Here is a 144,179-nt window from a genome sequence, read left to right as displayed (position 1 = left end):
AAAGTCTAAGTGACATGAACATAAGCTGTCACTTGGCTTTGCAGTAGAAAATGTTTCCTCCTTTTTATCTTCACAGTAATAACTGGAAAGAATTCCCTGGCTATAGTCTCAATTTTTGATAACTCCTTGCAGGTGATTTGCCATTATCAGATGATCTTGTGAACAGGACACTGATTCAGGGAGTGGGATTTCCATTCCCTGATCTGCCACTTACCGTGTGAACGAGCTCAGATGAATTGTTTGGCCACTCAATACATTAGCCTCTCTAGCTGTAAAATGGAGCTGATGATTGTGATATCTAAGACTCTTTACATAAGAAACAGTATTGCTTTATTATTGTTGTTGTTACTATCTATCATCCCTGAGGTTTCTTCTCTCATGTACTTACAAACGCCTGGTTTCATCTCATTTGCTACGCCTAATTCAAGTTAACTTGTAGCTTTGCTGTTGAATTTAATGCTATTGTTTCACAGCAGGGCCATAGAGAATACATTCTCTGGACTAGGTGATGTTATAGCCAGAGGACAATGCAGAATATGCCCTACCAAAAAGGAACCACCTTAACTGCCTGCCCCTGTGATATGTTTATGCATAGCCTCTTCTCCCACCCTCCCCCATCTTAGGCATCGTTCCCACAAGTTAAATGATAAAGTAAGCAATTCTAGCCCAGATTCTCAAGTAAGTATATACTGAGCCACCTCATACAGTGCCTGTGTACCATTGTGGATCTAGGTCTTTGTATATTTTCATACTGCCATTTACTCCCAAGGAAAATAACCATAAGCTTTTGCGCAAAGTCATCCTGTAATTTCCTTTTAAGTACTGCCTTCTAGCTCTTGCTTTCTTTGGTGCCTACAAAAATCTTGACAGCCACCTAGGATATTAGTGTTTTGAGCTTCCCATTGGCCAAAATTGTCTCATTATTTCATTTCTCCATCATGCATTTGTCTGTTGATGCCAGTTTCTTGCCTTCCCATTACTAGGCATTTATGGCCCATGACTACAAGTCTTAGAACTCTTGTTATGTCCATTAAGAGGCATTTGAAGACATGCAGCTTCCATTCTTGGAGTTCAATGAAAAAACTTGAGACTGATCTGTGCTTTGTGTTCTGTGAATGCACAGAGTTCTCTGAGTGCAAGATAAATGTTCTTCAGAGGAGAAATATTATAGCCTTATACCATAAATTATATTTATTAAAGACACAAAAAACTCTTATAGATCTTAATAAGAACAGAAAACTATGCATTTGAGTAGAAGTTGAAAACTGGCATTTGGCAATGTGCGATACCAGTTTTGTAGGTTTTACTTGTACCTGCTTGCATAAAATTAGTTGGTTGAGAGGGTCTATTCAGTTGCATAGGATACTTTAACATGCAGCAAAAAGTTGTTCTTTATACTTTCTACTATCAGAAGATTGCAGGGCTGTGATATCACTGGGATCACAGCGACATAGTGCAATAGCACACATGACTGAAGTGGCACAATGGATAGATAGAGACTTTTTAGGAAGGACAAGGCCAGGGTGGCAAGGATGGGGAGTTGTCCTTCATATGTGAGAGAAGCAGGAATGCTTGAAGCTCTGCTGTGGAATGGATGATGAGCCTGTGAAGAGCTTATGGATCAAGATTAGAGGGCAAACCAACATAGGCAACATTGTTGTGGGTGTCTGCTACAGATGCCTTGTTCAGGAAGGGGCAGAAGATGAGGCCGCCTTCAGATAACTGGAAGCAGCCTCATGTTTGCAAGCCCTGGTATTCATGTGGACAACATGAGCCATCATGATATCTGCTGAAGGATCAACAGGCCACAAGAAATCCAGGAGGTTTCTGAAATGCATTGATAAGAACTTTCTGACACAAGCGATTGAGGAACTGATGAGGGCAGGTGCTCTGCTGGATCTCACACTAACAAACAAGGAAGAACTGGTGGGGAATGTGAAGGTCAGGGCAGTCTTGCTTGCAGTAATGATGAGCTGATGGAGTTCAGGATCCTGAAAAGAGGGAACAAGGCAAGCAGCAGGATCATAGCCCTGGACTTCAAGAGAGCAGACTTGGACCTGTTCAAGGAACTGTTTGGAAGAGTAACATGTCATATGACTCTGAAGAGAAAAGGGCTCCAGGAAATCTGGTTGATATTCAAAGATCACATCCTCAGTGCTCGAGAACAGTCCATCCTCACATGCAATAAGTCAAGCAAAAGCATCAGGAGGCCTGCATGGATGCATAAGGATCCTGAGACAAAACTCAAATATTAAAAAAAAAAAAACAACCAACAACAGCAACAACAAAAAACCAAAAAAAAACCCCCAAAATCCCCACCCAACAACACCTCCCCCCACACCCCACTCCTGCCCAAAAAAACTAAAAACCAAACACATCTCCCCGAGAATACAACAGGTGGAAACAGTGTCAGGCCAGCCAGGAGGATTGTAGAAGGCACAACTCAGTTTCACAGGGGTTGGGTATGGAAAACCAGAGCCAACCTGGAGTTGAATCTGACAGGAATATGAAGGGCAACAAGAATGGTTTCTGTAGGCCTATCAGCGGCAGTAGGAACACTAGGAAAAATGTTAGGCAACCGCTGAATGGGGCAGGGGACTTAGTGACAAAGGACACAGAAAAATCAATGTGCTCAATGACCTTTTTTTACCTCCATTTTTGCTGGTAAGGCCTGCCTTCAGGAATCCCAGGCACCTGACACCAGTGGCTGAAGCAAGGAAGGCTTACCTTTTGTTAGAGGATGATCAGGTTAGGGAACGTTTAAACAGACTGAATGTATAGAAGTCGATGGGACCTGATGAGATGCATGCTGATGATATTGCAATGCCAGTCTGTTGTCTTTGAAAGGTCATGATGATTAGAGGAGGTTCCTGAGGACTGCAACAAGGCAAATGTCAATCCTGCCTTCAAGAAGGGCAAGGAGGAGGATCCAGGGAACTACTCACTGGTCAGCCTCACCTTGATTCCTGGGAAGGTGATAGAGCAAATCCTTCTGGAAGGCATTTCCAAAAATATTAAGGATAAGAAAGTGATTGAGAGTAGTCAGCATGGATTTATGGAGGGGAGATGATGCCTGACCAACCTGGCAGCCTTCTAGAATGAGATGACTGGCTTGGTAGATGAGGGGAGGGCAATGGGTGTTATGTTGACTTTTGCAAGCCTTTCGACACTATCTTCCATAACATCCTTGTAGACAAACTGATGGAGTATGGGCTAGATAAATAGACAGTAAGGTGGCCTGTGAGAGGTGTTCATAACCAGTGAATGTGACTTTGCAATGAATCTGCTGCACTATATTCTGTGTCTTTTTGGCATTAGTCAGTAGTGCTGTTCACTTACCTTCATGGGCATGGTGTTTATAAGTGCATAGTGATATACCACACTTTAGATAATTAATATGTGTGTTAGTATACTAATACATGTTCTACATATGATGAAATCTTTCCTGTCTAGATAAATGTATTTCTTTTCCATGTGAACGGTTTGGCTTCTCTATCATTTCCTAAACACTATACTAATTTTTACACTGAAGGATATTTCCCTTCCATTAGAGTGTCTGCAAGACTGTTTTGTAATTGGGAACTGAGTATTCAGGTCAAAAGAGGTGTACATTATCAGATGCTCACATGAGAAAGGAGAACCCTGGGGTACAGGTATCCCATTAGTCACATAAAAACATGTAGAGGTGCTGGGAGCTTTAGTTCCACTTAAATCAGTAGTGATGAGTGCAAGCTCCATGCATACTTAAAAATTGCTGAAATTTTGTGTGCAGATGACACTTGAAGCAATGTGTTCAGGATCAGTAGTCCTACTTTGCTGTTTCTTTTTCATCAAGGTTTGATAACTAATGATGTTCTTTCCAGAAAGATCCAAAGAGAAAAAAGAGGTCTGTCATATCTCAAAATGGTAGCCATCTCTACTTTTTTTTTTTTTAGCAGTATAGAGGATGCAGTGATATCACAGAAGGTGCCCTTCTTGAAAATAGGTATTTTTTCCCATTGCTGCCAAAAGGACTGAAATTAAGCTGTTGTCAGCCAAAATAATGGTTCATGAGAGCATAGGGAATCATCATCTCAGTTGACAGCATCTGGACATTGCTTCTCCATGAAGATAAACGTTGTTATTCTGCTTCTGCATACAGATAATCTTTCAGATAATGGTAACAACAGTCTCAAAAGCTCAGCAGAGAATACAGGAGTGGGCAACTGATGCAGAGATGTTGGAAAGAATGGTGGGGGGAAAGGAGAATGGCAGCAAAAGCTAGAGAATGTGGTGAATCTAGACCTAAAAGTGGAACACCCGAAATGGTTCTGAAAGTTGGAGCCTACATATCTTCAAGTTTTTTGAAGTAATGTAGTATCATATCTCTGTGATGTTTTGTTTTATGTCCACATATTACATTTGTAATAATTAAAGAAAAGGTGACTTCTACATGAAGAATATTCCCAAGTTAAAATGTGCCATTGCTATTGCAATGTGACATTGTTATTGTTTGCAACATGAGCATTACAAATTCTGGAATTTCAGAGTTAAGCATAAAACGCAAGCCAAACGTGAGAGAGAGACATTTGGGAAAAAGACATCCAAACAAACTTGTTTCTGCTTGATAGTGACTTCATAAAGTAAAGGGCTAAAGCTAATAATTTTTGCTTACAAATAAGTTGTTTAAATTTAGATTAGGCACTAATTTATACTGATCATACGTTTATCACCCAAATGTATATTTGTAAGAAGATTCATCTCTCTCACTGGAGTGTTAACAAAGGGAAAAATTTCTTAATGGCTAATTTTAGAAATCTATTTTACATAATTTTTTGCAGAATGTCAGTCATGGCAGGAGTGGAGGAGAGCTCCATTCCTCCTGTTACAATTAGTTACAACTCCTTTGAACTAGAAAGTTGGGCTGACTGGTGTATTTGGCTGAATATCTATGGCTGCTTGATATGACAAATTAAATTACCCAGGTTTATCTGCATTGCTTTTGAAACCATGCTGACTGCAGCTTGATGAACAGTGAGGGATGGAGATACTTCAGGGCTTTAGAAAAATGGTAACACTTGCTCTGTCATTTAACCGTGCTGGGGCACTTAAGAGAATACACCTAGTTGAGTTAGTGAAATGTGCACAGCAAGTTACGATCACGTACGTGTAATTACATCGTTCCCGAACTCCTAGTCCTTGAATCTCTATTTTTCTTTCACTTCAGGGGGGATTGTGTGTGGTTCTGTTTCACATGCAAGGGATGTTTGCTATACTGAAATTATTTTTGTTTGCTGTTAAGGTGGTAACGGATCAGGAGCAATCAAATGGGAGGTCTCCATTTGGGAGAGCATATTGAGTTCATGTGTCCCCTGTGAGGCAGGCTGCATCTGCCAGGAAAGCACTGCTGTCTCTGCTTCAGTGAGCAGGGGCTCTTTCTCTCCACAGGACACTGAGTACACCACACACTTGCAAGGGCTGGGAAGTCAGGTGAGGAAACAGAGTTCCCAATTCTCTTTTTAACTGCAGAATATTAGGCCGCAGTCATTGCTGTTTTATCCACGATGATGGACAGTATCCCTTTTCTACATAGCAAGTCAAAGCAAAGCACGTCAGCCTAAAATCATGATTTGACAGGTCAGCTAAGCTGCTCTAACACTGAGTTGGTATCAAAAGCATTGGTCCCACTGAACTCACCTTTAACCCACCACTCCTTGTGTCAGATCCAACAGTTATGTGGTCACAGGGTGAGTCATTTTGTCTAGCTGATTTGGTAGAAAAAAGCTATCTGTTTTTTTCTGTCAGTTGAACTGATTCATGTGTAACTTCACAGTTGCTAGATCCAGCATGAGGAAAACGGCAAGAGCATGAGACTAGGGTCTAAGGGGTCAGGGACAGAAAGAGGACGACTGCCTGTTTAGTAGCCATTTACTCCTAAAGCCAACATAAAGACATCAAGTGCAAAATAAATCAAACTGGCAAATTGTTTATGAAAAGGTTGCTGAACTCAAAACTCCTGTGGAAAAATATCTGTGTCAAAATATGCAAGTGATGATGTAGCCTTTACTGTGCTTTAGTTTTGCATTAAACAGGAGTTCATACTAGAGGTGATCCCACTGACCTTTGTCAGCTTATGTGTTGGTAGATGGAGTACCCTTTTGTCCACCACATTGTGGAATACTGCCTGTAAATTTTGGAGTAGAAAATACTGATTTGCTGAAGTCAAAATTCTTCATAGAAATGCATTGATTTTTGTCAAAATTTCTTATTAGAATTGAATGAAAATTTGGGCTTGGAAAAGGTCAAAGCATTTTCCTTTGACTATATCATCTTGATTTTTGGCAACAGAATGTCTCATCATATAAATGACAGTGCTCTACAAAATTTAAAACAGTGAAGTTTGAATAATTCCCTCTGACCTTATTGAGACAAAGTAATCGACAGGCAAAGGTTTTTGAGAGAGGGCATTTCATCTTGGGAAATCTCAGCTCTTTGCTCTGATTCAAGATGAAAGAAGATTTTTTTCAAATGCCAGTTTGCTGGAATTGAAATTGTAAGTTTTCACACACGGTGCTGTGAAATTGTTTGTGGCAGCAGGTATCTGGAGGTGTGCCACTTATACCAGATCAGGTTATTTACATTTTTATTACCTAGTCTTGTCAGAACTCTATCATAGCATGAACTACAAAGGTCATCCTTGTAGACTACTTACTAATTTTATTTACACTGTGATGTAAACTCAGACATTTGAATCTATGATACAGTCTGGAACAATCAGTCTAAACTAGGTTATGGAAATAGGCCACTTTATCTTTAGAAATCCTGGATGGCAAGTTATGTGGACATGGTCTGAATGAAGGGGCGCTTCATTTATTTTTTTAATGGAATTTTGATTCCTCATTAAAACTTATGTCCCAGGAGCTGTGTGCTTTCTTACTTAGCTTTCATAGTTGATCCTTCCAAAACACCTTTTATAATCTATAAAATTTGGCTCTGGGTTATAATGTTGAGTTTGCACTGTTTTGTCAGCAGAGAATATTCTCAGGTCAAACACTCTTCGATGAGCTCATATCCTCCTGCTTTGGTCCTCATGTCTGGCTCCTCATAAAATAGACAGGAAGTTAATACGTTGGGCAACACTGTGGGCACAGTAATTTTATTAGTATGATGTGACTAGGCTTCCATGAAGTGCTGTAAAACTGATATAGTTCTTGCCAGAGAAAATTGCTTTAACATAAGGATAAGCTTGAAGGGAAAGAATCGGAATAACTTACCATCTGAGTAATGCTTGAAGAGTTTCTTAAGCTAGTTCAAGATCTTAAAAGCTATGTTGCATTATAAAAGTGCTGAAAAGCCTGACCTAAACTATCGTGCACTGAGCTGTACAGTTTAGGAAAATCTCTGTCCCAGGGAGTCTACAGTTCAGGTGGACAGGCAGATAGAAGGATGAGAAGAAATGGAGGTATAGAATAGTGTGCCACTAAATGAAGATTAGTCAGGGTGCAATGGCAGTAGACTGAATCCAAGTCTCATCCAGCCCCTTGTGCTGAGGGATAATACCGAGTCTGATGTCAATGGGAACGTTTCTGATGAAGTTAGAAGGCCTGTGGACAAGTAGACCTCTCACCAGAAAAAACCCCAATGTTGTTCTTGTCCTCTTGGTTTATTTGAAGTGAGCACCATAGTTGTGGTAGGCACCACATGCAGACTTGCATAGGTCTTGGCTATTGTGGATGCACTTGTACTCCAGAAGGCAAAGGATTTTGCCACTTCTGCTTCTCTGCATTACTTAAGAAATCCGCATCGCAAGAGAAGCTTTCTCATTTCATCACTTTGAAATTGTCAGTGGTATTTTAAATAAATTATTTTAACCAAGATGGCTATTTCAGAGCATCCTGCTGTCGGACGCCATCTGTTTGGTAAGCGTCATCATTTGTGACTTCTGCAGTGTGGGAACCAAATGTCAGAGCCTGTCAAAGCATTTTCCATCATGCTCTAATTCTGGTTGAACAGCAATTCTGTTTATTCACTTTGCTCAAGTAGTGTACAGTAGACTTCTTAGGCTTTTTAGTCAAGCCAAGATAACAGTCAAGTGAAAACTGTAGCCTTTCTAAAATCAAATTTCCTCAAAACAAAAATTTTTATAGAATTAAGGTACAGGTTTGGTCAAAGGAGGCTGTCAAAGAAAAATCAGATGTTACCCTGTTAATCACTACTAATTGTCAGTGTGCTAGGTAGATTTTTTTTGAGTGTTCTCAGTTGAATGTATCATTCTTTCAGGTATAAAATTAAAGTCTGGTCTCTCCTGGCCACTTAATGTTTTGTTGATGTTTTCATAAACATACAGTGTTGATCCAGCCATTTTAAAGAAAGCATTTTTCCTTGTCTAAACTGTCCCGTCATCCTAAAACTGTAGTCAGTATGTTGCATTTCTGGGCCTGGTTCTCAAATTTTTGCGCTTCTCCAATTGAAAGTTCAGTAGTTATGTTTTTGTTTCATCTCTTTTGATTTTCTGTTTCTTTAAAATTCTGTGTACATCTCATGCTTATGAAATCTAGAGTCCCAGTTAAACTATGCAGCATGTGGGAAGAACATGGGCAAAGTTTCACTGAACTGTACACAGAAATACTTTGGTTCTGATTAGTGGCATGACATTCATTGTATCATCAGCATCCTTGAAGCAGGGGTGGTCAGCCAGGACAATACTGTCATGGCTTTTTGTTGTAGAAAAACAAAATAACACATGGTTGATTGGTTGTTGTTTTTTGTGTGGTTTTTTTTTTTTTTTTCTCTAAATCTGTGGTGAAAATCAGATCTTTTTTTCTCTATACTCATGTGGCTGAATTTCACAAACCAGATTAACAGTCGTCTTTTCTCAGGAAAATGCTGTGAACGGAGAGCATCTGTGGCTGGAGACAAATGTTTCTGGGGACCTCTGCTACCTGGGGGAGGAAAGCTGCCAAGTCAAATTCTCAGTGAGTTATTTAAAGATTTCCTTCTCTCTTTCTGATGTAACAAGCCTGACTTCGGACTGATACAGTGCTCAGATGCTTGGGAGCTTGAATTGTTTGCTGTTGTTGATGCTTGTGTTCCAGGAGAAGGAATGCAAAAGGGGCAAAAGGCTACTGGTTAAATACTTTATTGCTTGGGAAAAAAGCCCCAATTTTGAATGACCCAGATTATTTACACAGTGAGAATGGATGTAATGAGTAACTTTATTAACATGATAAGGGAAAAAAGGTTAGAATATTGAGATATTTCAGAAATGTTCAAAGAAAGTAGCCTACTTTGTTTATATACACAAATATATAGGCTGGATTGATGGGCTGAGGCCAATTGTATGAGGTTCAACAAGGCTAAGTGTTGGGTCCTGCCCTTGGGTCACAACAACCCCATGCAACGCTACAGGCTCGGGGAAGAGTGGCTGGAGAGCTGCCTGGCGGAAAAGGACCTGGGGGTGTTGGTCAACAGCTGGCTGAACGTGAGCCAGCAGTGTGCCCAGGTGGCCAAGAGGGCCAATAACATCCTGGCTTGTATCAGGAATAGTGTGGCCAGCAGGACCAGGGAAGTGATCGTCTCCTGTACTCAGCACTGCTGAGGCTGCACCTCCAAATACTGTGTTCAGTTTTGGGCCCCTCACTACAAGAAGGACACCGAGGTGCTGGAGTGTGTCCAGAGGAGGGCAACGAAGCTGGTGAAGGGTGCAGAGCACAAGTCTTGTGAAGAAAGGCTGAGGGAACTGTAGTTGTTTAGTCTGGAAAAAAAGGAGGAAAAGGAGGCTGAGGGGAGACCTTATTGCTCTGTACAACTACCTGAAAGGAGGTTGTAATGAGGTGGGCGTTGGTCTCTTCTGTCAAGTAACAAGTGATAGGACAAGAGGAAATGGCCTCAAGTTGCACCATGGGAGGTTTAGATTGGATATTAGGAAAAACTTCTTCACCGAAAGGGTAGTCAGGCACTGGAACAGGCTGCCCAGGGAAGTGGTTGAGTCCCCGTCCCTGGAGATATTTAAAAGATGTGTAGATGTGGTGCTTAGGGACATGGTTTAGTGGTGGACTTGCAGTGTTAGGTTAACAGTTGGACTGGATGATGTTAAAGGTCCTTTCCAACGTAAATGATTCTATGATATCACTTGCTGGGGTCTCTGAGAGTAGGGTCTGATCAAATTTTTGTGATTGTAATCACTGCAAGGATTTGAACTGAATTTTCCAAACTCCTGAATGCACTCATGTTGTGGTTTAACCTGGCAGGCAGCTAAACACCACACAGCTGTTTGCTCACTCCCCTCCCCCCGCAGTGGGATGCCAGAGAGAATCAGGGCAAAAAAAAAGTAAAATTTGTGGGTTGAGATGAAGGCAGTTTAATAGGACAGAAAAGGAAGGGAAAATAATAATGATAAAAGAACATACAAAATAAGTGATGCACAATGCAATTGCTCACCACCTGCTGACCGATGCCCATCCAGTTCCCAACTAGCGGTCCCCACACCTGGCCAACTCCCCCCAGTTTATATACTGAGCGTGATGTCATATGGTATGGAATAGCCCTTTGGCCAGTTTGGGTCAGCTGTCCTGGCTCTGACCCCTCCCAGTTTCTTGCTGGTAGGGCACGGGAAGCTGAAAAGTCCTTGACTAGTGTAAGCACTACTTAGCAACAACTGAAACATCTGTGAAACATTATTCTCACACTAAATCCAAAACACAGCACTATACCAGCTATTAGGAGGAAAATTAACTCTGTCCCAGCCAAAACCAGGACAACTCACCAGCGAGTGCACTCACATTCGAGTGTTTTCCTTCTTCTATTTGAGAGTATTTGAGGTTTGCCTTCTCCTATTGAAGCTGTTCTGCTGTGTGTGAAAAAGTTTAATTGGATTGATCTCTAACCTGTGTGTCTCTTCTTTGACTGGGGAGTCACTTATACTTCCAGTCTGCTTCAGCAGCTCATCACCTAGTATTCCAGCTAAACTGCTTCAGCAGAAGAGAAGAAAAAAAACCCCAAAACTCTTACCTTGGTATTTAGGAAACCTGGTGAGAGAGTGGGGATCCTGTGTTCAAGCCTTTGCTTTGAATCAGTGCTCAAGGGAGCATCGTGGCCCTTGGACTGCAAAGTGTAAGGGGAGTTTATATTCTCTGGGGAGTTTGTGGATACTGCCTGCGACTCTTTGCAATACCATCTTTTTGCTTTTATTAAAAAAACCCCTCAGATCATTTGATCCAAATCAAAGCATTTTGATTCACTAATCACCCCCGTTTTGGGGGCTCTCTGATCCAAAATACTAGTGCTTTCCGTAGCTCCAATTTAATATCCATCCCCATAACTTCTCAAGCAAATTTGTTACTTTACGGCATATAAGGTTAAGACCAGGCCTGGGAAGTCTGTACCTGCTTACAAAGAGTACTGAAACAAAGTTGCAACAGTAACAGACTGCTGATTGCGGGGTAATATTCAATGGAAGCCTCATTGTGTGTTTGCCCTGCACTTATACTGGTCCTGAGGGGCTGGGTTTTGGCAAAAGCTGGAGATAGGATTTGTTTGGCTGTGTGGACCTCTGGTCTGACCCAGTACAACTGTTCTTATGTTCTCAATAGAAGTTTACCTTTCTAAAACTTCTTCATGATTTAGCTCATTGAAAGTAGCATGGAAATTTAATAGTATGTTGCATACGACTTGCAAGGCTGTGTCTTAGCTTTAGAGGTGTATCTGTCTAGGAGTTGGAAGGACTGTTTGCAGTAGCTGGGGAATTAGACCCACTGACTTACACTTTTATCTGGGAAAGCTGGGAGACATCTTGCGTGATGACAAGATTTCCAATCAATAGACCTGCAGATGTTGGGTCATATTTAGGAAGCAGCAGAGTTTAAAGTTGCTCAGTTCTTAATTGCCTGGCCTTTGCTTGACCTGACTGAGTACTTTTAGGTACCAGTGTATTAGTTCCCTTTGGAGAAAGTGATCTCTCTGTTTATAACATGTTACAGTGCATGGGGCTTTCATTAGCTTAAGAACTAGAAATGGAAATCCAGTTAACTTTAGTTGTGGTTAGTTTAACCTGATATGTCAAAAGGCTAATGCTTTTCCAGTTTGAATCTTTTGAAGACACTGCATCTTTCTATGCCCGTCCTGGTCTTCCTTTGACTTAGCTCTTTTACATGTAGACTGTTTAAGATCAAATGTTTTCAATGGAGAAGTGGTGAGAAATAATTAAGCTGTAGCTGCACAGACTTTGCATAAAATCTTAGCCTATACAGAACACAAACTCGTAATCTCTGGAATATGGAGCTGACATTTCATGAAAAATCAAAGATGTTAGAAGTAATAGAAAAGATAATCTGAATTTTTACTAGCCTCTCACTATAAATGACTGTAACTACTTGCAATGCCACCAGCATTCAAAAATCATGAGAACAACTTAAAAAGCAAGATATTAAAAAAATAGCTGCTCATAAGGCATTACCTTTGTTTACTTTTTGCAGTTTTTCATCTTAGGGATCATTTCCTTTATGTTGTCTCACTCGGTAAACACGGAGACTAAAAACATACTTAAAGTTAACAAGTCATAAAACACATGAAAGCTTAGTCTGATATACAACATCATGATTCTTCAGGTGAAACATGAGAACAACACTCCACATATATGTGAACATGCACAGTTAGGGTATATCTAGATAATTATGAGACTCATAATTATAAGACTCAGTAAAATGATAATGATTATTCTATAATGTGAGCCGAAGCTGTGTTCCCTGTTTCTTCTTAAATTTATTTACAATATATTGAAAATTCTAATAAAATAATTTTAGAGATTTAAATGAGTATGAATAAATTGAATGTAAAAATCTGAGAGAAACCAGTCTCAATTTACTGTGTGTTTATAAATTTTCTGTCCCTCAAGCACAAGTCTATAAGTTAAACTTGTATGAAAATTAATTCCATCTAGTTTATTAAATTGAGCATATGCAAGGAAAAAAAGTAAATATATTCTCTCTCTCCTGGATGCTTTCTCTTGCCTTTGATATGCTTTGGCCTGGGGGATTCAATGGAAATTATTTTAAAAGCCCTACTGAAATTAATAAAACTAACCAGCATAATTAGGCTGAGAATTTTATCACTGCTGTAACATTTCATAAGTATTGGACAACATGCTGTGAGAAGGTTATCATTCTCTGCTAAATGACCCAAGTATTTTTCTGCAAGGCAATGGTCAGGCCCATCAAATTCAATATTATATGATAAGCGTGAAATGACATACTCTTCCAAACTGGTCTGAGTTCTCTGATTTGCATGTATGGTTTTTCTCCTCTTTTCACTGGCTCTGCCCATCCTCTTCGTAGGCTGCTCCCTTTTAGAGCGATGATCTGCACTGTAACAGCCTTATCTGCTACCTAAAGGGAGCCTTTTACTTCTAGTTCACAGGCTGGAGTACTGTGGCCCTGTCTTTCATGAAGTCCAGTTCTTAACTGGAAGAGCTTCAGGTGTTTTTCCAATATACAGAACAGTTGAGAGCGCGAAGAGAGAAAAAATGTTGTTGTATAAGGAGAAAAAATGATGTTGTATAAGGAGAGAAACATCTCCTGTTTCACAGCTAACTTTTTTCCTCCTGGGAATAGTGCACCTCCATGCACACGCATCTCCCTTTCCTCTTACAGAAATCTGCTCTGCGGAGGAAGTGTGCTGCCTGCAAGATTGTGGTCCACAATGCGTGCATGGAGCAGTTAGAGAAGGTAAGACATTGCCATCTTCTGGAGCCTGACGCGGACAACACTCACTTAATTCTTTTACTGAGGTTTCAGTCTGGAAAACACCATATGCCAAAGTAGGTTTTCAGAGCTGTTTTGACAATATATTTGTTAAAAAGTTGACTTAAAATTCCAGCTTATTTTTTAAAAAAGATTTCTTCAAACCCTGTGAACCATTAACACCCCCCACCCCTCCCAACAAAAGACCACGGAATCCTTTCACAATTTTTATGATTAAAAAATAATTTTCCTCTACTTCTAGATTGAAAATTGAAGTTAGAAAATGCAGTATCCTTTCATGCACAAAATTGGCCTTTCAAAATTCCTCAACTAAATCCAGCATAATTCATCTTATGACAGCTATACTTATTATGAGCAATGCAGCATAAGATGCTACTATGAATGTTTTTCACTGTGTTTACTAGACTGTACTGTTCTGTCCTCAAAACCTTAGAAATTAAGTTCTTGTTCTTAAAATGGAAAACATCAAACCATTCCTTTCTAGTACCATTATTTGGTACTATATCTGTGATCATCTGTCCTGTTTCTCAGTTCTTTCAAGGAGCCCTCCTTACCCCCAAGTGCCTATAGAATATCTATCACTGAGTTCTCTTCCCATCAGTGATTCTTCTTCATTATGCCTAACTGTTAAGGTGTTAAAGAAATTTCCCCCCACTGTTTTTATTTCTTGGTGGGATCTGTGTAAAGAAATATGAGTGGGAATTTCCCCATTGATTTCATTAGAGCTTCATTTTCACTCCTATATGTTTTGCAATGTTGTTGCCCATAAAAAAGAAGTTGATGCATAACGAATTTATAGCAGCAACCCTTTGGAAAGAGTTTTTCCGTTCCAAGTATTTGGACTTGTGTTGACAAATGTCACAGTGATTGCCATAATACCAAGTTGGAGAGGTACCATTTCCACCCCCGATGCTTTTACCCACAGTGAAATTAGCATTAGCACATGCTTTCAGCACAAAATGTTACCAGTGAATTTTTCATGACTTCCTTCAGCAGCAGCAGTGCTGACTCGCCATAGCCCAGCGAGCTGGTGGCATTGCCAGCCAGAGCAAATGAGCACTTAGATAAAACACATTCTGTTGAGCTTGTTTATGCCATTCTGGACACCATGAAATTCACCTCTTGGCAGAGGGTTGTTATAAAGTCTGCAACCCTCTTAAACCCTGTGGAGTTTAAAACTGGTACATAAGTCTTCTGCTTGGCTCTCTCTGCAAAGGTGTAAGTTGTAAGTAAAATAAATAAGCCGGGGGTCTTTCCAGCCTGCCACGACTCAGCAGTGAAACAAGGAATTGCAATTCCAAGTGAAGAGCAATGGAGGAAGACTAATATTGCTATGGCTTTTATTTCTTCTTAAGTAATAAGTATTTTGTTTATTTTTTCTCTTAATTTTTTTCCTTTCTCCCTCTCCCTTGAGCTATTATTTTGAAGGCCGTTATTAAATGAGGGAGGAACTTATTTACATGGGAAGGGTTTTATTTAAATTTAGGGAAACTCAGTCCTTCTGCTGTCATGACAAAAGCATAGCTGTGCAGTATCCTTAAGCATTTTATTCTTTGAAGCATAGTCAGCTTAAGCTTGAATCCATTTCATTTAGGGCATCCTTACCTCACATATCCTTTGGCCTTTTCACATGCCTCTCTCGTCTTCAGTGTATTTGTTTCTCTCTACATCCCCCTTGCTCTTATTTCTATTGATTTTCATTTCTCAGAAAGATTTGGGGTTTTCTCATTGGACTCCCTTGTTTGTTAAATGCTTTTTCTCTTCATCTTCCTAAAAATGTTTTCTGTTCATGGAAGCTCCCGTTGTCCTCTTTCAGTCTTTCCTCTCTCATCTGAAGAAGGCAACACCACTGCATGAGGCAGTACAATGCTCCCCAAATGGTTTGTGGTTGGGGAGGTGGATAAAAGTAGCTTGACCTAAGCGAAAGGTAGAAATTTAGGGTAATTTGCACAGTTCTTCATGTGAATGACTATTTCTCCACAGATTTTGTTTGTGAAGACATACAGCTGGGATGTGCAAAAAGGTCTTGCAGAGTTAGATTTCCAGCTATTAACTTTTGAGCCCTTAGCTTAAGCCTACTTTGGTTGCAAATGTTCTTCAGAAAAAAAACAGATGAAGCAGTTTCCTTCTAGGTAAGGGGAGACAGCTTAAATAGTTGAACTGAGCAGGCAGCAATAGCATTACTGATGATGAGGGCTGCGTAGAGATCTAGCAAGGAGAATTATTATGGCATATGAAAAGAGATTTTTCTGGCATCCAGGTAAGTTACTTTGTTCAGTTAGTAAAGCTAATATTTTAATAGATAATAAATATTTTGGAAGTCTGGCCTAGATCAACATATTGGAATAAATTCTCTCTCAGCTCACTTTCAGTTCTAACAGCTTTATTTTAATGCCAGATTAATTTTCGCTGCAAACCGACTTTCCGAGAGGGAGGCTCCAGATCTCCAAGAGAAGTAAGTAAGGGACAAATGACGATCGCTTTTTATTTGATTTGTGTGCTGATCCATCTGGTGTGGAGCTGCAGCTGTGCTTTTAGATTCAGAGGAGTCTTAGAGTATTGGTTCCCAGTGGGACATGTTCTTTTCCCCAGAATAAATACAAAGTGAATTCTAGCTGAAGCACTCCATTACTTACACTGACAGACACCATTTCATCTTTCTGTTGTCTCTTTTCCCTTTCATTCAGCTATTGTCTTTTTTCTCTTTTTTTTGGGTAGCATTTCTTCTTTTTTTTTTCCTGACCTTTGAACTAGTATTTTTTTGTTCTTCCCTGTTTCCTTCTCCTTCCACTTGCCTCTCCATTTTTTTTTTTCTAGAAGTATCTCTAGTGTTCTAAGATTTTTTTAGTAAAAAAATCAAACATTCAAAAACCTTACCTTATGGTTTGCCTCCAGCTACTGTGTGAATTCAACTCCTTTGAAGGCACTAGGTATTTATTGTTATTATTGATATATTTATATATGTCTTGCATAGTTAGAAGCCAGTGTTTCAAAAACACCTTTAACTTCTATAGTTGATTTAGTGGCCAGCTTGCTCTTAGCAGAGGTAGGTCATTTCCCTGCCACATCACTGCTTCAGCGCTGGCTGGCATAACAGCATGGTGCAGGCAGACCCCTTTTATCCCCCTTGCCTGCACGGAAGAGGAGCAGCAGTCCTGCTCACCCTCCCATCTCTTGCTCACTGCTTGCTGCCATCCAGGAGATAAGTAGTCCAAACAAGGATAAAAGACTGCTTCAATGACTGCTCCTTCCTCTCCTCCTTCCCTTCTCCTGCATTGGCTTGCTATTTTTTGCACTATAAAGCCATATTTCCAAGCAGAACAGAGTGGGGCTCTGCATTGTGGCTGGACACAGCAGTGTTTGGGCACTTCTGTGCTCTGTATTTAGGTGATGATTATCTCCACATCATGTAATGAACTTCTTTTTGTGGAAGAGTACTGAGAGAGTAGTTGTGGCCATGTTTCAACATGGATAAAGAACACCATCTTATCCTTATTCATCCTGCAGTTTTGGTTGTGTCTGGGGTTTCCCGCGGGGACTATTGCATTTTCCTCCAGAAATGATTGCATTGGCTGAAGGGACCTTTCCTTTGGTGTCTGTAAACCAATTTCACACGGATGGTACTCTTTGAGTGCAAGCTGTCATTGCTTCCTATAACATATTTTTTTGTCCTTCTTTTGCAGAACTTTGTCCGGCACCACTGGGTGCACAGGCGGAGGCAGGAGGGGAAATGTAAGCAGTGTGGAAAGGTAAGATTTCCAGTGCAGCACAAGCACAACACTGGGCACTTATGAATTCAGGGTAGCCAGTAGGTCCTACCAGTCTCTAAAATTTTTCTATCCTAAACAGTTGGCCTCTCTTAAGCAGAAAATGACAAGCCTGGTATGTTGAGTGGTAGCAGCCCTGATTCCCATGTGGGAAGAGAAAAGGCAGCTGCATCTGCAGGAATGAGCACATCATGTGTCCTGGGACATTGCATTGCACTGGCTGGTGAAAATGAGGAGGAGGAAGGCTGTGGCTCCTTGAGCTTCTTTCTTCATTAAGCTAACTCTGTGCCAATATGGCGTTCTCACAGTGCTGTCCTCTTTGCCAGAATTGTGATGGCCTGTTTTTTCAGGCTTCTGGAAGAAGAAAGACTATTGCTTTCTTTCTGCCTCAGCAGACTCTAAGATTTGTGAGACTGTTTCCCATTTCCTCTGCTCCATAGATTGTAAAAGTTTATTTCTAAAAAGCTATAAAAAAGGGTAAAAAGTATCTTAGCTACTGAAGACCTTTCTTCTGAAATATTATGAACCCCTGAAATTTGTTGAGAGATATTTAAAAATTAAATTAACACAGGGGTTTAACTTCCTTTCTCTAGCACTATATTATACTTTTGCCTCCCTCTTAACATCAACTAGTAAGAAAGACTGTGTCTCGTCTCCATGGCACAGCACTTAAGTTAGAGGAAAATCAGATTTGTATCTGGATACTGATGTAGATCACCAGCTACCAGCTGCAACAAATCATACAATAAAAATGTGATGCCCTTTTACAGCAAGTAGCACGTGAACAGTGCAGCAAGGCACTTTGCATGCAGCTTTCTGATAGTATGACTCTGCAGTGATATTGCCTTCCTCCTCTGCCATTTTGGCCTGGATCTCCCATAGATGCATTAGGAGTTGATTTTGGAATGGGAGTACTTACTGCCTATCGTATCAAAACCTGTGCTGGGTACATTCACATGGGCAACATGGACCAGTCCATCCTAAAATTCCTATCAGCCCTGACTGATATGGAGAAGTTCAGAGGAAATCACCTTTTTCACCTTAGATAAGAAATATTCAGTTAAGACTAACATGGGTGTATTGTAGTAGAGTTGTTCTTTGTCAACAAACAGAAAGGATTAGGGAAAATGATAACAAGAAAAAAAAATCCCATTGTATTTATTGGCCAAGCAGTCTCCTATTACAGCAATATGCTTGTCTGTCTTGTGCTCCCCTGTTACATTCCTAATACCTCTGAGTGAGAACTATCTTTTATATTCTCTTGTTATGCAAGAAAAATGGAACTATCATTGAAATGGAATGGCAGTAAATTTAAAACAATGAAAGAAAGTATTATTCATTGAATACCTAATGACTCTGGTAGATCTCATTGTTGTATAATATCAGTCCTATCCCACATCTGGAATTGGGTGGTTAAATATTTTAATGATCATTAATAATAGTTTGAGTAAAGAAAGTAGAAATTAACATTTAGGATATACCCATCTCATTCTTCAAGTAATAAGCCAGTGGAAAGGAATTAATGCTCCCCAACATCTTTAGTGTGGCTTTGTGGCTTTATATTTTGTGTACCTTCTGTGCCATGGTTGACGCTTCCAGAGAGCTGGAGAACAGAGATGTCTGTGCCAGTTTTTCATCTCAGAAGTGCAGTTTGGAAGAAATTTTCCTGATTGTCATCACTTACCACAGTTCACACGTGGAACAGTCTGGCAGCAAATGAACTGAATTCCTTTCAGATTGAACTTAATTGAAAGTTAACTCTGCAGCTACTAATGGGCATTCAGTCCACAGGACCAGATTATAGCTAGTCAGAAATAAAATTCTCTGAAAATCCTTGGGTACAGTGTCCTCAGTACCAACAGAGCTTCTGCTCCCACTGTTACACGTCTCTTGCTAGCATAAATACAGCTTATGTGATCTCATCCAGACTTCAGTTTTCTTCTCTTCTCCTTCCCAGGGGTGATTTCACTGCTGTACTACAAAAGTACCATATGCAGAAATCAGTGCCAGGGAAGGGGGGCCGGAAAGTCTTGTTCAAAATCTTACTGAATGCAGTGGAACCAAATGATCCATTTCTGTCTACTTGCTGTGATGATTCCCCTTTTTTGGAACTGGAGGCTGTAATAGAGGGATGGCCGTATCTCTGAAGACAAGGTACCATTGAGCCCAGTATTCAACAGTGGCTTATTATGGAAAAGCATAAATAGGGGCAGGTGTTAAGTCATGTACCCTCAAAACAGTCTCCTGGCCTCTAAGAATTTCTATCTATCTCATGAATTTCCAGGAATGGTGCCTTTATATTTAAGAGCCTATGATAACTTTCTCTCCTGTGATCTTGTCTAGTCTCTTCTTGAGTTCCTGTAAAGTTGTAGCATTTACAAGATCCTTTAGCAAGGAATTCCCAAACTTAACTACATGCTGTGAGAAGAACCACATTTTGATTGTTTCAAACCTGTCACTTACTGGTTTTTTTCTAATGCTCCATAGCTCTTGTGTTGGAAGCAATGGTAAATAAAAGCTCCCAAACTGCATTCTCTACACCGTTCATGATGTTTAAGAACTCATTTCTTTCTCTTGCAGGTGGGAAAAAAAGATAGTTTTGAAGCTTTTAGCTCTTATTAGCTGTTTGTTACCTGGGATCATCAGAGAAATTGGGATTTGATTTTTTTTTTTTTTTCTTTACGTAGTACAACATAAGAATGTTCAGACCATGACTGTGTGCAGTAATAGAAGCTTAAGGATGAATGCAGAGTGATCTTTTCTTCATATAATTCCAGTTACCAGTGGCTTAGGGCATTTCCGGGACTAAGAATGCATCTGGACCATCATGCTAAACAGACACTTTATTTCTTTCTACTTTCTGTGGTGTCCAAAGCAGTGTGTCCACTATACGCACAGTGTGCAGCTACAGTGTCTATCTCTCTCTGTTACTGGTCCCTTTAAAGGCCTGTGGATTGATGCAGAGCTGTATGTTTCCCCTGCATATAATGGCAGGATTGAAATTTCTAGTAGTTGAAAGGCAATTCTTTGCTATTTTAGCAGAGATCACTATCCAAGTGCTTCTCTTGCCGTCTGTATTTGAGTTGTAATAGTACCTGGCTCTCCTATGGTAATGTTGCATTGGAATGTCCCTGTGAGCATTAAAAAGGGAATAAATATCATAGGAAAATACGTGCCAAAATAATTAGTAGCCCTAACACTGATGTGAAAATACTCTTTAATTAAAGTACATTTGAGAACATAACCAAAACATGTTGGAGCTAGTAATCTCTGTGCTCTGTTTGTGTGCATGGGTGTCTATATTAAAGTGGACTTTGATCCCAATTGTTTCGACAGATTGTAATCACCAACACAAGCTGGGGATTTAGGTGCTCTTTTCCTCCAAATATGTTTCCTCTGGTATGCACAACTGTTTACTTCCGCAGGAGCAGCTCACAGCCTGGGATTTCCTGTATTGTACAGGAATTGGGTGCCAGTGAATCAGGGCTAATCAGGTACTGTTAGGCTGATATTCTCACGAAGGTGAAATTAATTTTCTGTCCCAAAATTTCTAAATTTGTGCAGAAGACCACCTTGCATGACCCAGGAGCAACATAGCTGAATTTTAGTTTTCCTTCTCACTGAGAGAAGGCAGAAAAGATGATTTCTGGTGGAATATGGGGGGCTCCAGCATTTCAACCTGATAGTCCCCATCAAATCTCACTGTGACCTGCAGTGCATTGCTTTATTTCATCAGTTCCTTTATTTGTAAAGCTAGCTTTCAAATAATTGCTATCTTACATCAAACATGTATCCTTAGGAAGAATTAGCTCACATTTGTAAAGCAATTTGAGGAAGAAAAGTGGTGTTTCATTGCTACTCATCATTAATATGTTTTTATTGCTTTCATTTTCTCTAATGACTCCCTAAAAGCCAAATGGCTTACTGAATAAATGAAAAACGGTCCATCCAGAACCAGACAAGCTGCTCAGTCCATATGTTTAAAATACATCACTGATGGGCTGTGGAATTAATGATGTACTGAATTTTAGGTTTTGGGAGAGAAGAATTTCTCCCCTGCTTGTTACAAAGCCAAACAAAAGAAAACATTTGTGCCTGTGAGGCGCTGAAATAATATTTTTTAATATACTTTGGGACAAGAAAGAGTAAGATTTGTAAGCAACATTAAGAAGCACTAGTCTAAGTGAATGAGAACAGAGCGTTTCGTCTAGTGTCAGACCTCCGTTCCAGCACTCGTATCGTCATACTGTCACTCTGTTTGTTCTTATGTCCACACCGAAAGGCAGACTAGAACTACCCAGCCAGAAGCAGCTGGCCAGCTTGTCTTTGTGAAGCCATTTGACCACGCTCCATTACTAAACCTGAATATGCCTGATTGCCATTATTATGAAGAATCTACTCTTTGAATTTCTCTGAATGTAAAACCTGAGGCATTAGGGGAAGGATTAAAAAAAAAAAAAAATCTAGGCAGAGTTGACACAAGCCTCTTTAGGAGTAGGCCTTAGTTGGTGGTGTGGTCCACCTGGCAAGCTGGTTTGAATACATGCTGGGGACACCTGAAGAGGTAGCTGCAATGTGCACTTCTGCATGCCAGGCAGACAGGGATAGCCACCTCCTCTTCAGAGAATTGATAAGGTTGTCTTCAACTACCCCATCTGGACAGATTGTAGGTCAATCCCTCACTTAAACAAGACAAGTGCATCTCTGGATGTGTTTTTGGTTGTTCATTTAATTCTCCTGCTTGGTGTGCTTGATGTTGTCATTGCACTGAGCACTAATAGGGTCATTTTTCCTGCAGGTGTCCATCTTCCTGTTCATTTCTGCAGCAACTAGGATGAGAAGGACCTTAATTATAGAAGCTTTGAGGAAATGTCCTGTCAGATGTTACTAAATCAGATTATTATAACTCTTTGCACTGGGTCTTGGGCATTGCCCAGCATGTAGGACATTTAGGTAAAACTCAGCTCATCCAAAAGAAAACTGGCTCACAGATTCATGACTTGGTAGAGAGACTTTCAGTTAGAAAACTCTTGATGGTGATGGGCTACTTAATGTAGTAGAGAGGCTTGATAGAAGCCAATGAACAAAGGATCTAGACAACTGCAGATCTGAAATAAACCTAAGCACTGAAGGTGACTATGATAAACTGTTCAACAGAGTTCTGGACTTTCCATCTCTGTAGCCATTAACCCAAATAAATTTTTTCTCTGGCTAAAATAAGCTTTAACTGAACACAAATTTTCAGACTGTAACTCCAGTTAGCATTTGTTGCCTGTGTTATATGCAGGAAGGATATATATGACCCAGTGGTCTTTTCCAGCCTTAGAGTTTAGAGTAAAGTGATGTGTCTGCTGAAATTGCATTCTACAAAAATTAAACTATTCTGTGGGACAATAAAATCTCATATTTGCTGGTAATGGTGCTTTTTTCTCTTTAAAACTATAACGAAATATTTTCTCTTATGTCTGTCTGATTTGAATCAGACCGTCTTGGTTTTTGGAACTTACTAAAAAGATTTTGATCTGAGTCAGCTCAATAAAACAATAAACAATTTCCCAATCAGAACATTTCCACACAGACATTGTAGTTGATTCCACTCTGTATTAAAAAGACAAAAAACCAAACCAAAACAAAGAAAAGCAAAAGGAAAATTCAAATTGTTGCTCATATTTAGAGCAAAAAAGACTGCAATGAGAGAATGTTCTGTTCAACCAAAAAATCTGAATCTTATTCAGGTCTGTAGAAATCCACTGAAATAGGCATTCCTTCTCTGCTTCTTCTCCCTTTCCTTCTTTTTAACTACAAAAATTAAGAAAAAGCATAAAATTTTGGAGAAGTGTTTTTAAAATGTGTGCATGAAAATGGCCTAGTTGAAGAACCTTCTCTGAATCCTGTCATTATTTTATCCCCTCCCTCCCACTACCTCCAAATGCCTGGTATCCAAGAGTGTTGAGGCTGCAACAATGTATCTGACTGCAATGAACTGATTTAGCCTAGCACAGTCATCTGGCAAGAGTTAAAGGTGTAAATTTTCTTGTAGCCAGGAGGAATTTAATCCTTTTTTCCTGCTTATTCCAGGGCTTTCAGCAGAAATTCTCCTTCCATAGTAAAGAGATTGTGGCCATCAGTTGTTCCTGGTGCAAGCTAGCGGTAAGTGGACAATACTCAGGGAGACCGGTAGCAGCACCACTGAGTTATTTGCACTGCAAGCAATTTTGTTTATCCTCGCTCTCAGGGTTCCCTCTCTGTGAATCACCCCAGTTTTGCCATTTCTATTCCTTTTGCTCAAAGACACCATAACTTCACCGGGCTGACACGACTCCTTTAGAAGAGTCTTGTTGCACAATGTAGTTGCTGGCTATCTCCCATCAATGCCTGCTGCTGCTAGCTCAGAGAGCCAAAGAGCTCTTATACACACAGCTGCATCAAACTAGGTTGTGGTCTTCAATCTGTGATCTGTGTTTAAGTAGGGGGTGATTTTTTTTGTTGTTTTTTTGGGGGTGGTGGTGGTTTATTTTTTGTAAGAAGGGATGGCTAAGGAAGATCATCTTCAGTTATATGTTCCTAAGACACTGTGGTTTGAAGGACTTGAAGATGATGAAGTTGGGAAAATTGCTCCAATTTTTCTACCGTTGACCTCTTCTTCCTCACCATGCTTCCGCTTTGTCTTTGTCTTTCTTGGCCTCCTTATTGACTCTACTCTTTTCCTCTCTTCCAGTTTCATAATAAAGTCACCTGTTTCATGCTACATCACATTGAGGAGCCATGTTCCCTGGGGGCTCACGCTGCTGTCATTGTGCCTCCCACCTGGATCATTAAGGTGAAGAAACCTCAGGTAACTGCATGCTGATGTCTGTTTCTGAAGCTGTATGGCTGCACAGGGCCAGCCTGGCTTTGCCGCTCGGTACTCCTTCACTAAGGCATGCTTGTTCAACCCTGTCTCTATCCCTGAAACCCAGCATACATCCATGGTGATTATGAACCTGTATCCTCCTGCCCCTCCATCCAGCCTTTCAGTAGGTTTCCCTGTTTGGGATGATTAGCAACAAACATGATTTTTGTTCTGAGCAAATCCAGCTCAGGTTTGTTCCTCTAACTGTGACTTCAGCGAGCATACTGCAAGAAATCCCCTGTGTTGTAGGCAGTCAAGCATGTTTCATTAAATAGAGCTGAGCAAATACAGGGAAAAACTGTTCACAAACATTCACTTGAAGCTTTGGTAATGGATGTGATATATTTTAGATGGGATACTGTCTTGTGCTGAACACGATAGGGAGAAAAGGTATCCAGAAGAGAGCTGGCCAAAAATTAAAAGGGAATTCCCATCATGCAAGAAGCATTTTATTCTTTGAAAGTCTGTTTTCACTCCAGATTGAACTGAAAGAAACAGACAAACACACGCTGAACATATCAGGGAGCCAAAAATGCTGGTAAAACTTTTATTTCAGAAGCATTGAAACAAGGTGGGTTTTTTTGTTTTGTGTTTTTTGTTTTGTTTTGTTTTGTTTTTGGTTTTTTTTTTGTTTGTTTTGTTTGTTTTGTTTTTTTTTTTTTCTGAAATGAATAGTGTCTGGGACATTAAAACTTTCCACTCATGTTTTCCTGTAATTTTCCTCCAGAAATACTGGTTATATCAAGCACTGCTGTGCAGTTTTACATTAATGTGTCTATTCTTGGGAAGTGACCCAGGGCTTTCTGGCTCTGTGTCCTGGTTGGCAACAAGAAGCAGAGAAGTTCAGGCTGTAGGCAAGGCATGGCACTAAGACACAAATAGTCCCATGGAACTGGAAAAAGGTCTGAGTTGGGACACTGGTCAGTTTTCAGTTACAGTCTAGGGATACGACTGTCAGATTTGTGTGCAAGTAGCATTTCTAACAAGCTGGATATTAAAGACAAGAGCAGGGGAAAAAGAAAAAGTATAGAGTAATCAAAAAACTGACCAAGGAGACCAATGTTTCTCCTTTAGGTCCAGAGTAGGTGAGGTCCCTAGCCACCCTTCCTCTGAGAAAAAAGGTTTCTTTTGGCATTTGCATTTTTTCCCACACTCTTCTTTTGCTGTTAGTTTTACTCCAGCCTCCTCTAGATGAATCTTTTTTCCTCTTGTTGAAGAGTCCTTGGCAGCGATTTAATCTTCTTGGCTCATTTTCAGCACCTGTGTGGTATTTGGCACAAAAATGAGGCTGACTCCTTTTCTGTGTCCTTAAAGAGACCATATGGACCATTAGTCTGAAGTCTTTTGGTCCCTGGGCTTCTCTGCAGACTGCCTGGAAGCTCTGCTTTGGGCATTAGCCACAGAATTGGTAACTTTAAGGGTTCGTGCTCTGGAGGGGGATCCATGAGGTAGAGATCCTTGGGCTAGGAACCACTAGGAAGGACTTCCAAACTGTTGCAGTTCAGACCTGGAAGCTGGGTACTGCCAAAGTCCTTGGGCATCTTGTACCCTAACCATTTAACTACAGCTAACCCCATACACATGGGAGATAACTGATCTGAGAACCAGCTTCCTGTGGCCAGAGGTGCTACCCTCTTCCTAGGTCTGATAAGGAAACAAAAGCTTTTTTCACCCAGCACGTTTCCAATTTATTTATCATTCATATTGTTTTAAATCACCATTAAAAAAAAAAACCAAACAAAACCAAAACCCCTTTAATATGTTTTTGAGTATATTTTCTTACAAAACCAAAAAAAGTGTATTGACTTTTTTTATATCATTTTATGGTTTACCAAAACCCCTTTTTGTGAGCCAGAAATACATTGCAGTCACCATTCTCTTAACCAAGATCAGGAAAAGAATATTAAAACCAAAATTACTTTTCATTTTAATAAGAAGAAAATTCATTAGTAAAGATAGATGTATCCATGTCTGACCTTACTAAAAGAAGCCTTTATTTGATCTTTTGAATTCTTACTTAATTTAACTTTGAGTATAAAAAAAAAAAAATCGACATTTGTAATTTTCTTTTGATTTGGTATTTGGTAAAAGCAGGGTACCTTCCTTATAATATTTTTAGAGAGTTTTCTTTTTTGTCCATTAATTTTTCAGAAAAGTTCAAATAAAAAATAAATCTGATCCAATTAATTATAATTCATAGGAAAAATGCTTTTAAAGATTTAAAATGTTACACTTTAAGAAAATGTTATCTTTGTGTGCCTGAGTCATGAGTGAAGTAGTACTTCAATCCAATATTTCGTCTCCATTGTGTCTTGAGTCCTTGAAATTCGAGGTCAGTAGCATGCAAAAACTTTATCTTGAGTAATTGAAGCATTAGAGCAAAATGATATTAAGCACAGACAATGGGCATATTTCCATGAAACTTCTTAACAGCACCCATTGCAGTGTTAGTTCTGGGGAATGCATCTTTATTGCTGTAGAAAATACTGGTCATCTTTCAGATGTGTTTTCAGATTTTTGGCAGAAGTCTTGCTTTCTTATTTATTATTTTTTTAGGAAATATTTTCTCCCCTCCTGTTGTTTCTGGCCAGCTCTACCTCTATGTATTATGACCCTCTTCACCCTATATGCACGTTTGGTAAACATTATCAAATATTGACTGCATTCATTCCACAGCGTACAAACAAAATATTCAGAAATTTTTGTTAATTAAGATGGTAAATAAATGTGTAGCCAGCAATCTGTTTTTCACATATTCCACAATCAGAATAAATTTGGGTAGAAGCCTTTTTCTTATAAATTATTTCCTCAGCTCTAATTAACTACTCACATTGGTCACAGGCAACTCCTGAACTGAATTCCCTGCTCATATGAAATCAATTTTAGTGATGCCTTCATCCTGTTTGCTGGTTGTTTCTTTTAAGCAAATAAGATGGCTTTTTGTAGCAAAACCTTGCCCTGATTTGTAATTTTTATTTCTCTTTTTATTGCTACAAAAATGGTTTTCCATGCTTAGTTTGTACAACATGGGTCACCACCTTTCAAATATTGCGCTTGAATAAAGAGAACGCTCCCCATCTGATTACCAGCAACGTTGTGGTAATGAACATTATGGTGTAATTGGTTAAAGACAAATCTCTGCTGACAACCTACATTCTAAATAGGGAGCTTTTGCTTCTTGCAAGCAATTGATTGCAAGATGAAGAATATTCAGAATGGTTCAAATAGCTTTGGGATTGGTGGTAGCCCTGTATGTAATGATCCATTTACATGAATGGAAAACTCCCAGTATCTATTCCATGTTATTCATATTGTGAGACACTTCTGTAACTTCTTTACTGATTTCCAGTGTTTCTGTACTGTATTAGCAGCACTTTGATACCAGTTCTGATTTCCAGGGCTTCAAATCAATTCCATCTCCTAGTTTGTGAAAGCAGGTCACCCCTGTTGACTGGTGGTATTTTGTTATAGGGTGAGGTTTGGTAGCCCAAGTGTTGTTAGCTCTAGGAATGGACTTGCTGTGCTTATGTTGTGGGAGGAAAGTAGATAATAAGGAGGATCTGGCTGAGTCAGTCTGTCTTCTGCTTGGGAAGGCAAAGGCAGTAACTGTAAAATTCCAGGGTTTTTTTCTGTTCAAGGTGAGTAAACATGGTGTTTTCTTCTTTTCCTCCATTGAGGACCTTGAAAAAGTGCTAGTGAATATTTATACTTCTGGGTTTATCTCTATTTCCTCAATTGCTGAGTGCAGCTGGCTTGTCTGATTGTGGTTTGTGAGCAAGAAGAAGATGGTCAAGATTGGCCTTCCCAGAGGTTGTTCATTATTTAAGTATTTGAAGCCCAGCATACTAACAGGCTTTGAAAATGAAAGCTGAAATGTTGTAAATGAAAAGGTTGAAAGGGTCTGTTGGATTTGCATGAGAGAGTCTGTGCCTGTCACACCATCCAACACCATGCAAAAAGGACTCCAGTTCTTCTGTTCATCTAGCTAAGTTTGCTTAGAACTATAGTGACCATGTAATAATACCAAAAATCTCTCTTTAAGATGACCAAACTGACATCCACAAAGGAGAGGTTTCCTCTCTAAAGGCAAGTTAGGATTTACATATGGTGCCCATTTAAAGGTATGCTTTGCTATCAGGTACTTCACTGAATAACACTATATGTTTATAAAATACTTATCACCTTGTTATGTGGACAAGGTAGTATGCATCCATTTCTTCAGTTTAATGTGCAAAGACTGATGATTACTTATTGGCTGTTATTCTTCTGCATGTTTGCAAAGAGAACCTGCATATGTTTAAGCAGCTTTTTTGCCTTTCATCTGCTGTGGACATGCAGTTGCAATCATTGTAATAAAGCTGTAGGTTCTCTTAACACTGTAGGTGTAGGCGTGTTTAAAAAAAAAAAAAGTGAAATAACATAATTGTTATATAGCACATTTTATTGCCTTTTTGAGTGTGGAAATGAAAAATGTTGTAATAATGAATGGAGACAGAATAAAAGTTTCTCTAATATAGTTGTATGCCTCTTCCCACCCCACCCATAGGCAAGAAAAGAGACATGTTATAATGGGATTGAATGACAACTACATTTAAACCTTCTTTATTGTTTTTTTAAAATTACTCAGGATTTTACTAACTGTTTTTGCCCTTTCCAGAAGAGTTTAATTGGTTTTAGGTCCATCCATTGTGGAGGTAGAAAAACAAGTACAGTTCTTCTTCCAGAGGTACAATTAAGTACTTGCCTAGTATAATACCTAACTTGAGTTACAGATTATGATTTGCCAGCAGAATTCACTGCACTTTACCAATAGGATAAGTATTTTGAATTTTAAACCTGGAGAGACTGAAGCACAGGGAAAAGGCTTGATATGCCCATGACCTTTCAGCAGACCACTGGCAAGACTGGATAGACTAGATCTCCTCTCTCTGTCATGTGTTTTGCCCCATGCCAGGAAGAATCCTTCAGTAGAGAATGGCTGAGAAACTAGGCTAAGGCCCCCATGGGAGGCAGCTTTGAGAGTAATGTCCTGTACCTTTATATTGACATAAAGACTTTTGTCTACAGTCCGTCTGACTACTGAGGTAGGGCAGTGAAAAACCATACAGATCATATTGCCAATGCACTTCCATAGTCAGTGCGGTCTTTGTGGTTTATCATGCTTTCAAGATCACTTTGCATCAGAGTAGGGAAGAGTACGAACACTTCTTTAGATGGTCTCTCAAAATATGGTCTAAAAGGGCAAAAGTCCTGTAATTGCTCTGCAGAGCTGTCTTGTCTTCAGTATTTTCAGTAAGCAACACGGCATGACTATATCCTGGTCCACGAGGAATGTTGAGAGGTAACAAAAAGCTTGGGCCCTTGTGCTCTGCAGCAGGCTTCTCTTGGTCTGGATGAAAAAGGACAGTGTCTTTAGGTATTTGAGTTAGATAGCTGTTAGGTTTTCTAACTTCTCAGAGATGTGGAAACAATAATTTCCGTATCTGGTTTGTCATACTGAAGTCTTGAAATTCTGGAAGTGGTTGTTAGGTATTAAACAGAATCTAGTAGCTATTCTTGTCAATGTTGGTTAGCAAGTAGGATTAAGGACAGACGTCACTGCTTACAGATTTGATGATCTCTGGTCATTGACTTTTTTCATTAGTGGTATGCTTTTGAATAAGGTCAGGACAAAAATGAACTTTTGGATGAGCTGAGTGGATCTTGCTCCCTCTCTTGAAGCCGGAAAAAAACCCAATAAACTTTCTTCTAATTCTCTGTGTTACTTTATTTCCTGGTGATGGCTAGACTAGAAATGGAAATACTGAGAAAATATTTACAGTATTTCCTATAATACAAAATTTCAATCCTATGGAAAGTGATAGGGTTTCCTGCAGGTATGACTTCAGTTACTGAATTAAAATAATTAAAAAATAAAAGAGATTTCCCCTTTTTGGACTGTTCTTATCACACCAGAACACCTTTTGGTTCAGTATCACTGAGCAGGCTATTGCCAGCCTGGAGAATAGCTTTGATGTAAGTCCTATTTTAACAGGTTCTGCAAAAATACAAGCAGTTTTATGTTTTTTTTTCCCATGTAGTTAAGTGATATTGTTATTTAAAAACAAAGCAAATGAAAACCCACAAACACCCCCCTCACCCAAATCCTTAAATGTTAACAATTCAGTTTGTTCCTTAGCAGATGATTACACAAGTTTCTTGATAGGCTGGAACTGACTCCACAGTGCCAGCATCATACGCCATGGTGGCCTACGTTATGTTGAGTCATAATGGTTGCCAGAGCTAAAATTTGTTGTTTTCTTTCCTAAAAAAAACATGAAAAATATCTCATTTATCATGTTTTTTATTACATCTTTATGCAGGTGGTCTCCATACCAGGAGACGAGCCTGATTGGGCAGGAGACTGGAGCCCCGAAGGGGAAACGGGCGTCTCCTACCCCTATTGGGAGGGTTGGCAGGTACAACATGTGGTGTTATGTGAGTCTATGGGAGCATCTGATCTTTTTCCCCTCTCACAGCGTGGGAAAGTTTCCAGTTCCAAAGCACCAGTCTGGTCTCCGTGTGTGGCTTTCTCCATAAACGGTGGTGTGGAAGTGTAAAGCATGCAGCGCATGTAATTTAAATCTCGAGCATGTGCCAGATACTCTTATCATTCTCCAAGTGGACATGCATGGAAGAGCTTCGTAAAGGGGCTCTGTCTGGGCCTGTCTTCTAAATTTTGTTTTGCTTTTCATGTATTCTTTTTTCTTTTGATGTAGAACTCACTAAAGACTTCAACACGGCGAAAGAAGAGAACATCTTTTAAAAGAAAAGCCAGCAAAAGAGGCAATGAGGTAGGTATTCAAGTGCTTTGGAAATCAGGCTCCTTTTGTTTAAATGTCTAAACACAGACTTTAAAGTTTAATTTTTTTACTGCAGTGTTTAATATTTTTTTTCCACTGGAAAATTCCATGTTATTGAATTTGTTGTGAGAAGAGATCAGTTTTGATAAAACTTGTATGAGAAGTTTTATTTGCTGAGTTGATTTTTTTTTTCAAGAAACAACATACCAGGCTCATGAAGGAGCAGCAGGCTAATGAAAGAGCGTTCCCTTGGGATGTAAGAGACTCAGTTCAGACCCTTGGTTACCACTAGGCAGAGCAGGGGTATGAAACTGGGTTTGTGAAATTCATGGTGAGTGCACTGATGCAAGGGTCTGGTCCAGTTTGAGGGTGTCTCCCTCAGGACATGTCATATTGGAAATATTCTGTTTGTGTGAAAATTGACATTGGGCCACAGAAAGAGAGAGAAAACAGATGAATGATATGATGGTTTGATTTACCATGTAGCTTATAGAAGACCTTGTTTCTAGACCCTTCTTAGTGGTTTAGTTATATAGATGAACACCAGCCTCATGGGGAGAGGTGGAGGGAGACTCACGTCTGCATAGCCAGAGCTCTCTGGTTAAGGTCCTCACTTGGGTGGTGGGAAAACTTCAGACCAGAAACTTGAATCTGTGTCTGTCACAGCCCAGGAGAGTGCCCTCACTAGTGGGCTCTCTGGTGTCCTGCAGGGGTAGGGTGTAGGGAGGTAAATAGCTTCCTCATTGACATGTCATGTTTGTCCTGTGACATGTGCTCAAAGGTGGGAGGGCTGGCAAGGCCAAGAATTCAAGAGTAGATCATCTGCCACTAAGTGCTGATACAACTTCTCTGTTAGATGGAATTAATGAAATAAGTAGTTTATCTCATTCTATTTTCCATTGGAAAATTGTTTGTATTAGGAATAGCACTTTATCTGACACATTATTAGTGCTGTGTGAATAATTGTTTTTTTCTGGGGAAATAACATTGAGTAAAAATTTAAAATAGTTTTGTGCTGGCCTAAAGTGATTTTTTTTTTTTTTTTTTTTTTTTGCCCTCTTATCTTCTTACTCCATTGTCTCGGCTGGATAAATTAGTCCCAGCTGAGCACCCCATTAACCTGGCTGTACTGTTTCCAGTACCTGAGGTAGTTTTGTCAGAGCTAGGTTGGGTCTCCTGCATGTATTATGCCAGGGAAACATACATAGCTTGTACTAAAGCTGTTTCTTGCTTCCGTTTCTCAGGATAACAAAGGTCGGCCATTTGTGATAAAGCCTATCTCCTCTCCACTCATGAAGCCGCTGCTGGTTTTTGTCAATCCAAAAAGTGGAGGGAATCAGGTAAGAACATCATCTGGATCCAGGTCACAAAGTTTTAGTTTAACAACAGTGTTTCTGCAAATGAGAATAGTTTTTGGTGAGTCAGACAGGAAGAACTCTATGCAACTGAATTGCGGTCCTTAGAAGAGGTCCTTGCTGTTGAATGGCCTTTCCACTTCAATGGAATTGGATGGGCGGAATGGATACTTGAGTATATGAGCAGTTGTATTCCTATCTTCAGATTCTTGAAAGTAATCTAAAATGATAGTTTGGAGGTTTTCAGAAGACTTAATCTTTTCACAGAAAATTTAGATTGCCAATGAAGTTGTAGACTTTTATCCAAAAAATGATTTAATTTTACTAGGAAAGCCTAGTGAAATTAGTGAATGTAAAATGACACATTCCTTTGGCATTTAAAAAAAATCATTACTGGTCTTGTACTGTACCGTGGAGAACCAAGTTTCAGTGACTAACATGATCATGCAGCAGACTTCTTAGAGTTCTTGGAATTAAAACTTATGCAAGTGAAAGTTTTGCAGATTCATTCTGCCACTTTTTGAATATCAAATAACCTGGGTGCCTTTTGATAAACAAGGCCTTCTGGTTGAAAAGAAAAGATTGATATAATATGTAACAGAGACCTATAGTGCATGGAGAATGGCATAGCTGCTGCTCACTTTCTCCTCTGTTAGAAGAATAAGGGAGGATATCAAATAAAACTGCTGAGACTGATTCAAAACAAAGAAAAAAGTTGGTCCTTCTCACAGTGTGTAGTTCAGCTGCATAACTCCTTGCCATAGGATGTCGTGGATGCTAAAAATTTAAATGGGCTGAAGGAGAGATTTGGAAGAGGAAACCCTGAAGGTTACTGAAGTCCTGGACCCCACTCTGGCTCAAGAGCTCTATGAACTGCAAATAGCTGAGGCTGGCAGAATACCTACAGCAAACATCACATTTATTTTCTCTGTTCTTATACCCTTTTCTAGGCACTTTGACTACTATTCTTGGTTCTCCACTTAGGGGAAGGTGTCAGACAGAAGAGCCATGCTTCAGAAGGGGGAGCTATCGAAAATTCCTGACTTGCACGCCCTAGGCTATGTCTGAAATGTATTCCTGAATTACTTTGAAGTACAAGCTGGCCCCGTGGGGTTCTTATGCCTCTTCTGTTAGTAAGAGATCCTGCTGCTTTGTGTCTGGGCAGAACATGAAGGAAGGGAATCAAGTGTCTGGAATATGAACCCAGATGTTTGAGAAGGCAGAAATTATATCTTCAGGTGATGGGCTGGCCATGCTGCACTGAGGGAGCATTGGGGCAGCTGTAGCCCAGAGTCCTTGGCTCCTGCTTCATTAGATGGTAGAGGGCTACATGTATGAGTGTTCGTGGTGGTGATGGTGAAGGTCAAAGCAGTGTCATTGCTTGGATGTTGTGCAGAACACTGTTCAATGTGATGGTGACTTTGCCCACAAACTTGTTCAACTTCTTGCTGTCATGGATGGCTGAGGGTGGTGTGGGATAACAGAGGTTTCTTGTTGTGGGTGGTGAGAACTAGGAGAACAGGTTGCTGTGGGAGCTGAACCTTTGGTCTGACCCTGAATGCCTGTTCTTATGAACCATTAATGATCTGTGTTGTTAAATTTAGTCTATATGTATTCACATGCACCCTGCCCAGATTGGTGGGTTGCTATTCTATAGAGCAGTCATCTGCTATGCCATCTTCTAGTTTGTCTCTTGGTTTATGCTTTTTCTTTGTAAAGCACAGAAGAAAAAAAAGCAGCCCAAATATAGTCAATATTGAACACTATTATTTCTAATAATCATAAATCTATTCCTTTGATTTTTCTCTCTTCCCAGGGCACCAAGGTTCTCCAAATGTTTATGTGGTATTTGAATCCACGCCAGGTCTTTGATCTTTCTCAGGAAGGGCCACGAGATGCGTAAGTTCTTGAGACTTCAGTGCTGCAGACCATAATTCTTCTCTTATCAGGAAAGCAGTTAAAGGTCTCGCTTGGATAGATTGGTAGACTGTGTATGGGGTTTACGTGTCCAGGTTGGGGGGGGGGAGTGGGGAGCTGCAGTGGTGGCTTCTGTAAGAAGAGATCAGGAGCTGCCCCCATGTCAGACAGCTAGTTCCAGACGGCTCCAAGACAGACGTGCTGCAGATCCCACAGTGCCTGACCATTCCCTAGTGGCTGAGCATTGCAATGGGGTGAGGCTGCCTCCAGATTTCCATACATAACAGCAGCATGCAAGTACCTCTGCTTGCTGAGTAGCTAACTCAGCTTCTCTGCGCAATAGTTGTGAGCCTCTGCCAGGGAACGGAGGACCTGTCTTTAAAGCAATGATTCTCACTGCTAAGGGTTAAGAGACCATCCTTCTATGGTATTTGAGATAGGTATACTTGCTTTAGTCAACCATCTGTTCAACTCTACTTTCACAAGTTAGGCAGCACAAAAATATAGTAATCGTGTAAAATCAAATATTTACCTGTATAACCACAGTCCAGGTATTTGCTATTCATACTTCTAGAGCACCGAAGCCTTTTTTTCCTGCTGAGATACCTACACTGCTACTCCCCTCCTGATGTATAGAAGCTTTGAAGTATACATACAGTTTTCAGAACTGTGTAATGGAGTTAAAGGAGGATTAGGTCTTCTGGTCACTCAGCTCTCTACATTGTGAATGTACCCCCTCCATTGGGAGATATTTCATTGTGCCTCTCTCTCATGCAACTGAAGGAACAAGTCTTTAATGGGTGCTTTTTTTGGCTCTCCTGTTGGTATCTTAGATCAGATATCCAGAGAAAGAGCTCTCTTAGATGTTATTGCCTTCTGTGGTGTTAAAGAAATACAGTTAACCAGCTGAAGGAGCTGTCATGTTCCACATGCCTCAGAAATGGTGGCTCAGCAAATCCTGAGGAGGAATATCAAATTTTGTTTAAAAGCCTCAATGTTTATATTTGTTTGCTTTAGGATAAGAGAAAAATGGAAGATTTTTTGTCATCTCCAGAGGGAACATGAGAATCTGGCCTTTCAGATTTAGCATGGAAACATGCAAAACTGATCAAATACTTCTCAGGGGGTGCTGCCTAACCATGGAGGAAGGCCCCAATTCACATCCTGGTGGCTTTGTGTGTGTGTGTGAAGATGTGAAGTGAGCCACAGGGCTCAGGTTGGGTTGGGGCCAATGCTGCCTGCGGCTGCCAGGGCTGATGCCTCCTCACTGCTGAGGCTTTCAGTAACAGAGTTTTATTTTTTTCTTTTATTTTTCTGCCTCCACCCACACCCTTAGTAATGAATATTTGAAAACGCAGTAAGCGGCGGTTAAACTGTCACTTGGCAAAATGCATAAAAAGTGCCTGCATAATTGTTCTGACTTCTTTTTTCCCCCCTTTTTTTCCCTTTCCCTCCCCTGGCCAGGCTGGAGCTGTACAGAAAAGTGCCAAACCTGCGGATCCTGGCCTGTGGCGGGGATGGGACGGTAGGTGGCCGGCGTCTGGCAGCCCTGTGGTCATTACAGAGATTAAATTCCTTGCAGTTGTGGGTTTCCCACCTCACGATGCCTGCAGAGCCAGATAATGTATATTATGCTTGTGAAATCTACTTTTTCTGAATTTTCTGTGTGGCCTGGCCTGTGTAGTGATGGGGCCAGATCCTAATGTCCAAGGTCCTATCTGCTTTATGCATAAAGATTTCGTACAGCTTAAAAAAATAAACACTAACTTTGCTGGCCTCCTCTCACTATTTACACAGATCTGAGGGTCTAGTAGGTTAAGTCAGTGTCTGGGGGCCATTGTATCTTAATTTCTGCTCCTTCCTGCTGTTGTCTCCGTGATGTCTGAGTACAGTCAAATAGGGTCTCCTCTGTACCTAAAGAAAGTGAGTTTCCCCACTTCCTTTACAAAGCATCTGTAAGGAAGGATATCGCATCGGTCTTACTACTAGCCCGGGATCTGGCAGATCCATGGTCAGTATTTTTCTTTGCTACTGAATTTCTGTATGTTCTTGGATAAGCGAAAAGGGTCAGATCTTTAAAGGATTTAGGCACCTTCAGTTGGAGACAGGCTCTGTGGTTCAGGGCCTGGAGGCCAAAAGTGATAATGGAGGCATTACAACCACATTCTCTTTCCAGTATTTAGGAATATTGTAAGTCTCGGTCTGTGCCACCAAGTGCTTAAATACAGTTGAAAAACTGACCTTTAATCTGTGAAGATCAGTTCCCCAAGCAGGTACTTAATAATAGTTGTAACCATAAGTGTAGTAAAGAAAATGCATTACTGGTTGCAAGGTGCAATGTCTTGGCCTTACATAGATATATGTAGATATTTTGGGCACGGGGAGGTGTTTTTTTGTGTATTCTTTTTTTTTTTTTTTTTTTTTTTTTTTTTTTGTAGTGAGCTGAACAAACCCTCAACCTGTCTCTACTTGAATTTCTGGGGGAACTTTCTGTTTAGTTTCTGTGCATTCTTTTAAAATGCCAGCTGTAGGGGTTATTAATACTAGTGCTTTCTCTGCAAGAGTGAAAAAAACACGTGATTTGACTACTGCCGTGCTGGTACCTGGGACAATAAGATACTACTGAATTGTGAATATTCCTTGAGAAACCTGCAAGGCATTGCTTTAGCAGGAGACATAGCTGAAAAAAAGAGTTTCAATCTGTTTCTGAAAGTCTTTGCAGCTTCCATCTGAGGAAGCCAATATTTTAATAGGGGAAAAAGAAATCTTCATCCTGAAAATATTAAAATAGAAATGAATGCAACTACATTTGAGTCTGACCATCTTTTGTTTTCCCTTTGCTTAGCAGTGCAAGCGACAGGTGGCAGCACCTTCTCATTAGTATGAGCAGCACTCTGCTATTACCTTTGCTCAGTTTGAAGCAAATTAATATCTAGTTATTCCCAAAGCCATTACATCTAAAAATGAAAAATCTGGCTCAAATGGACTTAGTGAATATTCAATGAGACCAGATGTTACCTTGCATTATTGAGGTGAATCAGAACTTATTGTAACTTTTCCATCATCGCTGCTTGCTGTTCCTTTCCAGGGCGTAAGTGGAATGCTTTGCTTTCAATTAGTCAGGAGCTTTCTGTTTACAGGGAAATGATAGTCTTTGTCATCCTGGATTGTAAAACTAATGTGCAAGGTTTAGAAATGACCTCAAGTTAAATAGTAATGTTGTACTGCTAAATTAGTAATTTGAAGTGTCTGTTTATCAGTTAAAAACATTTACAAAAGTGGTAGGTATTGTAATGCTACCTGCACCAGTGGGAGGCTGAGGCACAGATGTATGGATTAAGTCAGTGGCAATGACAAAGGGCTAATGACAAAAGACTCTTAAAGTCCTGGCCCTAGTGAAGTTATTGGGACTCTTTATTCTGTCTCCTTTTATCAATACTGAAGGATAGATTTTTGACAGGTATAGGATTACTTGTTTCTGAAAATCTCTTAAGGACTGTACTTAGTCCTACCGTGATGCCTATGATAGACCTAAGTACCTTTGGTGACATCCAGGTTCATGAGAGTTGTAAGTGAATCAGATGACTGTTGTCAGACAATGAGCTCTAATGTGGGTTCACATCCCGGATGAATGCTTTAATAGTTGTACAATTGGTTATGATAAATAACTGTCTGATAAATGCTATTTATACTTAATTAAATTTCTCCAAGAGACTTGGAGAAAGACATACCCTAGAATACCAAATAGGGTGGTGGTTGCTGTATCTATCAGGCCACCCCCACTCCAGTCCTTCAGATTGCAACGGTGGTTCCCAATGCCCATGTTATGCTGGGTACCTTTTGTGAAGCTCCAGTTTCATCCCAGTTTGGTGTAAGAACCTATTTGAAATCATAGTAGTGGAGAGTTGGGGATTTTTCCTCCCCCAATAGTTGCGGGACAAAAAATCCTGTCCAGCTGCAGTCAGGATTTCAGTTTTATGTCTTATTTAAAAGCTCACATTTCCAATACAGACTGCATCTTTGAACATTGGCATCAGGAAAAAAAAAAAATCAATTTTTATCTTTTTTTTTTTTTTTTCTCCTTAATTCTTTATTTAGAAATGCAGCATAGGTCCTTTCACAGATTTTAATTTTTTTTTTTTTTTTTTTTGGTAAAGGTGAGAAATAGTTTAAGAAATAGTCCTATTTTCTTGTAGCAAGAATTTAACTCATAAAAAGTTACAGAATATTTTCAGCAACTCTTCTTTACCTCCTTGGAAATTTCCATTTAATGAAAACAAAATATTTTACAGTAATTTGTTCCTTCTGCCTCAATTTCTGTTTAAAAGTATTATGTAGTCTAGAATAGGGACAGGAGAGAGAAACAGCTGTCTAAAATAACCAATAGTTTATGACACAAAAGAGCCAGATTCATTGGAACCCAAAGTCTTCAACCCTGAGCATTAGAGTTTGTCTTATATTCTAGTCTTCTATTTATATATACATATGTATGTGTATAACTAGAATATATATATTTTATGCTTTGCACTGAGTGAAATAATTCAGCACTAAAGTCTCTAAGGTCTGGGGAATGGGACATCTGTGGGCAAGTCCATGCTTGACTTCATCTGGACCCTCTGTTCCAGTTCCAGGACATGCTCTGAGATACCATGCTGTTTTAAGGTGTCTCTCATCTTCTTTCAGGACAGTTGTCAAAGGTTTAGTTTCTTTTAGCATGAGGGCACTTAAAAAAACTTACCTTGATTCATTCATATTTATTCTTCACTCATTTTTACATACAGTATTTTTCTGAGCAATAGTTAGGCAGCCTTAGCCAGGTGTAATTCTATGTGTTTTCATTTCCTGCTTAAAGAACAGCAATTTATGTGCTCCTTTTCCTCAGTAACTCGGTGTGCTGTTGAAGACAGCCAGTGTTTACATCCCACTGCTTCTGCTTGCACAGGCGCTTCAGGAAAACTGCTGTACCTGTTCTCTGAAAGGCGAAACCTCAGAAGAGGCAGCTGTAGAGTTAAATCCTCACTTTTCCTTCTCCCTTTTGTTTTACTTGATCTTCTCTGTAAAGGGGATACTATCAAATTATCAAATCAAAATATGTCTTTTTCCTTTTTTTCCCATCCCTTTTAATCTTCCTGACTAAGTATTCTCTGCATTTCCTGTTTTATAGGTGGGCTGGATCCTCTCCATCCTCGATGAGCTGCAACTCAGCCCCCCGCCTCCTGTGGCTGTCCTTCCGCTTGGCACTGGGAATGACCTAGCCCGCACCCTCAACTGGGGTGGGGTAAGCACTGACTGGGGTACCCTCATGTGCAGGCTCTCAACTTGCTGGTCTGATTTAGTTGTATAGTAGGGTGAAACTTCACTTTGGCTAAAATAGGCAGGGCTGTGTCCAAGGTCTGCTTCAGTTAGGCACAATGGTTTGGTTCAGTTTCCAGTCAAGGATCTTGAATTATTAACAATGTAGTTGTAATAAAAGTGTACACAGATGTATCTGTCTGGTATTTTAGGCCAAGTAATGAGAAGGATGTGCAGGCTTCTAATTTAAGCATAGTTTAAACTTTATTTCTCTCTGTTTATCCTTGACTACACCACTGGAGTTTCTCCAGGCAAGGCAAATACACTTTGAGTTCCTCTCCTTATGGTCTTACTTTGCCTGCCCGAGACTTGTGTACCACAGCAATAGCTTGTTACAATGGTTGACATAGCAAAAATTAGCAATATTTTAGAGGTGTTCTTAGGAACATTTGATCCGGCCTCTATGAAAGGAGGGAAGTTTGCCAGGTAATTGGTGAGTGACTTGCTTTGCTTTCACTATCCATGGCTGATACTCTACTGACACTCTCTCTGCTGTCAGGGTTACACAGATGAGCCAGTGTCCAAGATCCTGTGCCATGTAGAAGATGGGACCATTGTCCAGCTGGACCGATGGAATCTCCAGGTTGAGCGCAACCCTGATTTGCCACAGGATGAGCTGGAGGATGGGGCACGTAAGGTTAGAGCCTTCTTTTTCTGAGGGAGACTATAGGATGCTTAAGAGCATCTTTGGGTTACACCATGAGATGCATTAGTGGAGAAGCTCTAAAACTTTTTAATTCTCTAGTTGCATCGCTTCCTTTTGCTCTTTTCAATGCTTCCAGAGGTGTGTGAAACGTAATACATACCAGCAATTTATTTGTTGTTTGTAAGTCTCAGACATTGAGCATTTATCTGAAGAACGAAGTCCTGGCAAAAATCCCTGGCATCTTATCTGAAAGGTCATTGTTTTGTTTTGTTGTTTTTTTTTTTTATCTCTAGTTAAGCTGGGGTGGCAGGAGAAGCAACCTTGTGACCACCATACATTCCTAAATTGGAGATATAAAATTAAGAACAGGATGTAGAATTTTATTCCTTCGGACTTTGCTAATGGATACCAATGGTTCCCTACTTCACAGCAAGGAGTAGTGTATTTTTGTATCTAACTTCTTTGTGTATGGGTCTCCTTATGACCTTGATATTTGAAGAATGGGAAGATCTTTGTGAGGGGATCACGTTTATAGTAATATGTCATTTGGACTGGAGATGTTGAAAGTATTACAATCACAGAAAAAAAATTGTGAACTATTTTCCTCTTCTCAGTTATAATTTCCAGCTTATTGGATGCTACTGTTCTCTCTCCACAGCCCCACTGGGTGTGCGTAATGAAGAAGAGGCCAGATGTGTACTTCTCTGCTTCATGCATCCTCAGTAGAATTAGGGCTTCTTGTCTGGGTCTTGCATTGCTCCTGGTTATATATGAAGCGGGAAGAACACAGCTTGAGTTTCATTTGCCATGCCGAGCTTGAAGTGCCAGCAATTAGGAAAACCTTCATATTGACATGTTAAGTGGAGCAGCATTATGGGAAATCTCAATGACAACATAAGGAATACTTTGTGTTTACAAAGATACATATATGATCATAAAGCATTGTAGATGTGTTTGTGTTCTTTAGGCTTTTGTATCTGATCATTTTCCACAAGCTATTACTAACCTTCAGAGCAACCTTCTGAATACATTTCCCTAATATGTTCCACTTTCTTCTTCTTAGGTTTTCATGAGATGCCAGATTTAAAGTAGTTAATTCCTGATCTGTCATGGAATGCTTAATTCATGGTTTTTTTACATGTCTTTTTATTATCCAATTACAGCTTCCACTCAGTGTCTTCAATAATTACTTCAGCCTTGGATTTGATGCACATGTTACACTGGAGTTCCATGAATCTAGAGGTAATAGGAACTTATTTCCTTAGCCTTGGGAATGGGTAGTTATTTTACGAATTACAAATGGAGTTGGATTTAACATCTTGTTCTTATAATTCGGAAGGAAAGCTGGAACATAAAAACCCAAGATACAGACACAATTAGGAAGGAAGTGATTGTATCATGAGTTTCCAAGGGACTTGATAATATAAAAATGAAAAAAGTACAAGGAAAAATGGCATTCACTGGAGGAAAAGGGCTAAAAGGGGAGCTTTTCAAAGTTTTTGATCTTTTAAAGGAGATACCAAGTACAGATATAAAGGAAGTTTATGCTGATGCAGAAGTGTCAGGATAAGAGCAGAAAGAAAAACAAATGTAAGTTAAGTGTCAGTTTTCCCTCCAGTGTGGAGGTAGAGGGAAGAGAAAAGCTGTGAGGCTGTGGAAGTAGCAGGGTAGCAGGCGGATAATTGTGTTCTCAAACTGAACAGCTGTTACCTATGGATGAGTATAGCATAATATCATTGGACTTGGTACAGACCTAGAGTGTCTCTGTGCAAGTGAAATGTTTAATGAAGTCCACAAAACTGTCAGGAATTTGAGCTGTTGTAGCATCTCATTTGTCCCCTTGCTGGTGGCAGTTATACCACCCCATACAGATCCAAATGTGGCTTAACAGGCGAGCTTTGGACTGATGTGAACTGCTCTATTTATATGGTTTAGGCAAGCATGCTTGTGGAAACAAACCTCGTTCAATTGTCTGTGTTCAGCTTTTGATCATTTCAGCCTCATATGCAGGTATTTTTTTTCTGAATGACAGCCTTCCTTATCTTCACTTTCATAATATCAGAGTGTCATTTCAAGATGAAAAGATAGCACTCTAATGCCATGCTAAATAAAGAGCAGGATACATGATGGAATGAGCTAATGCATATTTAATAATGTTTAAGACTGCTTCAAGCTTTAGGAATAATAATGAGAGGCCACAAAAGGGCACAGGAATGAAACTATGACAGCTGTATGCATTTTTTGATGAATGCAGATCACTATGCATTACTAATGTGACTGTGAATATACTGTAGAGATGAAATGCGTGGCTACTTTCTCACTTAATGGAGGCATTACTTAATAATGAAGTAATGGAGCCCTATAAAGAATGGATGTTATTCCAGAGATGCCAGTGTTTTAAAAATTTACATGGGTGAAAAAATACTTGGCAGACCAAGCTGTGTGTCTGTGAGCGGGTATGTGTGGCCAGGAGAGCTTTTCATAGCAGAAGTGTTTGCTCTTACAAGTCATCACTGCTGGTGTCTTCCTTACCCTCTCAAATGCTAAAATATACAAATGAGTTCTATGTGTTTTAGGAAAGAAAAGCTTGTAGCGTTGGAGGTGTTGCTGGTGTGTGGGTTTTATTGTGTTTCATGTGGAATTAAGCAGTGCAAAACAGATTCTCATCTCATTTACAATTGCTGACAATCCAGAGAAATTCTTAGCAAAACTTTAGCAAAACTTAAAGCACTTTCATGGCTGTTGCACTTGTTCCATTAAGACAAGTGGTTGTATGCAATTGCTTGTGTGGAGCTATTGTAATCACATACAGTATTAAAACAAACACCGTACCCATCCACTCTTCCCCTTCCTCCCCCCTCACCTCCAAACCAAAATAAATCAGATATTGATTTGAACTCTCGACCTATCAGGGCATTTTATGCAATAGAGGTTGGTCAACTGTTATATTTAGAATAAGCAGTCATTGCAATGTCTCAGAGGAACCTGTACATGAATGTGGCCTTTTCCATGGCAACCTCTACACTTTTCTTGTGACTAATCAGATTGATCCTTGAGGGTTGCCTCCAAGCCTGATGTATTTAGCTCTGCTTCTTCAGGAAGCGTTCTGGGTAGCAACTCTTTCTGGAGTCGCTGTTTCCTCCCTTGTTATCCTTATGCTTTGGTGGATCAAGGGAGATGCAATTTACTTTATCCCTGTTGACACGCTATTTGCTCCATCAGCTCTCCAGGACTGTTCGTGTACAGGACACTCCCCCGCCCCACGCACACATGTGTGTGGACACACACACACTTTCCTTTTCCTATTCCATTGATGCCTTGAGAAGGGTGAGGATGGAGTGAGCCTTGGATATGCAGTCAGTGATTTACTTCTACAATCGAAATTGCGCTCTACTCAACTTTAGGCTCTATTCTACATCACAGTCCTCTGTCCCTACCCATACTCATCTGCTATGTCAGAGGTAGGAGCAGTTCAGTATGTTGAAGGTCCCTGACCTCAGAAAGGCTCCTTTCCGGATTAGCCAGTTCCAAACTGGGGCTTTGGTTCGAGTCAGTATTTGTAGTAGGATCCACATAAAAGCCAGTGCCCTGGTGGCTGCTGCCTGGCACCATCGGGGATAACAACATCAGAGAATGTGTAGCACGGGCACTGAGCCTTCAGGAGCCTCCTGCTTCTTAGCGTGGGATGCTGAGACTTTATAGAAAGAGCTGTGAGCTCAGTAAGTGAGATGAGATTTACTTACGCAGTTAAATTAATCGTTTTAAGAAGAGGTGGCCCTGACTGCATTCCAGGCTCACCTGCAACACAACAAATGGATGATAACAGTAGCTGGGCAAACAATCAAACAAGAAATGCAGAGTATGTAGCTCACTCTCACAAAATGGAGCCTTATATTGTGAGATATAGCGACTTCAATGGGAACTAGAAACATTGTTTCAAGTGGTCATTTGAGAAGAAGTAATTTGGAAGTGTTCACACCAGTGTGATGCTTTAGCCAGAAGGACTATCTTGATACTTGGATGTTTTCACTAGAGAATTACTGAGCAAGGATAGGTGGTTGGTACTACCACTGAATACAGTGTCAGAAGGGCTGCTTCTGAAATCTCTGGATGCTACAAGCTAGGAAAGCAGTTCTCAGGGAGGCACGACAATGACCTGTATTCTGGGAAGCATGCCTTATACTGGGAGATTAAAGGAGCTCCATTTAGCTTATCAGAAAGAAGGTTAAGAGGTGATTTAATCACTGCCTGTAAGTATTTACTCAAGGAGAAGATATCTGATAGTTGGGGGCTCTTTAATCTGACAGAGAAGTATAATAAGATTTAGCAGTTGGTAGTTGAAGTCTGAAAAGTTCAAGATAGGAACCCCCTCCACGTTTATTTTAACAGTGAGAATAATTAACCATTAGATGTGCATTACTACTGGACCATTAAAATTCTCCATCACTTAGAGTCTAATCAAAATGAGACAACTTTCAAAATAGGTTTTAGAGTAACCGCTTATTTTTTTGCTGCAGGAATATTTGGGTAGAGATGTCTTCCTCAGTACCTCTTTGTAATACATCAAAATTTAAGTGTCTGTTTCATCTTGTAATTTACTAATGCTTTACTCCTGCTTCAAAGCATGGGTTAGTGTTTCATGGATTTCTAATAATTCTTAGCGGTCTGTTCTGCGTTGGTAGAAATAGAATTATCACAAATGGTACTGAGGGATCATAAAATGAATAGTCTGAGAGGTGCTAAATTAACTGATTGTATTCTTGTTACCTCTTTGCTCATGTTTCCATCTATTTTCACTCTACAGGAAAGGGGAAGAATTCAATATCAATGTTTGAAATCTGATAGCAGATGATGGCACAGATGGGGGACTCTCACACAGGAAAATTATATTTATGTTAATAGTTTCACTGTGTGGTGTGGGCTAAAAGCACTATAGTACTAGCAGGGAAAGTGAAGGTACAACGGAGTCTACTTGTTTTATTAGGGTGTTCATATTTTTCCTTTTTATCCTTTCACAGAAGCAAATCCAGAGAAATTCAACAGCCGATTTAGAAATAAAATGTTTTATGCAGGGGTGAGTTGTGATTCATCTTACGGAATGATGCTAACTAAGTTGTTTTAATGTTTTCTTAAGTACCTTCCCCCTCACTTTCTCACATCAGGAGCTCATGCCAGTTCATTTTGCCTGTTGCAATTTAAAGTGTAGGTGTACTGTTTCTGGCAATGCTGCACACATGTGTCTGTTGGAAAGTGCCTCAAGCACCGTTATTTTACAGTGCTTAGCAGGTGAGAGAAATGCTACTCCTGTGGACATAGTACTGGTCATGTCTTGCTCCCCCTGCTCCTGGCTCATAAGCTTCTCAATGAACTGCTCTGCTTCTTTCAGGGTTTGGGCAGCACATTGATATTGACTTTTCTAAAGAAATTCTGCAAGTGTTAGCCTGTATCTTTATAGCTTTGAGGAGTACTCTTGGATGTAGGGTCATGGGCAGTGGAAGGCAGAGATTAGCTATTTGGAGTGATTCATGTTCATATGTGAATACACAGATAAAATTATCCACTTCTGCACTCAGGAGGTACATGGGCAATGTTTTAGTCTAAAATACAGTTATTAAGAGAGAAACATTAATTTGGTAATGCGTGACATATAATGACTTTCTGGATGATGATTCCCACCATACCCATGTGCCTTAACCATGGAAACAAATATGTGAGCAAGAATTTGCATTTAAATCCTTGGGTGCCCAAGGACTTCTTTGGTTGAACTTTCAAAAGAAGTATCATGATTTAAAAAAAATAAAAAAATCATATCTCCTGAGAGCAAGAAAGAATAGGTTTGACAAAAGGATGGCATTTTGGTAATTAATTGTCACTGATGACAATTCCTGCACTTATTTCTGTTGCAGGCAGCCTTTACAGACTTTCTGCAAAGAAGCTCAAGAGATTTATCGAAGCATGTTAAAGTCGTGGTAAGTATAAGAAATTGTGTCATGGTGTTGTGGGAAGAGGGAGGAATGGAGAGAGAGTGAGGTGAGAGTTTAATGGCTCTGTTACTTTTCAGTTTTGAGCATGACATTTGCAACACATTCCAAGGAAAATCTTGGGAAAGTTGTTACAAAGCAGCAACACTTCTCTTGTCTGTGGCTCCATTCAGCAATTTCTCTGTGCTCTGTCACTTTGGCTTTGTAGTGTGATGGTACAGACCTGACTCCAAAGATCCAGGAGCTGAAGTTCCAGTGTATAGTGTTTTTAAACATACCCAGGTAAGCTGAACACAGATGCTTGGAGTTATAAAAGAAAAAAAAAAAATACCTACAAGTTGTCCTAGATTGGGTGGATGTGCAGGAAGAGTATTGCCACTGTGTTGCCTTCTTGAGAGATAGGTGCTTATAATACTGTTAATTAGCAGTACAGAATGGGATCCGAGTTCAGGGTGCAGCTAAACAATCCTTTAAAAAGTTGAATATCCTGATACAGAGAGAGTAGAAATGATTAACAAACATGCTTTCAAAAGTTGTGCACCTAACCTGAAAACAAGACAGTAAAGACACAGGTGCCTGGTCTTCTGCTTAATTAGAAGCAGTGTGAGAAAAAAGGGGGGGGGGGGGGGTGTAAGTGGGAAGGATCAATATTTTTCTGGTAAAGGAACACCAAACTGTTGAAAGAACTGCTTTTTTTTTTTTTAATGTTAGAAAGTGTCCCAAATAGAAATATAGCTGTATTCTTAAAAATTGTCTATCTTTTGCTCTCTAGAGCAGTAGTCTCCAAACTGTTTTTGATTGTGCATCCCTATCGGTAACAAAATTTTTGAGCACCACCCCAATATATGTATATTTATTTATAAATTATATACATGTACTATGGTATTAATATATTACATGCATTATAAAACATATACAAAAATAGAAATTAAGAAAGGATGCGATAAAGATGAAACAAACACTCTTTTAATGGGTTTTTTCTTATTTGCTAAAAGTACAAATAATATTTTCTTCACACACCCTAATTGTCTTGTCAGTTGTGAATTTCTCTTGCACACTCCCTGTGGTACATGCACCCCATTTTGGAGACCACTGCTTTAGACAACCTACCACTTTGCTCCACACGCAATCCTAAGCACTTGATCTTTTGAGTCCTGCATTGTCCTCGCTCCAAGCTTCCACTTGGTGTCACCCCTCCAAAGTTCCCCTTCTGTCACTCTTAGATCACTTTCCTATCATTAAAGAATGGATGTAAAAGATAAATGCCACAGCTGCATCTGTTCCTGCTTCTTATTTCTCCCTGCCTCCTCAAACTATGAAACATTTTGCATTCCTTATGATGTTATAGGTTCTGAGCTAGCAGGGAGAGTGGAAATGGAGCTCCAAGGCCGGAGTAGTTGCTGCAGCCCTATGCCTGCCTAGTAGAGGGGCTTAAGCAGATTTCTGGCTCAACAGCTCATCTGCAAAAGCAAAGAAAGTGGGGAGAACAAAGTGCTGCTGCTCTGTTACCTATTTCCTGGTGTTTCCCGATTTTCCTCTCACAAAGGAACCTGCTAAAGATTATGATGGATACATCTATGGATGGTGTACCAGCCTGGAAACAAGAGACAGGTTTTCCCTTTTGTCCAGTCTATGCCAGCATAACTTTTAATTGTCCCTGAATTGAATCCTGGAATGCATATCTGGATACTTCTGGAGGACAGCAGAACAGGCTAATAGTCAGGCTACTAGTCAGGAGCCATCAAGGCAAACTGCTTTCTCAAAGCTTGCTTTCCAAACCTCTTTCTGTAGGTATTGTGCTGGCACAATGCCCTGGGGAAACCCTGGAGATCACAGAGACTTTGAGCCTCAGCGCCATGATGATGGCTACATTGAAGTCATTGGGTTCACCATGGCCTCACTGGTGAGTATATTGCAGGTGCTACCAGACTTGGTGAATTCTGTCGGCCGTGTTACAAAGTGCAAAGTTGTCCTCATTACTGAAGAACCACCATGATTCCACATATTCAGTCGGCTAAGGCCAAAACATGCTCTGCTACTGCATTTTAAATAAGGGGGACAAATTGTAGTTTTCTCATAAAAGAAGTGTCATTTAATAATAAAAATTTACTCTTTGCCAAATATGACTAATTTGCATGTGCAGTGCTCCCAAGTTAAACGGCAAGATTATTCCAGTAAAAACAGGATGCATGCATGTTTTTACTGTGGGAATGTTCTACAGTCAAATAATTACTGCTGTTTCTTTTTAGCTTTTGTATATTTCAATCTATGGCATAGAAGTTCAATTTTTTTTGTAAAACTGGCTACTGGAAACAATTATGAAATTATATAAAATTATATGCCCATACAGTTTCCATATGCCCACTAAATATGTTGTGAAAATTTAGTAACAGCTGTGGAAAACTTAGTAATATATCTGGCACAAATGTTATCTCTCTTTTTGTTCTACTAGGGAAAGAAAATTCAACCAACAATTTTAATTTGGCAGTGCTCTTTCTGTCAATGCTGTTCTTAAAGTGAACTAAAGCTGAGTTACTATAAAAGCAATCTCACTGTAAATACCCTAGTGTCCTACTATCATAGTGGTTAAACACAGTGACAGTCTCTTCAGAGGATGACTAAATGCAGTCAGAGAGTTGGTAGTTATCCCCGTGCTAGTGTTAATCTACCTAAGGCACTGCAGCTTGGACTTAGTGTGGCCAACAGAAGGCACATATCAGGGCTTCCTGGCAGGTTTGTTTAGGTCATGCTTAAGTCCATACTCTTAGGCCTTTGTTGCTGCTGTGTCTTGTGTGGATTAGGTTAAAGCTAACATGGATAAGCCTGTTTTCACTAAACTCACACACTTATTTGTTGTATGACCTACCCTCAGTGCATATCACATTCAGTGAATACCCATGATAATGGTGTTTGCTTCCTCAAAGAGAAATTCAGACAAATCTAATCTTCAAAATAAACAAAAGTAAAAGGTTGCCTTGATCAGCAATCATTCCTTTAGAAAGTCTGGGTTAAGGATTCTTTTTTGGTCTCTTTTTTTTTTTTTTTTTTTTTTTTTTGATGGATCTAGTGAGTTAGGGAAATAACCTAGAAGTAAGCAGAATTCTGTTTGTTAGCCTAGTAGATCTTGTGGAATGACCATTTGTGACTTCACCCCTGAACATTTTAGGGTATGTTTCTGAATACGCTGTCAAAAGTCTATTCAGCATGTACTAACTGGCAATTTTTAGCTGGAATCTTTTCTGGGTTTGCCACTAATGTGTCTCTAGCCACTCGCAGTAGCTAGAGTGATCTCAAAGCTGCCACCAGTTTCAGTTGGGACTGAATTTAAGTAGTTAGGGCTCTTTGAGCATTTGTTTCTCTTTAAAGGAAGCCTAGTTAAGAACTGAGGGTCTACAAGTCTATCTTGGTTGTGGTGCTGAGGAACCATTGTAACCCTAGACTGTTGATATAATCCTAACTTCCTCTGTATGTCTCCCAGATGTGCTTGGTCATACCCAAGATGGTCTGTGAGACCAAGGAAGAGAAGTACTTTATAAGAAGTGTTATTATGAATATGACTGACCATATTATCAGTTGGTCCATAATATTAAGCACACAGAGCAGGATTAAGGTCTTGACTTGTGTTTAAACTGCTTTCTGTTAGTAGTGCATTAATATAGGATTTTTTTCTGCATCAGGTAGATGAGAGTTAATAGTCACACTACAAAATAAAAAAAAATACATTTCTGCCCAAACATGTCTTCTTAGAACTTGAAGGATCTGCTCATTGCCCTCCTTGTTTCATTTCTTTGAAATGAATTCTTGAACATGATATTTAATTGTTTTTAGCAAGGTCCTTCTGCTTGCTCTTTTCAGACTGTCTCGTCTCGAGGCTGAGTTGCTGTGTAAACTTTGATAATATGGATTTTAGATTTATCTAATTCACATTAAGGACTGTATTCTGTTCAGGAAGGGGAAATAATTTTTCTGTCTCACAGATGTACCCAATTAGGGTGGTTGTTTTAAAGAGCAAATAATTAGTAGCATTACTGTTAGTGTAAAAACAAACCAACCAAAACAAATTGAAAACTTTATGAATAAACACAGGCATTCATTTGTGCCTGCACGTGTGTGTATACATATTTGCATGTGTGTGTAATATGCTTGACGTATACCAAGGCGATGAGACATGCAATGCATACGGTTAGATATCTGTTTGTTGCCCACCATGTTTCCTTGTGAAATTTTAAGTCCTGCTTTGCAATTTTGGAGTGAAAATACATTCATTGTGACTTGTTAGAATGCCTTACACATGGAACGCTGTGTAATGGACGCTGTCAGCAAAGCTGCATTTTGGATTTAACTGCCTCAACTATCTGTTCTGAGGTGTCTTTTCTTTGTCTTTCCTGTTTGTTTTTGGGGTCTTTTTGTTGCTTGTGGGTTGTTTTGTTTTGTGTGTGTTTTTGGTTTGTGGGTTTTTTTTTTGTTGTTGGGTTTTTTTGCTTTTTTTTTTTTCCCCCTCCAGGCTGCTCTCCAGGTGGGTGGTCATGGAGAGAGGTTGCATCAGTGCCGTGAGGTGACACTTTTAACATACAAGTCTATTCCCATGCAAGTGGACGGTGAACCTTGTCGATTGGCTCCTTCACTCATTCGAATCTCCTTAAGGAACCAAGCCAACATGGTGCAGAAGAGCAAGAGGAGAACATCCATGCCTTTGCTGAATGAGTGAGTTGGATATGTGCATGTCCTAATGGCAGGAGGCCCATTTGGGGCAGCATTTTCAGTCATGGATTTTGCATGTACTGGACTTGCAGCGCATTTAAAAAAAAAAAAAAAAAAAAAAAAAAATCACACCTTCTGAACTCCCTTTCCATCATATTGTAAATACTTACCTGATTTTCTTTTATTCTTTTATCTTCTGGGTTACCCTCTGTCTTGCTTTTAGAAAGGTGCTGTATCTTTCACTTATTTAGAGAGGTTTGTGCAGGCTCAGCAGTGTGCCTCTTGGCTTCTGACAGTTCTGCATATGTATGCCATTTGCCTTTGAAGTTATTTTGATTCATTTTCTCAACTTATTGATTTGCTTTTTAAGCTGGATTGGAGATCCTGTAACAAATTGCCGTAATCAAGAATTACTCAGGACATCTTGTAGTCTCTGTTGTGGGAGCATGCTGCCTGGGACTGTTTATGGAGAAGGACCTGGAGGTCCAGAAAGGGCTATTTCCACTTTGTAGGGAATCCTGCTGCAGTATAAAAACCCAAATGAGAAATGAGTAGTCTAAAGGTGAATAGAGAAAAGCTGAGATAACTGGAAACCAGGAACATGTGAAGAAGAGAAGACAGGACTAACATTCCTTTTAATAATTAAACCTTATTTGTAAGCACTGCAGAGATATTTTAATACCAAAAAAATTTTCAAATTTTGACCTGTGAAAATGCCTGTCCAATAAGATAATTTAGATTATTTTGTAGAGCTGATTGTTGTACTTCTCATATAGAAGGCCTTCATCACTGCTAAAGTGAGTGACATGGTAGGTGCTTTTGCTGTTTTTCATCAGGTATTTTTAAAGTAAACCAAACCAGTCTGTCCCCTCTACAAAGATACTGAGCTAAAGGCCTAAAGTTATCGAGGATCCACATTTCATTCAAACATCTATGCACTGAGGATTTCATTTTTCAGGGGAGGTGGGTGAGGGATTTTGCTGTTGCAGCTGTAATGGTGACGCAAGGTTTATGAAGAGATGTAATATCTTTCATTAGACTAACTCCTATAACTGGAAAAAACAGACAAGGTCTCAGGCACACCTTTTCTCTTCAGGTATCTTAAAGGTTGTCTGTGTCTTTCAACTGTATCATCTACTGGAAGATATTGCTTCACTTCAAACTTTGACTCCAGTCCTTTAGAGCTTCTTGTTATCCTCTGGTTGTCAATCTGTTCATGTAATCAAAGACTCCCTGGTTACTTTGAACATCTTACTGTTCAATTTAGCACTCTGTGTTCTCTTACTGAGACTAATGCTTTAAACTTCAGTAGAAGCCCATATCTGTAATGTGCAATTCCTATTTGCCTGGAAAATACATAAGGTATACTCATCTCTCTTGAGTAGTGAAGAATAGCAGACTCTTGCCTTTGGGCAGCAATGTCCGATTTCATCCAACCACAACTCAATTGTTTGTGAAAGGTAGAATCGAGCAGAGAGCAATCCCAGGGCATTTTTTTTCTACACTAAGGGAGGCTAATCAAATTTAAAATGAAAATTCCTAGTATTTTGATCTGATAATTAGCATGGTTAGGCTTGAATTTTGAGATCTGAATTTAAACTGTGGTAGGGAAATACAGATTCATAATATATGCCAGTTGTCAAGAGGATCTTGTTTGTAGTTTAGCTTGATTTCAATATGCTATGGTAGACTACATTGCTGTCAATCCTTTGATTTGGCTGAGATATATGCCTGCAGACCTATGTCTTGGGAAAATACAAATGATCTGTCAGGGACTCTAGTCTCAGCCTCACATATCAGAAATGGTGTGTGTATATATTTATATCTACATCGACACCTATATATCTGTGTGTGTACGTACTTTGCTCTCAAGTATTGAAGGGGAATGCGAGAGAGGAGTTGAATCTCCTGGAGTGATAAAAAGTAAATGGCATATTAAAGGTTAAACTCTAGGAAGCAGTTAGTATTATTAAGAAGTTCATTCAATAAGATGCTGATTTGCAGTATTTCACAAGGGAGAAAATTTTCAATTAAATGTGTTTATTTGTACTTCTTAACTTGATATCTGGAATATATCTCCCTATTCCATTGAAATCTCCCAGAAAGCCTTATATTTGATTGAACACGATAGATTGTTCTCTTACAACTGTCATCTGAATATTAGATGTGTGAGATAAGTAAGTAGGTCTGGAGCTATCCCACTAATTGTTAGATAGCTGTTCTTAAGCTCCTTCCCAGGAAAGTAATTAAAAAATTGTCTCACATCACCGTAATGCAGAGTTGCTATTATTGTCGACTTTGATATTATTGCTAGATAAGTGGAGCAGTAGGAATGTTTTTTTGAGTTTTAGATAGTCCAGTGTCATAAGTAGAGAAAGACTAAATCTGAAGAAGTCTTACACTGTGTTTCTGTTTTCTTACTCTGTTCTCCTTTGTTCTGGAGGTTTTAAGGAGAGGGGGTTTAGAGGATAGTGAGTTTGTTTTTTGCCTTGTTGGATGCACTTGAGTTTCCAGGGAATAATAGTATTTTAAAATTGAAGAGCCCATGTGTAATGTAGTTGAGTGAGAAGAACAGAGATTTCATGCTTCTCTCACTTGGGAGTGGAAGGGCTTTAGAAACATGACTCTCTTCTGAATGTAAGAGTTGCCCATCTCTCTGATTGCAGCTGTTCTCCTTCAAAACCTGTAGATGCTCTGAGAGGACACTTGTATATGAGAAAAAGGGATCTGACCTTGTTTGACCTCTTTTTCCCTCCATTTTCCCACTGTTGTGCTTCCAGCACAGAAACTGCCTCATGTGGTTCTACACAGACCTTCAAGGCTGAAACTCCTATATACTGAGAGTCCTTGTTTTATTTGTTACTGAATAATTTGCCTTTTTCAAGGTGTGGGAAAAAATTCAGCAGCACTTTTGACAGTGTAAAACTTCCTAGTCTTTAAAAAAAAAAAAAAAAAAAAAAAAAAAAAGTTGGCCATGGAATCAAACTAAGGAATAAAAATCAAGTATTTCTATGGGGCTACTTAAACTGAAGGAGCCTCCCTTCCCTGTTGGCAGCAGCAGTGCAAAAAACTTCATCCAAGCTATTAGGGAACAAGTAAATATAATGTGCTGCATTTTGTCATAGCTGGGTGAATTACTGGCAATTAATATTTTATTCAGTTATTTCATCTTTCACTGCTGAATTGCCTACAAACAAATTTCTCAGTATATTAATTGTCCCAAACTATTCATGGCCTAGTTGCTGCAACTGGTGATCTTTCTTCTTACTGTTCATCAAGCATTCATTTTTTTAATATTTTCTTTTGGAAAGTTAAGCAATTTTGATGTGACATACAGGTTATCTTAGTACTCTTGAGTAGGTGAGGATGACCTGTTTATGGTTTGTACTCTTCTGATAATTTTAAAATTTTGAGTTGAAGCATAGTGCAGGAAAGTCATTACTTGGTGAATACAGTTACAGTGCTTCTAATTTGTTTCTAATGGAGGCAGTCCAAACATAAAAGGCAGGCATAATCTCTTCCTCATCCTACAATGCATTGCTTTACAATGGAGATAACAATTCAATAATGTGTTTCAAGCCAGAAGCAACTTTTTATGTGCAAGGAATAGACAGGATAAGGTGATGCTGTTCATACTTAGTTACGGATTGAAACAAGGCAGGTAGTGGGGCTGAGGGGAAAAAAATGTGCGTTTCTTTTCTTCTCATATGTCTTTTCTGTTTGTACCAGCAAAAGCAAATTTTTGCTACAGCAGAATCAGTTTTTCTGCAAGAGAGTGAATTAGGTTCTTATTTTCTTTCCCTTAAAAGACTTGCTGGCTAAGTTCTCATTCCCGTTCTCCACTATTGATCATGGTAACATGTGAAAGAGACAACGTATAGCTTGGTTTTCTGTGATCAAGCCAAGAATGTGGTTCTTGTGAGCTATAAGCAAAATGCTTGTGGAATAAGAAGAAAAGCTGTGGTTCAATTTTCCAGGAGTCATTTTCTGATTAGAAACTACAGTTTAGTATGCTGCTCAGTAAGTTTCAGTTAATGATCATTTTCTGAACCTCAAAAGATGGTATTTTGCTTTCAGTGGCTTTTAGTTTGGGTTGAGGAAGAACGTCCTGTATGATGGAAGAGAAAGAAGAGGGAAGAGCTTATAGAAAAAAAAACGTATTCCGTACACTTTAGAGAAACAAAGGGACCATCTGAGTATAAACACTAAAAGAGAGACAATCTTGGGAGTCACTATATATAAAATGCATGTTTCCCTAAGGTACATGAAAGAAGAATGGAGACAGCAATTTGTCATTGTGGATACAAAATCTCCAGTAAGGGTATTTTTTTTTTCTTAAACGTTAACTAAAGTTGGCCAACCTTTGGAGAGAATTCCATCCATTCAGATCTTGGCTTTGATGTTTGTTTGCATTTCTGGACCTGCTTCCAAAGTCTGCTGCCTTGAAATTTTTTAGTGCCTGTGGAACAAATCCTGGGGGTCCTTGCCTTCCTTGTATAGCCGTGTGCCTAGCTTGTCACTGGTCCTCCTCACTCATGTCTTTAGAAAGCTCCTTTGTGCCATGTAACAGTGTTTTTCTCCATTTGCATGTCTTCTGTTGCTCTTGGCTTCCTAGTGTGAACTTGGAGCTCTGCATGTCTCTTCATTCAACTTTTATGTGACACATTCCTTTTGTTTCTGTTTAAATGTTGTATGTCTTTCTTTCTTCTCTTCCTCTCTTCCTCTCTCTCTCTCTCTTTCTCTCTCTCCCCCCCTCCCTCTCCTCCCACCTTTTTCCTTGTCTGTCTACACCGTGTGCTGCCTTTCTCCTGGCCACTCATTTCCTGCTGCCTATAGTATCCATAAAGTGCAGTCTGCTGACCTGAGGAGAGTCTCAGCTCCCCCTGATTCCTTCACTGTGTGAGTATCTGGCTTTTTTCTACTTTCAAAGTTCCATAGTTTTTTGCTGTTACCCTGTGTGTCTTTCAACCACAAGACGGGGCAGTAAAATCCAGTGACAAATGGGAAATGGGACCTCAGGTGACAGCATGGCAGGCATAGGGCGGCAGCCTCACCAGCAAAGGCACAGTTCCACAGTACCTGAGTAACGTGAGCAGGGCATGTCTGGTGATGGTGACCAGGTTCAGCCAAGAGTCCAGCTTGCCAGACAAATCCATAGCAACAGGCAGGTCTGAAATTAAGCACCAGGCACTATCCCTGGAAACAGATGAGAGCTTTCTATCCTTTGGTTTTAATTAAAAACGTACTGTGAACAAACTCAGCCATAAGCTGTATCTCCAGATAGAGCTGATCTCTTAGCTGTATCTCCAGATACAACTGATCAAAACAGGAAAGTAGTGCCCTGGAGGAGTGGTGTGACATTGGCTTCAGTTGCATTGAAGATGGAGCCTTCTTTAAAATGTGGTGAACTGGCACTTAAAAACACTTGTACCATTGTACCATTGTATGTTGATATCTTCTAATTCATCCTGTTTATGGAAACATGCTGTATTATGAAAACCTGTGTGTGTCCACAGTTAAAAAAACAACAAACAAACAAAAAAGCAAAACAAACCCACCCCAAATGAATCCCCTCCCTTCCCCAACTCCAACAAAAAACCAAAACCCAACTTAATATGTCAACTCAGGCAGTGTAGTTTGTCTTCAGAAATGCTTTTTTACTATTCAGTCAAAAAATACATGTTTTGGTTTGTGTTGACATCCCTTTTGTCTTCTTGCCTTGCCACTCTTATGATGGACATCTTTTCAAACAAGTTAGGAGTATCAAAGAAATGAATTTGAAATACATGTTGGAAAATAACAAATTTCAAAGCTATAAATCCAGGCATTCACAGAGCAGAAGCTTGATTCCAAGAATGATTCTTATTCTATCATGGAAGAAAGTCAATGGTATGTGCTAAAAGAAAACCCACCAACACTTCTCTGTTCTAAAGACTGAGCATGTGCAATAGATGGCGTATAAAATGTTTAACAAACCAAGAGTTATTTGGGAAAACTGATTGAATAATTTCAAGAGCAAATTTCAGCTTTGTAGAAAAGGACCTGGGGGTTCTGGTGGACACCCAGCCGACCATGAGCCAGCAATGTGCACTTGTGGCAAAGGTGGCTAACAGTATCCTGGGCTGCATTAGGAGTGTTGCCAGCAGGTCAAGGGAGGTGATCCTTACTCTCTGCTAAGCACTGGCAAGGCAACACCTGGAGTGCTGTATGCAGTTCTGGGCTCCCCAGTACAAGAGAGATGTGGAGCTACTGGAGAGAGTCCAGGGAAGGGTGATGAAGATTACTAAGCAGCATTCCTCCTACGGGGAAAGGCTGACAGAGCTAGGTCTGTTTAGCCTGGGGAAGAGAAGGCTCAGGTGTGATTTCATCAATGTCTATAGCTATCTCAAGGAAGGGTCTAAAGAAGACAGAGCCAGGCTCCTTTCCACAGTGCACAGTGACAGGACAAGAGACAATGGGCACAAACTGAAACACAGGAGGTTCTCTCTGAACATCAAGAAAAATGTTTTTATTGTCGGGATGACTGAGCACTGGCACAGGTTGCCCAGAGTGGTTGTGGAGTCTCCGTCCTTGGAGATAATCAAAAGCTGCCTGGACAGCCTGGGCAGCCTGCTCTAGGTGGCCCCTGCTTGCACAGGGGGTTGGAGAAGATGACCTCCAGAGGTCTCTTCCAACCTCAACCATTCTGTGATTCTGTGAAATTTCAGAAAGCTGCAAGTTCCTCATTGTTATTTTGCAAACAAGGAAAGATTTCCAATTCAGTATGCCTTATCCCTGGATCATATTTGCTGTACTTTGCTGAGGAACGGAAAGTAATACAAATAACTTGTCTCACTGATTCAGTGTCTAAGCAGGCCTCTAGAAAAAAGTTGAGATAAGCTTACACAGAACACTAAGTAAGCTGTGGGTCTGGGAGCATGGGTATTGTTTCCAAGTTGAGGGATATCCCTTGGAAAATTACCTCCAAGTTTTGATACCGTTCATTTTAATGTCTCATTTGATATCAGCTGTCAGGATAAGGCAGGGAGAGAGAGAGAGATGCATGAGCCCCAAAGTAATTTGTAAGATATTCTGTATCTTAAAATTTGTAAAAATAGATTAAACATGCTGTTGCACTGTGGCTGCCAATTAATGTGTCTGGCAAATTAAAATAAGAACCCATGAGGTATTAGGGAAATGTGATTTGGATTGTGATGGCTTTGAGATTCAAATGTTCCTTTTATTTTTGGAACAACATAGAAAGAGCCTGACTTCCAGTTAGTACTGAACAGCAGGGCAGATTCTGCCGAGACCTGGTGATGGATACAGCCTGTCTTAGATAAATTTCAGGTTTTCTGCAGCAGGATATGCCTGGGAATTTGGGGCAGCCAAAATTATTAGGCGCATATGGTCTTTGTTGCAGAGACAGTAGAAATGTAGTGTGATCCATTTAAAATGTTTATACGGTGTGTGTAAGTAAATACAAATGTTGTATTTTTAATTGAGGCTCTTTTAAAAGGAACGTGAAGACTTGCATTTTCCAGCTGGATGTTCAGTTGAGATGAGAATGATGTACATGTGAGAGTACATATGCATTGTGTGGTTGATGCAAAGGAGTTCTGGAAAAAAAATTACAATTTGAAAAATAAAACATAATTGACTTACATAGTTCTTACTGTCCTTTTACAAGTGAAATAAGCACTGTGGATATGCTGTGATTTTTTTTTTTTTTTAATTACAAAATCTGCAGAAATGAAAACAAAGTGTCACCTTATTGGTAAATAGTTTATACTCTTTTACAGAGTTTACAGAGTAATGATTGCAGCAAGGTATGCATATACAACCTGTCTGAATAGCAAAGGAGTAATAGGAAATAAATTTTTGCTTTTGGAAATCCAAATGCCAAGCAGAATCAGCTTTGTGGGTTAGGTTGAATATGGGTGTTGTCTATAGGACAAGAGTCAAATAAAGAATAGTAGGTCACAAGGCATAAGGGAGAAAATGTTAGAGTGAGCTATTCTCCAAATGCATGGTTAAGGATGAAAATGCTTATATATATCTTCTCCCTTTTCTCCGTTACATGAGTGATAGGGAATTGAGTCTTATCTTTTCCTTGTCAGTTTTTCCTGTATAGCATGTGGGCTTCTGTTTAGTGGGATAATTACTATCGGAGAATCCACTGTGCTTGGAAGTGTAAAGTGCAAGAGAACTACAGCTAGCATGGTGAAGGAGAAAGAAAATGAAGACCAGGAGTCTACCTGGCGCTTTGGCACGTGTTTAAATGTATGTGTGGGTCTAGCCTTTATACAGCAAAATGCTCAAGCCTTGCTGAATCAAGTGTGAGGTAAGAAAGTGCAAAAGGGTTTAGTACAGTTGGGTTAACATGGCTTATCTGGGATAATACTCATCAAACGGAAGAAAAAAAAATGTGGTGGAGTTTATATTTTTAGGAGTATTTTTTTTAGGTAAAGAGCTTAGCAAGAGCTTTGCCTTAAAATAGCAGTGGACTTTTGTGAAGCACTGAAATTTGTGCATCAGAAGAGGCTGGATGATTCTGCTCTGTTGTGGGAATTCTTATGTTTTAAGTAGATAAATGCTGTGAAAAACACCTATTTTTAATGTATCATTTCCAAGCTCTGCCAGCGAGATCTCAAAAGTAAGGTTAATTTCTTTTTCTCCTCTGGTTGCTGTTTTCCTTTTTCCAATTGTTCTAAACACTGGAACATTTAATTAATTTTGCATGTTTATTTCTTCTCTAGGAGATAGGTAATTCATTAATCTGTCACTGCAAACATGCCCCAGAGGAGTGTGATTTTTTTTTTTTCCCTAAAGTTTATTTTTTGCAAGGGAGGGGCAGTAGAAGATTTCCTTTTCTGTTTACTGAATCATATTAAAGTCTGTATGTGTGTAGGCTGGCGTGGGCTGTGCTCTGAAAGATCTATCAGAAATTTATCGCTGGATTCTGTAGAGTTGTTGGACTGCTTATTATTATTTTTTCCTTTTTCTATGCAGACAGAAAGCATAAGAAATGGTTCACAGGGTTCATAAATAATTGATATATTAGGGCATGTATAATTTAAAAGTCTGTCTTCCCAGCTGAATCAACCTGGTGGCATGGCAGAAGTGTTATCAGGGTGCTGCTGTGCAGGAGTGCCAAGGGCAGGACCCCAGCTCACTCTGCCCATTTTCTTTCCTGGGTGACTGGAGGCAGAGGCACGTTTCTTAGGAAAACCAGCTGTGCTCTAAGTGAGTTGGCTGGCATCCTCTTGCCTGTTGCTGGATGATTAATAGGGGTGAGAGGAGGAAGTCACAGCTTCATCAAAAGCCAAGTGTGTTTTCTTGGTGAATGGAAGTAGATCAGGTTCTGCTGGTAATCTCAGAATAGGTACATGTGGCTTTGCTTCTGTGGGTTTGAACAAGTGGTGGAATGAAAGGGATTTTAAAAAAATAGGCCCTTCTCATTCTTTCCTGTCAAAGCGCTGTGTTTTTAGGTTTTGGTAGGGATTTTTTCTTCTTTTTTTTTTTGGTTTTTTTTTTTTGTTTGTTTTTTTGTTTTTTGTGGTGGTGGGGGAGGTGGTGGTGGTGATGGTAACACTTTTAGAATCCCAAAAATGCTGTAGTTCAGGCATAGGGGAGAAACAAATGCATACCTTTTCTTTAGTAAGAAACTTAGAGCAGTGGGGTGTGTGGTGCTAAAAATTACTTCACCTTGTAAACAGCTTATCTAGCATGATGTTGACTTTCTAAGACCTATTCCTGTAAAAAGAATGGTTCTGATCCTGATGTGTAACCTGGTGTACCATGGGATGGATGTATTCTCACAGATGGGTAGACTCAAAACCCATAAATATTAAATTAACTATTTATGTAATGAATGTCTACAAGTTTTAAAAATTTCCAGAAAGCATGCCCTTTTCTTTATAACAGGAATTATTCAATAGCTAGGTGATCTGTATTCTTGTGGAAAAGTCAAATGCTATTTGTCTGATAGAAAGTAATACAATTTCCTTGTACTGTTCAGCCATTTTGCAGCTGAAAAAGGAAAGAAAATAATTCTCTATTACTGAAATTACATATTTTTTTTTTTTATGTGAGTGGAATAATTTTGAGAGGACCTCATAACATCTCTGTAGAATCTTTCGTAGTTTGTTCCAACTAAATAGTGTGCATAGCTTTTCTGCAAGGCTCATTTGGATTATTATTTAATAATGCCCCGAATGTGCACTTCTGGTCCATGCTAATCAAAAGTCCATCAGGTAAAATTCAATATGGTAAACTAGCCTATCTATGCTCCTGATTTGAGAAGATTGATATTTAGTTTTGTGTTTAAATGAAACCGTTATAGCTAATCAACATGAATGAACAGAGTGTTTCAGTTGACCTGAATCTGTATTTATGGTCCCATGGGGCATATGACCTTTAAGATGTAATTCTGTGGATTGGTGTGTTTGGGGAATGAGTTTCTTAATTAGATTCTTTTGGAGTTAATGGAATTCATTCATCTGTACTTTAAATTACTTTTCATTAACTATATCATATACCATTTTGAAGAATAATAGGTATAAGAAATGTAAATATTTTAGGTTGAATTGCAGTGCAGCAACACCCCCCCCCCCCAAGTTTATTTATAAATTGTCTACTGCTGTATATGGAAAGTTTTTTTCCTTTCCTTACAGTTGAGCAAGTTGGTTTATACAGTCTTTAGAAACATCCATTTCTATTAATACCATACTAATGTTTGCTTTCAGTGACATTCATCACCCTGTTATTAGCTTTTACATGGACATGCTTATGTACTTAAGCTTTGTGGTTTCTGAATACACTGAATTTGTCTGAACAAGACAAATTGTGCAATTCGTATAATAATATGGATTAGTATTTGTGAAGACTACAGAAGTATTGATGGTGGAAGTGTTTTCCTCAGCTGCATTAAATAGAGCTCTGTATGGAGCTCATGAGTTCTGTGGGTAAACAAGTTAATTAGTTGGATGATGAGGACATATTTATAGGTGTATATATGCACATACATATGCATATATATGTGAGTTATGAATGTATTGCCTTTGACTGGACTTAGCTAAGTATATAAAATCTCTACCCTGTAGAAAGGACCTCTTAGCATTCGTATTTCTGATAATAGTTTATTTTCTATAGGAAGCTGCTGTTTCCAAGATTACATTTTTATGACTAAGATATCTAAACTTTTCAAATGGGCAAAATGGCAAGTCCTGTTTCTCTCCTGTTGTATGTTTTAGCACACAGAGCTTGCTTATGTAGTAGTAGTTCCATGTCTTTATAAAAAGGGGGTGAATAGGAAGAGAAACAGGAGAACATGAAACTCTGACACTTGCCAGCTGATTACTCTCCCACACTTGACCTGGAAGGAACTATTTCTCCTCAGGTAATACACTATTTAAAATGTAATATACATCTTAATTTATTTAAGATGTAATATTTAATATTTATTTAAGATGTAATAGACATCTTAAATAAATCAATACACCATTTAAGATGGCATGCTTGTTTTTTCCATAGAAGCAAATTCGGAGATACACAGTTCACTGATGTACCAAAAAGTCATACTTTTTACAGAAGCATGGGAAGTATCCTCTTAGATATTTTCTAGTTAAAAGGTGCTTTTGGAGAGTGTGTCTGGCTCTTGGAGTGACAAAAATATTTTAGATTTGTTGTTGATTTTAGATCTTTTTCCTCCTCCAGTTCCAGGCAAATAAAAGGGGCTTGCTCACTTCCTTTTCAGATGAAAGTACTAATTTGACTCAAGAAGGTGATGCTGGAGGTGCAATAGGTTGCCACCGACTTGAAGCCAGGAAATAACATTTGTAAAGAGAAGGTGCACATTTTCCTTTCTTACCTGGCATTAGGTAGTGAGTCAGCATAGCTACAGAAGTCAGTGTTGTCTTTCTCTCGCCTTGGCGTCCAAACACTATCCTGTCCTCACAGGGAGGTTGCAGGAAGACAAATGGCAATTACTTAAGGAGTGGCAGATGTTGGCATGAGACTTAACATCCCGCCTCCCTTTTTGCAGGTCTTCTTGAGCACTGCATATAGAGTCAACGTGACCATCCCTTCACCTTGTTGTAAAAGGCTCCAAACATACACTTGGAGAAGCTGTTGTGTTTCCCTGTCTTCCTTTCCTCTCGCTGTGTCATGAGATATCCAGATTATCCGTTGCGATGATTTGTTTGAAATGAGGCCAGTTGTGTGGTAGGACATAAGTCTACCACTAATTCATTGATAATGGTTGCCAAGAAAGTTCACATTTGAACTAGTGCTTAGACACCAAGACGCAAAAAGCGCTAACATAACTACTTTTACACAGCTTTCCTAGTATTTTTATGCCAAATGAGTTGTTACAAACAAAGCACTATAAAGGGAAGATAGATCTGCTGATTTTTCTTATGTTATCTTCCCAGAGAACTAAAAAGTCTTGGGTCTGGATGATAATTTAAAAATAAATCTTAGTAGAGAATATAGACAGTTACTAGAATTATTTGTAATAATAACTATTCAGACAATCATCCAAATATTTTCAGTCATTCCATTTTCAGCTACAAGTGAAAAATCTTGGTGGGACTCGGGGGGGGGGGGGGGGGGAAGTAACACAAAAAAAATCACTGTACTGTTATTGAAAACCTAACTTTTACGCTAATAAAGATAGCCTTGGGGAAGAATGGGTGGATGGCCTTGGGAATAAGGGATTGAGTTTTGGGCTGAAGAGTTCTGTTGAATTCTTGCCTCTGTCAAAGATTAAGTGTGTGAACTTGGCTATATCACTCTGCTTTTTCTTTTTTTCCTTCCCCTTTCTTATCTAAACCAGGGACCAAAGAAAAAAATTATCATTTCTGAAAACTCAAACATGATAGTTACATATAAATACTAAACAGAAATATTGAAACAGCAACTTTTAAAATCACTTCTGATTCAATGATGATTGTTCTGGATCAGACAAAAAATTATTCCTTAACAGGTTTGGGTTTTTTTTAGTGACCCCAGGCTTGCTTGAGTTTGTTTCACCTCAACATCTGGAAATGGAAACAATTGCATGACTGAGACAAGCTCACAGGGAGACATAGAAGCTGGGGAGAGGATCACCTGCCCTGTCCCCCGTATTTCCCACAATAGAGCATGGCTTGTCTCCAGTTGCCTGTATCAGGCACACTCCTGTACTGCCATGCCCTAAGGAACGTGTGGAAGGAGAGAAAGTGAAATTGTGAGTGGGAAGTATTAAAGATCTCGTAGCTGTAGTAAATTCTGCACAGGCAGTGTAGACGTACAAAAATACATGAACAAATTCATCTCTTTAACAGTGAAGGATGCCAGTAGGTTGCTGGGGAAGCCAGGCTGATGGGATGCAATTGATGGTTGAAAGACTAGTATCACTCAGATATCTGCTATGGAAGATCTAAAAGGACAAATCCAGGAGAAAAAGGAGTCGGTGATCTTCTATTAGGAGTTAAAATTACAGTTTACCTTGGGAAGATGCAAAGTTCCTGTACCTAACTGTTTTCCCTCTAGTATGGAGAGCAGCACTGGACACTGCAGCACAGGGTCACAGAGTGGAAGGGAGGGTCTGAGCATCATACGCAGATGAGCTCTGTAGCAAGGAAGAAACGGAAAAGAGCAAGTAGGGGGCAGCTATGGTGTGGTTCTGGTTTGGAGGGCAAATATCCCTTGTGCTGGGCTGAATAATTCCTGTGCAGGAGTATCAGCTTTTGGTCAAGTGGTTATTTTGAACTGGGAATTGGAAAGCATATTTTTTATAGAGTTCCAGCTTGGATTGCTCAAAGATTTCAAGAAAACGGTACAGATTTGGTTCTGGTTTCAGGAGAAACAATAGTTTGAGACAGTTTTTTTTGTTTGGGTTTACACTTGGCTTAATTCAGCACATAGCAAGGGTGGCTGTCTTTGTAGCATGGTTGAGTGTTATAACAGAAGTAAGTTGTTGCTGAATTCTCCTCTCCCCACCCCTTTTACTCCCAGCTGAGTTCAAAGAAGCAGAGGTAGTTCACAAGCAGTCCCTTCCCCACACCTACCAACAACCCCGAGGTTGTGGATCGATCGGCTGGAAGACTGAGCTACCTTCATGATAATGTGTGGTGGCAGAACGTTATGGGAAAAGCAACGTAGCTTCTTCCTGTGTTGTACCTGTGCATGAAAGACTTCCCTTTTCACAGCTGTCAGTCTGTCATTTTCATGAACCCTACTACCTGCAGTGAATTATTTCTTTTCTCCCCTCAGACAAAGACTATGCAGTTAAATTCCTATATTTTCTGACTTCAACATTTTTTTATCTTTTCTTGGCTAAAAATAAGATCTCCTATGATTTTCGTTTTTGAACTTGCATTTTACAGAGTTTGGAAGGGAACATAGTTCCTCAGACTATGTTCTTTTCTCAGCCAGCGAGGTGACATTTAAACTGGTCTTAAAAAGAAAAGAAAGAAAGAAAAAAAGTGTTCTTGTTCCATCTATGCACCTTTCCCTTCCATTTGCATGCACTCATCTTCTTGGGGTTGCTGAGCCAGCTGTAGAGCCTGCAGGTGGGGAGTGCTGTTCTGTAGGATGACATAAGGGCACCTGAGTTAGAAAGCTGCCCCCTGAAGCTGTGCTGGAAGTTACCATCCCAGCTGTCTGTTATCAAACTGCAAAAGCTTATCTTGAATATGGTCAGTTTGCTAATATCTTGGGGCACTTTTATGCAATAGTCCCTGTCAATCAGCACAGGAAAAACATTGGGCAGCCTATATGTTTGAGTGTGTCCGTCTTGCTGCCACTGTTAAGCATTTCTGATTTCTTCGAAGCTATTCTCCATGTATCTGAGGTTTATTTTCATCATTAAGATAGAAACTCCTGTTCAGAACGTGAATTTCTTCAGTGCAGCTCCTTCTAGCATTTTGTCTTACACTCCAGTTTTGGAAGCATCCTCAATTCATTATGCTTTATCACTTTTTAGGCAAAGAGTACTTGTGCCAATAGAGCTTTTTTTAACTGGGACTTGATTTTCAGTCTTTATTTTCATCTGTCCAGATGTGACAGAGCTGTTTATACCAACAGAGAGAAAGCATGAAATAAGCTAACAATGAAATAATTGCCATCCCAGTGGCTCCACCAAGAGATGGCCGCAAACCATGTATTTTGGCAGGTCTGCAGCATTTTCAGGTCAAAAAGAAAATTGCTCGCTTGTTTAAAAAGAAAGAACAACTTTACATTTTTGAGATGTGGCTTGCCCTGATTGGCATTTAAACTAGCAGTGCAAATGCTGTGGGTCAAATATCTTAAAATTGAGACAAAGGAAAAAGTAAGCCTGTATATTTATGACAGTGCACAGTATTTCAACTTTTAAAAGGCAATGTGTGTATTCGGTGGTCATACCATTGGCAGAGTTCTGTTATTAACTAGATTAAAACAGAGAAAACAGATGGTCTTTCGGTGGAAGCACAGAATGAAGTATCTACTTTTAACTGACCCCAGGGGCCAGTTCTTGCAGGACAGACATTTGGTATATGCATTATAATACACAGATTATCTCTCTATCTTTAAAAGTGGAAAATGCAAATGTGGCCAAGTTAATTTACGTAGTATTCAGCTAAACTTACAAAATCAAATAATAGGTTACAGTAAGATGGAAGCCAGCATGAAATCAAAACAAAGCTTTTCAGGACAACTTTCTATCAATATATGGACACTTAAATTTATAGATAGGGACCCACTGAGTGTTTCAAAATTATATAGACAGTTGAGGCACCTAAATCTGGCTGAAATCTGTAGAAATGAGGTTCCTGTGCTGCTACTTGCTTTTGAAAGTCCTCCTGGGTTCTTTGTATTGGACTCACTACTGTGGAAATCCGTTTCTTAGCGACATTTCTGTTGCCTGTTTCCCAGAACAGAGATGCTGAATAAGGATCCTCCAGGGATATGAGGGTGGATGTTCTCATGGGCAGAGGAATGGTTGTCCTGAGAGACTTCACAAGAAAGCATCTGTGTCCTGAAACACAGCTTGGCAGATCTTTTGGCTGTGGTAGGGTCCTAGGGATGCACAAAAAGGCAAACTGCAGAGGGGAGCAGTAGCTATATAGAGATTAGAGAACTCAGAAAAACCTCTGTAATTCCAGACTGCGCAGCCAGCAAATGGGCTTCTTGATCTTGCTTGTCATTTATGGTCTAATATCTATGTTGTTGTGGGGTGGGCAGTCATAATTTTAAACGCAGTGATGGGCCTGTGAAGAGTTGGCCCAGTTTTGAAGAGGCTGGCTTGCTTTCTTCTTTCAGAGAAGATTAAAATCACTTCATATCCTATTTCCATTTTGCTCTTCCATGGAACACTTGTCTAAGAAGCTTTCTTCTTTTCTTGCAGTCCTCATTCCATCCCAGATCGCCTGCGGATCAGAGTGAACAGGATTAATTTGCAAGAATATGAGGGGCTACATTACGACAAGGACAAACTCCGGGAAGCTTGTAAGTTGGAAGAAGTCAGGTTATAGCTGCTTTTGGTAGAACATTCTGTATAAATCTTACATTAACAAAAAAAACCCCAAACCCAAAACAACAACAAAAAAACCCCAAACACAGGGTCAAGCATACATTTTTGGATGAGTCACACAGAATGTATATTCATTTACCTGTGTATATGCACATACATACTCTATATAAATACTTTCTCTATAAAAAGCATATATAGAGAATTCACCTGTTTTCTTACTTAGCTATGCCTTCTGCAAGTTGATTTTATTTACTGTAAAACAAGTGGTTTTTCACACCTGTTTTTTTATTCAAGTCTTTCTATTCTGCTGGGTTTCTACTAGTGTATGAAACTATTCAAGATTTTATGATTAGCATCAAATTTGAAACTGGGGGGGGGACGGACATGATTAATTTCATATTGAGAATGTGCTCTGACCTTGAACGTGTTCTTGCACAGGTGCATTTATCTTGGGAAACAAATCTGGCTTCCCCAGTCCCTTATTCTTTAACAGCCTTCAGTTTTCCACATAAGGGAATAATCACTGTTTTGTTTCCTCATATAATGGTCTAATTGCCACATTCAGGGGTAAGTCAAAAGCAGACAGCCAGCTGCTTTGGCAACATTGATGATGATGGTCCATACTTAAAAATGGAGTTCCTTTCCTTGGTGACACACGGAGTCATTAATCAATGAGGGACATGGCTCCTTGTGATAACAATTTAATAGTCTTGTTCATGCATCTGGCTCATTATTCATATTAAATTACAAGCATGACTGTTTGTTGTGCAACAAAGCTTCAGCTCCCTTTGTAATACAGAGCTCTCTGGTAATTACAGGATGACAATCCTTTTAATTGGTTTGCTTATCTTACTGTTGGAAGATAGTTAAACTGTTTCACTTTCACTCCTCTAGTCCCACCCCTCCTTATTCTCCCAGTTCACCAGTTCTCCTTCCAACAAAAGAACTGAAATGGCTTAAATTTTACTATAGGTCCTGACAGCCTTTTCTGAAGTTTCTGTTAGTGGATTTTGGTCATAATTAAAGCAATCAAAGCTTTCATCACAGGACTGACAAGAATTTTAACAGGATGAGGATTATGGCTCACTGGAGAGGAATTTCCTTCAAGTTTAAATTGAGAGTTTGACTTTGAGTAGACTTCAGGCCATATCGAACCCACATCTATCCAACCCTGTCAGAAACAATCTGGTTCATTTGTTGGTTCATCCTATGGTTTCCCATCTGAGGAGAACTATCCTCATCCATCCTCACTATGGACGCAAATTTTGTGTGTGTGTATTTAGTATATATTCTGTAGTCCTTAAGAGCCATTTACATGTTCTGACACAAAATATACAACTTTTTACACTGTTGTCACTGCAGTTGTAAATGAGTATTTATGCTATTTGCCACCTGCAAAACCCCATAATGATAACATTATAAAAAATGCCAGAGAATGATCTAGAATCTCTGAGACTTGGTTTTAGGTTACACACATATTTGATCACTTGCTGGATGTGTGCTTATGAGGTTTTCATTCAAAAAGTAGGTGTTTGTTCATCAAGAGTTAAAATGATTGCTTTCAGGCATTGGCAGGCCATTTGCAGTAAGACTCTTTTATCTCTCTTTCAAGTTGCTGCATGGCCAGCTTGATAATATAACATAGCTGGACTGGAGTATTCTTCCCAGACATTTTTCATGAAGTTATTTTTCCTGTCTGTCCTCCTTTAGCTGCTTGTGCATTACTGCTTTTACATTAAAATATGAGAAAGCAGATAATATCCCCATCAACCTAAAACAAACCAGAAAAGATACCGCACCTTAACCTTTGCAGTTATCAGGAATGTCCTGTGTAAGAACATACAGCATACATGATGGCCATTAGCCTACTTCTCTGGACATATAGCTTAAGTGTCTCCTATCAGAATTGTCCAACCTTTAGTTTTCAGGAGGCCGATCTTGATCGGAGGACTTCTGGGTGATGCTAATTACGACTGAAGGAAATTACGTATGGGAAGAGAAGTGCTCTCTAGACAGTCAGAAACCAAACTGTATTAAATATTCTAGCCAGCTCCTTGAATTCCATGAAGTAAAAATTGGAAAATCCCTGTGGCTCACAGCACAGACTTAACATCCCAGTTTTCCTGTAACTTACTGCAAGATGCTTGCATCTCTTCTGGAAACTGAGGCATAAGTAGTTATCAAGCTGCATGGTTACACTGGAGGACTACATAGATTAAGTTTTTATGAGGAAGGAAGCTGGAAAATCACACAAATCTTCCTTTTGGGAAGAGCGCAGAGCCATTTTAATTGCATTTCTGACATAGCTAATTGGATACATTTTAAACGGTTTTCTGGTGGCAGATCTATGGATTGCTGCCTGCCTGGCTCTATCATATGCTAAATACTTCTATGAAATAAGCATGCTGACTATGTCCTCATCAGCAAATCATTTCATGGAGCACTGCCACTGAAAGTTACTTGGCTAAAGGGGCAGGAGGGGAGTGCTGAGAGAGAAGTGACTTTCCTTCCTTTACCAAAGAAAGTAATTATGAGGGGAGAGGAGTGGAAATAAATAAATTTCCATGGCAGGTGAATAACTGAAATTTTGTCAGTCTGAATTAAAAATTTAAATGCAGATAATACTTGTGCACTAGCAAAATACAAGAACACTTGTATTGGGTCTTGTTTCTACAATAGTGTTTCTACAAGGCCTGTTACTGTCAGTGGGGTTAGCTTCCTTCAGCATGACTGTAGCTCTCAGGTGCATGTGTGTCTGACTAGATGCTTGCAAGAGACTCAATTTACATATCTGTCCAGGCTTTGGCAGAGTACCTGTAACTTAATTCCAGAATACTATACTTACTATCCATTCCCTGCCCACAAGGATTAAAAGCACTTTTACCTCCCTAAATAATTTGAAAACCAAACCAGAATCTCGCCGCAAACTGAACAGGAAAAGGAAGCCAGTTAATAACAACTCATGTTGTTTTCCCTCAAGGAAAAATAGCAAAGAGGCTATTATGGTTTTTTTGCCTGTTACATGTCTCCATAATAGAGTTTTGAAAGCTCTGACATCGGTGTAATAATCTGGATCATTTTAACTCACAGTAAATACATTTCGTTCCCCTTGTTTACTTGAAATACTGATTTGAGTCTATCAACTACTTCACCTAAAATTGCACTTCTTGACGTATAACAACTCATCACACAAACTGTTCCATGAAGATTAATCTTCACTCTGCTAGAGGTAGACACTTCATTTTGAAAACCTCCTGAGCAATTAAAGAATGTCATTTTGTCCTCTGAAGGGCACGACCGTTCTTAGCCCATTCTCGTTCTGTTGCTTTCTACTTTTCTTGTCATTGCAGCTGGCATTTAACCAAGATGCCGTTTCTGAATTGTCCCTTTCTTCTTTCCCCATGCTCCTTCTTTTCTCCTTCATTCTTCTGTCAACATCTCAGTATTGTCTGTGAGATGATTGATGATGGTACAGAGGATGCTTATTGATCCTTTGGCGAGGAGGGGTGAATGCTTCCATGCACTCTTTTAAGAAAAGGATATATGTTGGCATTTTAGTTATGTTGTAATGTTCTCTGCTGCAAATGTAGTCGTCTTCTCTAAGACCTCCCTATACATGTCCCAAGCACTTGTCACCCTAGTCACCAACTTCACCACCTTCTGCCCAATATGATAATTGTACATTACATGACCATAACCAAGACTATCCTATTCAAAAAGTGAGTTGGATTGGTGTTCCCAGATGGACAGAACTTAATTCTCTTGCCTGCATGTCTTCTGTGCATTCTCTCTGATTTCCTGTTATTGCAGGAAACTGTGATCTAAAGCAGCATTGTGGGGGAACAATTGAGTTATTTTTAAAATAGCAAAATCTTTCTCTTTATGACACCATATTTTCCCCTTTCCAGTGTTACTAAAAATTCCTGACAATGGAGGTATATGCAGAAATTAATTATATTTAAAAAAAAAAAATTAACAACAAACAAACCAACCACAAACTAGTTAGTGACCAAGTGGTCTTCAACCCTTCTTAGTCCTTCCTGCCATCACTATTGTAGATTTGCACCATGAAGATGGAGCCATGAAATAGCTCACCATCAGCAGTAGCTGCACAGTTGGTTTTTTTTGGGTTTTTTTTTTTGTTTGTTTGTTTGGTGTTTTTTTTTTTTTTTTTTTTTTTTTTTTTTTTGTGTTAATAGAATATATCAATTCTTACTGCCCTTAACTTGTTGTTTTGTATGCTCTAGCCATGGAGAACCAATCTTAGTTTGCTCAATACCACTAAGATTAAGGAGGAATCATACCGGACTGCAGTGATGGCAGTATCAGAAATAGCTCTGTAACACCTCTGGGTGTCCCACAGAGGCAGCTGTTCCTTATCTCCTCTTGAATAAAATGGCATACTAGATTAAAAAGCAATTTTTGAAGAAAATTTAGTTCCATGTGTATAACAACTGCACTATCTGCAATCTAACGATCCATTTCTCTGCAGCCTCCTTGCTTTGTGTGGGAGTGGGGGATGGTGTAACATGATGTGATGTTAACCTCGAATTCTTGTCTCTCACTGATTATAGCTAGCTAGATGTCTATATTGCATATGTTCCTGCCTTTAATTTCTGTGGGTTATCTGAGGGTTTGGGGGTTATCCTAGGAGTTCTTATCCTAGGTACACAGAGGTACATGGAGTTACAAGGATGTGAGTCATTTGGAATGTGTACATGTACAGAGGTACTGTAGTTTCCTCATACCAGTGATATACTTACCACAGTTTGAGAATCACTGATCTATGACATGCATTCTGATACTTTAAAGCTCAGGGATATGGCAGGTGAAGTTAATTTGGAGACTATTCCATGTTATTTTGAGCAACTAGCTAAATATGAAAAGGTCAACACTGGTGACTTTGTTTTTACTTCCTGAAGATCCACAATGTAAAGGGCCTAAGGAAGCAGAGGACCTCCTGCTAGGTGACTACTATGATGAGGGAAACCTGAATTAGCAGATGGAGCCAGGACAGGGGAGATTATAGCCACTGAAGGAAATGCGTTCATGTTGGGAAACAACTGTGGTCTGGATGCATTTAAGGAAGATGTGTTGTGTAGCTACAAACCTCCTCTTCCATCCTGTAAAGGAAGGACCAATGGTCACCTATCTGTGAGGAGGTCTCTTAGGGGACATGGTGGCTTATCTGTAGAAGTTCTGTAAAAGGCAGCATTACCTACAGATTGTCTACTAAATTTCACTCTGCTTAAAAGTCACCGCCCTGCTCTAACAGCTTTGTTTTCTCAACATGTGTTGTGTAGACATTAGTTAGTTCATGCATTTCTCTGTCGCCGATTTAATAAGATCTGAAACTGAGAGGGGTGGATGGGTTGCTTAAAGTCACCCAGTAAGATGAAATCAAGAGGGTTAGAAGTCAGCAGTGAGTTAAATATTGGCAACTCTGCTGCCACTGAGCTCCGATTCTCATGCTGGTGTATACAGATGCAAACCACTGATAAATGTGTGTGACTGAAACAGAAATGACAAAAACAAAGAGGAAGTTGCCAAAGTCATTGCTTGTGTCAAAGGAAATATCTCTTTTTGCCTTTGGATGGATGAAACCTTGTGAGCTTTGTCCAGACAGCACAGTGAATTGTATTTCTCACTTTGACTGACCTGCATACACACATGCACGCACACACAAGTTCCATTTCAGACTTTCCAGGGAATCGTGCTATAGTTTGTCTTTCTGGTATAGACTCTTCTGTGAGATTTTTCTGTGCATATTCTACTTCTCCTGTTTCCTTTCCTATAGCTTTTCTGATTTGTTTTCCTCTTACCTTTTCAGTCCTGGCTGTCCCCTTTGGCTATCCCATCCCACACACATCCTTCCTGCCTGTCTTAGTCTGTTTCTGCAGATCTCACAGCTCAGGTTCCTGTTCCTTTTCTTAATCCTAAACCTTTACTCATTGTTCAGCCAGACCTTTTCTTTCAGCTCTTCGTCCTAATATCCATTCCCTGCCAGTTTCAATTCCCAGCTCCTCATAGTTCTCTTTCTATAACCTGTTTCCTTTTGTGTGGTGTGTGGGGCAAGTTGTCTCTTCATTTGACTTAGGCAGCTTCTTCCTTTTTGTGGCAAGGTATTGGAGAAGTCACTGAGAGCCTGGAGGGGATGACCGCCTTCTCAAATGTGGTCTGATTTAGTCTGATAACCTCCATTGTGTTTTACCTCCTGACATGTGAAGATTTTAAAATTGGACGACTAATGCCAAGAAAACTAGCAACCAGTGAACCTAAGGAGGCTTAGTTTTTGTCAGTACAATAAACAAAAGAGATCTGAAGAGACACATGGCTTAGATTTGTGTGGTAAGAAAATCCTTTTGTACAAACTCAGTTGTATTAAAACCAGACTGGGAAAGCCAAACCTCTTAATATAAATGCCTGAATATTTTAGAGTTCTCTCCCAAGAATTTACTTGGTCCTTCACAGTTCTAATATCAGTGGAAACCCTTCAGGAAAACGACATTCTTATAACATCTTCAGTAGTGAGGATCCTTTATTTGCTGCATTAAACATTTACAACCCAATGTCTAATCTCCCCAGTCCCCTGAGGTATGTCAGACTCAGAATGAGTTTTCCTGGCATTCACATCTACCTTAATGATCTGTCTTGAGGCTGTTTTGTTTGGGATTTGAGTGGGTTAATCGTGGTGTTGAGATCACAAATTGAATCCTTTCATAACAATAAATGGGGAAGTTAATTGAATTTTATTTTTTCTTCGTGGTGTCATATGCAGTATATTCAGGCTTCTTCCATTTGTGTTCTCAGTACTATTAATGAGTTCACTAGATTTAGGTGTTCAGCATAATGGGCAGTTAACAGATGGAAGATTTCTTCTTTGTTTATAAATTCCATAGCTAATTTTATGAGGATTTAGGACATCACTACTAATCTTGCAGTCAGTTAGCATAACATGCTAGCCATACTGCTGCACCTACCCTACCCTCCTCCTGCTGATACTCAATTTTGGTTAGTGTTGCTGGAAACAAAAAGCTTTCCACAGTACTGGTTCAGAATATGAAGCAACTGTCTGCTTGTCTCATCTCCTGGGGTTCTTGCACTACTGTTCGTCACTGCAGCATTAGAGTCTGTATCCACAGATATATCCACAGTCCTTTTCACCATTCAGGGAGCACAAAGAAACTGGAAGCTGGATGCAAGGGGCCAGAAGAGCAGGCGCCTCAGGAGAAAAATATCTGGCATTTGAATGCTGTGGCTTGGCTCATGATCTGAGACTATCCCTTATTTTTGGCATATTCCCAGGTCTGGATATATCCATATATTCACAGAAGTGGACAGTATATGGGTGTATGGGAAAGTTGCTCTGCAGCGCCTGTGCTCTTAATGCAAGACTTTGTTCTCCCTTTTCTCACCTGGCATATCTAGTAATCAGTGTCCCACAGTACTGGTCTGTACTGTCCACATCCTCATCCACACAGGGATATTCAGAAAAGGTAGATGTTCATTTATTCCTGAATGGAAGTGCCCACAATGACATTTAATGTCATGCACGTTAACTTTATGCCTTTAACTGATTCATCATAACTTACCTCATTTTGCCCCTATTGCAGGGCATTGCCCTATATTTAGAATGAGCAACAATCCCATAGTTTCAATCCCATTATCAATCATTAAGGATTTGCTTTTGTTTTCAAACAGCAGCTATTGTGAAGCACTTTGAAAATCTTGGCTGCATGGTGCATTGTGCATACTGACTGTGGTTTATGATAAAAATGAGGGCTGGGAACATTTTCCTTGCTGAAAGCCAAATGAGTCTTGGAAAAAAACAAACCAAAAGAAAAACCCCACCAAAAAACCTTTGGCAAGCAATATTTTAGCATATACTGTAGTGTTATCCATTAATGACTTACCAGGTTTTTCAAATGAACATGAACCATATGGAATGGAACCATTTGAGACCCACCTCACGCACCTTATCCCTTAGCTAGCCATTGACCCTTAAAGCCATAGGTTGTGCTAATTCAGGATTCCCAGGCAGCAAAAGTCACATATCTCTTTTTAAGAACAAAGTCACTCAGCCCAGAATTCCAGAATTGTTCTATGACCACCAAGAACAGAAGGGACCTAATTTAATTAAACCTGTGAATAATGACTTTCTTTTTCACTTGTGTAGATTAGGCCCATAAATGTCACTGCTAAACTATGTATTGCATATTAGTGTTTTCTTTTCAGGCATTTTGGTGGATTTCTTTAGAATTGCAAATGTTTGTAAGGTCCTTCTCCTTTGGGCTGTCAGGAATGGTGATAATTATAGATTTCAGTTCTGTTAGCTGCGTTGTTTCAGCAGGTCAAAACTCTGGTCCCCATTAAGTGCATATACTCCTCCATGAAGGAAGGAATTCAACAGAAAAGAGACAAAATCGGTGGTGGCAGTTTGTGAGCCAGTGGTGTAGCTCCCCAGTGCTCTGTAGCTATTGGAGGTGTAGTCGCGTCTGCTGCAATTCACTTTTTAGGGCTATAAATGAATTTAACAAACATTTCTTTCAGTAAGGGCTGCAGAGGGATCTGCTGAATTGAAACTAGATAGCCATTAAGTACTCTCTACAAAGAGCTTAAGGGTCTTCTGTCAGAGCAGGTTAAGCAATAATAAACACTAAGCAAGAGAATCAGCCTGTAATCCAGAGTGCTAGAGTGCGTAAAGCAAACCTCATGATTGACCCTTGTTCCACTTGCTTGTCTCTCAGACTCTGTTCTGTAATGAAAAAATCTGGGAGGTCGCGATGAGAACTGTTCCCTTCTGGCCTTTCTGAAAATGAGCAGGTGGATTGGCATCACTATCTGATGTCAGTGTTGCTTCAGGAGAAGCGCGAGCTCCTCCCTTCTTCCCTGGTCTTTCTGCCTATGCCTTCTTTATTTTCTTGTTTCTCCCTCCAGCTTTTTTTCCCTGCTTCTGGTTTTCCCGGGTTCATAGCTGTTCTGCTGTTTGAATTGCTTTCCAAACACGATGCTGGCAGCTTTGTTGATGTGTCCCCAGAGCTCTGCGCTGGCCTCTGAGGCCCATAAGGACCTTGACTGCCGTAGGTGCTCCCCTACTCTTCTCCCTGAGGCCACTGAGCTTCTCTTTGTGCTTCTAGCCTTGGTGGGCCACAAAAATATAAGTCACGTTCCTCATTATCTTTTCGTACTGCCTTGTTCTCTTATGAGAATGAGGAACTTCTCAGTAGATAAGTATCTCTCTCTCTTAATCAACTTCTTCTGATCGGCAGGAGAGGCTGCAGCACAGTTGTTTTTTCTATTTATCTCAGAACTGTCAGTGACTTTATGTTGCTTCTTGTTATCCAGTTACCAACACTGTTTATGAGTTGATATTCTCTCCTTCTGGAATACTTCATATGAGGATAATAAATCTCTTTCCTGATGCTCCCCTACTTTTTTGGGCCATTGTTTGATTAGAGACCCTCCAGGGAGAAAAAAGAACTTCATTCAGTGATTCAGTTTTAGAAAATCAGGGACTCCAGAGTTTTCACTTGTTTCCTTTTTATTTAATGAGATCTTAGTACGTAGCTCTCTTGGTACCTTCCTTGTGGACTCACATATACTTTTTTCTCTTTTGTTCTTTTTGTGGGTTTGTTTTGGGTTTTTTTTGGCTGCAAGAACAGAATGGTTGTGGAAACCTAAATCCCCTGTTACTAAAAATGCTGCCCTCAGCTGAGGGGAATTATTTGCAGTATTTTTACAAGTTCTCTTTTTTTCTCTGAGAAAATATGGAGATGATGTGCCCATTTTGTGTGTAGATGGAATAATGTCTGTTTTGATTTGAAAGCAGTCTTACATCAAAATAACATGGTGGTAGACAGTTTTCTCTGAAATCGGGCTGTGACTTCAGGCTGTGACTTTCATTACTTTCAATCATTTCTGTAGACTTTTGAGAGTTCTGAAAATGAAATATCACTCTTATTTCAATGTGTAAGAGTACCTCCCTAAACTCTTGTTCTGGGGTATGTTCCTTTCTTTGCAGTTAATAATTGATGATAACATCAGACGATGAAGTACACAATTCAGCTGAATCTGTTTTAGCTTCTTTGGTATGAAAGACAGTTGAAAACCAGAATCTCTGATAATTACAAGTGGGTGAAACTACTGATGAATAATATGTTCCTGCTTTTAAATGACTGTTAAGATTTAGATAGCAGAAAGCTTTCATGAGGACATTATTTAAAAAAAGAAATGAAGCATATTGCAATTTTATTAAAATTCAAGAGACTTCAGTTAAAGAGGTTTTTCTTTGGTTCTGATTTTCCAGCCATTCCCCTAGGAATTATAGTGGTACGAGGAGATTGTGACTTGGAGACCTGTCGTATGTACATTGACCGTCTACAAGAGGTGAGGTTTTTGTGAATTCAGGTAGCGTATTTTAATTTATGTTATGCTGCTTTCAGTTCTGAGTGCAGAGGTCTAATAGTTGCCACAACCATGTATTAAGAGTATTGCAGTTTGCCTACCACTGAAAACAAAACTTTAGTGTTATGATATGATAATAAAAGCAGAAGTAGCACTGAAAAATATTGTCTAAACAGGAAATGAAAAGTCATACTGACTCCTTCTAAATGATAACAGAATTGATGTGGATGGGTGTGTTTACTTTTCCTTGAATTGGAATGGAATACCAGGGCTCTCCACATACCTTGCTGAAATTACACAAATTATTGATTAGAAAGCGTGTTATATAAGGATAAACATTCTGATATTCAAGTGGGTCTAATTATGCAAATGGCACTCTCTAATACTGTCATGGAGTAATCTGAGACACCAATAAACACTACAAATGTCAACTAGATATTTCCAAATTCACAGAAGTATATGCTCATGACGAGCTCATATAATGTCGCTCTTATTGTGTTGAACACCTTGCCTCACGAGTTCATTCTACAATATAGTCTGGGAAATGGAGACTCCAAATGCCCCATTACCTGAATAATTTTAAGTGTGTATGCATTTAGTGATAAAACTAATGGATTTTCATTAATATACTGTCTCTGTCTGGTTTTAACCTTTTACTGATATCTTTCAACATTTACAAGTGTGAGGACATTATGTAGGTTTCTAAATAGGTGGTCCAATTTATATAGGAGCTATGAACCTCATCCCTCCCACTGAACCCTTTGGGAGACACTGACTTCCCTGTGGTTTTGAAACTCGGCACTTGCAGCCTGAATATGGGCCTTAGTATCTGACTATAGGCTTTCACTTTTTTGCATTTCAGCCAGGATTCCCTTCATCAAATGCATTTCTGAACATTCAGACCTGAGGCATGGCTATTATTATCAGACATAAAACCATATTGTAAGGTGATGCATATTTGAGGTATCCGGTGGTGGAAAATTACATTGAAATAATAGGGATGATGTTCTCAGCAGGTTACTAATGTGGTCTCAGACTGAGCTCAGGCCACTTAATATGGCCAGTATTGGGTGGAGAGTAGTTGCACAGCCCTGGAGGAAGCACAGCTAGAAGTTCTGGTTGAATTACCCATAGTGGTTGTGGAGGAACTGTGTTTCTCCAACCTTTTGCAGGGTTTGTACTACTTATTTTTGCTTGATTCGGCTCAGACCCATTTGCTGGGAATGGAGGTGCCAAGGCTGTCTGCAGTCTGCCAGCTTGCCATGCTAACTGGGGAGCTATGGTCTGTAGGCCAGGCTTTTAAGTAGGCTATGTCATGGGCTGAAACTATTTGACAATATCTCTACTAAAATAAATTAGATTCCTGAACCCTGCTAAATACTAGGGTCATTCTGATATGACCTCCCTGACATGAGGTTATCTTAAAACAGGGAGAGCTGCCAGTGGTTTTCTTTAGTGCACTAATTACTCAGAAATATTTGCAAAAAAGAATTATGGATTTTAGCATCTTTTCTTTCGCTTTATTGCTGATATTCTAAATTAAGATCATTTTCATGGAACAAATAGGTCTGTGATATGGTGAAGATCTATTAACATAATCTCTATATTTTAAAAACCATTTTTTTCACCAAATGCATGCGAAACTAAACTTTAAGTGAGCTTTCCATGACTATTCTGTGGTGTTTATTTAACACACTTAAAAACAGTGAGAAATACTTGCAAAATTATTTGTGTTTGCCCAAACACTTCAGAAAGTAGAACTGCAAAGACCTCTTGTTGCTTTAATTTTTTTTCATCATCGGCATGTCTTTCATCCTCCTACTAGGACCTACAGTCGGTAACTTCTACTACACAGAGAGTTCATTATCAGGTAAGATAAGCTTTCCCTTTAGTATCAGAACAAAAAGAAGCTTAACAATGTGGACAGCACTCTTTGCATTTGAATCCAGGTTTTCTTTTTGTTAGATACCCATATGTTAGATGAATTTCTGATTATCAGTTACCCTCAAATGTTGGAGGTTCATTCTGCTTTCCCTCAGACAATCCTTTTCCTTGCAAACCTTATGGAATCATCTTTCAAATTAGCACAGCATGATCATGTGAGTGGCATTGCAATAGCAGTGCCTTGCATATTGAAGCGAATGAGAGAATGTGTCCTGTAGGACAGATGATAAAAGTAAAATTGTTTCTCTGTCTGAGAAACTGAACAATAACATGTTATATTGCGTAGCTGTAGTACTAAAGTTGATCAATGAGAAAAAAGGTGTGCTAGCAGGCCTAACCTCTTAAAAATTCTGTGCACCACAGTCAGTTGCCTCTAGTTGAAACATAATCTCCAGAGTAGTTTTTTAATCAGTCCTGGGCACAAATGTGTCTTTTGTATATGACAAGAAGGTTCTAGTTTTAGGTGGCTAGTTTTTAAAATTGGTCTCTTTGTGCATTTTACAACTTTATTGTACAATTTATGCAATACAGAACTTGGCTTTACAGTTGGAAGTATTGTTCAAGAATGCATATTTCTCTCAGTAAAATAAGCACAATGCTGAAATTGGGAATAAACTAAGTCTGCTGACTCCTGAGCTGATTTGACATCAGTGCAGAGACTTGACACAAACCATGGTCAGCTGACACAGTGCCTGGGATCACAAGACAAGTTTGTGTGGTGTTGATAGCCTTTTCCTAGATTTAACAATGCAAGTCTTGTTGGGATCAGCAGGAATGAGTTCACCGAAAAAACATGCAGAGATCCAGCTGATGGGAACCCATTGTGGTGAAATTGCAGATAATTTCTTGGGGCTTCATGATTACCTGGGTGATACAGAATGCCAGTTTGTCCAGAATGCCTGTAAATGCGTTGAATGCAGGAAGACACTATGAGAAAATGCAATTTAGCATGTTTTCCTGGAGTTGCCATCTTCATACCAGTTCATGGTTTGTTTCTGCATTTCCCTGTCCAATTTTAAGCTCATATTTTTGACATTTGTATCAATCATTGCCCTGGAACTGAGTTTTAGAGCAGTGTTAGTGTCTAGTGAATTGGCTAATAAAACAGCATGTATTATTCTGTTCCACTCATTATAAATTAACCTAAGTGGCTGCTGACTGCTCTATGGATAGGAAACTGCCTGAGGTAAAACAAAGAACTAAATCTGCATGTATGGAGCAGGCCAAAAGAGAGTATGAGATGTCAGCAGTCATCCCCATATTTGGCTCTAACCTCTGCAGTTATAGCAGTATATAAATTAATTGCCTAGCCACCTCCTCTAGCGCACATCAGTGTGAAATCCCTAACATGCTATCAATTTTTTATGATGCTACATTTTGAATGCACCCCCCTCTGTGTTTTTTCTTCAGTACTCGTTTATCCTGAATTCTTCAAATATTCGTTTATTCTCAGTGGGTCATTTCTACAAACTGTCTTGTTAGGTCAATTTGAGGTTTGTTCCATGTTTGTTGGTATCCCTCTACATATTACAGAAAGGGGAAAAAGCAGGGAATAAAGGGCATGGATAAGGTGCTTGAGTTGATGGAACTGTCTTCTTACCTCACTAATAAGGTGTCACAGGTACTTTTAGGTCTCATAAATGCAGTTCTCTTGCATGATTCCTCTGCAGCTCAAAACATGGGGAGTCAGCAGAAACATCAGCAAGCCCTGGTGCAAGTGAGAAAAATGATGCTAGGGTTGTTTGTTGTTCTGTTTTGTTTCTCTAGTGAGTTTAATGCTTATAAAATATCATTCTTGTGGGCCTGAGACTTCCCAAGCTAGTTCTGTAGTTGAACTGTAATGAACTCTTGGAAACAGCATATCACAATATGCAATTTGCGACTTGAATTTACATTTACCAGCATTATCCCTATCTTCATTTTCCCAGCATTATGTACTCTGCTAGGTCTATGAATTTTTACTTACGTCTCCTCTTTGTATCATCTACCTTTTTAGTATGCACTGTTATCTTTGGATGTTTTCTTCCTTTTGTCCTTTGTATCCCAGTCCTCACCTTTCCACAAATAGTGGGCCAAATATTAAGATGCATGAGGCTTTGTGCATGTAGGTACAGAGACATTAGCAAACCTAGTGGATTTCAGAAAGCCCTTGACTCTCCCACATACACCTCAGTTGCAATACAAGCAAACCTAAGCATCCCACAACTCCGTAAGCCCACATTAGAGAAAATAGGTGTATTTTAAATCTGATGCTTAAACCACTGAGAGATGTCATTTGGTCCCCATGTGCTGAAACAGTTCACCTTATGGAATGTTATGCTGTCGTGGCCTTTATCTCTCCTGTAATGCACAGAGATTGGAAACAAAACCTGTATATGAGAGCAAGGTTTATGGGATCAAGTAAAATCCTTGAGTCTAAATATGGGAGAGAATTGAGGCTGTTTTATTTTTATCAGGGTGGCTATAGATGCAGGTATCATGCATTAGAAGTTACATATGTGTATATGGTTTTAGTCAAGTACAATCTGTAAGTTTCTGCAGTAACATTTCAGACAAGATCTGTTGCCAGAACTATAGCCAAACTCTAGGGCACTGGGGAGACAACAGATGAGTTGTCTGGAACATCTTTGCTTTTCTGTCCTAGATAAGCAGAAAGGAAAGGCAGTAATAGATGGTTCCAGTCAACTCCAGAGGCAGAAGCTAATAAGATGAATCTTGCAAAAGTTGTCATGATACCAAATGAAATAATAACATTTTGTAGCAGCATTGCGCCAGGCACTGATATGCATTCACCTGGCTGAGAAATGAGTGTCCATCCAAATGCAAAATGCTAATCATCACCAGAGATGCTTGAAAACAACACATAGCACATACAGGTACCCTGCTGACCAGGAAGCTGGGGAAGCCAAGAACTTGTGTGTGTCTGTACAACATCAGCGTGACCTCATTTTTTCTCAGGTGGCTGAAAAAGTGTCAGATACCTTTATGTAAACCAAAGAGCAATGTCTGCCTCTTAACTTATGAGGGCATTATTTGCTCTGTAATCAATCTGGAAATTTTTTTACCCAGTCAGACTGAAATGACAAATTCCTTCAGCATTCTTCGAGATTTTCTCCAGGTTGAAGAAAGCAAAGTGCTTCTTCCCTGTCATCTGACACATGTCTGGGCAGCCTGGGGAACTAGACTGATGAAACTCCCATTTTTCTGTCGATATATTCTTCATTGTTTTCTTAACGTTTTCTCACACATGGCTACTCAGATAAGAAGTATTTTAGAAATATGTCAGATTTGCAAAACAGTAGGATAAATTGCTGAGAAACAACTATTACTTCCAGGTTTTCTTAATGATATAAACACTAGGCAGTAAAAGCAGAGGAAAATATATAGGAAACGGTGAACCTTTGAGAATCTGTATGAACATTCCAGATGTGTTGGACATGTTTGATACACCGTAAACTTTCATTTTAACTCTGTGTTGGTGTTTCTGCACTTTTCCTCGTCTTGTATACGAAGCAGCTTCACTTTCCTCCTTCAAACTATGTACATGGTGCCAGCTGCCTGAGGGAATGGCAGGTTTTGTGTCACTTGGAGTCTCTCACTTAGGCTGGGTGCCTTTCTAAAAGGTCTGCTGTAGCTCAGGCTGGAGTGGTGGATTTCTGTGTTATGCTAGGGGTGAAATGTTCATAGTCCTGTTGTCCCTTCTGACTGAAAACCCATGACTGAAATCTCTTTTTGGAACTCGCTCTTTCAGCCAGCCTTTACTTTCTGGTATTGGACCTTCAAACAACTACTGATGTGATATAGCTGTACAATTCCCAATACGAAAATCGTTTGTCCTGCACCCTGCTGTCAGGAAAGGTGCTGGGCTCCTGTGTGATATTCTGAGAAGTCCCAATGACATATCATTGTATCCTGGTCTGTTTTCACCAATCTATGCCCATGGTATGAATATATGTACATATACATTATTCACATTCTGTGCTTTCTGTGCAGAGCAATACTATTCTCAAAGGTACCTTTCCTCCCCAGTGCTTCTACTTTTTCTTTTCTTGCCTTGTGATTTAGTATACCACTCTGTAGTCTGTTGTCTGAAGGAGAAGTTTAATCTTGAGCTAGTATATGCCTGAATTTACATCATTTGCAGATGTACTGATTTTACTGCTTAAGATATAAATAAGGATAGAATCTGGCTCTGTACAAATTTTGAGTGCGTGCCCAAGATCCATGCTGTTGTGTTTTGTCTTGTGCAAATCTATTTATCTTTAAACGTTGTGTCCCAGTGGCTTTAGGAAGTTAGCTGGCCATCCACTGGCAGCATGGAGCAGAGCCATGACCACCCTCTGCTTCCTGAGATCCCTTTTGCCTCTCCAGCATAGTGAGAGTTGAAAACGCAAGGAGCAGCCTGTTTGGCTCCCTGATGAGTACAGGTCAGGAAGAAGGTCTTCGCTCCTCCTCAGTCATTTGGTTTGGTTCCTGAAATAATGCCTGTTGGCTCTCAAGGAGCAGGCCTTTTTAGCCAGAATGGGACCACGCCGACGTAGGATGTTTGTTTGTTTGGCTGGCAGTGGTCTCCAGGTCTGCACTGTTTGTATTCTGAGTGCAGAGGATAACACGTTTTTTACCCTGATGTGCATTTGGGACACACCAGACACAGGCGAAGTGGTCAATTGCTTCGAGTGGCAGATCAGTAGAAGAGGGAAAGAGTGTAAAAATACTGAGCTAGAATAAAGGAAGGTGACAGGCACACAAGAAACAAACATAGTAATAAGAGTTCATGGCTGGTTTTCTGATACTGATGTGTATTTTTGACCTCCTGCACCTCTCTCTGTTCCTGTGTCCCCACAAATAAGGGGGACTGGAGACAGCTAAGAAAGCTGTTCTTGATGCAAAGCTTTTTCGTATTGCTGAGCTGAAGGGAAGGGGATAGATGAGGATGTGGCTGAAGCTAACTGTATCAGTTTACTCTTTTCTATGTTAAACCCTGATATCAGTGAGAAGCAAATCCAGTGGGTTTGGGTTATGTAGGTTTTGCACATTGTGCAATGTCAGTAGAGCAAAAAGAAAAACGCAGAGACTAAAAAATAGTTCTTTTTAGAGAAAGAACAGTTTGTTATTTTTTTATGTCATTTCCCTGCCCTATCCAGGACCAGGAAAGCTCTTTCCCCAGAGTACTTTCTGTTCAGAGGCTCTCTCCTAGATGGTGCTTCCTAGATGGTAAGTGTATCTCCCTTCTCTTGTGCCTAGCATGCTGCTTGCTTCTGGTGTGCATGTGAAGGATAGTGCACCTGAGAGTATTACTATGGAGGGGTAACTGTTCCTTCTTGTTACACTGAGCAGGTGAAAAAGGAGTTGAGTGCCTCCCTTTCCCTTCTGAAAAATGAAACAGGCCCTTCATCTAGCAATCAAAATGTCTGCTGTAGCTTTGTCACCCCAAGGAGACATGTTCTTCTAAGGGTGGTTAGAGGTTTGCTTTATTAGTGTCTCTGCTGTGATGAGCAGCAGTTACTGCATGGCATTGCCTGGACTGAGTGCGGCTGGTTGTGGCAATGCGCTGCTGCTGGTAAGGCTGCATTCTTCACTCTGGTTTCTCTTTTAAGTACTATAGTGTTTAGGTACTATAGTGCATAGGTGACGGAAATGTACCTCCCTTTCCCTGTAAGACTGCACTTCATGTAACTCCCTGGAGAGCTGCACTTGTATTTGATTCAGACTTTGTTAAAGCAGATGGCTTATCTGGGCTTTACATCAGGCTCCAGAGCACTGGAATTAGCAGCTAAAATGGATGGCATCTGCTTTTGCAAAAGCTTCAGCATGGGGAGACTGAAATTTTTATTGTTCTAAACAAAAACAATTTCTCCTTGGCAATTTCTAATCACTCTTCCTTGTCTTTCATGAGGGAAATAGATAAAAAACATATTGAGAATCTGTTTGGTTTTTGAAGAAAGCTGGATGGGTAGATGCATTCAGTTTTTGTCTTTAGGGATTTGATATTCCCTTGCAGTGCCAAAACCTACAATGCTCCATCACTGTGCTCTTGTGTCAAAACTCTAGAATGAACGAATCTGATTTCACTGGCCAAACTAAATGCAAAGCAGAAACAAAAAAAAAATTGCATCTGATGAAGCACATTGTAGGTAATAAAATACTTCTGGGTTTAGTAATACAAATTATTTGGCAGTGACAAGATTCGTATTAGGTGCTTTATTTAGAGAATCTCCCCTATTTTCATGTGTTTTTCATGAGTAGCATAAATTTTCCTTGAGCGTACTGGTAATTCAGGGTGAATATCTGTAGCCGTGCATTTGATTTACAAAGAGCTCCCAAGCATGTTATTGTTCTTTAGATTCAAAATTTGAATTAATCCTATTAGACCCATCAATTTCATTATATGCTTGCTATACTCGTATCGGAACAATGCAGCTTTTTCTGTCACATATTTTAATGTAATCAATTCTTCTTATAAGCCTGAAATCCATTTTATATGTTTTTGAATATTTATTTCAAGTTAATAGTTTCAGTGAATATTGTTTTGTTAAGCCTCACCTTTAAATTCACCGTTTAATGGGATAGGAATATGGACGTAATGAATGAATCAGTTTATGTTCTTGTGAGATCACTGTGACTTCACTGACACAGAGGTTGTCTTACGTGGTAGTGATGTTAGCTCAGCCAATCTTGTCCACTCAGTTCTGCTCAGACCATTTTCTTCACTGTGACTCTGTTGTTTCTCTGTCTTGCAGCAACTTCTGCTGATCGTTTTTACCGCATTGACAGATCTCAGGTAAATCTTTATTTGGTTACCGTCTCTATAAATTTTTTCTTAAAGCTTGTCAGATGCAGCTTAAAATGAATTATCTGCCATTCTGCCTGTGTTTTCTAAAACGCTACTGATGTCTCATGAAAAGTAGAGAAAAAATTCTGGGCCATTTTTTAGTTGATGTAGTTCACATTGTTTCACTGAAGTTTTATATCTGCTTACCATCTGCCCTTCTGTTTACTACCAATCTGATGTACAGATCAGAATTTTCTACATTTGTCATCCTTATCAAATCTTACTAAGGACATCTGTGTGACACCAAGGTATTTGAGTTTATCTTTTCACTGATGCTTTTAGTCACCAGAAGTCTTGATCCTGTGTGTGTGACATGGAATAGCTATGGAAATTAAGGTGATGTTACAAGTTGAGAATTATGAACAGAGCTGTATCAAATATTCCCAAGGAACTCCAAAAGAGTGTCTAGCTCCATTGGATTCAAACCTGTGGTATAGATTAGACAATCTGAATATATTTTCTAAAAGACAGTTTGAAAATTTTACAGAGCTTTTGATGTTTCTGATTTGTAGCCAGAACAAGCCAATTAGTGGCTCAGCATTAAGTGCAAACTGTGGATTTCACACAGTGGTCATTTGTACCTGGTGCCCCTGAGAACTGTGTAAGCTGTTTCTGAATCACATGAACATATGACTGTTTCCTAGCAAAAGCAGCTGGTGGTTTCGTTCAAGCAGAAGGAGCTGTGGCTTTTGTTCAGAGGTCCCAGGTTCAGTGTCTGCACATAGTCACCATGGGACTTCTTTGCACACAGTCATATAGATGTTTTGATGAAGTTGTACTTTAACATTTGGAAAGCAAGGGTGAAGGAGATGCTGCTAGAGGTTAAACTGATCAACGTGACTCTGTTTGGCTTATTCTGCATTTCTTTAATACTTTGTACAAATGGTCATCTTTCCTTCCTACTCCTTTGTCCTGTGTTTCTGTGGGGAAAAGATCAATACTGTGTGATCATTCCAGCACACAAATGGTGGGAAGTTTCCTGCCCATTCACCTATGTAGACGGGCCTACTCTCACTTGGAGTTTTTTGAAGGACAATGAGCCTTCAGTATCAATAACAAAAAAGAAGGAGTGAGAAAGAGAGCTTTGGTAATGGAGATGTGAAACCAGAATGTACAAGCAATGGAGGTCTGGGAGAGTACCCCCAAACAATGAAAATTTCTGTCAGCCATCATCAGAGGGCAGACCTTAAGTGTTGGTCCTCATTGTGAAATGCAAACCTCGGCTTTTTGGGTAGACCTCCAGTTTTCAACTTGGCTTGAAATCAATGAAGTATTTATTGGTGATTTCAGTGGCATTGGCTTTAGTGTGTGTGTATGTGTGTGCACTTAAATAAATACACAGAGTCCCATGAATGCTCTTCAGAGACCCTGATGTGCACCCAGCTTTCCTATAGCCAGCTGGGTGCTCTGAGAGACCAGTGATGATGCAGGTTCATTATTTGTTCCTTGTATCACTCCAATAGGAACATTTGCACTTTGTGACGGAAATTTCGCAGGACGAGATTTTTATTCTGGACCCAGAGCTGGTAATGTCACAGCAGGTGGGGACGCCACCAGGAATGCCTGATCTGGTAGTGGAGCAGGCCTCTGGGTGAGTAGTGCTGGGATCTACCTTTCAGCAGCCCTATTAGAGTTGGGCATCTCTTTCCTGGTCCCTTTTTCTGAAATACTGGGAGATGTGAGAGGGCAAATCTTAGGTGGGGAGCTGGGGACAGGATCAGATGCAGCCATGGTAATGACAGAAGGACAGTGGAATAATATCTGTTCCTTGAGGTATCCTGGAGCACACAGCAGGGCTAATGGACTTCGGCACCTTTCAAACTCCTCACACCCCCTGACTGTATCTGCCCCGCCATAAAGCTGTATCAATTGACTTACAAACCCCTTCTCTGCATGGTCAGGGCTCTGATGCCGCTGTATAAGGCCCTGAAGCCCGTTGTGCATAAGAATGATGGTTAAGTGTCTCTGTTTCTTCTCATCCTCTGGGCAGACCAGAAATGCTCCTATTCATCTTCAGGAACAGTCTCATACTCATAGTGAATTAAGCTATTTTAGCTTGCTATGGGCTGAAAAATGATGGGAACCCGTAAGCATAAGACAGCTTCAAAGTGGAGCACGAGGTGATTTTTTTTGAGGGGTGAATGCCTTTCTCTTCCTTCTTCCCTCCCTAGAATATCAGATCGGTGGAACCCTGCGGTTCGAAAGAGGATGCTGAGCGACAGCGGCCTCGGCAAGATTTCCCCACACTACGAGGTACCTGACAAACAAAAGGACGCCAGCCAGACACGTATGCTGCAGTAAGAGCCCTCTGCATTTCTCTGCTTGATGATGCACTGTCACCATCACCACAGACAGCTCCTAGTGGCTCCTTTAAGCTTAGTGAATTGTGCTGACATGCTGAAATTACAGAAGTCCTTTTGCTTCTTCTGTTTCTTCCTCTTTCCCCATTATTATATGTTCTTGCCTTTGTTTTTTCCTCTGTGGCACCCTGCACCCTTAATAAACCTAGATCCAAGTTTCCAAAAGTAAATACATTATTTTGGATGCCTGAAGTTCCAGCTAAGGCAACCTTCATGGCAACTGGTTATGGGAAAGACTGAAGCACTCGCCCTTGAGGTAGCTCTGATGCAATGTGATAAAGCAGAAACCTCTATAATCGCTCTCACTTTCAAAGATGTAGGCAATAGTTTTCACATAATCTTGACCCACAGATACCATTGTTGGTGTAGGGTGACTAAACAGTGGTTTTGTTGCTGATAATTCCCCCATGTAAGAGATTTCTAGCACTGCAATCCTGTTTGACATGTTCAGATTTGTGTAAAAGCATCTCTTGTTCTTCTTGCCTATTTTAGCGGTGATTCTCAGCTTTTTGGTCCTTTTGCTTTAGAAAAAACTGCAAAACCAACAGTAGATCCATAATAGCTACCAAAGTTTAGATGGGAAGCACCTGTCTGAACTCAGTTGCTGGCTTTGAAAAATTCTAGTGTTTTGGGGTTGTTTTTTCCCCTCAAGTACTTAATGTATAACTGTGTACATCAATTCTGCATTATGTTTCTAGTTCTACTGCATCTGGATCCCTATGGACAAGTTTTAAAACTTAGTATAGAAAAATTAGAAATAGTGACCATGTGGTCCTTGTTTCAGTTTCTGTCTTGGATATGTGTGGAAGGGGGCTGCAAGTTGCCTGCCAAGTACAGCTCCAGGGCAGATGCATTGTGGATGGGAGGCTGCGTAGCCATGTGGCTACAGACTGGAGACTTTCCAGCAAACTGGAAACTGCTGGCAGGAGAAGGAGATGTCATGGTAAGAAAGGATGATCTGGGTAGCGCTGCCAGGAAACACTCACCTGGTTTTCTCCCATGTACCCTGAGAGATTCTGGATCAGTTCTTGTTTTTATGCCCTTTGCAATGTGAAGGGTGGTGAATTCAGGTTCAGTTTTCCACAGAATGGAATGGCAAGGCCTGAAATTTGGAGCTGGCAAAGCTGGGAGAAAAATGATGCTTAGACACTTTTAGACAGTGTGGAGAGATGGTGACAACATGTGGACTAACTTCTAATTGATAAGAAGAATGATTTTGTTTACATCAGCGTGACTGGAAATGTTAGCTGGAACAATTATGTTTTGGTAGATATATTAATTACAAGAAAAGTCAGTAGCACTGCTCAGAGTAAAGTGTACCTGTCACTGGCTACTATTAGGAATTATTTTCTTTACAGCTTCTCTAAACTTTAATTGGTTTTGGCTGAAATTTTTCACGGTAAGACTCAGTCTTTGACTGATTCTTTCTCTTTTTCTTTAGTTAAAACTTTAACAATTAACAAAAGAGTCAGTTGTTTCTGAAGACAAGATTTATGGGAAATGTGCTCCTTTAAATTACCTTCTTTAAAATAAAGAAATCCAGCAGTTGTTTCCTGAGATGTTTTAGTACTGGTAGTGGGATGACCTTCATTGGAATGAAGTTTTGGAGGCTTGACATTTAATAAAGTGTCACCATAATACCAAGGAGATGCCTTTTACTGTCTGGACAAAAGTACCCCTGAGTTTGCCCTGCTGATGAGGTTGTTCGTGCACTTTGGAGACACCTCAGATTAAAGAGCTTTGCTTTCAGAAGCTTCTGTCTGCACATGCTCATGGAGGAGTTATGCCCCTCTGTGCTTAATCCTCAGCCTGCCCACTGGGCTGAGGGAAAGACGGCTGCGCTGCTCACCAGCTGATGTCCAGTAGCAAGGAGAAAAAGGAAGCAGCAGTCATGGTCAAACGGAGATGGGTCAGGAAAAGATGGATAAAGGAACAGGGAAAAGAGGTTGCAAGAGCCAAAGGAGTAGAAACAAAAAGGGATTGTGTGCAGGAACTTGGGGAGCAGGATTAGGGGATGGGAGCTGGCAATTAGGAGCACAGGGGACATACAGGGAAATCAGAATGGGAATAATGAAAAGGAGGAGGACATGGGGTGCAGATAGGTAAGAGGTGAGTGGGACAGGTTAGGGCCATGGGGGAAAGCTCTGTGGCTGTTTCTCTCCAGAATCTGGAGTTCTGGGCTGATGCAGATTATTCATTATACCGGTGGGCAAGCTCTGAAGTATGTTTAGACACTGCCTCATTTGCTGCCAAGCTGGAAGGTGTATAGTAAATGAGGTGGGGGATTGCAGCGGAGAAAGCAAGGTATTATTACAGTTAGGGCAGTTGAATGCTGCTCTGGAGGACTGGCTTCTACCCTCAATTTCCCTGACAGAATTTCTGAATGATGCAGATTTACAACAAACTTTTCACAAATGGCGAGTAACAAGGGGCTCTTCATTCTGTGCACATCCACTGTGAAGTAGGATGGGTTCCTGGGAGGCCATTACAAGGAGACTTTGAAAGAGAGTGAAGGGCTGGAAACTGAGAAATAGGCTTTCTGTGTACCTCAGGTTGTATTACTAAAATTAATGGAAAGTTTGTGCCTTCCTTCCTTCTGACTCTCATTTGCCCAGCTGCGGAATACAGATAATACTGCAACCTCACCTTAGAGGAGCACAGTGAGGGTAAATTTCATGGTCACAAGAAACTTTGATACTATGAGGAGACTCTGTCAGAGATGCTTAGGAGAAAATTAATCATTTTACATTCTGTGCGCAGTTTTGGTAGTGTGGAATAAATAAATCCTGAGGCTGTGCACTGCATATACAAAATACAAAAGGATATCAAGCAGATCTCTCCTTAAACACTGAGGCAGGAGTCCAGTAGAAGAAAGTCGCAGGTGCCAATGTGATTAAAGGGTGTCAAAATTCTTGAGTGCAACAGGGCTGGAGTATGATGCTCAGATACATGAGCTCTGGCATTTCTCAGCTTCTGGATGCTTGACTTTGCAACCTAAAAAACTTTCTAACCTGGCACTTTAAAGAAAAACTTAGAAAGCACTATTATATTTTGGCAGCTGAAGTAGCTCATAGGTTCTTTACAGAGATTTGTCCCGTCAGAAATTATTTTTCAAATAAAACTTGTGGAAAGGATTTTAGCAAAAATCCCCAAAAGCAATAGGGCAGAGCATAGAGGGGACAATTCCTCCTGTACATGGAGTTCCCATGGATCTTTTAAGAGTCATGTGTTTTACATCTAGTCCAGTGTTTCACATCTAGTCTGAAATACTGTACAGTGCTTCCAGCTCAAAATGCAGTATTCTATAGCCTCTCACTAGGGCAAGTGACAAGGGACTTGCTGTGAGACAAAGTGTCATCAGTGACCTGCTGGGGCTGTTTTTTCAATGGTCATTTTTCTCAGATGTTAGGAGCAGATTAGACCATAGCTGGTCATATTATGGCTTCAGGCTGCTTAGAGTGTCTCTGGCATCACTATATATACACATATATATGTGTATGTGTGTATACATAGATATATATAACCTCTTTAAGATGAAGTAATTCTTTCTGAGAAGTGAGGAGTGTAGCTAAGAAGAGAAAGTATGCAAATAGAGAGATCCCTTAAATTACTTCAGTCAATGAAAGTGGATAAAAGAATATGTGATCGAAAAATAATTATGATGTTTGATGTTGCTTTTGATCACAAGCTGTTGGGGTAAAGTGTAATTTGAATGTAATGGTTTTGAGGCAGGGGTCTTTCTGAGAGAAAATTATTTATGCTTTAGTTTTTAATTAAGTGAGCTTCATGTTAGTTAATTTTCAGGTGGCTTTTGATTGATGGTATTTCATATTTTGCTCCCTTTCTGATGGCTCTTTGATGTGTGACCGATGTGTGGAGTGGGCACGACAGGACAGTAGGCAGGAGCTGGGGCAGATCGTAGCTTAATAGGAACATCAAATTAGTGTGAACTGTGCATACAAAAAACAATGGGAAGACAATTACTTGGACTATTGGTGCTTGATCTTGAAAAAAGCTAAGTATTCTGGGCTGACTCCACTGAAACATGTAATTGGACTCTTCCTTTGAACATGAATGGGTTCATCATCCTGATTTATCCTGTGATCAAATGGTGCAGTGAGATGGGGATCACTATTCCCTCATAGCCTGCTGTAAGCATTCATTGTTCGCCATGTATTTCTCTTCCTAGTTAAGTGTTTGTCACCCTGTTATGTGATGAGAGCTGGAAAATTAAATAAAATAAAACCCACAACAGCATACAAAAAGAAAAAAGTGACTGTACCTTGATAGAGGTTTAATCTACATCTTTTAATTGAAGTCATTAATTATCCCATTGTTTGGGGCAGTAACAGCTCTAGCATCTGTCCAGCTGTGATAGTAATGTGTTTCCAAAGCTGCTAGATGCATTGTATGAATCGAGTGCATGGCTCGTGAAGGGTGGGCGAAGGTTGGCCAGAATGCCATCTGGTCCTGTCAGGGAGAGGAAGAAAAAAAATGCCTGTAGGGGCTGGAAGGTGGCTGCAGCCCTTTACACTAAATAGACATTAATTAGCTAGTAATACCACCCAGGCACTGCTTTATGAGGCAATAATAACCTAGTTACTGAGAGGAAAGAAGAAAAAGGCTGAATGCCAAGTGTTTTAACTCAGCCACAAGAATCAGATCATTGCCCAGCAAATCAGTGTGAGAGTACAGATGTTACAAGGTGGTTTGAGGGGTTTTTTTTAGGAGGAATCTTTGTGTGGTAAAAGGTGAGAAGAGCATGAGGGATGCAAGTTTGCATGTGGAAAGGAGAAGGAATGCTCATCTAGTGAATGTTAAGAAAATATAAAGAGGTCACTCTTAGGATTTAAACATGCTAGGCAGGAGCTCCCTAGTGATAGTGAACCTTTAAAATTTTGAAGGGTGGTGAAGACTTGAAAAATTCTAGTGTTTCCCCAAAACTCTTGCATTGGAAAACTCAGCATCAGCTCTTTAACAGGCAGAGTAGTCCGCCCTGGTGTGTTTTGATAGTAAAATCTGAATTAGTTTTCTTGTTCAGATTTAGTGCAAGCTGCATTTATAAGATTAAGCCACAAGAGTGAAGTGCTTATGTTTTAACCAGCTATTTGTACACCTGTACAAATTACTTTCCATTGTTTAAAATCCCAGGTGAGGCTCCATGAGTACTGACTGCTTTCAAACAAATCTTATTTGAGTGAAGGCATAAATAACCATCTCACCTTCACTGTACACTCCTGTGTAGCCCTTAGAATAGAATTAGAGCATAACAAAATGCAGTGTCTGTTTATGCTAGACTCTCCCTTTTCTTTCTCTTCTGTTGTCTTAGATGCTTTTAAAATAGCTTGTAAGGTGCCACCTTACTACCTTAAAGTGGAGCATGAGAAAGGTTTGCCTAAAGCAGTTCTCCACCTCTCACTAGGAAAGCGATATTATAAAGGAGGGGGTGTTAATGAAAGGAAAGATGTGGACTCAAAGAAGAGGAAAAGTGGTGTAAAGAGAACTGCGAATGATTCAGGGAAAGGTAAACGTGGGTTAAATAGGGAAAGTACTTTGAAGAAAGCAAAAAAAAATTATAAGAATATAGCAAATGGATAAGATATTGTTTCGAGGGAAAGCAAGTTCCCTGGATGAGACTGAGTGGGGGAAAACGTGATGCATCTCAGTGTGGGGTCTGGTCCTGTATTTTGAAAGTTCTCACTGTTGTCAGCGTGCTGCAGTCACAATACTTAAAATCTTGTGCACATTCCAGATAGAAGCTACAATTTATCCACCATTAGGAAATCTTTTCTTCAGTTGCTGCTGTAAATGTTTGCCTACCCCTATTTCTGGAGACTTTCTTAACAAAGAAGGCACCTGTTAATTTTTTTACACTCTAGTGCCCAGATAATGAATTTCATGTACTTTATGTTCCTATTGTGAATATTAATCCTCTCCATATACTTCAGGATTTTAGCTGCCTTCATTATTTTTTGAGATTTTCAGTGGGAAAAAAGGAATAATTATTGGTTTCCTTTGGAATTCTACCTTGAAGATATGTGCCTGCGGTTCTGAAAAGATATATTTCTGTCCTTTATCATTCCCTTAAAAACTTACAATGTAACAATGAAAATCTAGCAGAATTTTGGCACTGCTTGAATAATTTGTCTTGAAGCTTCATTTCTTGCCACCCAGAAAAAAAATTCAGCCTGACAAACAATAGGAAGACTCTTAAAAATGGTGGAACTTGGCTGACAAAAAGGAGTGTGTTTTCTCTGCTAGATCCCTATGTTTTTAAAATCAAACCTTCCAGAAATAGTTTGAATCTCTTATTTTCTCTGTACAGTCAGTTCAGTACAGAGCTACTCAAAAACAGGATAGTTATTTTTATTTTGTGGTAAAATCATTGAATACAAGAACAATCTGGAGACTGTAGCACTGCAGACAGAAATATTTCCCAGTGAAATACATATTCTTTCCAGATTGACAGCAAAGAAAAATCCTGTTTAGTGCCCAGTGCTGCTTTGCAGCCTGTGGGATTTCAAAAGTTTCTTTAAGGACAGCTACTGCTGCTGGTATCTGTTACCATTTGGAAGCTAATTTGAGTGTCCAGCTTTTACAGTTTTTCTAGAAGTTTTCTTTTTCCATTTGGAGATGCTTATACAGCAACCTCAAGTACAGCTGTAGATACAGAATGTATATGAATTTGTCAAATGGTTTGTCATGAAACTGGAAATAAGACTTTTACCTGGACAAACATTAATTCACAAGTTAGTTTTGAGTGTCTCCCACATTGTCACTTAATCCATGTCCACTTTCCCTAAGCAATGCCTCTAGTTCTAGTGATGTTCATCCTTGTCATAGTCAGGAGAAGGGACTCCTGGACATGTCTGATTAGTAGACACACCTTCACTCAACTGAAGAAAAAAGGAACACAGTTTAGAGAAGAAAACAATTCTAAAATCCCAGGGGATGGAAAATAATGTTGGCACCAAAATATCTTCTCAAAGACTGACCCGCATGAGATGTTTTTGGTATATCCTGAGGGTATCATGTACAGCCTGTGTAGGTGAGGTAAACACGAGAACAGACGTTCTCAACTCAGGATTCAAGGGGCTTTGCATTACTTCAGCCATGTTGGTACCATCTCAGGGATGGTTCTGGGCATGGGAAGATCAGATCCTGGCATTTTGCTCTGATGTCTGAAGATATGGAAGCAGGACTAGGGAAAGTGTTACCACATACAGCCCCTGCTGTGTCAGGGGATGAGCCATGGCTCTGCGGTGATTGCACCCACCAGACCTGAGGGATCTTTGCAAAAAGCGAGGATCGGATGGTTCTGGAAACAGTTGAACATGAACATTCAGCAACTTCTGGTGTTGCCTTTAAGCGATTGAATACATGGAAAACCTTATTTAATCACTTTTTCCCCTGTTAATTAGTAGAATTTTTATGTCACTACTGCCAAAGTCTGGCCTTATCTACAGAAAACTGGGGTGTAGAAAAATCATGGTTTTTACTTATTAAAATTTCTGCAAGTCATTAGTATTTCGTACTTACACATGCTTCTGGCAACCCCTTTCCCAGTAATACTGAGCTTTAAGACATCATCTTTTGCTTCTGCTCTTGTTAACTGTAATTGGAAATAGAAGAAATCAGAATTTAGTTTACATTTGCATGTGTATGGCCTTATTTGTGTATGTGACTGCAATGCAAAGGGTGTTTGTTTTCTTCCAGAATTAAGTCTCCAGCCTTTGCTGTTGAGGTGCTGAATTGCTAAGGGGTTTTAATAACAGTAGGCACATCTGATGAGGTGGATTTGTGTTTCTGCCCCTTCAATATGTGGTGGAAATAGAGTACATCCTGTACTGCATCCTGTAGGATGTTTTTTTTTTCTCATCAGTACTTATTACCAAATAATTTTATTATTCAGAATGTAGCTCCCCAGAGTGGATTGGGTGGGATTTTAGCTTCCTCTTTTCCCACCCACTTGCCCCCAAGCCCTCAAAATGAGGGCTCTTAATGATTTTTGTAGCATCTCAACACCTCGTGAGCAGCTGAGGAAATTCACCCTGCTGACAAATTATTTTGGCAGACAGTGACATGCAAAACACACCCACACACCATGAGACTACAAATTGGCTTCTTTAGAGAGATCTTGCTTCTTAACTGGCATCCTGCTTTCCAAAAGGGAAATGCAAGCAGTCCAGCTCTCCTCTTTTCCTTGGGGTAATTTCAAGAACGTGCTTGACAAAGGGACCTGCCTACCTCAATGTTGAAAAAGTCAACTACCACCTAGCTTGAAAATGTTTTCTGAATAGTTCCAGTAGATAAGGGGATGAAAAAGAGTTTTCCAAGTGGAATATAAGTTTTTTTTGTTAGAGTGTGTTTAAAAGATGAAATTGGTGTTGACAGAGTATGGATAGCTCGGTGCCTTGGTTTTCTTTAAGTTGTTTACCATAACAGCTATAAATCTGCTTTCCGCTCTCTGGCTGATAGCCAAGGCAGAAGTAATAGAGTTAGTTCTTTTTTTTTCTTTTCTCGTTACAACTCATTCTTTTTCCTTTTTTTCCTTTTGCTTCCATCCTTGCTTGCTTACTTTAGCCCCTGGATTGAGAAGCAGAATCTGCGCTGAGAAGTAAAGCACCTCTGCAGCAAAGAAGGCAGGGGAACATATCAAGACAGTCACTTCTTGTACCCTTGCTTTCTGTTTGGCTGGGTAAAAGAAAATGACATCTGATAATTTGATCTTTAGGGCCTACTGCTTTCCTGCAAGCATCAGGCGTGTGGTAACTGCACTTGGCAAGAGAAGGGCAGAAGAGAGAGTGGAGCCAACAATGCCATTGCAGAATGTGAATATTCCTCTCTTCAGCTTTATGGAGTGGAAATAGCAGGCTCATGGCCCCCAGTGACATTAAAGGCACTGGAAGAGGGGCTAGCTGGGTTTATTAGTGTGATATAGGATGATTGACAGCCTGTATTCTTCTGGGCTTGCTTTAAGCACTGTTATAAACACAGGGTGAATATCCTCCAGCACGGCAGGCTTCCAGTCCAATAAAAGTTGGAAAAGAAGTGAAGCTTGTAGTTTTAGGTAATACGTATGTCTGTATTTGTGTGTACTTGTTACTTATTTGTAAGAGTTGAAGGAAGAAAAAAAAAAAAAAAAAAAACCACCATCCTGGTCCTAGTTTTCTGAGCATTGCACAGGAATAGCAAGTCTGTGTCCATGTGCTCTGTCCCTGCCATAAGGAGCTGCCATCTGCTCAGAGAGGAGACTGGTTCTTAATGTGCTCTCACTCAGTACCAAGCTGTCTTATCAAAGTCGAAACTAATAAGCTTCTGGGCACGGGTATGAAACACAGTCCTGTACATATGTAGCACACACATTGGAATACATAGTGCGTCCAAGCTTTTACACTAGGACATCTCATAAGATGCATTCAGACTGTATTTATTGATACCCCGTTCATATTCCTAAATTCTGGTTTAACAGGCTTGCAAAGAGAATAGAAATGTAGTTTGGTAAAATAACCGCTCTAGATTATTACACAGAAGTGTAATAAATAAATAAATTATTACACAGCAGTGTAATAATTTGCCTGAGTTGAAAATGTTAAACTCAAAAAAGTCAAACCTTTGCTAACTTTCTCTAATTCCTCAGATATCTGCACATTCAGATTTCAGCTGTGGCTGGAAACTGGAAAGTGTCAAAATGCCATGCAACAAAAAACTAGAGACAAAGCATAGTCATGTGAAAATAAACCATCTTTTGAGGTTTGCAATTTAGTGTTTTAGACCCACAAAGTTCAGAGTGTTTGGATGAGCCTGGGAGCAATATTTTGACATGAGCCTTCACTTGACTCCTTGAACGAAAAGTGAGGTTTTTCACTAGGGCTGCTTGAAAAATATATTGGTGAGCTGTTTTTGCTTGGTGGAGGTATGCATGAAAGGTTTATTTCTTCTAGAAAACGTTGCTTGAAACAGAAAGCACCTGCGAATGTGGGCTGGGTTTAGTGTGCTTGGGTTGGGCAGAGATTCTCCGGTTCACCTGGGAACTGCTGAGGGACAGGGAGCACGTTCCCCAGGCTGTGCGTCTTGGCATGGCTGCTCTGCAGGGAGCTGCCCTTGCCCTTCCATGTCTAGGGTGCCTGTCCTAGTCCCCTGGCTGTGAACTTATATGTCAGTTTGTAGAAGGTGCTGTCTCTTCTTAAAATGCCTGCCAAAGGATTTCTCAGGTGAGAGGAGGAACTTCTGGAAGCTTAAAAGCATTCAAATGGGGAGGGAGAAAAGTTGTCCCTGCTTGCCTGCTGCTCCTCTACGCTGGGAAAGGAGCACTAAAACCTACAGCTTTGTCTTAGTAGCTGAGACTGAGCGAGCATTTAGCAGCTCTGGCACAGAGGTGTGTGCATGGGAGGGAAATACATGAGGAGTGGGGCTGTAACACATAGCCTTGCTGAGGTTCCTGGCAGTGTTGATGCCCATGGGCAAGCAGGGACAGATGGACCTGGCTAAATTATGCCAAAAGCCGAAATCAGAGAGCCAGACGTGGCTTGGAGCCAGTGTAACCCTGACTCCCAGATTCTTGTTTCTGTGCCAGGCGTCTACAAGTGCAGCAGAAAACCATATCTGAATCTCCCATTGCAAGTTTTATTCTCCATTAATTACTCTATAGCAGGAGTGTAAAGGGCTCAGCAATTCTGCTGAGATGATTTTTTTTTTTTTTTAAAGATGGCAAGCAAGTGAGGGTTGCTTAGTGCTTAGCACTTGTGAAAATTAGGCCATATATTTATGCAGATAATTGCAAGAATCTGTTTCTGAGGGATTCCTTTGTTCCAGTTTCTCTTCTCCCAAAACCACTAAAGGCTATTTATCAGGAGTCACTGTTTTGCTTTGTGGTAACAAATGTGCCACTTAGGGTAGCTTCTAGATTCTTTAGAAATACAAACTGGCCTAAGATTATTTGGGTGGTGCCTCGAGATACCAAGCAGCTGATGTGCTTCATCTCCATCTAGCCTGAGGGCCAAGTGGGGATGTGACTTCTGAATCAGAGTAGACCTGATGTGCTTGCTGTCATGGCTTTGCAGTTACCAAAATCATTCCTTTCTCTGGGTTAAATAAAAAGCTAAAGTAATAGAAAAATGACCTCTGGGTTAATCTTTTTCTGGAAAAACTAAAAGTACACAGATCTGTTGTTGAGGAAAGAGGACAGATGATTTGTTACCTGATTGCGCCTAACATCTTTTTTTGCTTTTCATGTAGCATGTTAAGGCAGTGTGTACGCCCAGCCCCATTAGTGCCTGTCCCAGGTCTTTTTAATAAACAGCTGTTTCAAACAGCATCCAGTCCTTTGACATCCAGTCTGTTGTTTCGCCAAAGTATTACGTGGTGTGGCTAGATCTCGCTTTATTTCTTTTAGGGTTAGAGCCACATCTGCTACTGCCTTTCTTTTGCCCCCCAAATTCATCAAGCAACTGACAGGTAGGTCAGTAAGGATTCTGAAGATTTAATGCAAATCTGGAAATGGAAGAACTGCATTTCAAAGATCAGGCCCTCTTCAGAATGAATGTTTTACATTCCCCTGAGATACTTTGGTATCATGTGGTGAAAAGAGAAAGAGAGGCCACGTATTTCAAAAAAAAAACAAAACACCACCAACAAACAAGCCATGATCACCCTACAGTGATCCTGCTGGTCATTTGGAAATACCTTCTTTTTCAAGGAAAAAACAAGTTAGCTTTCTTAGGTCATGTTTTGACCTTGATTCCAAAGTAGAACTATCTTTTTCAAGATGAACATGTTAGAACATCTCTCTCTTCTTCTTCTTCATTTTTAAATCAAGGTTAAACATGTTTGGGTTTACATCTAATTTTGCAATAAAATCTTTTATTCCCTTGTTAAGCAGCAATTCCCAGGCAACTCCTCTGGGTGTCAGTACAACTTCAGGTATAGCTGCATTGCCGTGTTCCAAGTCCTCATTCAAAGCATTCTACACTGCACAGAGAAATGGTAAGAGATAAAAAGTTAGATGGTAATAAGAAAAGATATGGAACAATATAAGGGACACAGCCATTTCTGGGACACAGCAAGGAATACATCTGAGCTGCCCTTGTTTTCCTAAGAGGCCCCAAGCTACATTCCTGTATGTTGGACTGCTTGTGAACAGCCTGAGGCAATGGTTTATTGTGCAGGTAGAGATTGAGGCTGCAGAAGGAAGTTACAGAGGTGCTAGAAAAAGTACTGATCTTTGCCTTTAGCAGAATTAGAGGAAATTAAGCTCTCCAGATTGTTGTTACAGGTTAACAGGACATGTCTGAATGGATTTCTGCAAAATAATAAATAACTTGAATGGAATTTTTTAGATTCAGGGAGCATTACTGGTCAGCATTTTCCCAGGTGTGTGAGGCAGTATGGCCATTGTCTATGAGAAATATTTGAGAGGAAAGAATGACAGGAAAGCAGGGATAGTAAAAGCAGAAAGCTTTGCAGAGAGACTCATAGAATTGCAGAAAAATTCAGGTTGGGAAGGACCTCTGAAAGTCACCTAATCCAAACTCCCGTTCAAAATAGGTCCAGTTAGATGAAGTTGTTCAGAGCCTTGTCCAGATGAGTTTTGAATATCTGAAAAGCTGGAGATTCAATAGTCTCTCTGCACAACCTGTTGCCCTGTTTGGTCATCCACATGGTGAAAAAGTGTTTCCTAATGTCCAGTCTGAATTTCTCATGTCCCAGCTTGTGACTGTTGCACCTTCTCCTCTTCTTTCTTCAAGCAGACTCTGGTTCTGTCTTCTTTATACCTTCCCATTAGGTAGCTGAAGGCAGCAATAAGATTTTCCCTGAGCCTCCTCTTACTGAATGAACCCAGCTCCCTCAGCCTCTCCTCATATGTCTCTCCTCATATGCTCTCACCATCTCCGTGGCTCTTTGTGGAACTCAGTCCAGTTTGTGAATGTCAGTCTTGTTCTCAAGTCTCACAAGTACCGAGCAGAGGGTAAAAATCACTTCCATCTACCTTATGGTTGTGCAAATACAGCCCGGTATGCCATTGGCCTTTGCTGTCACAGGGAACTCTGCTGACTGACATTCAATTTGTGCTCTGCTAACACACTGCGTCCTTTTCTGCAAAGCTGTTTTCCAAGTGGTAGGCCTCCAGCCTGTCTTGTTGCAGGGGTTTATTCCTCCTGATGTGCAGGACTTTGCATTTGCTTTTGTTGAACTTGCTGGGTTGCTGCTAGCCCACTTCTCCAGCCTGTCCAGGTCACTCTGAATTGGGCATGTATAGGGTCAAAGTGGAAGTGTGGGGAAGGTCTCAGTAATTCTTAGGCTTTTATTTTTCATGAAGTGCTGTGGCAGAAAATGGTGATGCCCAGGCTGAGCACTACCCTTAACTCTTATTGGGTGCCTCCAAGTAGGAGATGCTGAGGGATCAGGAAAAAAAGCAGTTCTGCCTTTCTGTCAGTAAAATACAAGGCACTGTCTGCAGCTGGGGCTGCAGGGGACTCACCAGTCCCAGAGGTGTTGATACAGAGTGCTGAATGAGGGGTTTCCTCGCTTTTATTTTAGAAATACTTTATGTGCTAAAAATTTTCTTCTATTACAATCAGAGAATATATGAATAAATCCCAACAGAGATGCCACTTTCAGTTCTGCAGAGAGGTACACACAAAATGAGAAGGAATGAGTTTAATCTGAAAGCTCTTTCCCTCCCCTGGTCACAGGCAGCTATTGTCAGACTGAATTAGAAAGTTTGCAGAAATACATTGCTTAAGCAGGGGAAAAAGGGAATGGTCATAAAAACCAGCAGAATTACTGCACACAGATTGTTATTTGGCCTTTAAATTGTAAATGGCTGGTTTTAAATAGGTCTGGTGCAGATGGTTTCTGCTACAGGTTTATTGATTAAAATAGCTGCTTTACATCAGCTCCGGGTTTGTTTCTCTAGAGGCTTTTGTCTTCATGAATAATGTACCCATTTGCTGAAATTTTGTTAGAATTCATCTGCTGGAGGCTGGCTGTAATTCTCTAGGTTCCTAAGCCTCAGTTGACTAGGCTCAAAATTGTGACAGTCTCTGCTCTTCCTTCCTTAGAAATGAATATTCCCTCTTCCACCCTGCCACTGCTGAATAAACCTAGTGCTTGCATGTTGGAGAGTGCACTTGGAAGCAGCTGTGAGTGTTTGGCTGTTTGGGGAAGGTTTGTATGATACTGAAGGCTGTCTTGGCTATACTGGGGATTAGATTTTTGCCAGCAATTGATCCAAAGCCTGTATGAGTGAGTGGAAAAATTCCAGTGAGCTTTGGATCAGACCATTAACTCTGAGACACAGTCCTGTTTTAGGTGGGCATGTCTCATGTTTTCAGTATCATAAGTCTTCCAATTTGCTGGAAGTGTCTAGTGAATGTATAAGTAGGAGCTTTTTACATTATTATTCAGACTATTTTATGCATTTCTAAATATGTGTACCTCCTTTCTTGAGAGATCCTTGTGCATCTTGTGTTAAGCACAAAAGGTACGGCTTTGCTTGCATAAGGAATGGTGGAACAGGCAATGCGCAGCTTCCCCTTGCAGACTGAGGCTTGCAAGTGCTGTTATCTCTTCTGAGTAGAGCTTGCCACTGTGCAACAGGAGGAGAACGCTACTGCAGAGCCTATAGTGAACGAAGGGGTATGAACAGCATGGAAAGCAAACAGAGGTGATAACATAGTTTCCCTTGTCCTCCCTTCTGATCCCCTTCCCTATTGTCAAAGTAATATTTGTCTTCCCTTTAACTAGTCACTACAGCAATAGGTCTCCATAAAGCATCTGTCAAATCAGGGCAGGGGAAAAGTCAGATGAATGCCTTTGGTGAATATATTTTAAATTCGGCTTCCCTTTCATAATTATGCATGGGGAAAGAGCATTGTTGGTGGAAGAGGTAATTTACTTTAATTAGCCAATCATAGACTCATAGACGATCTGGCCTGTCTTTACTCTCTTGGGAGCAGGGCAGGGGGATGATGAGCCTTTCTTTCTACAATTTTGCCCCAAGATAAAACCAGAAACAAGTAACAGTTAATATGAAAAACAAGTGATTCCATTCTGAAATGGCCAAGAACAGGATATTGCAGTGTCTGAACCTTCTGAAGGTTTTGGGGGTTTGATTTTTGTTTAACCAAATTAAAATCTCTTCAAGATTTCATTTGGCAAAGTGTTTTGGCCCAGGTGGGACCACAGATCTTGACAGCATATTAGTTCTTCTGATGTATCTCTGGCTTGTCTCTATTTTTTTTTTTTTTTTTTTTTTTTTTTTTTTTAGGGCATAGAGGTTGTGGGAATGATAACTATCTTCTTTATGACAGTCAAACACCCAGCTAGAATCACACTCTGAAGGCAGCTGACAGGCACTAGATAGATGTGTGGATGTTAGCAGCTGAGAATCCTCCCTTCTCAGGACACCCATCTGGTGACCAGTGCTGCCATAGTATATCCCTCACACTTCTGACAGATCTGAGAGAAAGATGTGTGACCGGAAATATGAGCATCCACTGGATTTTTTTGCTGTCAGGAAAGCCCCCTGTGGCTGCAGAGTGAGTGTATGTGGTTTAGAGCAGGTCATTAGACTTACTTTCTTTCCTCCCTTAGAGCCTATCATAAGCATGGGGTAGACCAGACAATGCATAAAATGCCCAACATTATTAGTGTGGACTTTCCAGCAGTCTCACTTCCTTACATTATAGTTACAAGCAAGACTCCCCTTGGTGTAGTTAGGCCAGTACTTGAATGCTTTGGAAAACCTCCCCCCTGCTAAAACACATGGGCTGAAATTGTAGGAGAATGGTGAAAGTCCTCTCCACTCTTTGCCAAAATACTTTGTCAGTAGTGGAACAAAGGAAGCCTAGTTTATTGTGGTTGAGCCTTTGGTATCTCCAATGGTGGAAGTTCTCGTTGAGGCGTTCCTGTGGCTGAGATATTCAAAACCTCTCTTTGTGGCTTTGCAGCTATGTCAGAAAGTTTGAGCTTATGCTATTGTGTTTCCTTGTGAAAGCAGGAATTGGGTCTCCAACCCCCCTGTTAATGACGGGTGAAATGAGCCAACAAGCTCAAACTTTATTAGGGTGAGGCAGAGAGGTGCATACATACACATCAAGATGCTGCGATTATATAAACCTTATTTTCTCAGGATATTGGTCTACACAGTTCCAAAAGATGCTTGATGAAGCCTTGCAAACGAAAACACTGCTAGTAGCAACAGTAGTACCTGTTAGACTTCTTACTGTTCAGCCACTGTGTTCAAGGCATGCAACAAAGGTACATGGCAGTAGTATTTTGAAAAATACATACTAATTTTGGGCACACTAAATATGCAGAAATATATTTTTCATCCCTCCCTTCAATATTTTACTTGAGAAGGCAGTGGTATTGTAATAGTGTCTCTCCTGTTGTTGATGCTTTAAGGAACTAATGGCATCTGTTTTACCAGGCATAAAGAAGAGCCAAATTATAGGATAATCTGTACTGTTTATTTTATTGTTTCACATAAAGATCTGAAAGGTGATGAAACTGTGCAATTAAGAAACAAAACAAAGGAATAAATTCTACTGATGCTGTGGGATACTGCATTAGCAATGGGTGGAGAGTCAGGTTACATGAGCTAAGGAACCTGGCATGAGTCCTGCATGTAAAAATATTTTTAAGTACCTAAAAATTCGCACCTCTTGATATGGCCCATTCTGCACTGTTTAACCTTGTAGGAAACACTGTGTGTTGAGTTTTGACCTTCAGAAGGGCTTCTGCTGGGGGTTGTGGAGGAAGGCCTGTAATGAACTGGTCAAAGCAGTGGGATGGAGTCCTAGTGATGCCTGCTAATCCTCTGGGTTACCTGCATTCCTACTGTATTTCCACAGGCATGGCTGAAGTGCACGGGCAGAGCTGGCCTTGTTGGCAGCAGAGCAGGATACATGCCTAGGATGTTCAGCAGCAATCAGAGGATTTAATGGGAGCAGAGGATTAATTAATTCTGATCCATACAGACACATTGGCTTTTTGCACAGTCAGAATCTTAATTAGGCAATCACATTTTTTCCTTTCACAGTGACCATTGCTCCAGCTGTGCTGTAACTCTTTCCTCTCTTTCTTTTAAATCTCTCTCTTTTTTAAAAATAAAAATTTGCATACCTCATTAGGAAAGTTTTCTTCTTTTCTTTCCATCTTTCCTGTTTGCATCTACATATTTGCATATCTTCTTTTAATCCCTCAACCTTCATTTTCAAACCCCTGTTATGGAATGAGATCATGACTCCTTCCTCAGCTCCTTTATTCCTCTAAATCCAGGGTTTCTAACTCTTTTTTTCCCACCCTCCAACCCCCAGCCCCTGCTGACTCAGTTAAATACACATGTGCTCTTTTCCTCTTTGTTCCTTCTTTTCCCTTCACCCCTCTGCGGCTGCTTTTCTTATGTCAGCTTTGATCTGTTTGCTGGCAACACTAACATTTTTAAATCTTTAGTAATTTGCTATTTCTTGTACCTTAGTGCGAAATTAAATATATCTTGGAAAGGAAGCATGAGTTGTCCTGTTCACTGCAGGATCAAACTCCTTGTTACCTGGGCAGGAAGGCTATATATACAGTTGAAAATCTTTGTTGGGGAAGTGCTGAGGCAGTGGTCCAATCCACTCTGTGCTGTCAATCTGGTCTAAATAACCAAGGCACACCCCAGATTTGGCTCTACAGTTAGCCCCAGTTTTGCTAAGCTAAGCTACTGCAGCAAAGGGAAAAATGGACGGTCAATACTTTACACCTCTTCATGTTCCATTGTTGTGGGTGCTGACCAAAATGATGCAGAGTGTGATCCTGAGTGGTGGGAGCTGTGTCACAAATCTCTGGAATTCAGTGGGCCCTTCTGTACATCAGCACGGTCACTGAGAGGTCCTTCATATTTTATAACCCCTCCTTCTCTTGGGCTATTATCAGAGGCTTAAGCCACTGCTTAGGGTATCCTGTAACTCTTGTGTTGCTGCTGTTATGTTGCTTTTCAGTATACATACATCTGTCCAAACCCTTTTTTTTTTTTTTTTTTTTTTTGGTCTGTTTATGTTGCTTTTGTGAAGATGGCATGAACTAGTATTAATTACAACTAGTGTTTTATGCTCTCCACCATATTGACTCGTGGTAAGAAAAATGGCCACTTTAATGACTGCAAGTTCCTCCGAAGCTATAATTTCCTCAACCACTCCTAGCTGTGAGGTTTCCTCCTGGCCCACACTTAATTATGGTCCCTTCAACAATCTCTGAAGGATCAGGACTTTCTGAACAGTAATGTCAGCTATTTCCAACAATAAGAGTGGTAGATAAGTTCTTTGCCAAGTACCTACAGAAACTCCTGTCATGACTGCTTAACAGGGCAACTGCCAGCTGCCTTATGGACATGACTCCATAGAGGCATTCTGGTCTGCAGAACCTGCCCTCTGTCTCTGCTCTTTTCTTGTCAGATGCCTTCCAGCTCTCCCTTCTAAGTTAGCCCAAGAATAAAACCTTCCAATTCCTCCATATTCTATTCCGCACAGTGACATTTAATGTTATTTGTGGCCTTTCCATACCAAAGATTGACTGGACTTTGTTGTTTTATTCCAGGTCACCGGTGTCTTCAGAAGATCAAGGTAAGATGTGTTTTATAGATACTAGTAGCATATTAAAAATGAGACTACAGACTAGCTGTAAGCTGTGTTTTAACACAGTTGCGGTGGAGAAAAATGACTTTATAAAAATGAAACTTTGCTGTTGCTCAAACTTTGTTCACCCCTAATCATGAAGTGCTTGTTCATTTTGTTGGGGCTGGTAGAAGTTAAGCCTGTGTTGAATTATTTGTAAAATGAATCCTGCTCAAGCAAACTGAACTATTGCAAGTGTTTGCCATTTACTCAAACAACTGTATAGGGCTTCGCCTATGAAAAATTATGTATGGGCTTAAAGGACGATATATGGTTTTTGTGAAGACGAGCTGATCTCTTATGACTCTTATAGGAGAGTACCTTTGTAGCAGAGGAAAATGGATTGTGTTTAAAGGCTTGAACCCATCTTGGGTTAACACTGAAATCAGTCTGGTAGCATGGTGTGGAATTCAGTGCCGCTAGGAGCTTCTACATATAAAAATCTCATGGGTTGAGTAGCAAGAGTTGCAGGTTATGGTAATATACTTGCTCTGAAAGAGACTGAAGGATCTGATCTTTCCCTATGGGCTTAAAGAGGGAGTTTGCGTTAACTAGCTGGTTAATAACTATGACCAACTTTGGTGCTTAGAGCTAGGTGGTATAAATATCCCTACAGAGTACATGGTTGCATTGGTACTGAAATCCAGAGGCATATTGCAAGTGAGGTGGTAATTGCACGGGCAGAGTTGCACAAGGTATGGAGAAAAAAGAAGGGGGGAGATTGTAACTGAGAGGGGAAAGTTTATCATGTAGCTCTGAATCTGGAATATTATTTTGGACCACAAAAGAAAAAAAATACCTATTTTCTTCTGGCATTCAATTTGTATGCAGTTACACAATCAGCAAAATTTCCAGACAATGCAATAAGTATTATTCAAGAAAGGTCCAGATGGGGAATAGTAAGGACTATTGCAAATATAGGTGCAAAGAGGTCTGAGCCTGGAAGTATGTCACTGAAGTATGTGCACTTGGAGTGTGGAGTGACGAGTTAGGTATCAACCTACCTTGTCCTTGGTTCCAGCCAAGATCTTTTTAGTCCAGTATAGTGGCTGTCAAACATTGTCATTAATAAATTCTCTTCCATCTCCTTGACATGTCATTTCTTAGTAAAGAAAGTTATAAAGTAAGTCATAAAAACGGACAAACATGTCAGACCAAAGATATATCTAGGCCGTCTAGTCCATTCCTAGTGTCCGATAGCAGTAGATCCCCTGACAAGTAAGAGCATGAGAATGGCAGAAGTATACAGTTTGAATTTCCTGGCGTACCTTATCAACTTCCTGTGATTTACAGCTCATTGATGTTATGAACCAGAGGCAGCTTTCTTGTTTAATAGTTCATCTGCTTTTTACCATGACCACAGCTTCTTAATATAAAGTACTGGAGACTTGTGAGAAGTTAACAGTACACCCCATTTCTCCAACCCTCAGAAGAAATTTGAAAACATTATGGTCTAATATAATGTTTCAAGACCTGGACTCAAGCTGCTTGTCAGTGCATAAGCTTGTTAGTGATAGACTGCTCTTGCTTTTTCATTTCCCTTGCATTTATTCTATTGCTCCATTTTTATCTATTAATGGAGCAACAGACAGTGGAAATGTATTTCCTTGTATATCTTTAAACTTCAGTATTTCCTGCTGTCATAATGCTTTCCTTCTTTCCACTGTTTTTATACTGTTCTAGTTTTTAAAAAAATCTTCCTGTTTCCCATCTACCATCTGCTGCCAGGGTCTGGCTTTTCAGGTTTGATAAACATTTCTGAATAGCCTCTTCCTCCCCTTTCTTTCCTTTCTCGCCTAAGAAACCTCCTCTGAAATGCAGAGTGAAAGGCCTATGTTCCCTTGACCAATTAGTGATGTGATAGTGCTAGTTATTAGTTAGATACTCCACACAAAACTTCTAGAGTTGTCACCCATGTAAGTATGTAGGAGCTTCTCTCAAACACAAAAGATTTCACATGCCCCAGTGACTTTTCAGAAAGAGAGGTCCAATACTTGGATTTCCTCTCTCCCACTATGCCACATACAGACCATGGTAAATGACCACAGTACTAGAAGGAAAATGTGACAAAAGTGCTGTAGCACAAGCTGTTTTGAGCCTAGGTGCTTCTCAGCCCACTTTATGCATGTGTGGAAGCATCTAAAAATAGTCTTGGATCTGAAATCTCTTATCTAAACAAAAACAGGAGGGTCCACGACAGAGCTGAAAACTTCTCTGAATTGTCTTTTTATGGTGTTTATGCAGACCTCTCTTAGTATATTTTTCTTGGAGTAGGTATCCAGGAGTCAGTTTTGAGACTCTTATTTTCACTAATAATCAGTATACAAATGCGTGCCTATTGAAGATGCTAAACATTCATATGTAGTTTTATAAGGTAATAATGCTTTGGGGTGCACAATGGGGCAAGATCCAACTGTAGAGTAAGCTACCCTCACTGGCATCACACTATGTCCCGTGTTTCAGCTGCTCTTCCCTATTATGGGTCACCTTTCTAGTGCTGATTTTCTGTCTCCCTTTTCAAACGTCTCTTTCCCCTTGACCAAGAGGTTGCATTCTGCGTAGGTTCTTGCATTGTACTCCTCGCTTTGGTTTCTGAGTGTTCTGCTTCTCCTTAGTGTGGACTGTCTGCTTCAAGCATTAGTTGCAAGCAGTAGCTGTAGCATCTGTAGTGTAGCAACAGAGTTGCTACCAGAATTAGCATCTAATGTGAGTGGCACTTCCATTAATCCCTGACAGGACAATGCATTATGCTGTCTTGAAGAGAGGGCGAGGATAAAGCACCATCTGTCTGGGACTGGGCATCTACTGAACAATTGTAACAGCACACAATGCTCCTTGTTGTGGGCACGTGTTAAAGGCAACTTTATCAGTTACAAAACACAGCCATTTTAATTGGCACAGAAAGGCAAACAGCACTGCTAGAAAATCTGAAACTTCAAAAGAAAAAAAACCAAATCTCTTAAGTATTTTAGAAGGTTTGTGTCTTTGTTCTTGGTACAGGTAGTTAGGAAATGCATAACTAAAGAGTGAAATCCATCTTCTTCTTTCCTTTTCTTTAATTAAAAACAAAACAAACCACAAAAAGAGCAGACAAAACCCCTAACCCCCAAATTCCCTAACTGACTGACAAAATGGAACAAGCTAAGTAAATACCAAAGCATAGTAGTTTAGGCAGGGAATTAGGGTGATGGCTGCAAAGAATGAAATGGGAGGGCTGCCTGTTCCGTCAGGTGGGCCCTGGTGCAGTTACGTGCCCTGCAGCCTTGGAGGACAAGGGTCTTCCTTTGGGTGTTGGGACTAGCTGAGAGTCAACAATGGGCAAGTGGCAAGGCCACAGAAAACCTGGTGGATGTCATGAGGGAGGGGACAGGCAGCTCCCCTGTTAGTGAATGGTACCACCTGCTGTATTTTTACTCTATAAAAATCCCCGTCTTATGCTTAGGAAGCCTGAAGCCATTGGAGGTTATTGAAAGAAAACATATCCGTTGTTTCTAGATCAGGTATGGTACTGTGATGGGAATGCAGACTTCTAATGCATTGCCTGGCCAGTGCACACTCATTCCCTGATTACTGTTGGGTGAATGGTTGAGGTTTACCAAACTGTTCTTCATCCAGCACCTTTCAGTACTGCACTGTACACTGTATGTATGCTAGATGATGCCCTGCCCACTCTTATTCACAGCTGGCCTGCAGAAATCTGTTGGCAAATTTTCCAATGCTAATACATTGAATAATATTCTTATATTTTACATTACCTTTGGTCTAGCTTCATCTGGGTTATCTTTACCATTCTCTGGTTACCCTGTGTAACTGAGTTGGCTGTTCTTCATCATCGCCTGAGCAACTGAGGGAAATGCTCTTAAAAAAATGGGTTCCATTTCCATTTCAGTCTTCTGAAAAAAAAAAAAAAAAAACCACAAAACCAAAACAGCAAACTCTTGAGTGGTGTGTGGACATTGGCATGTTATTTATCTAATGGCTCTTGAGTGGTGTGTGGACATTGGCATGTTATTTATCTAATGGCAACTTGGAGCTGATGCATCTCAATACTTGTTTGCCTAACTTCAAATAGAGGAACCTTGCCTTTGATGGAACTACTCAAAGTTTTAAGTGGCTATACTAATGCATCTCAAGTAGCAGTCAACCCTAGCAGCGCTTAGTACTTATGCATCTGAGTTGCATTCTGATCTGGAGACAGGAGGTTCCAAATATTTATGTCCCTGGTCTCTTGCTGTTCTTGTTTCTCTATAAACCCATGAAACCGGACTTTTTGCCTTGTTTGCTTCTAGCCAACATGCTTTTTTGCTGCATCAGCATAACTTCTAGCAAGCTTTGCTGTGATTAAACTCGGTTGTTGTTTGTTTTCTTTTTTTCCTGCAATAGATTCCAAATTCATGAGGGAATAGAGGACAACTGGGAAATTAAGACAAGAGGCAAATATACTCAAAAGAGAAATTTTGGAGACAGTTGTTTATTACAGCGTCATAGTATGACACAAAGGGTGAAGATGAAGGATGATATTTCTGCTTAGAACGATGAATGGTGGCACTCAAAGATCTTTCAGATTCTGGCAGATGGTGGTTCCATGATGATACTTGTCATCCAGTCATCCAGTCTGGATACCCTGTCCTTAGGAGGGGTTTGTGCAGAGCCAGGAGTGCATTAGAAGTAAAGTGGGTTTAAATGGTGACCTTCAAATTAGCCTCTATTAGAAGAGTTCTCCACAGGGATTGCTTGGCCCGGGTTCAAACTGGAAGCTTGGGCAGGAGGTGTAGTTCTGTCTCTAGATATCCCTCTGGATGGAGACAGCTGCTGTATGAATTATAAGGAAGGGAGTGATCAAGTGTGTGCATGGAAGGCAGTGGCAGCTCCATCCCATACAGTAAAATGCTTTGCTATACGGTATCTGCTCCTGCCTTGGAGGCACAACGTCCTGCGCATTATGGTATTTGCTCCAGTGCTGTCTTCTCCATTAAAGAGAGGAGGTGTGGACGGATGCAGGAAGGAAGATGGCTGTAGGAGCCCCAGAAAAGAGCACAAGAGCTGAGAACACTTCCTGGGACCTCCAATACATGGGATTTCCTGTTGTCCCTGTCGGCCTGTGGGAACATGGACTTCACTCTCTCAACCTCCTTTCTTCTTTCTGAAGTCACTGCCCACTAGTCTTGCTAGTCATAGTCTGCAAAGGGACGTTTTCCTCAAGAGCTTTTTAAGCATCCTGCCATCCTGAATAAAAGGACAAGCAGGGAACTACAGATAAACCCAAACATCTCAGTGATGGTAGAATTAAAAAAAAAAAAAGGCACCTCTGTTTTGTACACCAGATTCCTTCAAAAGACAGAGTGATGGTTTCATGCAGCTCCAGCTGAGAAGCTATGTTCTTCAGGGTGATGCTGCAGCCGTTTACCTAGCAACAAATTGAGATGTCTTGGAATGCTTTCTCTGAACAAATCAAAGACAGTACAGTGGGGGGGCTCCTGACTGCAGGTATTTATTTTGATTAATTAGCCACTTTGGGAAGAAAGCTCTCCTGGATAGTGTTTTGAAAGTATGTCTGTGGCCAGCTGAGCCAACAGTTGCTTGGGGATCTGCTCTGAGTTTTTTCATTTGCTACTCAGCTCAGCAGAGGCTGGTAATGATGCACAGCCGTGGTACCCGTAGCAAGAGAAAGCATTCTGTCAAAGCACTTCTCTAGGGCTGAGGGAGGTCCTCTCTGCCCAAAACCTTTAAAAGGTGCCTACACCCCACCTCTCATCACATCTTAGCAGGCTGAGGGGTCAGTAGGCAGCTGGGAGGAAGAGGTCTGGCAGATGTGGGCATCTGAATGAGTAGCAGAGGAAAAATGGGAAACGTCTCTTTCCAGAGGGCCCCTGCCATTATCCCTTTCCCCTCAGGAGGAAGCAGGAGTAAGGAATGCGTTGTCTGAATCAGGGCACCTATTTTCAAGCAGAAGCCCTGGGTAACCTTGCAACCTACTTTGGTCCTGGTTTTTGTTTCTGATGGAGGCTGCTCACGGTCAGATAAGAGTGGCAACTTGTTAAAGTAAAACAAGAAAACAATTTGCTCCACCCACCGAAGACTCTGGCCAGCAAATAAATGCTTGAACTGACTTTCAGATTATTTAGTCCTACTGTGAAGCCCTAGCTTGTTGAAGAAGAATTACTTAGATATTGCCAGGCAAAGTCACTGCAGCCAGCCTTGCAGTGGCAAAAGACTGAAGGGACTGGGGTAGGAGTGTCTGTGATAGTAATGGTCCACCAAATCAGGGAAGGGGAAGGAACAGTGTAGCCTACAATGTTCCTTTTTTTGCTACCCTTCTTATTTTTAAATAAAAAATAAATCTTTTATTATTTTACCTAGAATTCTCTTCCTGCCAAAGTAATGCCACTCTATTGATAAAGTGGCTGCATTAGTCAGCCAAAGTCTTCCCTGCCTTGTGTTCTTGCTTGATCAGAGACATTTTCCTCCACCACATCACTCCTGAAAATGACATTAATTGTTCCTGTCTTGGCTTAAAAATAAAAATGGTGGAAGGGAAAAGGAAAGGAAAAAAGTGACGATGTCTGCCAGATGGTACTTAGTTTATCTGCAACTGTTCTTGGTTTTTGGACCACTTAAAAAGGAAGTCCTTTTTCTTTCTGGACATCCCATCCTTTTGTAAATCTGAGTTAAACGGTCTTGCAGGAAAAGTTCAGCATTAGGGTCTGAATACTTCCACTCCTAACTATCAACTGCACTCTCAGCTCAGCACCAGTGCCACATAAACAATTCAGGGTGGACTCTAATTGGCATCAAAGTACCTTTAAACTAGTCTGACAGTGCAAATGGGGCCTTAAAGGCAGCTTGAGTGTAATTTACATCTGCTTGAAAGCCTCTTTATCCTTCCAGAGTTGTATGAAGGGACTTCTGTGTAAGTGAGAATTTAGCCTTTCTTTCCCTTCAGCAAGCCTGTATAGTTATTTTTACTTTTTTTTTTTCTTTCCTTTCTAAACAGTGGTTTGATGCTGTGTGTTGTTTGAATCTAAAATTCTTAAAAGGAAAGGGTTTGTAATGCATATTTATAACCACCTGAGTAACGGATTATTTTTTGCATGTTAAAATTCTTGTCTTATTCCCAAGTTAGGCAAACAGATGCAGTCAAAACTGTGTCAGTTCTCTCCTTTGAATCCGCACAGGATGCGGTGCTTTTGTAACTAAAGGACAACCCACAAATGTTTAGAAGGGTTTTCTACCTCTTTGTGCAATCCTAGAAATAGATGTTATTGAGGTATGACTTATTCAGAGGGCCAGCATGCTTCAAAAGTGTCTCTCAAACCACAGGAGAATGTGTGCTTATGCACATGTTTTCCTGTACAGATGGATTAGCTCGAGATGCTGTGTGAAGGCCTTCATAATATTCCCCTTGCTGAATAGTCATCAGACTGTCTGTGTCTGGCTGCTGTTCAGCTGACGTGCTTTTGAGCTTTTGGTTGCAGCAGGTTGCCGCACTGTTGGTTTTATTGGTCTCTTGGGAGCATTTTGAGCTCTCAGGCTCTTTATTTGGTTTTCTTTCATGGAAGTAGTGCCTCACCGCACTGCTGTTGTGAGCTACCTAGACTGGTGCTGTTGCTCTCAGATTCCCTAAGAAGCCTAAGCTTTTCCCAAAGCTGAAATCCTGTGGGGAAATCTTGTTTACCACCTGTTTCTTTAGGATAGTGGGTAGTGGCAGCAAATAAATACATTTTGGAAAAATTTTAAGAATCAATGACTCTTTGCTTCAGCCAGCACAAGAGATACTATGCTCTAGGCAGAAAGCCTCTAAACTGCATGTATTTTTGCTGTCATATTTGCATCATGGTTTGTATACAGCCTTTGGACTGAGGCAGAACTTCTCTAGCAAGTCCAGGAACCTTTCCCCATTCCCATCCTAGACAGCTCCTTCAGATGTAGACTGCCAGCATCTTTCTTCTCTTGGCTGACATTAGATTAGAAACAGATGTTGCTGACACATAGGGCTAGAGTTTCTAAAATGGCTAGTGAAAGACTATTTTTCTTTTTAAGCTGTAACTGTTGTTTATAAGTTGATATCTCTTCAGGCTTACAGGCAATCAAGTTCCTCATCAAAATGTCCCTTGTTTTTAGTTATAATGCAGCCTCTTTCTTGAACATTGAAATGTGAAACTTGTTCTCCCAGTCTGTTAGCCATCTTTTTGCTGAAGATGTTCCATTTTGATTGCTCAGCACCAAAGTTTAAAAATTGTGCAAAAATATTCTTCTGTTTGGTGCAAGAACTTTTTTCTTTTACTATATGTCAGCTTTAGTTTAATGTTGAGGTAAAAATCAACATAAAAAGACAACAAGATGGAGGTTAACACCTGACAGACATATCCAAGAGTCTTACTATCAAACAGCACTACTAAGCTTTATGTTCAGGCAGATTCCCCAGCAGTACATGGGCTGTTTTTACAGGGTATTCTCATGAAAATGGACATTTTTTTGCCTGAACACAGCTTTTGCTGTGCACAGCTATAAGGAAAAATTCAGTCCTAATGGTTATGATAGGACCAAGTGTTTGTGTCCTTATCTTGGCACAAGTAGTATGTTGTTATAATAACAGGTTCCAAAGGGCGTGTGTGTCCCTTATAGGGGCTTGGTGCAGTTTTTTTGTCCCAGCTAGTTAGCCTATATTCGTGGACCTTTGCCCTATTCTATTGGGAGGAAAATTTGGTTGTAAGAGTCAGACAACTGTTTGAGGTAAAGTCCTTTTTCAGTGAACACAGAAGATGTGATTTTCTTGTGCAGAAGAAGTTCAAGCAAGTCTTCATAGTGGATGTTTTGCTTTTGCTGCTTTTATTTTTGCTAGCCTTTTGCCTCTCTTATACCAAGACAAAGATTTAACCATTTGTTTCTGGGGTTTTTGCCAGCATCCAGGAGACCCCCTCAACCCACAAGGCTTAACTTCCATTTACTTTTTTTCATGGTCTTCGGTAGTTGCTTCCAGTACTTGCAGGTGCATAAAAAACATGAAGAAACATTTAATTGCTCCTTTCACTCATCTTAGCTTCAAAGCAAAATGTTTAAGCATCATCAGCTTTGGTGAGACTAGAGATTGTCTGTAGATCAAAGACCTGCAAGCTCACAGTCATTCTAACAAAGTGTTATTAATTTTGTAATTTAATTTCTCAGTTTTGTAGACAGTTTGGCATATGTATTTTAAAGGGTTTTTTTTCTCTGTAACTTTAAAAGCAAGTTAAATATTGGGAAAAGGTAAAGCATTTGTAAAAGCTCAAATGCAGAGATTTGCAGCCTTTCTTCACCATGGATCCCTAAAACTTTTCTATGGGACTGGCAGACCCTTCAGAAATCTTGAGTGTATGTGCTGCTCTGTTTCATAGATGCTTGTTTTTCATAGTCATCTCGGGGGGGAAGTAGTCCACAAACCAATTCCCCGTGGTGCCCTCCACCCCCTTCATCTGCAGGCCAAGGCTGAAGATCATGGCTAGAGTAGAAAAAAGTCAGTTCTGTATATTTCTGGGTAAGTTATGTTACTGTCAGTTTTTCAGATTAGATTTGATCTTTACTAGATTGTACAAAGCTATTACAAGCAAATTGTTGTTTACAGAGAAAAGCATGTATTTCTGAATGATAATCTATATGGACTTCACACTCACTTGACAGTGTAGCTTTTTGAGTGATTGAAATAGAAGTTATTATTGATTTTTATAAAACTAGTGGGAAATTAAGAACGAGGGTTTGTTTTCTTATCATTTCTGTAAAGCTGATCTTTAAGAGCTCAGAAGACTCCAGCTGTGTAAAAGCCCTCTTCTAGTCAGGGTCAGCTTTTAACTTCTCAACGTGTAAAACAGTAATTACTTTAAATGTCTGACTCTATGAATTTCACAAAGTCCACAACAGCAATAAAGAGCTGGAAATATTCTGGAAGCTAATGATAGGCCAAGTTAAATTTAATAACTCTCAAGAAATTTCATGATGTCACCTTCTGCTGCAGTTTCTTCTTCATTAGCAGCTCAGCAAGGTTTGAGCAAGGCAGTATTTCATCAGGTGTTCCTTAAGAGTTCCCCTGAGCAAATCTAGCAGGAGATGGTGGTGGACACTGAGGCTCAAATTCTGGGGGACCCACACCAAAGCTTTAATGTCCCATATTTTTTATTAGCTGCCACTAACCAGTAAGAAACATCCAGCACTGAAATGCAGATTGCATATCAATTCCAAGTGCTGAATCAGTGCGTTAGCTGTGTCTTAGAAAGGGCTGGACAGTCGCAGGCACTGTCTGATAAATGAGATTTCTACAAGGTCCTGATCACTTCAGATTATCAGCTGTCTTACTGTGTCTTTTGAAAGAGCTAAAGATTTTATGAGCCCTAATACTATTGGAGTTGTGGTAGTTGAGTTCTGCCATAATTTCCCTTGTTCTTAAACGTTGTCAGATCAGATGCATTGTTAGCCTGGTATTTTTTAACCCATGGTAAGATGTATTATTGCAAATAATACTTTGCTCTCATGCTGTATTCCATTCATAGGTCTTAAACTGGCTGCATTTTAATCACAGATGTGACAACTCCTTGGTGTGGTACTTATACTTCAAAACATAGTTTTAAATATTTCTGCTTTCCCCCAGTGACAGCTCTTAGACCCTCACTAAAGAATTGCCTGGAGATGGTGAAAGCTTCAAAATAGCCACACATTTTTATCAGCATTCTCTGTGGCTTAGTTTGTATAGCAATAGTGGGTGCAAATATGGTGTGGAAAGGGTCAGATCAGGTGTGCAATCTGACTGGTAAAATCTGGAAGATGTTTATGGTTTATGAATAACTTTTACTCACTTAAAAAGACACATTACTCCTGTACCACTGGTAGTGGCAGACTGCAGAACTGTACTGTTATTTGGGATTCTTTCCAGTGAAAGCCAACTCCTTTCACTGACTCACTAATGATTATTTAACTAACTTACTAAATATCCTCCATGTCAACCTACTTCAAACAAAGAACCTTGTGATCCTGAGATCACAAACCTACATTAAAAAAAAAAAAACCAGACACCTTATAAACCTATAAGGGTTTATAAGAATTTTTTTTGCCATGTTCTTTCTGAAAGTGTTTTAGCAGCAAAATTCTGGTATGATGGTAGCCTGGTGCTGAGCCCTGCTTATGCTCTTGGTGTTAAGCTGATCAGCAGCTTTGGGATCAAGAGGGAATTTTCCTGCAGGGCAGATGGGAAAGGGTAGTTGTTGGTTGAGGTTTTCCTTACTCATGTGATGCTTCTGAGAATTTTCCTTGCTTTGGAAGTGAGTGAGATGGCGTCAATGTTTTCTGCCCCTCTCCTGCTGTTTTCTTTTGATGTGGTGCAGTTGTGGGTCTGTCTTTGTTAGCCCTCACATTTATGAGGCATTCTCATGCTGCACCTGTGTGTTATACAAAGAGCTCCCAAAATTTCTGAGAGCATGAGCATTGCCTGGTCCCAGGAGTATCATACCTTGGAAACCCTTAAAAGGAGCTCCCCCCCCCCATTTTGCCCTAGTTCAGTTGTCCTTATTGCAGGTGATCAGACATGTCTCCTGGTATCACGCCGTTCTGAAGGATCCCCTCTCTGTCTTTGTTTGGCTCCTAATTTAGGTACTGCAAGTTGGAGGTCATTTTCCTTAGAACTTCTGTAGTCTGTGGAGGGAGATGCACAACAGGAACTATTGCAGGGATGCCAGTTTGGTTTCTGTGGAGGGTTATTTTCTCTTCTGACCATCCAGGCAGCTCTGTGAGACCTCCTAGGCATCTTGCAGCCTCTGACATTACTGGGTACAAATACCTCACTCCTTCATTATCTGTTTCCCGGTGTTTAATGACTGATTTTGCAGTGCTGTGTTAATGCTGCTGACTTCATAAGCAGAACCAGAAAGCAATTGTGATTCAGTAGGTTAATTTTATGGCTGGGAAACAAAAATGTTTATTGTAACTCAGTGACATTAATATATATTTTTAGAATATGAAGTAAAAATAGGTGTTTCCAATAGAAACAGTGGTCACTAATATAGAAAATAACGAGTGACACATGTCACAGGAAAGGTATTGGTTTTGGCATGCGTGGATGCACTAGTAGGTGTTTTTCCCACGTCTCAAGCTGCACGAGCTTGCAGCATTACCAGAATTCAATTAGCAGCCTTTTTAACATGGCTTTTTTCTGTTACTGCATTATCCACTTGCAGCTGTTCAATATTTAATTTATAAGTCAAGTGTGTGGGGTTTTTTTGTTTGTTTTGGGTTTTGTTTCTTTGTTTGTTTTAAATGAAGTTTCTTTTGTAAGTTGGCCCACAGGGGTGCTTAGAGCCTCGGTCAAAATTCACCCAGTGGAAACTAAAAGTTGCTAGTCTCTAGCAGATCTTACATACATAATCTGCATTTCTGGCTGTCCATATCCTAGCAGGTAATTGTTTCTGTCAAGATCCATCACCCTGGGCAGTGACTGACGCATTTGCTGGCAGTCTAAGCAGGGAGGTCAGTGATAGAGCAGGGATGGAGCAGGGGCTGGTAGAGAGGGTTGAGCTTCGCTGAGGAGGCATCCTGGGGAGCCTACCACTGCAGCAGACTGAGTGCTTCCTTGTTATACGGACAGAGCACTTCAGTCTCCAGTCTTGTCAAGCTGTCACCTTTCATCAGCAATAAATCTGCTTGCTAAATAAATGAAAAAGGTAATAAAACATTTTTATTAGTCATGACAAATGCTTGTCTTAGGAGAAGTTGAGAAAATAATGACTTGATTAAAATATTTATTAAATCAAGTAATTTTTGAGGCATCTTTAAGACCTGAAGGTATTTTATGATATGATAAAACAATTGCATAATTCATGTTATATATTACACCAGTGGTGCAGTGTTGCTCAGAAGAAATAAAACCATTCTCACTTTAATGTTTTTAATTTTAAGCTAGCCTGGCATTGCATGTTAACAGCATTTTTGTCCAATTTCTCAGTCTGCTCTCTCTTGTCAATGCCATCTGCTTGCTTGTTTTACCACCTCTTTAACAAACAGGTGATTTTTGCCATCTTCACCCTCCTCCTCAATATGCCCAGCAGTCCCATTTGGGTTTATGGGGTTAGTGTGCTAAGCAATATTCATATGTTTATGTAAATGTGTTCCCTATTCTAAAGAACCTTTCTCCATTTCTAGTTCAATAGCTTCTAAGTCTTCCAGCATCCTGGCTTACAGCACTGAATTATTTTACTGTAGTCTAATCTGCTTGTTATGCCAGCTGGTTTTGTTGATCTGTAATGTATTCATTTATGCAATAGGTTCTACTCTAGAAAGCACTTAAAATTAAGTGTGCAGGTAGACTTGGTGGAAAGAATGTGATTAGCTCAAAGCTAAGCGCCTGCCTAAATGCTTTGCTGGATTGGAGGTTTAGGAAGGAGAGGAAAAGATAGGTCTAATTATGTTGAATGTGGTCTAGAGCTGCTTTATCCTAATAGCCTTATCACCAGACCGACCCTGGTTATGGGTACTCAACATAGAAGATTTCTCATGGCTTGCCAGGCTTTTCTTTTCACTTCATAGTTTTCTAGATCTCTCTCCTGGCTTTTCTGAACTATAATCTTAAGTATGGTTCGCATAAGAATATGTATCTCTGCCTCTTAGGAAGTAACTTCAGGGAAGCCATGTCTTAAAATACTGGATGTAGAAGGCAATGAAAAGCTGGTGTCACCAGTTCATTTGATTTTCGCATGTGTGAGGAGAGCAAAATATTTATACAAGTCCAGACTGCAGTAATCCACAGAATAAATGTGGCAGTGAGACTAGATCAGTGAAAAAGGAGGAAAAAGATAAAATTAATGACACAAGGGTTCAATTCTGCTCTGCTATTAGTTTGGGCTGAGCCAGTATTAGAACTATTGGGGAAAAAAAGGATGTAAACCATTGAAAATGAAATCTGAAGAAAAGATGTACATGTATTTTTCCAGTTCTAGCTCTTACCTGCTGGTGTTTGTCTTTTTGCATTCTTCAAATCTGTGTGCCCTCACTCCCACAGATGCCAGGGGGATTTGCAGGACTTAGTTTAACTCATGGTCACTGTAAAACTGCCCTAAATCCAATGTCACAAGAATTGCTGCTGCTGGTTTCCCAAGTCAGTACTTAGCTGGACTGGGTTTTTGCTTTTCCTGCTGCTGCATGGCCAGGGCATGAGGCGTTGCTGAGACCAGAAAGCCACGCACAACCCCAGGTGCCTTCAAAGAAAGGGACTTTTGTTGCGTCGTCTTTGCACGCCCTTTCTCTTCTGCAGTGTTTAGCTTGGATGTGTTGCCATTTCGGAAGCCGTAACAAGCTCCTCGTGGAATTCACAAGGTGCAGTTTCCCATGTGTTATTTTTCAGAGGCAAGGCTATACTATAGGTTTTTTTCCTCCTTGTTCCTCCCTACATGAGCTTTTGGCATCTTTAGCAAGGATGGCACTTGAGCAAATGCTTGACTTGATTGCACTGCCTAGACTCGAAGATAGAAATGGGCTTAGACACTCTTGAAAAAGTATAAACTGAGGCAGATGTTTAATGCTTTCTAAGATGCAAACCAAGTAAGTGTTTTCTCAGAAAGGTTATTCATAATTGTTTTTTACTATATATATCATGATAGGGAGAAGGAGGAAAAAAGGAGGAAATAGCTGCATAGCAGTAGATTGGGCACAACTTCTCATGTTTGTGGTTACTTGCCACCATGGTGTTTTTAGCTGAATGCAGCCTATACATAGGGCAATACGGAGTCCCAGGCTTTTGCCTTCCTTCTTTTTAACAGGTGTGGGGCATACAGTAGCAGGTAGTGAGCAGCTCCCAGGCCTGTGCACAGCTCTGTCCTGCCTTGCTGTGAGCCTTTGTTCACTTTTCCTCTGTCTCTTTTTCCTTCTGTGTCTGTTTAAATTACAAAGGCTAAAAAGGTGGGGACTGGCTCCTGTTTTGTGTTTGATGCTGCCTGCCAAACCCAGGGGACTTGCTGCCCACTGGCATGTCAAAATGTTTTTGCAATACAAATAATTATTAAGAAATTTCTATTTTGCCACCTAATCATCTGCAGCTCGAGACTCTCGATGTATTTGACACTGACTGACCACTCCACCATCAGTATGAATAAAGTCTGAGAGGTCTGAGGATGCTTTCAGGTTCTCTGTGTTTGACACTGACATCTTCAGTGACAGCTCAGGTGCCCAGTGACTTGGGCCCACCCTGTGGACACTGTTGAAAGGTCCCTGAGGTGTCTCAAGGCAAAAATTCAGATAGAAGCATGCAGTTCCAGGGAAGCATTGGAAACGCTGGCTTGATGTCCCTACAGCTTTCATGCAACATGGGCAGTCTTCCATCTGCCTGCCAGTGCAGGGTTCGCATTGGTTTTGATAGTATGTAGGAATGGAAGTGGATTGAGGTATTGGTCTTGCACATACTGTGAGCTGTGTTCTCATGTTCTCAGCTGTGAGGCTATATGCATAATGCTTTCTGCCTAACATTAGTTTTCTGTTTGTCTTTTGCAGCACTTTTACAGGCAGTTATAGCTGGTGATCTGCTGAAGGTAAGTACAGAGCACTGAGTGTCCACTTTTTCACAGCTTTTTGCAGGTCTGATATACTGTAAATTTTATCACACCTCTGCTCAAAACATAAATAGACTGCTGTAGGGACTGCTGGCAAGTGCCATTTTACAGCCTTTCCAGGAAACCCTGAATATTAGGGGAACACATCAGTCAGGTGAGATGTGAAATTCAAGTGAATAGGATCTGGTGTTAGACAGCACCTTTCAGCCCAGGATTCATAGCACACTGCACAGAGCAATGTGTCAGTTACTAACAGGGAAATTACTATACTGGCAAATGCAGCACTGAACAGCAGAGTAGTTCTGACACAGCTTTACACAGTAAAGGACATTTTACAGTGGTGAGGTTGGTGGCCAAGCCCCTAGAGTTGCTAGAGACTTCTTAACTTCTACCTAGGCAACCACCAGACCAGGTAAAACAAACCTCAGCTTGTTGTTTTATCGTCTGATGGATGTCTCAAAACATGTAGTGTCTTGGTATTGTTAATTATTGGGAGGAAAAGGCACCCATGCAAAAATGTTTTGTGCCCAAAGTCTGAAGTTCCATGTCTGACAGTTATTCAGGCTGCGTTTTTCAGTAGCCAAGTCAGGGTTTGAAAACATGCCCTCGAATTTGAATGAGGACTGTGATTAATGATTGCAATTTTATCTGTGAGAAGCCAGCTTGGAGCCATTTGTAAAAATGACAGTACTGTTAGGCCAACTCTTCGCCTGCAGGTGCCCCTTCTATCCCTCCGCTCCTGCGCTTGCGGCTGCAGCATCTAGGGAACAGCCCTTCAACCAGCAGTCATAAAAATATTGTCCCCTTTCTGCTTCTTGAAAACTTTTTGCCTGAGTTTGCTTTGACAGGGAAACTTCTTGCCCTTCTTTAGCTGTACTGCATCATAAATGATGCCCCACTGTCGCAATCCTCTCCCTCTTTTCTGCAGTGATCTGCACTGCAAAACCCGCCAAGGTTTGCAGCATTTCTGAGACCTGGCTGGTTGCTATTTCTTGCCTGCTCTTACCCCACATAGTGCTTCCCCCTCCGCCAGCCCTGGGTAGGGGGCAGAGAATGAGAAGGGAGATCTGGGGCAGCTGAACCCCACCTCCCTGCAGATTTTCGAGTTGGGGTTTACTGGTTTAGTCAGAAAGTGTTTGTCTCCTGTGCTGAGGAAAAATTGGAATTTTCAGTAGAGAAGCCAGAATTTTCTATCAAATACATATATTTTAAAATATCCCACCAGTTTCACCAGAAGTGGTTTGCAAGGTTGCTAGCAAGCAATAATTCATTGCTGGTAGAGTAGCAATGTCTTATTGTTTAGGAAATACAAACTGCTCTTCTTAACCCATATAATTGTCAATACTTCTGGTTTCAGATATTTTTTCATTGGGACCTAAAAGCTGGCTTTAAAGTAATATTTTATTTCATTTTATTCTATTTTTGTACTGGCCTCCTATGAAATTTAGCAAATAATTTGCCTGCATATTTGTTTTTCTGCCCCTCCCATCTTATCCTTGTGTGTGTTGTTTTTTTTTTGTTTGTTTTTTTTTTTTTTTCCAGTTCATAGAATGCTGTAAAAAAGGGGCCAATTTGTTAATCCAAGGACCTGATCACTGCTCCTTGTTGCACCATGCTGCCAAGACTGGGCATGGCGAGATTGTGAAATACATCCTGGAGCATGGTGAGTCACAGTGGGCAAAGCCCCAGAGAGCTGTCAGCCAACTGTCAGTCAGGTAAAACCACACCATGTGGCTGGAAGTGCCCTCCCTCATCTGTGGCCACCTGCAGCATGTGTGAGCAGGAGGCTAGGAATGTGGTGGCAATGGCAGTGATGGCTCCAGGTAAAGGGAAAGTGTAGAAACAAAAATAAAGATGGCTTTTGAGGAGGATGGGTGTTTTCACAGTTGCATCAGTTGGGGGGGCTGTGAAGAAGCAGTGTGATGCTCTAGTTAGAACCTCTGGCACAGGAATCCTCTGAACTAATTTGTTTTTCAATTAGAGCATATGTTGTAGAAAGCATCTAATCTTCATTAAAACATTTACAGCGATGGAGAGCCCATCCAACCATTGGTATTATTTCAGTATTTAGTAACAGGCTGGTTAGGAATCCTTGCATTTATTTCTAGACTGGATTTGCCTAGCTTCTCTTCCAACCTTCCAGTATTATGTCTCTGTTAGATTCAAGACCACACGATAACAAAAATTTATGGTGTCCATTTTATATTTGTATTTATAGGCTGTGATCATGCCATTTCCCTTTTTTCCTTTCAACTCTTTATCTTTGTCAGTAACAGGATTGCAGGCATGCTTACACAGGCTATGCAGCAATTTGTGTGTGTACATACATTTGAGGCAGTCACATTTAGGAGTTTCTGCCTGTTGAACTACCGTAATCCTGTTCACTGCTTGCTGGAGAGTGGTACAGTAATATTGTCACTACTCTGCATGCAGAGCTGAAGTCCCAGTGATCAGCCTCCTGCACTGTAGGAAATGTTTTCTAGTCCTTTAAACATTCTTGTAACTCTTCTCTGATCTCTCTTCAAAATATCAATGGCTATTTTGACTTCCGGATGTCAAAATCAGCTATATTTCAGCAGCAGTATTAGCACTAAACATAGAGACTGCCGCTGGCAATTGGAATAAGCATTAGCTAATGCTTGAAAGTTACTGCAGAAATTTTACAGAGAGAATTAAAAAGCACAAGTCCTAGGAAAGGAAGAGGCAATAATCCATCTGTTAACATTTGTGTTAATTGAGGTGGGATTTAGCTCAAGCTAGACTCCTAAGTTTAGGTGTTTACATATAGGTGTCGTGTAATCTATGGGTCTAAGTTCCTGTACTGTCAACAGAGATCCGTGACTCAATACACTCGCTCCTGTGTAACAGAGGTACTAGAGGAGACCTGTCCTCTTTCAGTGGCAGATGGAAGTGAGGAGGGCATCTTTAATAGCAGTGGACTTCTAGCATGACTAGCTCAAGGGAGACCCTAGTCAAAGTAGTCATTGCAGCCCAGCAAGCGATTCAGCTGACAGTTACCCGTGAGCTTCATTCATTTAGCTAAACATAACTATCTAATGTCATTTGCCTTTGGATACCCAGGACATCTTCATGGATCTACAAGATAACATACAAGGCCAGTAGGAGACCCGTACTGAACTGGCAGCTGGAGCCCAAGCAAGCATGGTTCCAAATGCATGCCAAGACCTGCCCGTAGGCATATTGAATGGCACAAAATATCTGTGTGTGGGCAACTGAACTGTGCCCCAGATACCTGACTGAGGGGGTCTGAATGGCTACTTTACTCTTTTATGTATAGATACCTACACATGGGTAGCTAAGTGTAGTTGGCCTTATATCCAAATATTGGCTAGTTTTCTCCCCAGTTGTAACAAGTCTTACCAGTGTTAACTCTACCTCCTATTTAACTTCTCTGGATTATCTCATTAGTCACATTGAATATATGTGCTTCTGAATTCTGTAGACAGACATAATTTCACTTAATTTTCTTACTGCCCCGGTCTCTTCTCACAGTGCACATGACCTGTGCCAATTCACTGTCATGGCTGCCTCTCCATGTGGTTTTTTTTTTTTTTTTTTTTTTTTTTTACCTTAACTTACTCACAGTCTGACCTAGTTACCACTCCTTTGGTGAAGGTTTAAAATGAGATCATTTAAGCTGGTAAGGATGTGAGCAGGGAATCCATGGGAATTTTTGAAGTGAATAGAGAAATGTGAGGAATTACGGACTGTTAGACAAAGACAAACCAGAAGGTTAAGCAAATGTCAGCTCAGTTCCTCTCTCCCTGCTTTATCCCCAAGGATGGCAGGAAGCTTTCGCAGCTTTCCAGACATATGTCCTCTGGGCTTCTCCAAATGCATTGTTTGTTTAACATTCTCTGGGGATCAGAGAGTGCATGGGACAATGCTCTAATAGGAGCCTCCTCTCTTCTCCTACCAAGCAATTAATGAAACTCATTTCTACCCTGGGCACTTCTCAGTGACAAACAAGCTCTCTTGCTGAATCATCATCATCATAATGTCCTTGTTTTTCTGTTGCGTTCTCTGTCATCTGGCATCTTCTCAAAATGAATTAGTGTAGAAGACCCAATCCAATGCTACTAATATCTGAGGCTTTCACTGTATCTAGCTTCTCATTTCTGCTGATATCCACCCTTGATAAAAATGGGTCTTACTCCTGTTCTAGCAATTACCTCTGCCCAGTCATACTTCCTCTGTAGTTTGTCTGCTTCCCATACCTGGCTGGAGACAGTTAATAAGAGTTCCACTGCAAAATACCCTCCAGCATACAGCACAGAAAACCTATTATTAATCACACAGGACAATCTTCTGAATATCTTTAAAAAGCAACAACAACAACAAAACAAGGCAAACCCCACCATACCAGGAATTTTAACTGCCTAGTGGGAAACTAGTGGGGTGAATCGAATGCAATACAGGAGTGGGGAATCCCCTCTTGCCCGTAGCACTGTGATTATGAAGGAGAAAAAATGGTGTAGTGGTGCTGTGACTGTCCTTTGTGGAGATGGCTTTATGCTTTCTGCAAACATGCAGGGGGAAATAATGCGAGAGGTTATTCTGTGATCTTGATCAGAATGATATCAGATGTTAAGGGGAGGAAAATAATCTTTCTTAAATTAGAAAAAGCAGAGATGAGTCTGTCGTGGTTTAACCTCAGCTGGCAACTAAGCACCACACAGCCACTTGCTCACTCCCTTCACAGTGGGATGGGGGAGAGAATCAGAAGAGTAAAAGTGAGAAAACTCATGGGTTGGGATAAAGACAGTTTAATAGGTAAAGCAAAAGCCGTGTGTGCAAGCAAAGCAAAATAAGGAATTCATTCACTACTTCCCATCAGCAGGCAGATGTTCAGCCATCTCCAGGAAAGCAGGGCTCCATCATGCATAATGGTTACTTGGGAAGACAAACACCATCACTCCAAATGTCCCCTCCTTCCTTCTTCTTCCCCCAGCTTTATATGCTGAGCATGATGTCATATGGTACGGAATAGTCCTTTGGTCAGTTGGGGTCAGCTGTCCCAGCTGTGTCCCCTCCCAATTTGTTGTGCACTCCCAGCCTCCTCGCTGGTGGGATGGTGTGAGAAGCAGAAAAGGCCTTGACTCTGTGTAAGGCCTGCTCAGCAATAACTAAAGCATCCCTGTGTTATCAACACTGTTTTCAGCACAAATCCAAAACATAGCCCCACACAAGCTACTTTGGAAAAAATTAACTCTATCCCAGTCAAAACCAGCACAGAGTCACACAAGGAGACTGCTGTGCAGTATTGCCAGATCCTTAGGAGTGGACTAGCACGAGCCTGGAATAGCAGCTGAAGCACGAAGGTAGTAGGTGTCAGGACGACAGCCGCTTACTGCTGCAGGAACAGTTGTGTTGGCTGCTGTTCCTGCAAAACATTTTCTCTCTATCCCCTGTGCAGGAAGGGCAGATACATAGACCTATATGTTCTTCAAGACTGCCTTCCTAAATCAGGGGTCTTTTGCTTGTAGTAAGAGGGTCACCTTTTAAGATCTGTCTGTAGCTGGGCTAAGGAACACTTAGCTTGAAACTAAGGGCCAAACTCAGTAGGTATCAGAACCACATCTGTTTATTGCTGCAGTCAGCAACTGTCTCACACCCTAACACATACACGTTAGAGAAGAGTTAACTGTTTACTTGCTTAACACAAACAGAATTAGGGAAGACTTAAGAAGTTCCATTAGAAAAAGGACTTCCTAAATAATCATTTGTATTTGGAATCAAACTTGGCTTGGAGTCTTTATCTGGCAGTTCAGAACTATTTATAATTTATAACCAGTATACAAGACATTCCAAGGTTTGCCTTCCCCTTGTCTTCTCCTCTTCTCTAGAGGCTCAAAAGACAAACAAGAATTCTATGGTTCATCTAGGGTATTTTAATTTTAAACAGAAGAGAGGAAAGATGTTTATAGTTGCCTTAGGAGTTTGTGGTAGGAACTTCTGATGGAACACTCAAGTCAGTAGAGCAGCCCATCCTGAACACTTCTGTGACTTCAAACCTCAGTGTCCTTGCTTCGTTATTCAGCATCCTCTGGTAAAAAAGATGATGCTTTCGTTGCTCTTAGCACTGCAAAGTCAACAGTGAAAAGCTATCAGTGAGTTTGGATTTGCATCCTGACCAGATTTAGGAGTTCCAAAGAAGGCTTATGGAAAGCAAATTTTGCCATGACAGAGATGTATGTCAAGGACAAAGTTTGAGTAGCCATCAGAAAGCAACACTGCAAGAGAGTGAGTTTGCCTGACATATGCTAGTATGTCTAGATTTGCAGAATATTTTATGGTAGTGGACATTTGTGAGGGGCCTAAGCAGAAAACAACTCAGTTTTCCTAGAAGGCAGAAAGTATAAAATAGTTTATTTTAATTTGCAAGTTTACCAAATTTTAGGTCAACATGGTTGAGAGAAAATTACGATGGAAGGCATGCTTCTGTAACCTGACTACCCTCTATGGTACAGTGGAAATTCTGAGCTAAAAGACACTAGCAGAAAAATCCAGACACTGTTAATCTTCACATCGGGTAAAAATGAGGAGTGTGGAGTTGGGGGAAGGCTTGAAATAGTTCTGACTTTGCAGATTACTATTATTTTTAAAATATTTCCTCTTTGAAGGTAAGGAATCAAATCCAGTTTTGTCCCCCAGATAACAACCTCAATTAAGTTACTAGTCAGAGAGGGTTTAGACAGATAAATACCCAGAAATGCTGATAATGTCTGACATTACCGCTTAACGGAATACCCTTCTTCCCCAGTTCTGTGAAGGACTGACAGGACAAGGGACTGGCAGGGGTTAATAGCTGTATGTCTCCTGTGGGTAGCTGTAACCACATCCATTGGAGAGGGCAGGGTGTGCTGTGGGCCTGGAGGCCTTTTGGACTGCATGGTGCTGTATATTTTGGAAATGCCTCTGAAATATGGTCATTTAGTCTCTCTTTTATGTTGTAGTGAGCTCAGCTAAAGGGCAGCCGCTTTTGAGCATCTCCTTCCTTCCCTCCACCCATCCCCAGCTCAGGCTGCTTTGCATCCTGAGAAAATGGAGAGGGGCTTTGGTGGAGTGAAAGGGGGCAGAAGGAGAGAAGGAAAAAAGTTAATAATTCTACACAGACAGTCTATCGGAGATGTTAAGGAAAGAAAGTGATCTCAGCTGGGCTTCCCCTCAGTGCGTCATGCTTTTCAGCTCCTTTCATGCGAACTTCTCTCCCCCCTCCAATCCTGCCATTCTTTAGCCCCCGAGTCACTCGCTCCCTTTCTCTCTCTTTTTTTTCCCTCCCTCCACCTCTCCACACATTTCTATCTTTTGTTTTTATTTCCCCCCCTGCTGTTTTCCTTGATAGAAATCTCACTCATGCATTTCCCTTCCGGATTTCTATTGGGTTATTTTGTCCTCTCTCTCTCTGCGCCTTGGTCCCCCTTTTCTTTCTCTGCCTCTTGTCCCAGAGTAAAACAGCCGCCTTCCTGCTGGGTCAGGATGACAGTGCTGTTAGCTTTCCCAGTGCCAGCCCTTCCCACATCTGTGCAGCTTTTGTCCCGGGGCAGAGGGGGATTTGGAATGGTCGGTTGGCAGCGCCAGGGAGACTGATGTAAAAATGAGGTCCAAAAAAGAGGGGAAAGGGAATTAGGAGGAGGGCGTGAGATGGTTTAAGAGAAGCACAAATGAAAATAAAATAAAGAAGTAAAGGGCACAGCTCAGGCTGTGTGTGAGTTGGGACATTCCAGCTTCAGAGATAGGCCAGAAAGAATGAAGCGAATGAGTCCTGGTACCACGTTGTGCTGCAAATTGATTAACTCCAATATCTGGCCCTTACGTATGACTGGGATGGAGTCGGGGCACTCCCATGAAATGCTTTATTTGGGACAGTATCCAGGAGAGCGCCCTTCGCACACAGGCAGGATGCACCTGGCACCTCCTCAGGTCTGTACTCGCAGGCTGCCCGCTCAGTCCTCAGCACTCAGCTCCTCTGTCCTAGCCTTACTGCTTCTTCCTGCTCCAGACCAGTTTTCCTTCACCCTTGGCTTCCCATCTCTCCAGACCCAGTCTGCCCCAGCTTCTCCTCCCTCTCAGGTCTAACTTCTAACTTCTCTCCATCCTTCCTCCTAATGTTTTCACGCCTTTTTCCATTCTCCTCCACTTACCAGGGCAAGTACCTCTATGCCCAATGCAGCCAGCCCAGTCACCCTGTTCCACCTTTGCATCACAACCTTCCCTGTCCCATCCATGAACAGAAATAATAGTTTACTTGGCAGTATCTTTTCTAACACACTGCAGGCCATTCCTGGTTAGCTATCACTGGGACGTGGTGTTGCAGCAAGCCATGGAGAATTGCCTCTATTTTTGAGAGAATATGATTTTCTTTTTTCCTGGGAGATGTAAGGGAGTCTTTCTGTTCATCTGTTGGGTTTTTTTTTTTCTTTTTAGTTTCTTAGGCATTATTTTTCTTTCCTCTCAATGAGGGCCCTGCTTAGCCCCCTGTATCCTTCTTCATGTTTATGGGAGCTCAGAGGTCATGAGCAATTCTTCTTTTTGATGGGGAGGACTGAACACATAACTGCCAAGTGAGGAGATGAGGATGTGGGGCAGTGGAGTCAGGGTGCTGTGCTTTAAAAATTGACAGTGGCTAATGAGTTTGGAGAACTGCCATGATAGGTATGCAATGCCCTGTGCACTGGGGACTAAGCATGATACTTTTTTGACCACTGCTTTCTCGTGATGTGAAGATGAAATGAAGGAGCTACCTGCAGCTCCTGGAGCCAAGGCAGCTGGCTGCCCCAATGATACTGCATGTGTATATTGTAAAAGGAGTGAGACAGAGGCAGGCTGCTCTGATCCATTTTGACACATACGCAGAGTAAAAGGAGTGTAGAGAGGTTGTGTGTAGGCCTTTGTAAGCAAGTAGTGTGAAATTCCTCAGTTTCAGGTGAGATTTGCTGTAAGCTCTTGAGGACTCTTGAATTTCAAAGTCAAAGTGTGCTGAAGAGAAATATTCATGCACAGGAAGGAAAATTCCTGTAACGTTTCACTGTTCCCCTTGCTAACTGCCCCATACCATCTGGCACTATGCTCCAGAGCAGTGGAGAGAAGAATAATAAGCCAGACTGCAAAGGGAAAAGTTTTTCTCATTTCAAATGCTATCCAGATCCTAGCCTTTTCATATCACTGTAATTCAGTGATGGAATTTGCTGCTACAAACATCTGCCTGTAGTGAATATTGAGGACAAAAGAACATTAGCATAAATGCATTATTTTGTCCCACTTAACAAAAATCTTTTCTATGTTTCTTAGTCTTACTTTCCTGATCATTGCTAACCAGTAGAGCACAGGATTTGCATATCAATATAAAGACCACTGGGAATATTCCACCCTGATCTACATTCTGTATAACGCTATTAAATGGAGTAGCACAGGGATGTCATTCAGGGCAGAATTTGGCTAATTTCAACTTCCTAATGACATTTTCCCTCTAGTACTAACAATAGATTTTAACTTGCAATATATCAGGGTTTCCAGTGTATCAGCATTTTCAATGCACTGTACTTATGTGAACCACTTAATTGAGCAAGGTGAAGAGTGAGAAAATAAACTCCATGAATATTCATTCCCAGGATAATTTGGAGGCTGCTACTCCCTGGTGCTGACACTTCAGCAGTGACTCTGCATTCAGAATTTTGCTAGTGCAAGGGCTTGCACAAGCAAATATTACCTTTGAAGGTTGGCATATTTGTGCAAATTGAGCTTTCAGTTGGCTTCTTGTACATATTTGCACCGGGAATCTTCTCCTGGTAGTTGTACTCTTCTAGTTGCGCAGACAAATGCTATACAACATACCTGACTGTCTTTTGCAGGTCCATCTGAATTACTGGACATGACAGACAGTGAAACGTAAGTACACCCGACCCTGCCCTTCACATTATGTGCATTAACCTAGGTTAACCAGACCCTTGTTTTTCAAGTGAAAACTTTCAAATAAAAAAGCTTGTAAAATGGCACGTCTCTTAAACAAACAAACGAGCAAACAGAAGTCCCCCCAAACGCAAACAACCACCTCATATGTGGTTTTCTGGCCTAAACCAAATGTTTCTTGAACCCCAAAAAGGAATTCCTCTCTATTGCTTCCTATGCCTCTTTAATCTTTCTAGAGGAATACAAGTCCTGCATTGTGCTTTGATGTTTCCAGAATCCAGTTACTAAGGAAGCAACCTGAAGAGTAAATTCCAAAAATCAGGAAATTACTTTTTTGCTCTACACCTTCTCTTCAGTCCCTTCTTGATTCATCCAGAGTGCTCTGCCTTAGCTGTCCCAAGTGGCCACAACCTGTGCAGTCAAAGATTTATCTTGAGTAGCTAGAACCTCGATCACCTCTGTTATTATGAAAAAAGATGACTTTACTTTCCAATTCCCAACTGCTCTACATCTTGTTGTATAATCAAATAGTCACAAATACCATATAGGGGAAGCACGAATAATCCTGGGAAGTATATGGAATATATGGGAAGCAAAAGTAACCTTTCTCATAGGGGTTAAACCTACCATTCCTCATCCCACAGTGCCCTTCTCTGCTGAGAATGCCAGAAAGACTCTACGCAAGGTTCATGTGTGCAGTCCAGAGGTGATGGAGTATGGATAGATTGCCTGTTTCTCTTCATGCAGTAGCATAGCACAGCCACTGAAATAAAGTGCAAGTGAACAGGGCTATGAGGACTTCCCTTTACAAAGGTCCCTTTACAAAGGTCCCTCTACCGCTAACTCTTGAAAATGGGAGGTTTGAGCTGTAACTGGCAGCATGAATTTGTCTTTTGATCCTCAGGGGGAAATCAGATAGTATCCCATTCTGAATCTAGTTCTCATGCAGCAGAGGCAGATTCATTACAAGGTTGCCTATTAATATTTCAGCTTGCCTGGTCATGGACTGAGGCTGAAATTCCTTTATGCACTCTCACTTTCTGGGTAGCTAGGTGCAAGCTTTGCACTACTACGCGTATTTCTTGTCATTTGTTATTTTGGAGGTTATGTAACGGCCCTACTTGTTGGACACTAGCATTAAGGACACCTTTTCAACCCAGTCAAAGCATACTTTCCTCCTCCTCCTAGGCAAATCTAGATAGATTTCTTTAACCTCGCTATTACAGTCGATGTCGGAATCCTGTTACATGTAGCCCCAGTCTAAGTGAGGAGCTTTGCAATGAATCTCCCACTACATAGCCTTCTCTTTTGAAAAGAGAAGCTTCCCCAGTAGCTCACCAGTCCAGTGGTGGAAAACAAAACCACAACTCTTGCTCTCATACATCCAAGAGAGCAGGGTATCAGAACAGGACAGCAAGTGCACCAGTCGTGGCTTTGATGGGCAGGATTTTTCTACGATGCATCCAAGAATGAGGTTGAGGAAAGAAATTGCAGGAAGAAACAAACACTATTGCTGTTTTGCCTGCTATGAAATAAGAAGGTGGCTAGTTTGCCTTTGCAGCAGTTAGCAGAACTGGTGGTTGGATGGAAATGTGAGATTCAGTCCTTTGAATGCATAACACCTGTGCATATTTCTTTCCCACCCCTCAGAAGTTCTTCGTCTGCTATTTGTGCATTGCAGGCTTTCCTACTTAGTCAAAGGATGTAGATGCTAAGGGAGAGAGTGCACAAGTCTGCCTCTGCCAGCAAGAGGGAACCTTGCAGAAATACAGCATCCTCCTCTGTCTGTCCTACGCACCTCATACTTCGTAATTGTACATTGGTGTGATGTGTCTCACTGCTGGCTTTTGTACTTTGGTCTAGGGGTGAGACAGCATTACATAAGGCAGCCTGCCAGCGCCATCGTGCCGTCTGCCAGCTCCTGGTGGATGCGGGAGCCTCTCTGAGAAAGACGGACTCCAAGGTAACCCAGCCCCGTCAACCAGTTATAAAATACTGCAGCCAAGCGAGACCGATCAGCATCCGTCCCTGCTGTGTGCATGATTGAGGCTTCCTTGTGTGTGCCAAGAGCAGTTCTTTTATAAACAAGCTATTTTTATTTACAAAACTGTATTGATTTAAACAAGTACAAGAGACTTCAGTCCCCAACATGGGTCATCTTCACCACAGTAAGAGCCTGGCCTCAAACTATTCGGTGCATTGGGTATGAATGAGGCATCTCCATGGCACTGCAGCATCCTCCTCCTGTGTGGTCAAAAGAGAGGCCTGTGGGCAAGGACCACCTGGAGGGGCCTTGGTTTGTGATTGCATAGCGTCTGTGAAGCTTGATTATTGTGGCTGACTTGCTTTGTGAGGATGGCTAACCATTTTCTTTTGCCGTTGCTTGCCCCTGTGCTCACTGATGTGACACGAACCACAACCCTCTCTCAGTGTATGTTTGGCTGAAAAAGAAGCCTGGACAAAATTAAACCCTAGGAATGTTCTGTCAATACAACAATCTGATCACATGGTAATGTGGTCCAGAAGCTGCCCCTCTGGCATTTCTGAACATAAGCATCCTGTGGTCAGCAGCTGAGAGGTATTTGGATCTCTGGGTTCCAGAGTCAGAAGCACCTTGCTGCAGCAAGGCAATTAAAAACAATTCCTACCATGTAATGCTGCATGGGGTAGCCTGTAAGGGGGAGAGAGATCATCTCTTTTTCAGATGAGAGTACTGTACATTGCAAAAGATAATTTCTGCAATGGCTGAAATCCAGACAAGTGGCTTCTGACTTGTTAATCTTCATCTGCTAAGAAATCGAAGGAGCAGGAGTGTTTTTGTGGAGATACATTAATGTGTCTCCAATATTTTTTCATAGTTCAGGATCAAGACTTGTGCTCTAATTTAACAGTACTCTTATGGTAGCTCATATGACAGAGTAGCAAATTGATGCACTGAAAAATGATTTGTTCTTGAGATAGAATGAGACACATGGAACTCATCTCAAATGTTGGGCATCTCTCTCTGCACATCCTTAGCAAAGTGTGTAGGCTGTGAAGTACACTTTTCAAGTGTTAGCTACAGTACTGTGCATCAAATTCTTTCCCATAGGGACTGTAGCCCTAGAATGACAAATCAGTTCTTTCCAGCATGTCAGCCCTTCTGTGTGATGTATCAGATAGCATGTCCTTGCAGAACTGCATGATTTGTCCTAAACCACACAAGGACTTTGACAATCTGGAGAATCTCATGACTCTCATAGAAAAACTGGACTTAACACCAGCTTGTACAACAAATAAGTAAATTCTCCAAATTTGCTTCTACCCTTCCTATAGTAATTTCTCTGGGTCATGCTTTCATCTGTTCTTCTAAATTTCTTAGCACAAGACTTTCTCTTCATGTTTCTTTATTATAGGGTAAGACCCCTCGTGACAGGGCTCAGCAAGCTGGTGACCCAGATCTGGCCTCCTACCTGGAGAGTCGACAAAACTACCAAATGGTTTCCCATGAGGATCTGGAGACAGCAGTCTGATGTCTGAAAAACGTCGAAAAGGATCCTTGGAAATCTCAAGCCTGCACCTGAGGCACTCGGGCACGTGTGAGGAAGAAGCTGATGGAATCAACGTGTCTCTCACTGTCATGGAAAATACCTGAGGACATGCCACCAGTTTCTAAGGGCTACTGAGTCTTGCCACGGAACGGTTAGGTTCCATAAGTTAGCCCATGATGGATGAGGCGGGACACTCAAAGGTCTGTGGAATCCATGGGCCACGGAAATTTACCTTTATTGCTTCCAGCAAGTAGCATGAACTTCTCCCATGTTCATCTGTACAATTTATTTAAAAAAAAAAAAAAAAGAAAGAGAAAAGAGGGTGTGGGGGAACTAAACTGACTGGGACATTAAAACACCCAACCAGGCCCTCCTCCATCTCTACAGTTTCCTGCATTCCTTTTATTCTCCCATTCCCCTCACTTCTCATCAGTTAAATAGTACCTGTTATCTCTGTGTTAAGTCTTCACAAATGGTCAGGCAGTAGCAAAAAAATTGAGGAGCTCTGGATGCCCTTAGGAAAACCCAATGTTTTTACCAGCTGCATTCCCTGCCTTGCCGTCCTCTCGGAAGCTGCGTCCTCAGTGCTCAGTCACCGGCAAGTTTTCTCACTTTTGGAGAGGACTCTGCCAACTGCCTTGTTTCCCAGGTTGTGGGGCACAGTTAGACTTAAGGCAGTAACAAAACCTAACCTCCTCATTGTTGCTGGGTATATGGTTACGGTATCCTCATGAGACAGCCATTTGTATGGGAAGGAGTTATATGGGATACACCATGTTATATGGCAGAGCAGAAAGTTACCAATAAGGTTTCTCATGCCACCATTGCGCATATAATGACCTACCCCATTCTGCTCAGGTTTCAGGCCTGCCTAAAAGTTGATAGCTATTTTTTACTTTTGAAAAGATGGGTTTTACACTGGGGAGAGATCTTTGCAAGACGGAGGGGGTTCTGATGGACTGACGTATGGACCCAGTCCCCTTTGTATTAATGCCAGAGGTAGGAAGGAGACCTAGAACATCAGTGGTCAGCCTAGGCTTGCTGCCATCACAAATGAACAAGCACCACCCCAGTCATGTTGGGAATAGGAAAACCTTCTTTAGCCAAACCTGGAAACTATCCGACTCCCCAAGGGAACAAAGTTTCAGAGAGGCTATCCTGCTGGAGAAGGACAAGCGGCAGCTCTTTGCCTCGTTACCCACTATAAGCTTGGAAACATAAAGTTGCTTAGCTGCTGTAAAGGCCAGACATGTCTTCTGTACTCATTTGTTCTCTGTCTTACCTCAAAGATTATAACCACAAAAGAAGAGAAAGCAAACACACATACACACAGGCATACACAAAATGTTCACCTTCAGGTTTTCAATCACTACAGACAACTCAGCTGCCAGAAATAGCAGAGCTTCCACTTCCACTTTGTCTGACCCGTTCCCATGAAGATGCTCACAGCCCACTTTTGGCATAATTCTTGCAACAGATTTTTGAATTTTGCTTTGTTGTTTGTTTTGAAAGATCCACAGTGTTTGTTTTCACACACCTTGCTAGGTGTAAGTCTCTGGTAGATAGTGATCATCGGGATTACATGCAGCTTGGAAACCATGAAAATAACTCAGGTCATTATTCAGATAAGTTTTTCTTCCTTGATAGAAGTTGTGGAAAGGAAATGAATGCAATTATTTTCCTTTTTTTTTTTTTTTATTTTTATTTTTAAACAAGAGTGATTGTTGTGGCAGAGAGGGAGGAGCTGAAAAATATATTTTTTATTTTTTCCTGTTTTCAAAAGTTCATTTGATATGTGCAAAATTTCTTTAGTATTTCTTCCTCTGGAAGGAAACTATATATATTTGTAATCTGTAGATCAATGGCGACATGAAATGTATTTTATTTTCTGTCTTTACCTTTCTTGTTTAAAAAATAAAATATGAAAGCCAAATTCCTTCCCTTGATAATCATCCAGGGGCTTGTGGCGAAGGTCAGTATGTGTATATATTAGAACAGAATTTGGAAACTGTTAAAATAAAAAATCAGAGTATAATTTTGGTGTATGTGAAATTTCCAAAAAGAAGATCCTCATGCTGTGGTTTCATGGTAGGTCTTGCATCATTTCCCAGCCGTGAGGAAAGACATTGCTGTAATATTTCTATACATTTGATGAAAAATAAGAATTATATTAGCACCAGTTTTATCTTTTTGCTTTGTTTTACTGAAGTGAGAAACTGAGGAAGCTTCAATGACACCAGGTGCTGGGTTCTGTCCTGTGCTGAGGCCAGACCGGTGCCTGAGCAGAGGATGGTCACTGAGCCCGTTGCAGCTCCCTGGTCCTTTAGTCCCATGAAGCAGGTGGAGCAGTAAAGGCTTGCTCTAATCACAGGTAGCTTCCAGAGCCCACATGTGAATTATGATAAGGGAGCTGGGTCTGGTCCCTCCCTGTCCCCAGTGGCCCTCCCCTCGGTGAGACATCCCTCGTGCCCGGGGCGGGGGGTGGCTGCAGCAGGGGCTGGCTCTGCAGCAGCTTGGCAGGATGAGCAGGTTTCCTGAGCTCCTTTGTGCCATTTGGACTGCTCAAAGGAGCTTACAGCGCACGAGAGAGTCTGGCTTGCCTTTTTCCCTGGCAGCTGGAGTACGATGTTATGATCAGAGTGAGCCTGTTGTGCCTCTGGAAAGCTGCCCGTGCTGTGTGCTCAGTAGGAGGCAGTTACTGCAGGATGAGAATAAACCTCAGCACTGGAGATAGGACAGGAGCTGGCTGTATGTAGTGCCTTTAATATTCAAGGTGTCCCAAAGCACTGCACACATAACGCATTAGATACTGGCGATGTATTGTATTTGTAGATAACAGAGCATGTATATTGTTTCCTGCAATGGCTCACACACAGCCAGGAATATCAGAAGTTGGTTCACTGAGGGAAGGAATTTGGGGCCAGGATGCTGCAGGATTATTTCTTACCCTGTTTCAAGTGCCATGGGATTCTCGATTTTGGACAGCCACCAGAAGCAGGCAGACTCTGCAGAAGTTAAAGGCGACACGTACGTATTGAATCTCTTGAGCACTTGGGGTCTAGCTTAGTACAGTATCATTGTGTCTGCACTGTGCAGGGCCCAAATTTTAGTGTGCAGCTGTGAACCCACTTAAATTACATGTAAAATATTTTGATTTACTAAAAGTGTCTGTTCTGTGGCTGTGTCTATGTGTGTATATATTACTATATATATGTATATTTATAAATATTGGTATGCATATATATAGACTCACACACACACACATGCGCACACACTTTTAGAACTGTGCCATTTGAATGATGAAGTACCTAGGGATGCTCAGCTACTGGGGTTTCTGGACTGACAAAATGCCGTTTTCCATTTTAATTTGTTATTAAAGGGGACCCTTTTCAGCAGAACTGAGGAGCTCCTGAATTGTTCCATTGTACTGGTTTTACTATCTCATTTTGGAGTTAAATGGAGGGAAAGAAAATATTTATAATGTTGATAAAATAAACTTACTTTTGTTATTTAATAGCATCAGTTACTCTTATTATTTCATTTTTCAATGCTAGAGATACCTTTACATGTTATCCAAGACGTGACAATGTCATACATTTCTCACTAATAATAGCATCCCTCAATATTGTGAGGTGTGAGGCTGAGTGACTCATGTAAGACAGGAGTTCAAGGCAAATTTTGCCCATTACAAAATGGGCCTCAGACTCCAGTGGCTCTTTCACCATTTCATGTGATGGCTTGTCTGTGTTTTAGCACTTTCAGATGTCTGTAGATGTTTTTACTGACACCTGTCACCCTTGCTTTTCCCCAGCAGCAGTAGAACTGCTCAGTCTCAACTCATGGTGCTGTAGCCTGGATTTGGACTACATGAGATGTCCCCTGCTACAGGAGGACTGTCATACAGAAGCACCATAGACCTAAAGAAAATAGAACAAAGTTGATGCTTTGTTGCCATTGATCTTCCCAGTTATATTTGTATAGCTGGCATTGTTGTGGATGAATAGATGGGGCACATGGTTTTTCTGGTGGTGTGGCTGTGGAAGATTTGTTTGAGTAGTATCTAATGGCCTTTCTTGCTCGTTTTTGTCTTTGTCTTTATTCTGACAGTGACGCGCGTGGTAGTGAAAGTCACTAACACACAACCTCACCTAGAAGGTGGCTATTTTCTTTTCAGCCATCCTAGATGCTTCCTGTGGGGTGTGCTTGTGTTGACCCTTGCAGTGTATCAAAAGCATGTTAAGATGATCTGACTTTGGGCAAAAGCTATGAAATTGTCAAGGTACATTGGTAGCCTTAAGCTTGCTGGGGGTTTAATGGTACTCAAGAAATGTATGGGCTTGCTGGGAATTTGGATGCCTTGCAAACACTCCAAGGACAATTCTGTCCTTGCACTCCATGTACTCCAAGAAGGAAGCTGTTCCTCGTGCTGATCCATTTGAGGTCTGTCATTTTCTTTCCCCCACTTTTTGCTTCTTTTGTACCAGACTAACATCCACGGAGAAGTATTTTATAAGAATGGTGTTTAAGCTTGTTGAAAGTAACATTTCTATCTCCATTATACCTATCCTTTCCTATTCATCAGACATTATTTCCTCTGTTTTCCTAACTGAATCTGAGCCAAAGCGACATTGGGTTATTAACTTCCCAATTAACCTAAAGCATCAAATGTGAGTATCTTCAGTCATTTCAGCAGTCCTGAAAACAGCTTATCATATACCTGTGCTTTTCTGGATACCTGTGAAGCTATAGGACACAGTATTACAAGGTTCACTGTGGTACTCATCTTCTCATTTTGCTTTCTTAACAGCAATGTAGGCAACTATTTTTCTTAGTAATGGATAGCTACAGCTTTAAAATCCCATGAGCTGCCTGCCAAAATCTGTTGATTGCAACGGCGACTCAGTAATGTGCTAAAAGTGACTTGCTAGCATATTGATGAAGACCAGAATTTTATGTGGATTATGTGTCTCAAGCTTCAGTGCTTTAACTCCCTTTAGAAGCACAGGATGCAGGTCACGGCTGCACTGTGGAAATGCCTCAAGAGGAGCCATAACCCAGCCCTGCACCCAGCTCTTGGGGCAAACAATATATAGAGGGGTCAGGACGTCTCAGCCTTTGCTGAGGAGTTACTGGTGCAGACAGATTGTAGCAGCTCAGCACTTGGCTTGGGCTGCCCAAAAGTAGGCGAAGTACTTGGGCAGTTTCTCACTTCTAATTCTATTTAAAAGCTGGCTTGGGAGGGATGGACTATCCAGCAAAGCAGTGACCGTAAGTGTACTCCAAGTTGTGCCATGGCACCACGCTTCTCTGGACTGTCTACCTGAGATCCTCTGTAGGTACCAGAGCTCAGGGGCCTCCCTTTCCTTCCCCAGCATGTTTCCAGCACCGCTGCCTGTGGTGATGCCCACAGAGAGTGGCATTCTCTCGTCTTCTGTACATGTGCACTGGAGCAATGGCCCCTGCCTTGGCCAAGGGATTTCCTGGCCACGTATGGTGCCGTTCCTGCAAAAGGGGAAAATTCCCTCCCTCAGGCCTTGATCACACCAGTAAATTCATTACATTTGACTTCAGTGATTAGGCAGGCTTAGAGCTGAATAACCTTACTGTATTCAGCCATCAGAGTGCATCTTGTCTCCTGCCTTATTTATAAGGTGCCACATTCCAGGCTCAGCTGCAGTTTCTTGTTTCTCAGACTGCTTTAAAAAAAAAAAAAGACAATCTATCCTATGCAGTACACATGTATCTAGTTACCCAGATTGTGGGGAAGACAGGCAGCTCATTTTAAAAAACTCCTCATTCTGATGTTGCACATCATGACTTCTAAAGTCTAAGCAGTGGGATGCCTTGCAACAAAAGCAATTGTTTCAACATAAACACATCTATAATTCAGGAAATAATTTTATGCTTAGCCCTTTAGAAGCAGTCAGCTTATGCTCCTGGATCCCCTACATGGAGGAGATTTTGTGCATCTAAGAAGGCAGTGATTCTCTTGACACACACATACAAGAAGGTGAACATCCGAGAAAGCAAAAGACGTGCTTTCTTCAGAAATTTGTTTGTATTATTTTTCCCTTATCCACTAGAAACAGAACCCTGATTTGGGAATGCTATTTCAGAGTTCACCAATACGTTAAGAGCTTTCATGTACAAAGTATGTAGAAGCTGTAGCATTTTGACATGCAAGAAATAAGCACTACTTCTTTTAGCAATATAGTACTACATATATAATTGCTTCATCTAGATCCAGCCTCCTTGTGCTGGCAAAGTGTAACACCTGGCTCTTCAATTAGTCCCTGTCTAGGAGGCTGCTTGATGTGTAACCTACCACTCAGCGAAGTGTGCACAGTGGCAACCCAGTGCTCTGTTATGACAAATGCTGCAGCAATTAGCTACTAATGCATGAACCACAGTAGCAATTCATTTCTTAGTGTAACACTATTTTAATGAGAAAAGCAGCTTTCTGCTTCCAACTGACTTAATGACCTTCAATTATCACTTTTTCCTCAGCCTGTGGCCAAGCAGAGGGAGAAGGCAGTCACCGTCCTTACACGTACTCAGGAAGCCACGTCCTGTCTAGGAACTGCAGGAATGAGTTGGGTTTGTAGGTATGGAGAAGAAGATCAAGGAGCTCTTGAGCTTCATGCAGCAGACATGACTGATTTCTACTTGACTATTAGGCTCTAACAGATAGTCCCACTTGTGTAGGGCTTTTTTTTCTGTATGACATTCACACAAAAAATGAAAGAAAGCAAAATTAGAAAAGCAAAGCTAACTTGGCCCCTGGGATTGGGGACCCTACAGAAGGGTTTCCATAAGCATTGCTATTTTCTGGTCAGGGTGTTGCAATGCTAGCTACTGAATATCACTGTAATGAGTATTTATGTACCACAATTAGATGTATCCACTTTTAATAAAGTGACTGGGGTGCATTTCTCCAAGCTCACTGCTCCCATTATTTATGTTATCCATCTGCAGGGGGCATACTGTTCCTGCCCCTGCAGGGATCACCACACAGGCTGGTGGGGCACACTCTTCTGTTTGCAAATCTTGAGGCTTCAAGAAGTGCAACCTGAGCCCTAAGTCGTGCCATGACACCTCTCCGGGCTCCTTAGCTGTACCAGAGGTTTTCCTTCCAAATGGATGGAAACAATGCCACACCAAAAGCAATGATTACTATAAGCCACAAAGCAAATAGCTGTCTTCCCTCTCCTGTCCCCTGCTTCAGCCCTTTTCCCCAGACCAGGTTTTTTTTCTTCATCAGAATGGAAAAACTGTTGTTGATGTGCTTGTTTTA

General features: G+C 40.6%; 1 protein-coding gene across 4 annotated transcripts; it reads left to right on the top strand.

Annotated features, from left to right (window-relative positions):
- Window positions 1–24,230: 24,230 nt before the first annotated feature.
- Window positions 24,231–138,620, top strand: DGKI (diacylglycerol kinase iota; the record flags this gene model as incomplete). 4 transcript variants are annotated; one of them, XM_082309234.1, is made up of 27 exons in its annotated part: window positions 24,231–24,338; window positions 31,154–31,240; window positions 32,482–32,577; window positions 34,409–34,491; window positions 35,974–36,034; window positions 39,674–39,787; window positions 40,361–40,498; window positions 41,671–41,749; window positions 45,526–45,581; window positions 46,414–46,476; window positions 46,697–46,770; window positions 48,280–48,391; window positions 50,993–51,192; window positions 56,026–56,088; window positions 67,541–67,641; window positions 77,973–78,052; window positions 79,896–79,940; window positions 85,159–85,228; window positions 86,755–86,795; window positions 88,310–88,437; window positions 89,018–89,143; window positions 107,792–107,817; window positions 123,367–123,404; window positions 124,968–125,088; window positions 133,298–133,334; window positions 135,219–135,318; window positions 136,751–138,620. In XM_082309234.1, the coding sequence occupies 27 exons, from the start codon at window positions 24,246–24,248 to the stop codon at window positions 136,865–136,867; spliced, it is 2,349 nt and encodes a 782-aa protein (XP_082165360.1). In that variant the 3' UTR covers window positions 136,868–138,620. The 4 variants fall into 4 exon arrangements, with proteins under 4 accessions (XP_082165360.1, XP_082165361.1, XP_082165358.1 ...); XM_082309235.1 differs by lacking the exon at window positions 56,026–56,088 and having other exon boundaries at window positions 67,541–67,655; window positions 77,939–78,052; window positions 85,159–85,232; window positions 86,789–86,795; XM_082309232.1 differs by lacking the exon at window positions 56,026–56,088 and having other exon boundaries at window positions 24,246–24,338.
- Window positions 138,621–144,179: the final 5,559 nt, after the last annotated feature.

The sequence above is a fragment of the Platalea leucorodia genome, assembly GCF_965183815.1.
Source record: "Platalea leucorodia genome assembly, chromosome: 4".
Taxonomy (NCBI): domain Eukaryota; kingdom Metazoa; phylum Chordata; class Aves; order Pelecaniformes; family Threskiornithidae; genus Platalea; species Platalea leucorodia.
The sequence above is the reverse complement of the archived record's forward strand: the minus strand, read 5'-3'. Positions and strand labels throughout refer to the sequence as shown.